The sequence below is a fragment of the Triturus cristatus genome, chromosome 1_2 (assembly GCF_964204655.1).
Source record: "Triturus cristatus chromosome 1_2, aTriCri1.1, whole genome shotgun sequence".
NCBI lineage: Eukaryota > Metazoa > Chordata > Amphibia > Caudata > Salamandridae > Triturus > Triturus cristatus.
Window position 1 is genome coordinate 50,327,689 of NC_140580.1, and position 144,179 is coordinate 50,471,867.

Here is a 144,179-nt window from a genome sequence, read left to right on the forward strand (position 1 = left end):
GGTCGTGCTTATGAGGTTAAAAACGGTTGTCCAATTGAAAAAGAAAAAATGGTTCCTAGAAATGTAGAGGAACTGGTAGCTGATGAAGTTCTGGGGAGACTTACTAAAGCCCCAGTGTATACTTGGGATTGTAGTAGCATATGCAGTATACGTCAGGAATCTATTGATATTTTTCGTAATTTCTTACGAGTATATAGTAAAAAAAAGTCTTAAACAAAAGATTAAGATGTTGCAAGGTCTAGATCCTTGCAGAGTGAGAAAAAATACTGCATCATGCAGTGTCCCACTCAGCCTATCAGACTCTGTCCACTCCTGCAATCATCCTGTTAGAATCATGTCCTTATCTAATCTCTGTGCCAACACACAAGCACTTAAAAACTTACCTTCCTGTCAACTACCAGCACTCTCACTATCTAGTCAATGCATACACCTGCAGAATGCCTCAGGCATTAAGGCACTTACTGCTACAGTGAAATGTGGGCAATCTATGTAGGCCTGTAACTCCCAGCAGACTACTGATTCACCCTTCCAATAAGCCAAGTAGTATTCATGTAGTGCCCCAATCAGACTGTTATTTCTCTGTCCACTCCTGCAATAATGCTCACAGAATCATGTCTTTATCTAATCTCTGTGCCAACACACAAGCACTTAAAAACTCACCTTCCTGCCAACTACCTGCACTCTCATTATCTACTCAGTATCCATACACCTGTAGAATGCCTCAGGCATTAAGACACATAGTGCTACGGTGAATTGTGTGCAATGTATGCATGCCCCTAACCCCAAGCAGAGTACTGATTCACCCTTGCTAAAAGCCAGGTAGTATTCATGCAGTGCCCCAATTAGATTGTCAGTCTCTGTCCACTCCTGCAATCATACTGTCAGAAGGATGTACTTATCTAATCTCTGTGCGAACACAGAAACACTTATAAAGTCTCAGTGCAGTCAACTACCAGCAGTGTAAGTATCCAGCCACTATGCATGCATTTGTAGAAGGACTCAGGTATTAAGACACGCAGTGCTACAATCAAATGTGCACAATCTATGCAGGCCTCTAACCGCCAGCGGAGTACTGATTCGCCCTTGCTACAAGCCAGGTAGTATTCATGCAGTGCCCCAATTAGATTGTCAGTCTCTGTCCATTCCTGCAATCATACTGTCAGAAGGATGTCCTTATCTAATCTCTGTGCCAACACAGAAGCACTTATAAAGTCTCTGTGCAGTCAACTACCAGCAGTGTAAGTATCCAGCCACAATGCTTGCATTTGTAGAATGACTCAGGTATGAAGACACACAGTGGTACAATCAAATGTGTACAATCTATGCAGGCCTCTAACCCTCAGCAGAGTACTGATTCACCCTTGCTATAAGCCAGGTAATATTCATGTACTGCCCCAATAAGACTATCAGTCTCTGTCCACTCCTGCAATTATCCTGACAGAACCATATCTTTCTTTAATCTCTGTGCCAACATATAACAACTTATAAACTTACCCTACTGTTAACTACCAGCACTCTACCTATACAGTCTAGGTATCCTCATGTCTATTCCATATACTTCTCCATCACTTATCCACCACTATACATATCCTTTTAATCTGTTAATACCAACAGTATCATCTTATCCTATCACTCCGCCAATACCTCAGCATTCATAAATTGACCATGTATTGTACTTGCAGCACTATAATCATTCCAGTTACTAGTAATGTATTTATAGAGTGGCTTAGCTACTAATACAAGTACACCTCATTTTTTCGTCTTTCAATGCATGCTGCATTCCACAGCACACATTGAAAGACAAAAATGCCTTTAGTGATTATTTTTGTGCAGGAAGGTGTCCCTTCCGACACAAAAAACCAATCTCTCCACGACACGAACATCCTTGCACCATGATGCAAGGGTGCCTGCAGTAGCACTTGGCAGCTGTTTGTGCGCCAGTGCAGGAAGAAGCACAGAGTTGCGACATATTTATGTAAATATGTCACATCCTTGTGCTTCGGAAGTGCAGCAGCGTGGTGCAGCTAAAGAGCTTGCAGTGTCATGCTGCAGTACTTCCTTATAGATCTGCACTTATACATTCACCATACACTACTAAGGCATTCTTTCACTCAATCATGCTCTACACATATATTCAACCAAACGTTCACACATTACCATGCAATTATAGTTCTTTCTTTAACCAGATAAGGTAGTTCTGATAAGAACTTTTTTTTTCTTTTAATTTGTTTTTATTTTTTTGAACACTTTTGTAATTTTTTTTGTGTTTTTTTGTTTTAAAAATGAACCAAAAAAAGAACGAATAAAACAGGAAACTTTTGGAATTATGTATCATTCCAAAAAACAAAAAAATTAACAATGATGATTCTGTTGCGCAGCACAAACTCGATATACTGACTGCTAACCGAAGCATATTAGTTTCTTGCACTTCACACAATGTTGTTCAAGAAACGCAAATTCTGGCCTAATGTCCAGTGCAGGTATTGCTGAGAACGCTCTAGATGTAGTTGCTGCAGCAGGTGAAGGGTTCATAGCTGCTCGCCTCATTTCCTCCCGAGCCAGGTTCAGAGGATGTATGGTTCTTAGATGTTTATACATTGAGGCAGTGCCGCAAGAATACTTCTTTTCACTACCTCTAGACAGGACTCAATCACAAATTTTGCATGTGACCTTTGTTGCGCTCACTTTCTTCTGTCCTGGTGAATAAGTGAAGAATTTCCATACAGCAGACACCGGCCTCTGTGGACGTGGTGCCTCTTCCAAAAATTCTTCTTCAGAAGAAATTTCCTCCTCCTGCTGTTGCTGTCCAGAAGCCATTTTCTTTTTTTTTTTTAAACACCAAAATAAACAAGCAAAAAAGAGTTCTTGAAGGAAAAGAGATGTCTCTCTAAACAGGCTCCATCAAGAATGATTGAAATGGGTGGGGTCCTTCAATAGTTACAGTGGGAAATGTTATGAAACAATCAAATCTTTTTTTTTTAGGTCACATGGGATCCGCGCACTGTGCGCTTACGAAGCACGCACCCTACATGACTTCGCGAAAATATATTTAAAAGTAATATAACTTTATTACAAATAGAAATATATAATTTTTATGAATACCTTAGATAATCTCTAGCCCTAATATGTATATTAAAGACACATACATATCATTTTAGAACATAAAACATTTCGTGGTAGTCGCACACCCAGAATGCCCCATATATGAAGTCACGCGGGGCCCATCACCGTGCAAGCATCGCGTACCGTAATGCGCATGTGTCGCGAATTAGCGGGAACAGGAGTCGCGCATCAGTCGCATACCTATCGCGCACAACACCCGTCGAGTTAGGTACGCTTAGGGTGAAAAAAAAAAAAAGAAAATAATATAAATATAAACATAATTAAAACATAATTACAGTACATTTCAGTTTTAATTAAAAAAAGAATTGAACAATTTTAAGAAAAGTATATAATTTTGTTTAATAAATAATATATTTACAAATTACCAGTTTAAAAAAATCTTCAAATTCTGTACAAAAACATAGGTATAACTACTTTTATAATAAAAAAATAACATTTAAAAAACGTTTGAAATTCACTGAAAAAACCATAGGTTTCAGACACGTTATAGTTAGGAATTAGCATTTAAAAAACCTTAGAAATTCACTGAAAAAAACCATAGGTTTCAGAAACGTTATAGTTAGGAATTAGCATTTAAAAAACCTTAGAAATAGGTTTTAGGGAAAGTTATAGTTAGTTGGACATTTCACTCGTATAAAACCACAGAAATTCTCCTGTTATAGTTAGTTCAGCTAACTATAACTCGCGCCCCTGCAATGCACTGCTGATGACGTCACATAATACATCACTCATGACATGGTCAGTGACATCACTGATGACATCTCAAATGCTTAAAGATTTTGATAGAAAAACAGACATTTGAGGTGAGCAGATCTAGAGTGTCGCTGGTGTTGAGAGTGTTCCATACAGGAGCTGCTTTCCACCTAAACTTGAGAACTACCCAGAGTTCTCTGCTTCTTTTTTGCATATTTTATTCGTCACTCTATGCCTGAAAGGGTATTTCTTTGACTTATACTGGGTGCTCCCTTGTGTCTGGACAAAGCTATACCTCTCTGAAGAGCTCTAATTAGAGCGAAACACTGTGTCAGGGGTTGCTTTTACTCATTTCAGGTTGGCTTGATTGGTATTTTACCACTTCAAAGCTGTAATACTGTGCCTGGAGTGGTAATTGGCTTTTGTCATTTTACAGCTCGGCAAGGACAGCACTGTGCCAGTCCTATGCTTAAAGACTTTGCTGTACAAAAGGCAAAAGACTTTGTACTTTTCTATCTCGGCGTGGATGGCACTGTGCTAATCCTATGCTTAAAGATTTTGATAGAAAAACAGACATTTGAGGTGAGCAGATCTAGAGTGTCGCTGGTGTTGAGAGTGTTCCATACAGGAGCTGCTTTCCACCTAAACTTGAGAACTACCCAGAGTTCTCTGCTTCTTTTTTGCATATTTTATTCGTCACTCTATGCCTGAAAGGGTATTTCTTTGACTTATACTGGGTGCTCCCTTGTGTCTGGACAAAGCTATACCTCTCTGAAGAGCTCTAATTAGAGCGAAACACTGTGTCAGGGGTTGCTTTTCCTCATTTCAAGTTGGCTTGATTGGTATTTTACCACTTCAAAGCTGTAATACTGTGCCTGGAGTGGTAATTGGCTTTTGTCATTTTACAGCTCGGCAAGGACAGCACTGTTTCAGTCCTATGCTTAAAGACTTTGCTGTACAAAAGGCAAAAGACTTTGTACTTTTCTTTCTCGGCGTGGATGGCACTGTGCTAATCCTATGCTTAAAGATTTTGATAGAAAAACAGACATTTGAGGTGAGCAGATCTAGAGTGTCGCTGGTGTTGAGAGTGTTCCATACAGGAGCTGCTTTCCACCTAAACTTGAGAACTACCCAGAGTTCTCTGCTTCTTTTTTGCATATTTTATTCGTCACTCTATGCCTGAAAGGGTATTTCTTTGACTTATACTGGGTGCTCCCTTGTGTCTGGACAAAGCTATACCTCTCTGAAGAGCTCTAATTAGAGCGAAACACTGTGTCAGGGGTTGCTTTTACTCATTTCAGGTTGGCTTGATTGGTATTTTACCACTTCAAAGCTGTAATACTGTGCCTGGAGTGGTAATTGGCTTTTGTCATTTTACAGCTCGGCAAGGACAGCACTGTGCCAGTCCTATGCTTAAAGACTTTGCTGTACAAAAGGCAAAAGACTTTGTACTTTTCTATCTCGGCGTGGATGGCACTGTGCTAATCCTATGCTTAAAGATTTTGATAGAAAAACAGACATTTGAGGTGAGCAGATCTAGAGTGTCGCTGGTGTTGAGAGTGTTCCATACAGGAGCTGCTTTCCACCTAAACTTGAGAACTACCCAGAGTTCTCTGCTTCTTTTTTGCATATTTTATTCGTCACTCTATGCCTGAAAGGGTATTTCTTTGACTTATACTGGGTGCTCCCTTGTGTCTGGACAAAGCTATACCTCTCTGAAGAGCTCTAATTAGAGCGAAACACTGTGTCAGGGGTTGCTTTTACTCATTTCAGGTTGGCTTGATTGGTATTTTACCACTTCAAAGCTGTAATACTGTGCCTGGAGTGGTAATTGGCTTTTGTCATTTTACAGCTCGGCAAGGACAGCACTGTGCCAGTCCTATGCTTAAAGACTTTGCTGTACAAAAGGCAAAAGACTTTGTACTTTTCTATCTCGGCGTGGATGGCACTGTGCTAATCCTATGCTTAAAGATTTTGATAGAAAAACAGACATTTGAGGTGAGCAGATCTAGAGTGTCGCTGGTGTTGAGAGTGTTCCATACAGGAGCTGCTTTCCACCTAAACTTGAGAACTACCCAGAGTTCTCTGCTTCTTTTTTGCATATTTTATTTGTCACTCTATGCCTGAAAGGGTATTTCTTTGACTTATACTGGGTGCTCCCTTGTGTCTGGACAAAGCTATACCTCTCTGAAGAGCTCTAATTAGAGCGAAACTCTGTGTCAGGGGTTGCTTTTCCTCATTTCAAGTTGGCTTGATTGGTATTTTACCACTTCAAAGCTGTAATACTGTGCCTGGAGTGGTAATTGGCTTTTGTCATTTTACAGCTCGGCAAGGACAGCACTGTTTCAGTCCTATGCTTAAAGACTTTGCTGTACAAAAGGCAAAAGACTTTGTACTTTTCTATCTCGGCGTGGATGGCCCTGTGCTAATCCTATGCTTAAAGATTTTGATAGAAAAACAGACATTTGAGGTGAGCAGATCTAGAGTGTCGCTGGTGTTGAGAGTGTTCCATACAGAAGCTGCTTTCCACCTAAACTTGAGAACTACCCAGAGTTCTCTGCTTCTTTTTTGCATATTTTATTCGTCACTCTATGCCTGAAAGGGTATTTCTTTGACTTATACTGGGTGCTCCCTTGTGTCTGGACAAAGCTATACCTCTCTGAAGAGCTCTAATTAGAGCGAAACACTGTGTCAGGGGTTGCTTTTACTCATTTCAGGTTGGCTTGATTGGTATTTTACCACTTCAAAGCTGTAATACTGTGCCTAGAGTGGTAATTGGCTTTTGTCATTTTACAGCTCGGCAAGGACAGCACTGTGCCAGTCCTATGCTTAAAGACTTTGCTGTACAAAAGGCAAAAGACTTTGTACTTTTCTATCTCGGCGTGGATGGCACTGTGCTAATCCTATGCTTAAAGATTTTGATAGAAAAACAGACATTTGAGGTGAGCAGATCTAGAGTGTCGCTGGTGTTGAGAGTGTTCCATACAGGAGCTGCTTTCCACCTAAACTTGAGAACTACCCAGAGTTCTCTGCTTCTTTTTTGCATATTTTATTCGTCACTCTATGCCTGAAAGGGTATTTCTTTGACTTATACTGGGTGCTCCCTTGTGTCTGGACAAAGCTATACCTCTCTGAAGAGCTCTAATTAGAGCGAAACACTGTGTCAGGGGTTGCTTTTACTCATTTCAGGTTGGCTTGATTGGTATTTTACCACTTCAAAGCTGTAATACTGTGCCTGGAGTGGTAATTGGCTTTTGTCATTTTACAGCTCGGCAAGGACAGCACTGTGCCAGTCCTCTGCTTAAAGACTTTGCTGTACAAAAGGCAAAAGACTTTGTACTTTTCTATCTCGGCGTGGATGGCACTGTGCTAATCCTATGCTTAAAGATTTTGATAGAAAAACAGACATTTGAGGTGAGCAGATCTAGAGTGTCGCTGGTGTTGAGAGTGTTCCATACAGGAGCTGCTTTCCACCTAAACTTGAGAACTACCCAGAGTTCTCTGCTTCTTTTTTGCATATTTTATTCGTCACTCTATGCCTGAAAGGGTATTTCTTTGACTTATACTGGGTGCTCCCTTGTGTCTGGACAAAGCTATACCCTCTGAAGAGCTCTAATTAGAGCGAAACACTGTGTCAGGGGTTGCTTTTCCTCATTTCAAGTTGGCTTGATTGGTATTTTACCACTTCAAAGCTGTAATACTGTGCCTGGAGTGGTAATTGGCTTTTGTCATTTTACAGCTCGGCAAGGACAGCACTGTGCCAGTCCTATGCTTAAAGACTTTGCTGTACAAAAGGCAAAAGACTTTGTACTTTTCTATCTCGGCGTGGATGGCACTGTGCTAATCCTATGCTTAAAGATTTTGATAGAAAAACAGACATTTGAGGTGAGCAGATCTAGAGTGTCGCTGGTGTTGAGAGTGTTCCATACAGGAGCTGCTTTCCACCTAAACTTGAGAACTACCCAGAGTTCTCTGCTTCTTTTTTGCATATTTTATTCGTCACTCTATGCCTGAAAGGGTATTTCTTTGACTTATACTGGGTGCTCCCTTGTGTCTGGACAAAGCTATACCTCTCTGAAGAGCTCTAATTAGAGCGAAACACTGTGTCAGGGGTTGCTTTTACTCATTTCAGGTTGGCTTGATTGGTATTTTACCACTTCAAAGCTGTAATACTGTGCCTAGAGTGGTAATTGGCTTTTGTCATTTTACAGCTCGGCAAGGACAGCACTGTGCCAGTCCTATGCTTAAAGACTTTGCTGTACAAAAGGCAAAAGACTTTGTACTTTTCTATCTCGGCGTGGATGGCACTGTGCTAATCCTATGCTTAAAGATTTTGATAGAAAAACAGACATTTGAGGTGAGCAGATCTAGAGTGTCGCTGGTGTTGAGAGTGTTCCATACAGGAGCTGCTTTCCACCTAAACTTGAGAACTACCCAGAGTTCTCTGCTTCTTTTTTGCATATTTTATTTGTCACTCTATGCCTGAAAGGGTATTTCTTTGACTTATACTGGGTGCTCCCTTGTGTCTGGACAAAGCTATACCTCTCTGAAGAGCTCTAATTAGAGCGAAACACTGTGTCAGGGGTTGCTTTTACTCATTTCAGGTTGGCTTGATTGGTATTTTACCACTTCAAAGCTGTAATACTGTGCCTGGAGTGGTAATTGGCTTTTGTCATTTTACAGCTCGGCAAGGACAGCACTGTGCCAGTCCTATACTTAAAGACTTTGCTGTACAAAAGGCAAAAGACTTTGTACTTTTCTATCTCGGCGTGGATGGCACTGTGCTAATCCTATGCTTAAAGATTTTGATAGAAAAACAGACATTTGAGGTGAGCAGATCTAGAGTGTCGCTGGTGTTGAGAGTGTTCCATACAGGAGCTGCTTTCCACCTAAACTTGAGAACTACCCAGAGTTCTCTGCTTCTTTTTTGCATATATATATATATATATATATATATATATATATATATATATATATATATATATATATATATATATATATATATATATATATATATATATATATATATATATATATATATATATATATATATAATACCTACTGGCGCTCGCCAGTAGGTAGTTATAGTTAGAACCTGAGGACTTACTTTCCATAGAAAACTTATTTTTTGTTTTCACAATAACTTTGGCGCCGGTTGACGAATCTTCGCGAAATGTTCAAAACTAATGGCCCGCACCGGTCAGCTCCTATCTTGAAAGTTTCGGGATGATTCGCCAAGCGGCGGCCGAGAAAAAAGGGGGGGTCCCAAAACGTGTTTTCTCCATGTTATTTTCCATAGGAAACTTTAGACACGGCTACAGCCCGAACTGCTGAACGGAATTACACCAAATTTGGCAAAAAGGTAGCCCTTGGTTCAGAAAGCATCCTTTTTTAGGTCTCGCCTGACTCAGCAGATGCGTTGGTCTGGCGAGACTTTTTGTGAGGGCTCAAAAAATGCTACCATGGCCAGCCTAGGGCTACAGTGCATGTGCGCGGGCGCGCGATTAGGAGCAGAGGCTGGCAAACCTCATCATGCTCATTAAGCGCCCACGATCACTTTCGCGGCGCCCCTTTGATGTTCTCGTTTAAAGAACATCAAACATCAAAGAACATGTTGTGTAAATGCTTTGCTGGGCCCGTTTGACTTACAATGTTCTTTCTCTTTCCACAAACTTGATGTTTGTGTTCCTTTATTTTGAGATGTTTTTAGTATTACTGTTTTGTGACTTAAAGAACATTAAGGAAATGTTACTGTGAAACTGGACAACGTTTACAGTGTTTATTTCTGATCGCAGCGGCTGCTTCATGTCCGTTGCACCATTCAGGGAGTCCTTTCGTTGGCGCTTTCATGAGGAGATGATGAGGAAGCTGGAAGCTTTTGGCACATTCTCTTTAACCCCTTGCCTGCTCATGACGGAACCACTCCGTCATGAGCCACGGGCGCTGTGTGCTCATGACGGAGTGGTTCCGTCATGCTGCGGCCGTTGGTGGCCGCTCCGCCCACGTGGCACTGATTCCCCGCCTGTGCAGGCGAACAATGCAAGTGGGCGGAGTCGTGACGGAACCACTCTGTTATGAGCACAGCGCGTCCGTGGCTCATGACAGAGTGGTTCCGTCACGAGCATGGCGGCGCCGCTAACACCCCGAACCCCCCCAGCGCCGCGGCAAAATTCATGCCGCGGCGAAAGGGGTTAAAAGCACAACATGTTGGCGACTGGTTAATCGATTAGACCTATGTAGCGCTTTAGATCTGAAAGCGCTATGGTGGGTGAAACAGTTACAACTCATGAAATATGGGGTGCAACTCACAAGAGGGGGCAGGTTTGAGTGCACATTGGCTGAAATCAAACTCTTAAGATGATGGGCTGTGTGTATCCATTATCAGCACTCAGTCTTCGCTAAGTGATTTTGTTTTGTTGTTGTGTTTATGCTTTGCTGTGCCCGTTTGACTTACAACATGCTTTCTCTTTCCACAAACTCGATGTTTGTGTTCCTTTATTTTGAGATGCTTTTAGTATTACTGTCACACACACAACCACAACCACACACACAACCACACACACAACCACAACCACACGCACAACCACAACCACACACACACAAACAACCACAACCACAACCACACACATAACCACACACACACACAACCACTCAAACACACATAACCACACACACACACAACCATAGACATACACACAGCCACACACACAACCACACCCACAACCACACACACATAACCACACACATAACCACATACACAACCACACAACCACACACACAACCATACACACACACAACCCCAACCACACACACACGTACAACCACACAACTACAACCACACACACAACCACACACACACACACACACAACCACACACACAACCACACACACACAACCACACCTACAACCACACACACACAAACACACACAACCACAACCACACAAACACACAACCGCACACACAACCACACACATACAACCACACACACAACCACAACCACACACACAACCACACACACACAACCACACGCACACAATCACACACACACAACCACACCCGCAACCACACACACACAACAACCACACACAACAACCACACAAACAACCACACACAACCACACACACACAACCACAACCACACACACACAACCACACACACACACACAACCACAACCACACACACAACCACACACACAACCACACACACAACCACAACCACACACACAACCACACACACACAACCACACACATTCTCTTTAAAAGCACCGCATGTTGGCAACTGGTTAATCGATTAGACCTATGTTGCGCTTTAGATCTGAAAGTGCTATGGTGGGAGCAGCAGTTACAACTCATGAAATATGGGGTGCAACTCACAAGGAGGGGGCAGGTTTGAGTGCACATTGGCTGCAATCGAACTCTTAAGATGATGGGCTGTGTGTATCCATTATCAGCACTCAGTCTTCGCTAAGTGATTTTGTTTTGTTGTTGTGTTAATGCTTTGCTGCGCCCGTTTGACTTACAACGTGCTTTCTCTTTCCACAAACTCGATGTTTGTGTTCCTTTATTTTGAGATGCTTTTAGTATTACTGTCACACACACAACCACAACCACATACACAACCACACACACAACCACAACCACACACACAACCACAACCACATGCACAACCACACACACACAACCACAACTACAACCACACACACAACCACACATACAACCACACACACACACACAACCACACAAACACACATAACCACACACACACAACCACTGACATACACACAGCCCCATACACACACACAACCACACCCATAACCACACACACACAACAACCACACACACAACCACATACACAACCACACAACCACACACAGCCACACACACACACACAACCATAACCACACACACACGTACAACCACACAACCACAACCACACACACAACCACACACACACCCACACACACAACCACACACACACATAACCATAACCACACACACGTACAACCACTCAACCACACACACAACCACACATACACCCACACACACACAACCACACACACACAACCACACACACACAACCACACACACACACAGCCACACACAACCACACACACAACCACACACACAACCACAAACACAACCACACACACAACCACACACACACATAACCATAACCACACACACGTACAACCACTCAACCACACACACAACCACACATACACCCACACACACACAACCACACACACACAACCACACACACAACCACAACCACACACACAACCACAACCACATGCACAACCACACACACACAACCACAACTACAACCACACACACAACCACACATACAACCACACACACACACACAACCACACAAACACACATAACCACACACACACAACCACTGACATACACACAGCCCCATACACACACACAACCACACCCATAACCACACACACACAACAACCACACACACAACCACATACACAACCACACAACCACACACAGCCACACACACACACACAACCATAACCACACACACACGTACAACCACACAACCACAACCACACACACAACCACACACACACCCACACACACAACCACACACACACATAACCATAACCACACACACGTACAACCACTCAACCACACACACAACCACACATACACCCACACACACACAACCACACACACACAACCACACACACACAACCACACACACACAGCCACACACAACCACACACACAACCACACACACATCCACACACACACCCACACACACAACCACACACACACATAACCATAACCACACACACGTACAACCACTCAACCACACACACAACCACACATACACCCACACACACACAACCACACACACACAACCACACACACACAACCACACACACACACAGCCACACACAACCACACACACAACCACACACACAACCACAAACACAACCACACACATACACAGCCACACACAACCACACTCACAACCACACACACAACCACACAAACACACAACCACACACACACACAACCACACACACAACCACACACACAACCACACAAACACACACACACAACCACACACACACAACCACACACACACAACCACACACACAACCACACACACACAACCACACCCACAACCACATGCACACAACAACCACACACAACAACCACACACACAACCACTCACACAACCACACACGCACACAACCACACACACACAACCACACACACAACCACAACCACACACACATACAACCACACACAACCACTCACACCCAACCACACACCCAACCACAACCACACACACAACCACACACACACCACCACAAACACAACCACACACACACAACCACACACACAACCACACCCACAACCACACACACCACCACACACACAACCACACTCACAACCACATACACACACACCCACACACACAACCACCCACACAACCACACACACACCACCACACACAACCACACACACATAACCACGCACACACACACACACTAACCACAACCACACACACAACCACACCCAAACACACATCCACACACACACCCACAACCGCACCCGCACTCTCAACTACACACACACACACAACCACAACCACACACACACAACCACACACACACAACCACACACACACACAACCACACACACAACCACACACACAACCACACACACGCAACCACACACACACACACAACCACACATACACAACCACACATACACACACAACCACACACACAACCACACACACAACCACACACACACAACCACACACACACACAACCACACACACAACCACCCACACAACCACCCATACAACCACACACAACCACACACATACCACAGACAACCACACACACAACCACACACACAACCACACACAACCACACACAACCACACATCCACACACAGACCCACAACTGCACCCACAACCACACACACACACAACCACACACACACAACCACACACACACAACCACACACACACACACACAACCACACACACACAACCACAAACACAACCACACACACAACCACACACACAACCACATAAACTTACCCACACACACAACCACCCACACAACCACACACACACACCAACACACACAACCACACACACACATAACCACACACACACACACACAAACCACAACCACACACACAACCACACCCAAACACACATCCACACACACACCCACAACCGCACCCGCACTCACAACTACACCCACACACACAACCACACCCACAACCACACACACACAACCACACACACAACCACACACAACCACACACACAACCACACACACAACCACACACACACAACCACACACACACACAACCACACACACAACCACATACACACAACCACACATAAAACCACACACACACAACCACACACACACACAACCACACATACAACCACACATACACAACCACACACACAACCACACACACAACCACACACACACAACCACACACACAACCACACACACACACAACCACCCATACAACCACGCACAACCACACACATACCACACACAACCACACCCACACACACACAACCACACATACACAACCACACACACAACCACACACAACCACACCCAACCACACATCCACACACACACCCACAATCGCACCTACACCCACAACCACACACACACAACCACACACACACACAACCACACACACACACACAACCACACACACAACCACACACACACAACCACACACACACAACCCCACACACACAACCACATACACACAACCACACACACACACAACCGCACACAACCACACACATAACCACACAAAGCATTGGCATAGCCAATAGGTCTTGCCTTTGGGACCTTATAAGTGTTTAGCCACGCAACAGTTGATGTGGTTGCACCAAGGATATTGTGCTGCATAACTAAATACTTAGAAGGTCCCAAAAGCTAGACCTATTGGCTATGACAATGCTTGTTTTAAATGGTGTACATCTGTTCAGTAGTTTTTGAGATATGAAAGGAAAAAAAACTTTATATATGTGGGCAGAGCCTAGTTTGCATAGGAAACTCATTTTTTGTTTTCCCAATAACTTTGGCGCCAGTTGACGAATCTCCGCGAAATTTTCGAAACATATGGCCTGCTCCGGTCAGCTCCTATTTTGAAAGTTTCGGGGTGATTTGCCAAGCATCCTTTTGTTTAACTGGTGTAAATCCCTTCAGTAGTTTTTGAAATATTAAAGGAAAAAAAACGTTATTATATGTTGGCGGAGCCTAACCTCTGAGCACGAGCTTGGCTCTAATTGGCTGCCAACAGTTCCAAACAGGAACTGTTGGCAGCCATCTTGTGCCTCGCATCAAGTGAAAATTCATCCAGTCTCCCCACAAAGAGCCGTGTTTTTGGCTTATTTAATAGGTGGTGCTACAGCACATTTGGCAAAAAGGTAGCCCTTGGTTCAGAAAGAGCCCTTTTTGTTAAATGGTGTAAATCCGTTCAGTAGTTCCTGAGAAATAAAAAAAAAGTGGTCGAAAAATGCATTTCCCATAGGAAAATTTAAATACGGCTACAGCTGGAACTGCTGAACGGAATTACACCAAATTTGGCAAAAAGGTAGTGCTTGCTTCAGAAAGCATCCTTTTTTTTAAATGGTGTAAATCCGTTCAGTAGTTTTTGAGATGTTAACCCCCTAGCACGAGCTTGGCTCTAATTGGCTGCCAACAGTTCCAACCAGGAATTGTTGGTAGCCATCTTGTGCCTCGCATCGAGAGAAAATACATCCAGTCTCCCCACTAAGTTCCTTAACATACATTTTAGTCCCCATGACGTCAATACCAATATTCATTAATGCCATGTTGACATGCCATCAAATTAATTAACTGTGATTCTAAATGTTCATCTCTTTCTTCAACTTTGTCCATAAATTCCTTTGCAGAAAGATGTGAAAGATGAGTTCCGGTTTTTAATATATGGTTGACTGCATATGAAAGTGCAGACAGATCACTTTCAAATAAAAGATGAAACAAATATGGAATACACTGGCAAAATCTTGGTTCTTCTGAGTATAGTCGTAAAGTAAGATTTTCTGAAGCTGGAATCTGAACTGGTCCTTCATCATATCGTCCACTTTTCCAGTAGGAAAGAGCTGTGGAAAACAACGAGCTTCCAAACTTTTTTCCCATACACTCATGAGAGTTCCTTTTGCTTTTTTTCATCTGGAACAATTCAATAGTATCTCCTATCAGTTCTTTTGAATGTAGAGGGAGTATAGTATAATATTCATAAATTTCTTCTTTTCTTGAGTTCTCCACTTTTTCTGTTTGTCCACTTGAAATGTGCCTTTCATCTTCTAAACTCATTTCTTCTTCTTCTACATTTACATTTTTATAGTAAATATTGTTTTGCACCAGATATAATGTAGCCTTTTAGACTTTCATAACATCTACTAACTCTTGCCATATTTTCCGACTCTTTGTGGGTACACCATTAACAAGAATGACTACAGGTTCAGTATCCTCTCTTTCTACTCCAACAGTTTCAACATTTTTCTTAAAATCTAAAGGTAAATCCACAACTCTTCCTTTTGAACCTCTTTGTAGATCTGTTGGAGGCAGCTTACCTGTTTTAGGCTCCAGACGAATTATAGCCTGAAACGGGTGCACAGATTGAATAAGGATGGCCTTGTGTGTATTTAAATCTTTAAGTTCTGGAGGTATAGCTACTAATTCTAAGTCATTATGGACAGCTCTAGATGGCATTTTGTTATCTTCTAATTTATTGTAACAATATTTACAAATACATTGTACAGTACCTAACTCAAAACGACCTTCCACAAACAGATAAGCAGCAAATTCTCTCCATTTATCATTGTTTTCCTTTTCACTTTTTAAAAACACATCTACATTCCTAGTTTGAATTTTATAGTGAGTATGTCTAAAATAAAATACAAATATAGCTGGGATTTTCACAAGAAACTACTTTAATTTTCTTAATTCTTTTTCAAACTTCACATCAGTAGTATCTTCCATCGCTTCTTCAACACCTACACTTATCATACTCTCACTTTCTCTACACTATGCTTCACGAGCAAAGAAACGTAACTCTATATCATCAAAAACCTTTTTTACATCCAACACTTAACCATGCAAAAGAGCTGTATTAATTTCATTTAGACATAATGAAGGACTTTTCACAGAGCATACTCTTCTTACTAACTTCCGCATTTTGGAATAATGTACTGCTCACATTCTTAAATGATGGAAACGACTTTGACAAACTTTCCTAGAAAGACACACCAGAGAATGACCTTAGAACCCTGTATTTTTTCTCACTTTGCAAGGATCCAGTCCTTGTAATATCTTAGGGCCATATGTATCATTCAAAATTGCGATTGCAAATGCCGAAATTCACAGAATTTCGGCGTTTGCGATCGCAATTAGACTTAATGGTATGTATAAAAGATTAATTGCTTCGCAAAATAAGGAATGGCAAAATTTGCAATTCCTTATTTTGCACATGCATTTAAGGAATCGCAATTTGCAATTCCTTAAATGGAATGTATGAGGCACCAAAGTTGTGCGTATATGGCATAAGTAATCGCAAATTACCACCAACTACAGGTTGGTGGTAATTTGCAATTTCTTTCTAAAATGCAAATTTTTGCATTTTTCAAAGTGGCATGTGGCGCACACACTTGCCCTTAGGGCATGTATGTGCACCACATGTGCACCCATGCTCATTTCAGGGGTGCAACAGGGTGACCTTTGGACAGCCTGGCACACTTGAAATTGCATTCTCAATTTGCGATTCCCTAATTGAGGATCGCAAATTGAGAATGTCTTCCCATTCATTCCTATGGGCCTCTAGGCCAGTAGGAATGAATGGGGAGGTATTCCTTAATTGCGAATTGCAATTTGCGATTCGCAATTAAGGAATATGTAGGATTCACAAAATTTATTGCAAATACTACATAGATAGCGTTTTGAGATTCTCAAATAGTGATTCTCAAAAATTTGCTATTTGAGAATCGCAAAACCTAACAATGATACATATGGCCCTTAATCTTCTGTCTCACAGATTTTCTTCCATATTCTCTTAAGAAATTTAGTAAAATATCAATAGATTCCTGATGTATACTACAAATACTACAACAATCCCATGCAAACACTGGAGTATGGGTACGTCTCCCTTGAACTTCCTCAGCTATTACTTCTTCATCATTTCTAGGAACCATCTTTTCTTTTTCAATTTGACAACCATTTTTTAGTTCGTAACAACGACCGCAGGTATCAACTGCATGCACTAATGAATTTTGTTGAAAATAGCTTTCTTCATTAAAAAAAGGTTCCGTACTAGAAGTATGCTTCGATTCCCCGGAAAATATTTTACAAAAATTAGTTCTATTTACAATTCTTTTTCTTTTACATTTCTCCTTCATAGACTGCATTATTGTATTTAAAGTTTTCAATCTTTTTAAAATTAAGATAAATAATTTTTTTTTCAATTCAAATGCTTTTTCAATGACACTTAGAATCTCCTTTTCTTGTATGTAAAATGCTGATCTCCTTTTATATTTCTTACATTTGTTTAGTACATTTCGGAGTACTTTATTTTTATACAGTCTTTTTAGAATTTCTGAAAATTGTTTCTTCCTGCTTCCAACATAATTATGTTCTGATAATCCTATTTTGCACTTTTTTGTACATTTTTCTTTTCCTTTTGTTTCACTCTTGTTGTTGTATTTGTCTCCTCTTTATTTTAGAATTTGAAACACTCTTTACAAGTTTTTTAAAAAATCTTTACTTCTCTTACCAGAAGGCTTTTTCTTTAAATATCCATGTTGTATTTTATCTAATTGTTTTTTTTTACATAGGCCTCTTTTCTTTGTTCTCTTTTTCTTTGCTGTTTTCTTGTCATTGTAACTCTTTCTTAATAATTAATATCTGTAAAAAAAGAAATGTTTTGAAAACAATTTAATATAATTAAAATAATTATATAAAAATATTCACAAGCATAACTATAAAAATACATATGAATAAACTACATCAATGATTTCAGCAGTGGAACAGTGCTACCTGCATAATTGTAGGAGTGTACCAGTAGAGTATAAGATACTAGAGCACAGCATTAGCAGTACACATGTGATTGTGGAACTGCACGGTTAGTACCTGTATCATTCAATCAATACATGGCTAGTACCTAAAATATTACAATACTGCAAGGAGAGTGCCTGAGTGCACAGAATATTATATCTGTACTTGTCTTAGTGGCTAGACGATTCAATAAATACATGACTAGTTACTGGAATAATTACAGTGCTGCAAACAGAGTGCATGGTGAATTAATAAGTGCTTAGGTATTGGCAGAGTGATAGGATGGATGATTGGTGAAGTGCATGGGACTGACAGGAGGATTCCTAGACTGCATGGGTGCTAACTGGGTATTTAGAGGAGTGTATCAATAGTGTGTAGCTGGTTAGAGATCTGCATGGATAGTGCACAGAATATTGTAGCTGTACTTGTGTTTGTTCCTAGACCATTCCATAAGTACATGACTAGGAACTGGAATAATTACAGTGCTGCAAACACAGTACATGGTGAATTTATAAGTGCTTAGGTATTGGCAGAGTGATAGGATAAGTAGATAGTGCTGGATAGATGATTGGACAAGTGCATGGGACTGACAGCAGCATTCCTAAACTACATGGGTACTAACTGGGTATTTAGAGGAGTGTATAAATAGTATGTAGCTGGTTAGAGGTCTGCATGAATAGTGCACAGAATATTGTAGCTGTACTTGTGTTAGTGGCTAGACAATTCCATAAATACATGACTAGTAACTGGAATGATTACACTTCTGCAAACAGAGTGCTTGGTGAATTTATTAGTGCTTAGGTCTTGGCAGAGTGATAGGATAAGTAGATAGTGCTGGACGGGTGACTGGGGAAGTGCATGGGACTGACAGGAGGATTCCTAGACTGCATGGGTACTAACTGGGTAATTAGAGGAGTGTATTAACAGTATGTAGCTGGTTAGAGGTCTGCATGCATAGTGCACAGAATATTGTAGCTGTACTTGTGTTAGTGCCTAGGCCATTCCATAAGTACATGACTAGGAACTGGAATAATTACAGTGCTGCAAACAGAGTGCATGGTGACTTTATAAGTGCTTAGGTAGTGGTGGAGTGATAGGATAAGTAGATAGTGCTGGATTAGTGGTTGGAGAAGTTGATTGGACTGACAGCAGCATTCCTACACTACATGGGTACTAACTGAGTATTTAGAGGAGTGTAACAATAGTATGTAGATTGTTAGAGGTCTGCATGGATAGTCCACAGACTATTGTAGCTGTCGTTGTGTTAGTGGCTAGGCCATTGCATAAGTACATGACTAATAACTGTAATAATTACAGTGCTGCAAACAGAGTGAATGGTGAATTTATAAGTGCTAAGGTATTGGCAGAGTGATGAGATAAGTAGATAGTGCTGGATGAGTGATTGAGGAGGTGCAAGGAACTGACAGGAGGATTCCTAGACTGCATGGGTATTAACTGGGTATTTAGAGGAGTGTATCAATAGTATGTAGCTGGTTAGAGGTCTGCACGCATAGTGCACAGAATATTGTAGCTGTTCTTGTATTAGTGCCTAGGCCATTGCATATGTACATGACTAGGAACTGGAATAATTACAGTGCTGCAAACCGAGTGTGTGGTGAAACTATAAGTGCTTAGGTAATGGAGGGGTGCTAGGATAAGTAGATAGTGCTGGATGGGATATTGGAGAAGTGCATGAGACTGACAGGAGGATTCCTAGACTGCATGGGTACAAACCGGGTATTTTTAGAAGAGTGTATCAATAGTATTTAACTGGTTAGAGGTTTGCATGAATAGTGCACAGAATACTGCAGTTGTAGTTGTGTTAGTGACAAGACAATTCCATAAGTACATGACAAGTAACTGGAATGATTACAGTGCTGCAAACAGAGTGCGTAGGTGAATTTATAAGTGCTTAGATATTGGCAGAGTGATAGGATAAGTAGATAGTGCTGGATGGGTGATTGGGGAAGTGAAAGGGACTGACAGGAGTATTCCTTGACTGCATGGGTACTAACTGGGTATTTAGAGCAGTGTATCAATAGTATGTAGCTGACTAGAGGTCTGCATGAATTGTGCACAGAATATTTTAGCTGTACATGTTAGTGCCTAGGCCATTGCATAAGTACATGACTAGTAACTGGAATGATTACAATGCTGGAAACAGAGTGTATGGTGAATTTATGACTGCTTAGGTATTGGCGGAGTGATAGGATAAGTAAATAGTGCTGGATGGGTGATTGGAGAAGTGCATGGGACTGACAGGAGGATTCCTAGTCTGCATGGATACTAACTGGGTATTTAGAAGAGTGTATGAATAGTATTTAGCTGGTTAGAGGTCTGCCTGAATAGTGCACAGAATATTATATCTGTACTTGTCTTAGTGGCTAGACGATTCAATAAATACATGACTAGTTACTGGAATAATTACAGTGCTGCAAACAGAATGCATGGTGAATTTATAAGTGCTTAGGTATTGGCAGAGTGATACAATAAGTAGATAGTGCTGGATGGATGATTGGTGAAGTGCATGGGACTGACAGGAGGATTCCTAAACTGCATGGGTACTAACTCGGTAATTAGAGGAGTGTATCAATAGTATGTAGCTGGTTAGAGATCTGCATGGATAGTGCACAGAATATTGTAGCTGTACTTGTGTTAGTTCCTAGACCATTCCATAAGTACATGACTAGGAACTGGAATAATTACAGTGCTGCAAACACAGTACATGGTGATTTTATAAGTGCTTAGGTATTGGCAGAGTGATAGGATAAGTAGATAGTGTTGGATGGATGATTGGACAACTTCATGGGACTGACAGCAGCATTCCTAAACAACATGGGTACTAACTGGGTATTTAGAGGAGTGTATCAATAGAATGTAGCTGGTTAGAGGTTTGCATGAATAGTGCACAGAATATTGTAGCTGTACTTGTGTTAGTGGCTAGACAATTCCATAAATACATGACTAGTAACTGGAATGATTACACTGCTGCAAACAGAGTGCATGGTGAATTTATTAGTGCTTAGGTCTTGGCAGAGTGATAGGATAAGTAGATAGTGCTGGATGGGTGATTGGGGAAGTGCATGGGACTGACAGGAGGATTCCTAGACTGCATGGGTACTAAATAGGTAATTAGAGGAGTTTATTAATAGTATGTAGCTGGTTAGAGGTCTGCATGCAGGGTGCACAGAATATTGTAGCTGTACTTGTGTTAGTGCGTAGGCAATTCCATAAGTACATGACTAGGAACTGGAATAATTACAGTGCTGCAAACAGAGTGCATGGTGAATTTATAAGTGCTTAGGTAGTGGTGGGGTGATAGGATAAGTAGATAGTGCTGGATGGGTGATTGGAGAAGTGCGTGGGACTGACAGCAGCATTCCTAGACTACATGGGTACCAACTGGGTATTTAGAGGAGTGTAACAATAGTATGTAGTTTGTTAGAGGTCTGCATGGATAGAGCACAGACTATTGTAGCTGTAGTTGTGTTAGTGGCTACACAATTCCATAAATACATGACTAGTAACTGGAATAATTACCGTGCTGCAAACAGAGTGCATGGTGAATTTATAAGTGCTTAGGTATTGGCGGAGTGATGGGAAAAGTAGATAGTGCTGGCTGGATGATTGGGGAAGTGCATGGGACTGCCAGGAGGATTCGTAGACTGCATGGGTACTAACTGGGTATTTAGAGGAGTGTATCAATAGTATGTAGCTGGTTAGAGGTCTGCATGAATAGTGCATAGAATAATGTAGCTGTACTTGTCTTAGTGGCTACACAACTCCATAAATACATGACTAGTAACTGGAATAATTACAGTGCTGCAAACAGAGTGCATGGTGAATTTATAAGTGCTTAGGTATTGGCGGAGTGATGGGAAAAGTAGATAGTGCTGGATGGGTGATTGGGGAAGTGCATGGGACTGACAGGATGATTCCTAGACTGCATGGGTACTAACTGGATATTTAGAGGAGTGTATCAACAGTATGTAGTTGGATAGAGGTCTGCATGAATTGTGCACAGAATATAGTAGCTGTACTTGTGTTAGTGGCTAGACAATTCCATAAATACATGACTAGTAACTGGAATGATTACGCTGCTGCAAACAGAGTGCATGGTGAATTTATAAGTGCTTAGGTACTGGCGGAGTGATAGGATATGTAGATAGTGCTGGATGGGTGATTGGAGAAGTGCATGGGACTGACAGCAGCATTCCTAGACTAAATGGGTACTAACTGGGTATTTAGAGGAGTGTAACAATAGTATGTAGCTGGTTAGAGGTCTGCATGGATAGTGCACAGAATAGTGTAACTGTAGTTGTGTTAGTGGCTATGCCATTGCATAAGTACATGGCTAGTAAGTGGAATAATTACAGTGCTGCAAACGGAGTGCATGGTGAATCTATAAGTGATTAGGTATTGGCAGATTGATAGGATAAGTAGATAGTGCTGGATGGATGATTGGACAAGTGCATGGGACTGACAGCAGCATTCCTAAACTACATGGGTATTAACGGGGTATTTAGAGGAGTGTATCAACAGTATGTAGCTGGTTAGAGGTCTGCATGAATATTGCATAGAATATAGTAGCCGTACTTGTGTTAGTGGCTAGACAATTCCATAAATACATGACTAGTAACTGGAATAATTACACTGCTGCAAACAGAGTGCATGGTGAATTTATAAGTGCTTAGGTACTGGCGGAGTGATAGGATATGTAGATAGTGCTGGATGGGTGATTGGAGAAGTGCATGGGACTGACAGGAGGATTCCTAGACTACATGGGTACTAACTGGGTATTTAGAGGAGTGTAACAATAGTATGTAGCTGGTTAGAGGTCTGCATGGATAGTGCACCTAATATTGTAGCTGTAGTTGTGTTAGTGGCTAGGCCATTGCATAAGTACATGACTAGTAAGTGGGATAATTACAGTGCTGCAAACAGAGTGCATGGTGAATCTATAAGTGCTTAGCTATTGGCAGAGTGATAGGATAAGTAGGAAGTGCTGGATGGATTATTGAGGAAGTGCATGGGACTGACAGGAGGATTCCTAGACTGCATGGGTACTAACCAGGTATTTAGAGGTGTGTATCAATAGTATGTAGCTGGTTGGAGATCTGCATGAATAGTGCACAGAATATTGTAGCTGTACTTGTGTTAGTTGCTAGACAATCCATAAATACATGACTAGCAACTGTAATGATTACAGTGCTGCAAACAGAGTGCATGGTGAATTTATAAGTGCTTAGGTATTGGCCGAGTGATAGGATAAGTAGATCGTACTGGATGGGTGATTGGGGAAGTGCATGGGACTGACAGGAGGATTCGTAGACTGCATGGGTTCTAACTGGGTATTTAGACCTGTGTATCAATAGTATGTAGCTGATTAGAGGTCTGCATGAATAGTGCACAGAATATTGTAGCTGTACTTGTGTTAGTGCCTAGGCCATTGCATAAGTACATGACAAGTAACTTGAATGATTACAATGCTGCAAACAATGTGCATGGTGAATTTATAAGTGCTTAGGTATTGGCAGAGTGATAGGATAAGTAGATAGTGCTGGATGGGTGATTGGGGAAGTGCATGGGACTGACAGGATGATTCCTAGACTGCATGGGTACTATCTGGGTATTTAGGGGAGTGTATCAATAGTATGTAGCTGGTTAGAGGTCTGCATGAATTGTGCACAGAATATAGTAGCTGTACTTGTGTTAGTGGCTAGACAATTCCATAAATACATGACTAGTAACTGGAATGATTACACCGCTGCAAACAGAGTGCATGGTGAATTTATAAGTGCTTAGGTATTGGCAGAGTGATAGGATAAGTAGATAGTGCTGGATAGATGATTGGAGAAGTGCATGGGACTGACAGCAGCATTCCTAGACTAAATGGGTACTAACTGGGTATTTAGAGGAGTGTAACAATAGTATGTAGCTGGTTAGAGGTCTGCATGGATAGTGCACAGAATAGTGTAACTGTAGTTGTGTTAGTGGCTATGCCATTGCATAAGTACATGGCTAGTAAGTGGAATAATTACAGTGCTGCAAACGGAGTGCATGGTGAATCTATAAGTGCTTAGGTATTGGCAGATTGATAGGATAAGTAGATAGTGCTGGATAGATGACTGGACAAGTGCATGGGACTGACAGCAGCATTCCTAAACTACATGGGTATTAACGGGGTATTTAGAGGAGTGTATCAACAGTATGTAGCTGGTTAGAGGTCTGCATGAATATTGCATAGAATATAGTAGCTGTACTTGTGTTAGTGGCTAGACAATTCCATAAATACATGACTAGTAACTGGAATAATTACACTGCTGCAAACAGAGTGCATGGTGAATTTATAAGTGCTTAGGTACTGGCGGAGTGATAGGATATGTAGATAGTGCTGGATGGGTGATTGGAGAAGTGCATGGGACTGACAGGAGGATTCCTAGACTACATGGGTACTAACTGGGTATTTAGAGGAGTGTAACAATAGTATGTAGCTGGTTAGATGTCTGCATGGATAGTGCACCTAATATTGTAGCTGTAGTTGTGTTAGTGGCTAGACCATTGCATAAGTACATGACTAGTAAGTGGGATAATTACAGTGCTGCAAACAGAGTGCATGGTGAATCTATAAGTGCTTAGGTATTGGCAGAGTGATAGGATAAGTAGGTAGTGCTGGATGGATTATTGAGGAAGTGCATGGGACTGACAGGAGGATTCCTAGACTGCATGGGTACTAACCAGGTATTTAGAGGTGTGTATCAATAGTATGTAGCTGGTTGGAGATCTGCATGAATAGTGCACAGAATATTGTAGCTGTACTTGTGTTAGTTGCTAGACAATCCATAAATACATGACTAGCAACTGGAATGATTACAGTGCTGCAAACAGAGTGCATGGTGAATTTATAAGTGCTTAGGTATTGGCCGAGTGATAGGATAAGTAGATCGTACTGGATGGGTGATTGGGGAAGTGCATGGGACTGACAGGAGGATTCGTAGACTGCATGGGTTCTAACTGGGTATTTAGACCTGTGTATCAATAGTATATAGCTGATTAGAGGTCTGCATGAATAGTGCACAGAATATTGCAGCTGTACTTGCGTTAGTGCCTAGGCCATTGCATAAGTACATGACAAGTAACTTGAATGATTACAATGCTGCAAACAATGTGCATGGTGAATTTATAAGTGCTTAGGTATTGGCAGAGTGATAGGATAAGTAGATAGTGCTGGATGGGTGATTGGGGAAGTGCATGGGACTAACAGGAGGATTCCTAGACTGCATGGGTACTAACTGGGTATTTAGAGGTGTGTTTCAATAGTATGTAGCTGGTTGGAGTTCTGCATGGATGGTGCACAGAATATTGTAGCTGTACTTGTGTTAGTGCCTAGGCGATTCCATAAGTACATGACTAGGAACTGGAATAATTACAGTGCTGCAAATGGAGTACATGGTGAATTTATAAGTGCTTAGGTATTGGCAGAGTGATAGGATACGTAGATAGTGCTGGATGGGTGATTGGTCAAGTGCATGGGACTGACAGCAGCATTCCTAACACCATGGGTACTAACTGGGGTATTTATAGGTGTGTATCAATAGTATGTAGCTGGTTAGAGGTCTGCATGAATAGTGCACAGAATATTGTAGCTGTACTTGTGTTAGTGGCTAGACAATTCCATAAATACATGACTAGTAACTGGAATGATTGCAGTGTTGGAAACAGAGTGCATGGTGAATTTATAAGTGCTTAGGTATTGGCGGAGTGATAGGATATGTAGATAGAGCTGGATGGGTGATTAGGGAAGTGCATGGAACTGACAGGAGGATTCCTAGACTGCATGGGTACTAACTGGGTATTTAGAGCAGTGTATCAATAGTACGTAGCTGATTAGAGGCTCGCATGAATAGTGCACAGAATATTGTAGCTGTACTTGTGTTAGTGCCTAGGCCATTGCATAAGTACATGACTAGTAACTGGAATGATTACAATGCTGCAAACAGAGTGCATGGTAAATTTATGACTGCTCAGGTATTGGCAGAGTGATAGGATAAGTAGATAGTGCAGGATGGATGATTGGACAAGTGCATGGGACTGACAGCAGCATTTCTAAACTACATGGGTACTAACTGGGTATTTAGAGAAGTTTATCAATAGTATGTAGCTGCTTAGAGGTCTGCATGAATAGTGCACAGAAGATTGGAGCTGTACTTGTGTTAGTGGCTAGACAATTCCATAAATACATGACTAGTAACTAGAATAATTACAGTGCTGCAAACAGAGTGCATGGTGAGTTTATAAGTGCTTAGGGTATTGGCGGAGTGATGGGATAAGTAGATAGTGCTGGATGGGTGATTGGGGAAGTGCATGGGCCTGACAGGAGGAATACTAGACTGCAAGGGTACTAACTCGGTAATTAGAGGAGTGTATCAATAGTATGTAGCTGGTTAGAGGTCTGCATGGATACTGCACAGAATATTGTAGCTGTACTTCTATTAGTGCCTAGGCAATTCCATAAGTACATGACTAGTACCTGGAATGATTACAGTGCTGCAAACAGAGTGCATGGTGAATTTATAAGTGCTTACGTATTGGCAGAGTGATAGGATAAGTAGATAGTGATGGATGGCTAATTGGAGAAATGCATGGGAATGACAGGGGGAATCTTACACTGCATGGGTAGTACCTGGGTAATTGCAGAAGTGAATCAGTACTGTGACGGTGGTTAGGGGACAGCAACGTTAAACCAAACTCCCAAAATTATGTGGCATATTTCAACTGTAAATCTCTAAAGACTTATAAAAACTAGTCTCATCAGAAATACCTTAACTCAACATATGCAAGTACAGACATATTTCACACACATATCCATGCACATTTTAAAACTTGACAAACTGCACTTCTATATTGAAATGTATGGTTACTGCCTGGGTCATTTTATGAGTACACATATATTGACTGGATGATTAGAGTAGTGCTAGGAGAGTACATGGTGTATTTATAAGTTCTTCTGTTTTGGCAGACTAATTTGATAAATACAAGGTCCTGGCTGGATGATTGGAGGAGTGCATGGGTACTGACAAGGTGATGGCTGCACAGCAATATTGATCCATAGGAAATTTTAATACTGCATGAGTTAGTACTTGGGTCATTGCATGAGTATGTGGATACTGACTACATGATTAAAGAAATGCAAAGAGAGTGCATGATAAATGTATAACTGCTTGTGTATTGGCAGAGTGATTTCATAAGTACATAGTGCTGGATGGCTCATTGTAAAAGTGCATGGGCAGTGATAGAGAGATTACTGGACTGCATAGGTACTAGCAAGGTAATTGCACAAGTTAATCTTTAGTATGTAGGTGCTTAGAAATGTGCATGGATACTGCACAGAGAAATTGTAACCGTGCATATCTAAGTGCCTGTACCATTGCATGAGTACGAGTGTACTGACTTTTTCTTTTACAGTGCTTGAAAGAGACTGGATGGTGAATATATGTGCTTGAATATTAACGCACTGATTGGATAAGTGTATGGTGCTGGATGGGTGATTGGAGGAGTGTATGAGTACTGAGAGAGCAATGGCTGCTCTGCAAGGACAGTACTTATGGGATTGAAGTAGTGCATGAATCTCTGCTGCTACTTTACCGTTTTACAACTACTTTTAATGTTACACGTAGCCAAATACAAAGGAGGAATCAATCACATTTCTCTGCAATAAGTCTCACCATATTACTGCAAAACATAAATGGATATCTCTCTACCACAACACTATCTACACCTCATAAATTCACAGAACAAACTTCAATTTTAAAACAATCACCAAAAATGATGTGGCATATTTCAACTGTACCTCTCTAGAGACTTATAAAACTAGTCTCATCACTAATACCTTAACTCAACATATGCTCTTCCAATTTGAAATCCACTCCTAAAATTATGCGGTATACTACTAATGTACATATCCACACACTGAAACAAACTACCATAATCACCAATCCCTATTCCAAAACACAAATAATACTATACAAAATTTATATTAAACAACATTTAAACACATTACAAAAAACTGCAATAAACATTTCTTCATTTCAAAATATATCTCAAACTTCAAATTTCATGATTAATATTTTATCTTTAAAAACAAAGGCACCACATAGTATATCTCACAAATTGATAACTCACCTTTCAAATTGATTTGTAGATTATGAAGTATCAGAATCTCACACCAGATTTTCTTATGCACACAATCAATATAATGCACTGCTCTTAGCAAAACCAGTAATGGCAAACTTTCCCTCTCTTTCTCTACACATATAGATGTAAATAACAAATCATATTGCTTCCCAGATTATTTTAAATTCGAAAACACATTTCTATTGGTTACACATATCAACCCTTGCCAACTGACTTCTAACTGAACCCAAAATGCTTCTGGAATTTCCTGAACTCATGCCTGCATTGTGCACCGTAAGCAATGGCACCGCGAATCCATACGAGAGTTGAAAAAAAAATTACAAATAATTTTACCACTTTTTTTAATAATACACTACTTTTAAAGATAGCACGGACTTGGGAAATCTCATTGCAATAACATATTACTTTAATATTGATATCAAATTCACATTTTAATGCCACAGTTAACTTTCAAACCTACCCCCATTCTCTTAATGCTTGTTTCCATAACAACAGTTCATGGAACACTCAACTAAACTCACAGGTCACAAGTTCAGCACACAATGTTGCAAATACAAACAGCAAGTGTGCTTGACTTTCCAAAATATGAGCTTATCCTATCTACTGTACCTTTCAAACATTTTTTACTAACCAATGAGAAACATGCTTTTTAAACACAGAAACATGTACCCTATTTTTGACTATATAATGTTCTTTAACAGTCAACCATTTTAGATGCCTCTCATTCTATCAACCGTCTACTTCAACTACACATATCTTTTCAGTGCATCCAGACATCCCTTCAAGATGCTTAGAGTATGGATTGTGGGACACAACTATGTTTTCTGGTGCAAAAGGTATGCTGAACACAGAGGTACTGACAAACATCTAGCTTTGGAAAATGTGGACATTAAATGGATTGGACAGAGATGATTAAAGTGGCACCAATTGATGCCTTTGGTTAAAGACTTTTTACATCGCCAACCCCCTGACCTCATGATTGTGCACTGTGGTGGCAATTACCTAGGCACATTGAGTGGGGTAGGTCTGGAATTGCTAATGAAGGACACCTTTGCAGAATTGATATTGCTTTTCCCCAAAACTGCCTTTGTATACTCTAACATATGCCAAAGACAGAAATGGAACTGGTCCAATCAATTTTGGCCTCAGATTGAGAAAGCTACAAAAAATGTCAATAAGGCTGTTTCTGCTTATCTCAGAGACCAAAGTATGGGCTCCATATACAACAACAATCTGCGTTTCAATATGGATGGCATCTACAGGAGTGATGGTGTACATTTCACAGATAAGGGAAACAGAGTCCTTCTCAACAACCTAAGGCTCTGCACCGGCACTTACATGTAGCTTCAAAAATCTCCCAATAAACACAAGGGCTCTTTTTAGAGCCACCTAATAACCCAAAATTTAATTTAGTTTTTAAAAAATATATATTTTTTTCTTGCTTGGAGTCGCGCACCCAACGCAACTTAAACCAGTGCACCCATAGCGTTCACATGGGGGGGCCGTGCTGGGAGCCACGCACCCATCAAGTTCACATGGGGGGCCGCGCTGGGAGCCACGCACTCACCTCGTTCACATGGGGGGCCGCGCTGAAAACCGCACTAGGGTCTCAACTCCTTTTTTTATTTAAAAAAAGTCCACTTTCACTAATTTACATTCGCCTCAGGGACCGGGGTAGCGGTCCCCGGGGCTTGGGGGGCCTTGGAGGACCCCCCAAACATTAAAAAGGAAGCCCCTGGGGGTGGTGGTCCCCGGGGCTGCGAGGGCCCCCACGGGCCCACAATATATTTCTTAGTAATGCACCCGGGACCTAGCCCACCCGGGGGCCTCAATTAAATGAAGCGCGGGAGCCCGCACTTAATTTTTTAAAAACATTTCGGCAGGATTCGCGATTCAAGCACGAATTTCGCCTAATTTTTTTAACAAATGCTTTTTTTGGCCCTGGGGGTCCTTCTGGAACCCCCTGAGCAGGCCTAGGGGGTCAGGGTGTTTCTACCCTGTCCCCTTTTTTTTTACCTTTGTTTTTCTTTTTTCGTGTGACTCGGTTCTACACTGGTAGCAATGTCTTTTGTCTAATGAATTCTGCCTCTGTAAGGCCACGTGGTGATGACTTGTGGTGCAGTGAGTTAGTGCCACCTGAAGCACTCAGCGTGGGTGCACCCTGTGATGATGTGTGGTCCGGGTGGGCTGCACTGATAGCAATGTCTTTTGTCTAATGAATTCGGCCTTAATAAGGCTACGTGGCGATGACTTGTGGTGCAGTGAGTTAGTGGCACCTGAAGCACTCAGCATGTGCGCACCCTGCAATGATGTGTGGTCCGGGTGGGCCGCACTGGTACCAATGTCTTTTGTCTTATGAATTCTGCCTTAATAAGGCTACGTGGTGATGAGTTGTGGTGCAGTGAGTTAGTGGCACCTGAAGCAACCAGTGTGTGCGCACCCTGCGATGATGGGTGATTCGGGCGGGCCGCAATGGTAGCAATGTCTTTTGTCTAATGAATTCTGCCTCAGTGAGGCCATGTGGCAGTGACTTGTGGTGCACTGAGTTAGTGGCACCTGAAGCACTCAGCGTGTGCACACCCTGCGATGATGCGTGGTCCGGGCAAGCCGCACTGGTAGCAATGTCTTTTTTCTAATGAATTCTGCCTCAGTAAGGCCACATGGCGATGACTTGTGGTGCACTGAGTTAGTGGTACCTCTGGTGCTCAGCGTGTGCGCAGCCTGCGATGATGCGTGGTCCAGGCGGGCCACACTGGGAGCAATGTGTTTTGCCTACTGGACTGCATCATCTGCAATCCCGACTCCTTCTGAATTGTGAGTCCTGCTGTCCGCCGTGTAGATCGAAGGCAGTAGTGTGTACAGACGTAACTCTGTGGTGCTGTGCCGCTGGGTTCGCAGGGGGCTTGTTTCGAGGAGGCCCACGGTCATGGCAGCAGCCACGTGGCAGGGTGAGGGCCGCCACTCTGGCAAACGCGTTGGCCTTCACACAATTGAACCACGCCCAGAGCCCTGGCCTATTTATTCAGACTTCTACGCTGGAGTGGCGTATGTTGGACCAGCCCACTGCGCTTCTGCTTATAGGGGACGACGACACAGGTACATGACCGAGATCTTCCCCACTGTCTGAGGTAACATGGTTGCGTCCACTGTCCACAACACTACAAGCACCAGCAAAACTTGTTCATGCAGTGATTACAGATCACCAATTCGCCTTTATTTCATTTTCTACACTGTTCTATATGCCATTCCACTTCCTTCACATCATTGCACGTCCGCCGTCAACCATGATTCAAGTCCCCAGTTTGTTTAAACATCAGGAACATTGGGATTTAATTGCACACGTTCACTTCCATCCTTTTTCCAGTCAATGCGCGTTTGCCCAAATTGTTGAGCTTTTCACTAATTGGATACAGTAAAGCCCACACCAGTCCAACATGTCCGACCGACGTCGTAACCATTCCAAGTCCTCTTTCCATATCCATACGTTTTATCACCATCGCTCGCCTCACGCCAACTTTTCCGGTTGCAATATGGCGTAGCGTCTTGGTTCCTTTTCGTGCAGTCACAAGGTAAGCGGCTAAACGCCACCTGCACCACCGCATATTATTTTGTTTGTTTGTTTTTACATAGCGGCTTTTCTAGGCACGATTACCATTGGTGCCGTTTTACTCTTTTTACAGCACTCGAAGTTACTTGCAGTTGAATCCAAAAGCGCAGTTACCCATTTCACCATTGGTAAGACAGAACCCCACTGGCATGGGCACATTCAATCACGTTCATTTGACCTTTTCATAACCATATTCCACCATTATTTTTACAGTCCAATGCTAAATGAAGGTTGCTCCATTCAATCCTCACGATTGGTGAGCGTTTTTTTGTCTCTTCAACATATTTTTTCTAACACACGTTTTATTCTGAGTACTAATCAAAACTAGCTCAACCACAGGTCCTTTTTAATTTTCGTTCGCACAAGGCTTTGTTTTCCATTTTTTTCTATTTCTTCATTCACTTTTAATGTAGTGCTATTATTAGCACCAGGATACTGGGCACTGACACTTTATTTAACGCACATCCTGCATGGCTTCCTTGGCAATTCAATCCACATCCTATACCTCTGATTACCCTCTAGAATCACGCACTTTCCAGATAGCCATTTTTCACATCATGGTGATCTCCTGGTGTCTGGCTGTTATATAAAGATACTTGATATCATTTAATGGAGCTTTTCTCCTACAGGTTTCCCCTGAAGAAGGGACGTGACAGTCCCGAAATGCATCGGGCATGACTTCAAATATGCTTCATTTGGCAAAAGCAAATACTGTGTTTTGATGCTACTATTATGTTATTATGAAATGTTATGATTTCAATCATTTATGATTGTCTAAATGAGGAAATATGAATTTTGTGATCAGTTATGTCCCCTATCGTAGACCCCAACGGCTCCATGTGCATGCTATAAGTACATGTATGTTCCCTCCTGCTCCAGTTTTGAAGACGCAAATATATGTGTGTCCACCGTCAACATGTCCTCTTTCAGATCCACCATGAATGGGTCAGATATTCCATTCCTAAGTATGAAAGGCCACCGACTTTATGTGGTTCACTTTCCACATATTACAGATTCAGGCGAGTAGGCCCGAATTCTGTCATCAAGCCTTTTCCTGCCTTCTGCCTCTGAAAGCTCCAGTCTGAGCCCGCATCTGTGACCATGAACTCTGTCTTACTCCTTGCGCGGCTAACGGAGCCTGATCCAGCCTGTCGCCTGCCAAAAACTGTATTTCACCTTCGAGATTATCTCCTTCGCTCCTCATCCGATGCATTCCTGTCTAGTAGTTTAGGTAAACATTCTTCCAGCTCCCGTGCAAAGGGCCAGGCCTCGCTGCCCTCATGCAAGTAATTCATAGCCCCGTTACCATGGAATATTCCTACCCCCTCGCATCTAGTGTAGACACTTAGACGCTTGTACACGCACTAACAGTCAGTATAGTCAGTATAGAATAAGATTCTATCCTAAGAGACCTCTCTTTTTGGATAACACAGTTCTTTAAACATAGGATATTAGATATGATTTGGGATTAGGTTGACATAACCCCAGACTTCTGTCTCCACATGTAGAGCTAAATGTCAAGTCCCTTTCTCCCTCTAGTTGCACGTCAATCACACGTCATGCGGCTGCGCACGCACCTCTGCCAACTATTTCTGCTGACATTGCAGGATTCTCTTATGGATCCACCCACTTGTGACGTCATGTATGATGACGTTTATTAAATTACGCCCTCTATTAGCTACGTATACACCTTTTATCTGCTGTTACGCCTCCTGCATCTGTTTCATTGTAATGTATTTTCTATAAAACTGCTTACCTGTCAATAATATATGTCCCTTCCTTCCTGAACTTTCGTGGTGATGGAATAGAAGGCCCACAATTCGAATTGTATTCCTTTGTATAGGAATAAAGACATTTTAAACCCTCTACTACCACGGATTCTGCCTCTCATTTTACTGAGTTATTCTCGATAGATTTTACCGCATAAAAAATAGTACCGGTAACGAAATATTTACCACATAAATTGGCGCCCGAATAGGGACACTTTCTCATCTCACGCGCCGGCGGTGCGTTGCAGGCCCGGTCTCCTGCCACAGCTGAACGGACAACAAAAACGCGTATCTGCAGGATTTCCTGTGTCTCCTTCCGGCCAAGCGGGGACGACTGAGGCTGCGATCAACACCCAGACGAGGTGGTGAGAAGTGCGAAGTATCCCGACCAGAGCCTAGCTGAGAGAGCAAGATCCGAGGTATACAGAGACCCGCCAGGTTCCGAAGTTCCGAGTCCAGTCAAGTCGAATCCAGTCCGGTCCAGTTTCAGTTCCGTTCCGAGGCCTTCCGTTCCGAGCTACCCGGTGAGTACCATTACCGGGGAGGCATTTAACGTGCACATAGTCTGTGCCGGTCAAGACGGGTTTGGGTACACAAATCCGGTCTGCACTGTTTTAGCAGTGTATCTGTACTGTTCAGCAGTATATATAGTATGTTTTGCATATAAATAAGTATTATCTAGTGTCAGTATTATGTCAGTAACTAGTTTTCTATTAGTTATCATTGTTCGTAAAACTGTTAAGTGTTAAATGTTTTAAAATACGTTCTATATACTGTGGTGTGGATGACTGTTCATTATTGTGTTTTTATAAAGTGTGTTCTAGTAATAAGGTCTAAAAATGCCGCTCTTTTCGAAACTAAGACAGATCAAAACTAGAAAAGGGGTACTCGAAGAAGCTGTTCCTATCCCACCGAGGGACACTCCAGGGTACTTTATGTATCATAAGCATGGCCTAGATGCCGTATTATTTCTTGATTTATGGGTGGACTACACCAAAGAATTACCAGAGAGTCAGAGATGGCCCGCAGCGGGGACCTGGGATGCAGATTGCATCATGAGAGTAGAAGAAGAATTATGGAAAAAGAAAGCCAGACAGTCGCAGAAAGATGCCATTGAATTATGGCGTAAAGAATCATATAGACGCACGGAGAAAGCACTTAGACAGGAAGATAAGAGTAAGGAAAATTCAAATAGAGTCCGAGAAAATCTGTTACTTGAGGAAGGTACCCGAGTAAAATCAGAACAAATAGACAGACAAAGAATCGCCCTTATGAATGGTATGTACCCACTTCTGGCCGAAGGGTTACCTAAGGCTACTCCGGAAATACCAAAAGACTTGCCACCTCCATTGTTTCCGATAAAAGCACATCCCAAGGGACATCCCAGAACCGCAGAAGATGTTTTCCTTTCCCTCTTATTTAGATGACGCAGCTCCCGAGTATGCTAATACCGCACCACATAGACCGCTTACCGATGATGTGCATCGCCAAGACTCTCCGTCTGTACCTCCACAACAACAAGCTTCGACACACATTCCGACAAGCACATCTGTTTCTACAGCTTTTCCCGCAACGACGGTTGCTGTCTCACCTTCAACAAATCCTTTCACGTCCAGCATCCCAGACGGTGCTACAGGAGGTACGACAGACATTTTTTCTACGCCACCCAGAGGAAATAAATTTTCCCTTAGAGAATTAGCACTCCAACGTACGCCCAAACTAGCCACTCCCGACATGCTTAAGGAACTTCTAGTAGATTGTAGATATGATCCTGTGCCCGGTAAACGGGACGAAATGCTGCTGTCATCATTACGTATTAGACGAGCTGCAATATATTTAACGAAGTTACCAGGAATGAATACACATTTAGAAAATATATATCACTTTGTCCAATCAGGACGAGGTCCTGAAAGTATTAGCAGAGCCATGGAGTACCAGAAAGCGGAGGTACAGGGACAACTGTTACGTTTCCTCATAAACTGTGTAATTAGAAATCAAGACCGGCCTGGGGTAAATCCGGAAGAAATGCAAACACTTGTCACTTGGGGCCGGAATATATCAGAAGGAAGACATGATAAACTGTTATGTATAGTAGCTATGTACCGAAAGATCCGCAAAGAAGTAGAACGAATACACGAAGAAAGATTAGAGGTAGACGCCGCTGATCTAAACAGAGAGGAGGAGGAGCAAGAATCAGAGCAAGTAGACACGATAGCTTATGTAAGTAAAGGAAGACCCCATAATACTACCAGAGGTTTTAACGACCCAATACGTCCAGAATATAATAGACATTTTCCAAACCCTATGCTAAATACAAAATCCCCTGAACACTTATTCCAAGCCGCTGATAAATTACTCCGAGATCGAAGGGGGTACCACGTGCTCGATTCCATGGACGAACAAGAATTAGCCAGGTTAGCAGTACAATGGGCTGACAGTCCCGGCGAATACAATGACGATGTACTTGCACACACGTTTCTAAATCTAGACCCATATGAACAGCGTTTAGCTAGTATATACATGATTCAACACCTCCTTATATTATATAAAAGCCAACACTCTGATCCAGGACCCTTTCCTGACATATTGACAGAACTACTCACCAACATATGGAAAGGGTCAGGTACTGATTTGATTAAGGAAATTCTAGAATCTCGAAATCAATATTTAAATTTCGTATGCCCAGAACACGTTCCAGTTCCCATAATGGGAAGAAAAATGTATCACATAGATAGACAGAACCCGTTACGCGAAGTGCACCCGATCAGAGGTGCCGACGATAATTTCACACGTGTGTTTGTATACACGCCTATAACTAAACTGGAATTATTAGAAATGAAGAAAGTAGTACCCAGTCATGACAAAGATCCAGCAGGTTTCCACCGTGAGATAAAAGACATGTTACTCATGGGAGAGTATACCTACCCCGATATTATGAAAATATTAAAAGTCCTGTTACCCGCAGGTGTTTATGAAAAACTCAAAGAAAAAGAATGGGAGGTAGGAGACCAAAAGATAGATTGGACAGCATTAGAAAACGAAGAGAAGGCCCGAGCTGCAGGAGCAGGGCTTGGGGATAAGACTACAGCACTAGCAGGATTACTAATACAGGTACTGCCACGTTTATTAACTACGAAAAAGGAAGACTGGGGTGCAATCTCAAAATTAGTTGAAAATTCTCTGCTACAAGTCAAGAATAGAGTATTGAAATTCGAAAGTACCTGGCAAGGTAATACCCCATCACAGATGCTACAGATGTTACAATATCATCACAATAGAATTAGAGAAGAACAAGAACACGAACAAAGACGTATGAAAGATACGAAAATGAAAATGGTTGTTGCACAGTCAGTTCCAGCCGATAGTCATCAAAAGGGTGATTCCGCAGGTCCTGCGAAAGGGACATGCAACTATTGTAAACAACCAGGTCATTATATACACGATTGTCCAGTCCTGAAACATAATATTGCCACCGGTAGAACACATGAGAGACCACGTCCACCTAGACAGGATCAGAATCAACAGCAACTGCCTCAGCAGGCACAACCTAGGTTAGCTCCGCAACAATTAGCTCCGCAACAGGCAGCTCCACAACAGATCGTAGCACCACCACAAACGCAGCCTATTGCTGCAACACAAGCGACAACACAACAGATGTATCAGTATGCACAAGCAGATTATCCCGATTATCAGCGATACTCATGAGATAGCCTAGAGAGGGAAGTTGGCTTACCCCTTATAGAGGTTCCTGTAGACCAAGAGGACCTTATGTACATAGTGAACTATTAGGGGAAGACAGAAAGTTTTTACTTGATACAGGGGCAAGCAGAACAACTATAAGACGCAGTGAAGTTCCAGGGGCACCCCTCTCAGGCTCACAGAATATTTCCCTTGGATTCTCAGGAAAACCTATAATTAATGACGTAACACAACCTCTTGCACTCACAGTAGGTCCATTAACACGTACAACAGATTTGTTGCTTACTAAATCATGTCCAGAAAACTTGTTAGGTATAAAAACATTGAAAGCTCTAGGAGCCATAATATGTTGCTCTCCGGAAGGAGTACGACTATTTTTACGTGACTTTAAAGGTCACTACGTATCCAGAGACATGGATCACCGACTGCAGAATTTACCTACACATTTATGGGCACAAGGCCCCACTGATGTTGGTTGCATGAACATTACACCATATCGAGTTACACTGAAATCAGGAATAGTACTACCACGAATGCGACAATACAAGTTACCACCAGATGCTGTAGTGGCTTTACTGCAAATCATTGACGAGCTCATTGCACAAGGAGTGGTTGTCGAAACTGACTCCAATGTATGTAATTCTCCGATAATTCCGATTCTTAAAAGAACGGATCCAAAAGCTCCACCAGTATATCGATTAGTTATTGATCTGCGCGAATTAAATAAATGTATTGTACCACAATACCCTGTGGTCCCAGATATCTCTTCATTACTCACAGCTATTGACTCAGAAGCAAAGTTTTTCACTGTAATTGATCTCAAGAATGCTTTCTTTAGTGTCCCGATTGATCCAGAAAGTCAATATTTATTCGGTTTCAGTTTAAATGGACGAAGCTTTAAATTCACACGCGCACCTCAAGGATTTACAGAAAGCCCCAGCATCTATAGCCAAGCACTGAAACGAGAACTTGACAGTATCCACATGCCAGTTAACACTGCCTTGCTTCAATATGTCGATTATCTGCTGATCACCGCTCGAAGCGAACCTGAATGTGAAACAGCGTCACTGACGGTTTTGAAATTTCTGGCTGACAAGGGGCACAAGGTGTCCCCTTCTAAGCTGCAATTCTGTGTCCAGCGAGTTGTTTACCTTGGGCACTCGCTGTCCAAGGAGGGAAGGCAGCTTACACCCGACCGCATCCAGTTAATTGCTAACATGCCACCACCCAAGACACAAAAGGAGGTGCGGGCTTTTATAGGCCTCACTTCATACTGTAGGCAGTGGATCCCTCAATATGCATTTCTAGCAAAACCACTCATCCAGTTGACAACACAGGAGGCAGCCACATCGACTGTCCTCCCTTGGACTCCAGAACATACACACGCCTTTGAAAGCTTAAAGAAAGCTTTATGCCAAGCACCTGTCCTAGCAACACCATGTTACAGTAAACAGTTTACACTCTTTGTTACAGAACGCGAAGGTACTGCTTTGTCAGTACTCACTCAGGAACAAGCAGGATCGCACAAACCATGTGCTTATTTCTCTAGTACATTAGATCCAGTAGCTCAGGCACTTCCAGCGTGCCTGAAATCAGTGGCAGCAACAGCTTTAGCAATCAGACAAAGCGATGCCATAGTGTTAGGACACCAACTGACAGTACAAGTACCACACGCAGTAGAGGTTCTCTTGAACCGCACGCAAACACAACACTTGACTATAGCGAGACTTACTGGTTACGAATTAACATTGTTTCAGCCACACATAGAAATCAGACGTTGTAATACGTTAAATCCTGCCACACTGTTACCAGTAGGCGGAACAGATCCATTGGCACATGATTGTGTCGAAGTCATTACTATCACGACGAAACCCAGACAAGACTTGACAGATATCCCTTTGACAGATCCAGACTTGACATTATATGTAGATGGGTCATGTATGAGAACAAGTACAGGAGAGTTAGTGGCCGCTTACGCAGTCACAACAGACACTGAAGTCATTGAAACAAATTGTATTAACACTTTGTCAGCTCAAGCAGCAGAGCTCACCGCTCTGACACAAGCCTGTATTCAAGCCACAAATAAAAAAGTCAACATATACACAGATTCACGTTATGCATTCGGAGTCGTCCATGACTTCGGCGTACTGTGGCGAGAGAGAGGTTATTTAACTTCTCACGGTGCCCACATCCAACACGGACTCCTCATTCAAGCCCTATTAGACGCGATTCATCTACCTACTGCAATATCGATTATGAAATGCAAAGCCCACACAAAAGTTACCGATATCATTTCTCAGGGTAATGACCTAGCTGACAGAACAGCTAAACAGACTGCTCAGAATCAGACTCACACAACTGACATGACAAAGACAATAGTTCCGACACCAACACATTGCATGACAGTTAAGGATCCCGCCCTTGATGTAATTGACATACAGACACATGCTACACCAGAAGAAATAAAGAAATGGACTGAATTAGGAGGGATCCAAACAGATCAAGGATGGATGACGAAGGAAAAATCTATATGGTTTCTTCCCGACTCAATGGTCCAAGTCATCATTAACACTATACATAGTCCAGCGCACCTAGGAGAAAAAGCTATGCTAGACAGCATTCAACACATTTGGTTCAACAAACATTTACGAGCCGCAGCTAAACAAAAAGTTCGTACCTGTATGATATGTTGTCAGTTTAATCCAGGTAAAAGCATCCCCGTAGAACAGGGTGGATTTCAAACTCCCGATCATGCTTTTGAAGTCCTCCAGATGGATTATATCCAGATGGAACGATGTCGAGGATTCAAATATGTTCTCGTAGTTGTCTGTGCTCTTTCCCGTTGGACAGAAGCATACCCGGTTTCAGACTACACTGCCCCGACTACTGCCAAACAGTTAGTTCGAGAATTCTTCCCACGGTACGGTTTACCACGTGTTGTCTACTCAGATAACGGCCAGCCGTTCTCATCCGAACTAATGAAACACGTTTCCCTTTTATTAGGCTATCAATGGAAATTTCACTGTGTCCGACATCCCGAGGCAGCAGGTCTCGTAGAACGCCATAATCAAACTCTGAAAATTAGATTGTCCAAAATATGTAGAGAAAAAGGAGTCGATTGGATAGTAGCCTTACCAGTTGCGCTCTTTTACATGAGAATGGTAGCACATTCTCGAACAGGGCTATCCCCGTATGAGGTGATCTTCGGTAGACCACCAAATATGTGGGGGACGCCTATACCTCGCAAAATCACTGACGTTGACTGTAATATGCTGACAGATTACCTGGCTTCCTTGATGTCTGCACTACAATCTTGTCGTTCACAGGTATCCGCAGCTTTTCCCGACAATACTGAGGTGAAGCCCCATGACGTGGTTCCTGGTGACTTGGTTTTGGTCAGGAACTTTGACCGGAAGACCCAACTGGATCCTAGGTGGAAGTCACCGAAGTTAGTTTTACTCACCACAAGGACAGCCGTGAAAATCGAAGGAAGAAAAGGGTGGTTGCACTCGAGTCATATCAAGAAATTTTATGGACTACCATCCAATGTAGAGACTCAACCCTGTATTCCCTCACAGACAGATTCAAAGCTCCCCTTGGTTGAGCAATCGAACTCAGAACTATATAAACTAAAGTTGAGGTCCAGTAAGTCAGACAATTTGATTGTTTAAGTCCTCTCCAAGGTGAATCGGTTGAATTTGTCTCTGACATGTATCCTCTGGACCGGAATAGAGAAAGAAATAATCAAATGCTGCTCAAGAAGCAGGCGTATTGTAAATCATTTCGTAGTCATTGTACAGTAACATTATTAATTTTGTTTTTTCTAAGTCTTTTGATCATCATTGTCAGCATCCTATTGCACATGTATTACCCTATTCCTAAGCATGCTTATAATATAACTGCAGAACATTCTTTTAGTGAATTACCTCCACATGAATTGTCTTATAGATTTGCGCTGCGCAACAACACATTCATTAGTATGTTACATCATTCCCATCAAACCAGCAATGCCACAAATTGTTGGATATGTGGCCGACTCCCTCCCTATCAGAACTATAAGGGAGTTTTGCCCCTCTTTCCCTATCCGTTTACACACAATGGCTCCTGTGGAGCATGGTTTAGTTTGATTAATTCCCTGGATTCAAATTCCGCGGTTTATCAAGACAACTGGGTATGGGGCAACCTGAACTTAGTTTTGCTTAAAGTCTGCTACCCTAACAAGGAGGGACTTCCCAAAAGAACAGGAACTGATCTAGAAAATGAAGTATATGGATTAGGTAATTTTACACTTAACCTCATGATCCTGAACGTTGAATCTGAAGCTACACCAATCTTGCCCGCCATGTCAGTATTCCCAGTAAAGGGGGAATTATGTATAAGAAAGAATGGCTCCATACACATGGGCCATAGTAAATGCACCACTGTAATAAAATTCAGTGATCAAGGCAAGTCTACATTTAGAGCTTCTCGTCATTCCTACTTTATATGTGGCCAGACCGCATATATATGTCTACCTTTAGATTGGGATGGTACCTGTTACATAGCATTCCTTCTACCACCTGTTTTCCTAGCTCCTCCTGATTATCATAGAAATACCCATTTAGTACACAATAGACAGCAGAGAGATCTCCCAATTGTCGATTACACTGAAACAGCATGGGAGAAATACACAGATTTCAATAAAGGTTTCTTTCCTTATATAGGTACAGTCACTAATAGTAAGCTAATACGTAGATTAACCAGAACCCTTGAAGCAGTAGTGAACGAAACTATTTCCGCCTTAGGCAATTTAACAGAAGAGCAGTCTGCTATGCGGATTGTTGTGCTTCAAAATCGTCTTGTCCTTGACGTCATCCTGGCCGATAGGGGCGGAGCTTGTAGGGTCATCGGATCAAGTTGCTGCATTTTCATACCAGAAAATTCGCCGTCAGTATATAAAGCCATAACCCGCCTTCATAAGATTGTAAGCCAGATACACCAGAGTCCAGGCACCTGGACTTGGTCCGGTTGGTTCTGGGGCGTGTTGTCAGCCTGGGGATGGAGAATCCTCTCCTTCCTAGGTATTGGCTTTCTCATACTATTCAGTTGCTGCTTATGTCTACAATGTGGGCCAGCGATTTGTGGTCTGTGTGCCACCTCGTGTATCCCACATCCAAGTTTTCGTTCGAGATCCCGGAAGAAGAAAGAAGAACAAATTATGCTATATGAACAGATCGAGGGATTGATGAAGATCGATATCTCCTAAGGGTCCGAAGGGGACAAGGAGGGAATGAGGAAATATGAATTTTGTGATCAGTTATGTCCCCTATCGTAGACCCCAACGGCTCCATGTGCATGCTATAAGTACATGTATGTTCCCTCCTGCTCCAGTTTTGAAGATGCAAATATATGTGTGTCCACCGTCAACATGTCCTCTTTCAGATCCACCATGAATGGGTCAGATATTCCATTCCTAAGTATGAAAGGCCACCGACTTTATGTGGTTCACTTTCCACATATTACAGATTCAGGCGAGTAGGCCCGAATTCTGTCATCAAGCCTTTTCCTGCCTTCTGCCTCTGAAAGCTCCAGTCTGAGCCCGCATCTGTGACCATGAACTCTGTCTTACTCCTTGCGCGGCTAACGGAGCCTGATCCAGCCTGTCGCCTGCCAAAAACTGTATTTCACCTTCGAGATTATCTCCTTCGCTCCTCATCCGATGCATTCCTGTCTAGTAGTTTAGGTAAACATTCTTCCAGCTCCCGTGCAAAGGGCCAGGCCTCGCTGCCCTCATGCAAGTAATTCATAGCCCCGTTACCATGGAATATTCCTACCCCCTCGCATCTAGTGTAGACACTTAGACGCTTGTACACGCACTAACAGTCAGTATAGTCAGTATAGAATAAGATTCTATCCTAAGAGACCTCTCTTTTTGGATAACACAGTTCTTTAAACATAGGATATTAGATATGATTTGGGATTAGGTTGACATAACCCCAGACTTCTGTCTCCACATGTAGAGCTAAATGTCAAGTCCCTTTCTCCCTCTAGTTGCACGTCAATCACACGTCATGCGGCTGCGCACGCACCTCTGCCAACTATTTCTGCTGACATTGCAGGATTCTCTTATGGATCCACCCACTTGTGACGTCATGTATGATGACGTTTATTAAATTACGCCCTCTATTAGCTACGTATACACCTTTTATCTGCTGTTACGCCTCCTGCATCTGTTTCATTGTAATGTATTTTCTATAAAACTGCTTACCTGTCGTTAATATTTATGTCCCTTCCTTCCTGAACTTTCGTGGTGATGGAATAGAAGGCCCACAATTCGAATTGTATTCCTTTGTATAGGAATAAAGACATTTTAAACCCTCTACTACCACGGATTCTGCCGCTCATTTTACTGAGTTATTCTCGATAGATTTTACCGCATAAAAAATAGTACCGGTAACGAAATATTTACCACATAACTCGAAAAAGTGCATTTATCTTTTGTTTCATATGTAAGAACATGACAATATGACTAAAAAGACATGTTCAAATTATAATTTTGTCCTTTTCCTTGTATGAAAGAATTTATTTGGTTTATTTGATCAAGGGTTACCACCCGAATGGAACAGTGTGCAGTGCCCATGACCGGTTGGATCATGTAATTCTTCTGTTTGACTATGTACACTTGATTTGACAGCCAGTGTTGCACTGCTGCACTTGTGTTTTAACCGTGTATACACTGATTAACACACTTACATAGGAGTGCTCTTCCGCATACCTTTGTCCAATATATTTATAAAACATATTTAAACTTTACAGAAACACACAGTCACTGGATGATGTCATCAGTGATGTCATCAGTGATGTCATTTGAGATGTCATCAGTGATGTCATGAGTGATGTCACTGACCATGTCATGAATGATGTAATATGTGATGTCATCAGCAGTGCATTGCGGGGGCGTGAGTTATAGTTAGCTCAACCAACTATAACGGCCTAATTTCTATGGTTTTGTACAAGTGAAATGTGCAACTAACTATAACGTCCCTGAAACCTATGGTTTTTTCAGTGAATTTCAAACTTTTTTTAAATGATAATTTGTAACTATAATGTCCCTAAAACCTATGTTTTTTTCAGTGAATTTCAAACTTTTTTTAAATGATAATTTGTAACTATAACGTCCCTGAAACCTATGTTTTTTTTGTGTGAATATATATATATATATATATATCGAGCCGTGTCCAGCTTTACATCCGATCACTTCCACCATGCGGGGACGGTGCGAACAGGCGGGCGCTGGACCCGCTATAATTTGAAAAAAGCCTTACGCTGCTCCAGCATAAGAAAAGAGTCGCACTCAGGATTCAAATAGGCGAAAAACAATTTTATTGACTCTGACGCGTTTCAACGACAACCGTCTTTGTCAAAGAGTCATGCAGTAACCCGGAAGTGGTCAAGGGTTTAAAAGTACTTCCTCACAATATAGTAGACATAGAGAACAGGGTGAGTTGCAAAGTGAAACTGCAGAGTTGATTCAATGAAAAACAGACTATCACAATAAATAAATGTGAAATCCATACATAGAATCACACAATTTCAAATACATATACATGATTCATCAAAGTAAAATACAGAGAGTAAACATATATGTATGAAAAAAATAATAAAAATAAAAATTATAAAAAATATATATATATAATAAATGCCAAGTGGCAAAGAAGGCCAACATCGTAAGAGCAGTTTCTATCTAATTTCTAGATGGTATTATGCAAGTGCATGAATAGCAGATGTCTCACCCAAATTTAACATATATAAAGGCAATTGCCACTCCAAACACCGTAAAGGATATATAACCTTTCTCGGTGATAGTGCCATCATGTTTGGGATTACCAATATTGGTATTGCGTGCAGTGTGAATTTTGAGTAATTTCAGTTTGCGCATAAAGAAAAACAGATCTATACGTGTTTTTGCATAATCAAAATTCGCAGTAGGGCAAAATGAGAGGCCCAGCTCCAATACTGATCTCCCTTCTGGGGTGATTTCGTGGGAGGAAAGGTTAATAATAGAAAGATTGGTTTGCTCACCTTTCATCTGTTCCGTTTTGATCGCCTGGAGCCTCTCCCACGTGGCGTTTCGTTTTCGCTCCCCTTCCCCACCTCTCCTGCACCTTCTTTTCCTCGATCTCTGCCTCCTCCTTTGCCTCTTCCCCGAGCCGGTTTTTTTGTTGAATTGAGGCTCAGTTGTCCCTTTATTCCCTCTTTATTCTCTCTATATCCCCTTGTTTCTCACATCAGCCCTGGTAACTTTGGGTTATGACTTGCCTATATCCACTTTGGATATATGCATTGATGCCTGGGCCTTTTGCTAGTCCTCTTGAGCGGCTGCTCGAGGTGTATCTTGGTTGGCCTAGGTTGTTTTATGTGATTTTTGTGATTTTTGTTTTCAACATATGATGATGTTAACTTGCTGGTACGTTCTATCCTTGTACATTGTTCCCCTTTTTTGTGTTTAACTAGCAACCCGTAGGTGGTCGAATAGGGTGACTTAGCTTTCCCCCGCAGTAGGTAACTACGAGAAAGGTTATATATCCTTTACGGTGTTTGGAGTGGCAATTGCCTTTATATATGTTAAATTTGGGTGAGACATCTGCTATTCATGCACTTGCATAATACCATCTAGAAATTAGATAGAAACTGCTCTTACGATGTTGGCCTTCTTTGCCACTTGGCATTTATTATATATATATATTTTTTATAATTTTTATTTTTATTATTTTTTTCATACATATATGTTTACTCTCTGTATTTTACTTTGATGAATCATGTATATGTATTTGAAATTGTGTGATTATATGTATGGATTTCACATTTATTTATTGTGATAGTCTGTTTTTCATTGAATCAACTCTGCAGTTTCACTTTGCAACTCACCCTGTTCTCTATGTCTACTATATTGTGAGGAAGTACTTTTAAACCCTTGACCACTTCCGGGTTACTGCATGACTCTTTGACAAAGACGGTTGTCGTTGAAACGCGTCAGAGTCAATAAAATTGTTTTTCGCCTATTTGAATCCTGAGTGCGACTCTTTTCTTATGCTGGAGCAGCGTAAGGCTTTTTTCATATATATATATATATATATATATTCACTAAAAAAAACATAGGTTTCAGGGGCGTTATAGTTAGTTGGACATTTCACTCGTTCATTAGATATCTTCTTATATAAACCAATAATAAATCAAAACAAAAAAGAGACATCAATTGGCTGAGGGAAGATGTATCCAATACCTAGTGTGCCATTTGGGTGCAGTCATGTCTACGCTAGTGTGCAGGTATTGAACGCGGGCCGCCGCTCCTGTTTTCTATGCGGGTGCATGGTTGCTAGGGTTACCTATGCTTCCGTTTAGCATCTTTAAGGAATGCGAGGTAGTGATGTGATGCAAGTACTATATCTCGGCCATCCAGCGTGCCCTTAATTATCACATACCTTCCCTCCGTGTCTACCAATGACTGTGTAACCTTAAGCAGAACACCTGACCTCACCCATATTAGCGCACCTCGCGCAAAAGCCGAGTACCCTGTAGCAAAGAGTTGGCCGCGCCAGCGGCGATGTAAGCGCTGTATCTCCGTTTTGGCTATGTGGGTCTCTTGCAATAAGGCTATTTGTATATGATGTCGTTTGAGGTATGAGTAAATCTGATATCTGCGTGACGGCGAATGCATACCCCTCACATTCCATGTACATATCTTAAATGAAGACATGGACCCTGCAACGCGTCAAGTTATCATATGCCTGTAACGGCCCAACAGATACGTGCATTAAATATGACTTAGTATGGCACATCCTATCTAGCATGCTGGCTCGTGGCATAATACATTGCATGATTCCACTCATAACAAATGATATCTAAAAAAAAAAAATACGAAAACATAAACATGTCTAATACCAAAAGGGCGAAAATGCAACTAGCAATCGCCAAACTTCCAATTGGAGATAACAGTCCAAACAATCCTGGGGGGGGGGGTGCACTGCGTACTGCTCCTCATTAGCCCACAGTCCATGTTCCTAGCTTCCCAGAGGCTCCCCGTTACCAGGCAAAATACTATATAAAATAGGCAGGCTGTCTATATTAACTCAGGAATCCTCTCCAAGTGGGGTGTGTGTGTATGTGACCGCAAAACAACAACAAAGCATGCGACCAGGGCCCGCTATCCCCCCTTGTAGCATGATGTCTGTCACATCTGTAAGCGGACAAATTAGAGTTCGGATACCGTGCATCACAAATGTCTACATTGCTGTCATTAGCGTGCCCCCACACAGCTACCCCAATACCTCAGTTCATAGTCCGTTCAAATACAGGATCCTACAGTGTTCATATTATGAGGTCCGCCGTCTACGGGGTGACATCTGGTTGTTCTTTTGTGTCTTGTGAATTCTGCAGGCCATATATCCGTTCGTCTTCGCTAGACAGGTCCTGTTGACTGGAGTTAGATGCATTCTCCGTTGCCAGTGAGCAGCTGATTTCTGCTACCGCCTGCAGGGTGTCTCGCTGTCCGCTAAGGATCAGCTCTGAGCGGGGGCCCACAGGTGGTGAAGGCGGTGTCCTCATCCCCGTAGATCTGCGCTCTCTCCGGCGGCGGCAAAAGGGCCCTTTCAGCTTTGGCAGTACTGCCGCAGCAGTATTATCTCGAGTCCCCGCATTGGTGAAGGTGTCCAGCCAGTCCTCCGCCTCCTCTGGCGTGTTAAAGCAGTGTGTTTTGTCATTGGCAACCACCCGCAGGCGTGCCGGGAACAACAGAGAATACTTCAAGGTATTTTGCCGAAGGCGTTTCTTCACTGCCATGAACGAGAGTCTCTGGCGCTGCACCTGGATAGTATAATCCGGAAAAAACATTATTTTGTGATTGTCAATATGGATATCTTGGAGCTTCCTAGTTTCCTGCAGGATGGTGTCACGATCTCGGTAGTTGAGGATCCAAAAGATCAGGGGTCGCGGATTGGATCACGCGGGGGAGGGGGGGCCTCGCCGGAACCCTATGAACACGCTCTATGACAAAGTATGGTGAGAGGGATCCCTCCGGCAGTAGATCTCTGAGCCAATTTTCAACGTGCAGAGCAGGCTCTCTCCCTTCCCAGCGTTCCGGGACGCCTACTATGCGTACATTGTTGCATCGCGCCCGCCCCTCAGAATCCTCGGCTCTGCCTTCCAGGAACTCCACATGGTTCAGTAAGTCTTGTACATGCTTATATGTTTGCACCACCTGAGGTTTGATGTCAGCGAGCATAGATTCCAAAACAGTGGTGTGGTCCGTTAGTTTCCGATGCTGTGCATGTAAGTGAGTGAGGTCGATAGCTACCTTGTCGATTTTAGATTCCAGGGAGGTGCGGGTCTGATTTATAGTTTCTTCCAGTTGCTTCATTGCCGCGAGCACCACATCCAGCTTATTGGCAGTTTGATCCGTAGGCCCCTGCTTCGCCATCTTGGGCTTAGATGGCGGCAGTAGGGTCTGTGCGCCCCCTGCTCCGGCCCGCACCCGGGTGCCGCCCAACATCAGGTGCAGCGACTATGCATCTATACTGCTTTGTACCCCGGGAGATCCCAACACGATGCCACCAGAACTCGAGTGTCACTGCAGTCTTCGTCTCACTAACAACAATTCGCGTCCAGCAGACATCCAACGGTTCCTGTCCATCTCTCACCAGGAACCTCACCACAGCTCTATCAAAGGACTCACGCGGTACGGTTATAATGCGGTGGGACGCACACTCGTTGACCTCTCATGGCACTGCTCCATACTTCAGTGAGGACGCTTTCCATTAGCTTTGTTTTCTGATGACGTGTCGCGCCGGCCCCATCCAACAACAGAACCCTTTTAGATCCAAACAGACTCTTCCACTTTCTCACCGGAAGTGAAACCAGGCCACGCGGACACTTTCACAATACAGCAGCTGGGAATGCACTTTTCGGTAAAAAAAACACATTCCTTCCTCCTAATTAATCAAATAAACGTCTCACTGAAGAACAGGGGCCAGCTTCGATTGGTAAACAGCCGTTACAACGACTTTTTTACATCGCGATACCATTACAACGCATGCATTACGACGCATGCGTTGTACATCGCAAAGTCATTACTACACATTTTGTTTAGAATGCATGGTCATTTACCACGCATGCCTTTACAATAAATTTTGTTGTAAAGGTATGTACGGTAAATGACCATGAGTTCTAAAAAACATGTAGACGAGCCACGTTGCTGTAAGGAAACAGAGGCTGTTCTGTTTCATCACAACAACGTGCACCGCCCCTCAGAGACGACGTGAAGCAGGAACCACGAGGAGAGAGGAACCACGAGGAGTGAGAGGTAAGGGGGATTGGGCATGGCGTGGAGTTTTTTTTTCTAGGGTTTAGGGTACTGCAGTGGTGTTTGGGTAGTGTAGGGGGTCGTGCTGGGGGTGGTGTTTTAGGGTTTAGGGTAGTGCAGTGGTGTTTGGGTAGTGTAGGGGGTCGTGCTGGGGTAGTGTTTTAGGGTTTAGGGTAGTGCAGTAGCGTAGGGGGGCATGCTGGGGTAGTGTTTTAGGGTTTAGGGTAGTGCAGTGGTGTATGGGTAGTATAGGGGGTCATGCTGGGGTAGTGTTTTAGGGTTTAGGATAGTGCAATGGTGTTTGAGTAGTGTAGGGGGTCATGCTGGTGGTAGTGTTTTAGGGTTTAGGGTAGTGCAGTGGTGTTTGTGTTGTGTAGGGGGTCGTGCTGGGGGTAGTGTTTTATGGTTTAGGGTAGTGCAGTGGTGTTTGGGTAGTGTAGAGGGTCGTGCTGGGGGTAGATTTAGGGTTTAGGGTAGTGCAGTGGTTTTTGGGTAGTGTAGGGAGTCGTGCTGGGGGTAGTGTTTTAGGGTTTAGGCTAGTGCAGTGGTGTTTGTGTAGTGTAGATGGTTGTGTTGGAGGTAGTGTTTTAGGGTTTATGGTAGTGCAGTGGTGTTTGGGTAGTGTAGGGGGTAGTGCTGGGGTAGTGTTTTAGGGTAGTGCAGTGGTGTTTGTGTAGTGTAGGGGGTAGTGCTGGGGTAGTGTTTTAGGGTTTAGGGTAGTGCAGTGGTGTTTGTGTAGTGTAGGGGGTAGTGTTTTAGGGTTTAGGGTAGTGCAGTGGTGTTTGTGTACTGTAGGGGGTCGTGCTGGGTTCTAGTGTTTTAGGGTTTAGGGTAGTGCAGTGGTGTTTGGGTAGTGAAGGGGGTCGTGCTGGGGGTAGTGTTTTAGGGTTTAGGGTAGTGCAGTTGTGTTTAGGTAGTGAAGGGGGTCGTGCTGGGGGTAGTGTTTTAGGGTTTAAGGTAGTGCAGTGGTGTTTGTGTAGTGTAGGGGGTCATGCTGGGGGTAGATTTAGTGTTTAGGTTAGTGCAGTGGTGTTTGTGTAGTGTAGGGGGTCATGCTGGGGTAGTGTTTTAGGGTTTATGGCAGTGCAGTGGTGTTTGTGTAGTGAAGGGGGTCATGCTGGGGGTAGTGTTTTAGGGTTTAGGGTAGTGCAGTGGTGTTTGTGTAGTGTAGGGTTCATGCTGGGGGTGGGGTTTAGGGTAGTGCAGTTGTGTTTAGGTAGTGAAGGGGGTCATGCTGGGGTAGATTTAGGGTTTAGGGTAGTGCAGTGGTGTTTGGGTAGTGCAGGGAGTTGTGCTGGTGGTAGTGTTTTAGTGTTTAGGGTAGTGCAGTTATGTTTGGGTAGTGTAGGGTGTCGTGCTGGGGGTAGTGTTTTAGGGTTTAGGGTAGTGCAGTGGTGTTTGCGTAGTGGAGGGGGTAGTGTTTTAGGGTTTAGGGTAGTGCGCCCAACCCGCCACAATATCCGTGGGCAAAGGGGATCCTGACTCTTTTGAATGCTCCGCCAATTGAATAATTTTGGTCAAGGGCCCTACCACGTCCAAGACCTATCAATTCCTTTCTTGGGTTCCCTCATATACTTGGAGAAAAAGGTACATAGTTTCTCATCAATTTCAGGCGTGTGTGCCACCTTCCCCTTCAGTGAGGGCCTGGGGCATTCTCCCCTCATCCTATTCCTGACCTCCCTTTCAAGGGGTTGATGGATTTTCCCCACCACATATTCTGCCACTTTGGTGTCAGGGGTCCACTCCGCTGACCTAGGATGGTAAATTTGGGTAGGCTCGAACATGTCCGAGTGGACCTTGTCCCCACCCCGGGACTGAGAGGAGTGGGACTCTGGATGCCAGGGACGCCCCAAGACCTTATCTTCATCAGAGGAGAAATCGTCCTCCGATACACCCTCTCCCTCTAAGAGAAACCCACCGTCGGGGTCTACAATAGTGGTGACAGCGTCGCAATCTTCTCCGGACTCCTCCCGGCAGTGTGCATGTTTTAGCATTTGCGCATTCTTGAGGAAGGTCTCCGTAAGTTTATCAAATCCTTCCAAGTGCCCCGCGTTATGCTTAACGGCCCTTTTATTCCCCATCTCGGAGCTACTGGGACCCGCCACCACCAGATCTGGGTCACTGAACACCCCAGGGATGCTTTTCGCCAGCTTATCAACCTGATCCCTAAGAGGAGCAAGCACCCTAGAAATAGCCAGAGAGAGGGCTTGGTCCACTGCTAGAGGGAGAAGTTGGGGGTCCATTCCTCCTCCACTTCCTGGTAGGAGGAGTAAAAATGGTCTTCTGGAGAAGACATGATAGCAGTGGGTGTGAGCACAGAACAAATGCCCTTAAAATCCTTAAGGCAGCCCCCTCGCCGGTGCTCCAACAGCTGGGCTTTCCCCGAAGCTGTTATAAGACTAGACTGAGGTGCAATACCATTTACCAGGTGGCGCAGGTCACTAACGTGGCCATGTGGGGAAATCACCGCGTAGCGGTGTCAAAATTAGGCGAGGGTTGGTCGGGAATCAAGCGGACACTAAAGGAGTGACCGGATTCCCAAACGCGTGTAAAGACCAGCGGGAGTACTCGACGGAGCTGCCTCGCTCGGACCAGACGCGCCTGACAGGATCTCACTGCGCGCAGAGCGCACAGTGGGAGAAACTGCTCGGGGGAGAACGCTCTTGGGCAAGAGCCTGCTGCGCAGGGAATATGAAACAATACCAAGGCAATAATGCTAATAACGTGCACAAGAAACCGCTATAAAAACAGCAACAACGTCAGATTAAGCCAAGAATGTAAGGAATGCACTTAACTGACGAGCAGTGAAGAAAGCGGAAGGGACGTCACAATATTATATACGATGGACTGTGATATGATTGGACTATAGTTGCCTTGGAGACTACCCACCTAATGGTTCATGGGTTGTGTAGTCTTTTGTTTAATGATTGCCATAGAATTCATTAAACTTTATTTGATCTGATTTAGAAACATAGATCATAAAAGTGTACATAAAAACAGTAAATCCTCTTTCCTAATACAATACAGTGAGAAATAATTAAAACCAGTAGGTAAAAACGGGTGTCACAAAGCCTGGTTCAGAGCAACTTCAGGTTAACAGAATCGTAAAGTTCAATGTTTTGCAAGATCAATCTCATGTACTTCGTGCAAAATACGCAATAAGGGGTCCAAGTAAGATGTAACGCTCCAATACCTGACCAGTTTGCAGTATATAAAACTGCAGAAAAAATAAAAATAAAAAGCGTTTTGCACACTTCTGTCATTGGGCTATATGTTCTGCTACATCTGGGTGGTATTTGTGCTACATTTGGGCTCTTTTTTCTCTGGTGGCCATCTCGGGAGACTTATTTGTTATGAAGTTTCCTAATTTCCTCATTTACTGCAGTCTCCTCAGTAGGAAATGCTTTCAGTTTTTTACTTTGATTTCATCAAGAAGGCATTCAGATGTGTCACACATTTGCCATAAATTCAGAATGTTAGCACTCTAGTTGTTCATTAGATCACTGTAGTAAAGCTACTGCTCACAAGGGAGTTAACTGGAAGTCTACTGCTGGTATTGAAAGTGATTGTTTCAGTCTGCATGTCAGAATTTTCTAATGAAATAGAAGAGAATTTGAGATCTCACTTAAAACATGCCCTAAATTTTCTTTCTGCAGCACTAACCATAATTTCTATGGCAAAATGAACCCCCTCATTTTGTTCCTTTTTAAATTAAATATTTTAAGTGTTACCAGTCTATTCCAAACAAGATGGCTTCAGGTGTGCCATAATTTTGTCATAAGTAAGACTGTTAGCTCTCTAGTTGTTCTTTAGAACACTCTGGGAAGCTGCAGTAGAACACAAAGGCATCAACTGACAGGCTGCTCCTGTTGAAATAAAACAGGAAGATATTTGAGATCTCACTTAAAACATGTCCTAATTTTTCTTTCTACAGCACTAATCATAATTTCTATGACAAAATGAACCCCCTCATTTTGTACCTTTTTAAATTAAATGTTTTAAGAGTTACCAGTTTATTCCAATCAAGATGGTTTCAGGTGTGCCAAAATGTTGTCATAAGTAAGACTGATAGCACTCTAGTTGTTCTTTAGAACACTCTGGGAAGCTGCAGTAGAACACAAAGGCATCAACTGACAGGCTGCTCCTGTTGAAATATAACAGGAAGATATTTGAGATCTCACTTAAAACATGTCCTAATTTTTCTTTCTACAGCACTAACCATAATTTCTATGACAAAATGAACCCCCTCATTTTGTTCCTTTTTAAATTAAATGTTTTAAGAGTTACCAGTTTATTCCAATCAAGATGGCTTCAGGTGTGCCATAATTTTGTCATAAGTAAGACTGTTAGTGCTCTAGTTGTTCTTTAGAACACTCTGGGAAGCTGCAGTAGAACACAAAGGCATCAACTGACAGGTTGCTCCTGTTGAAACATAACAGGAAGATATTTGAGATCACACTTGAGACATGTCCTAATTTTTCTTTCTACAGCACTAACCATAATTTCTATGACAAAATGAACCCCATCATTTTGTTCCTTTTTAAACTAAATGTTTTAAGTGTTACCAGTTTATTCCAATCAAGATGGCGTCAGGTGTGCCATACTTTTGTCATAAGTAAGGCTGTTAGCACTCTAGTTGTTCTTTAGAACACGCTGGGAAGCTGCAGTAGAACACAAAGGAATCAACTGACATTCTCTGCCCTTGTTGGATGTACATGATTTACTAAGAATGACAGACTTCATTCTCACATGACTGAGAAAGATAATGTGAATTTACAGAAAATATGCTCTCATTTTAGCTTCAGTTTTCTCTCAAACATGATTCATGATATCCCAGCAGAAGGTTTTTCACAGGGTATAATCACCTTAGAACACACCACAATTCCTGAAATTAGTATGGTACCATCAACAAATGAATTCTAATGTAACTAAAGTCTGTTATCACCCTTTATAGTTCTCCTTTTGGTTACCCTCAAAATCTTCGATTCACTACAATGCATTTCAATGGGGTACTATCATCTATATTGGTCCCAAGATGGCTGCCAGCAATCCCAGGATGAAGTGCTGACAGCCAATCAGATCTCACAATGAGATGTGTTGTTAGGCTCCGCCCAGATATTGAAACTTTTTCTTTTTCTAATTTCTCATGAACTACTGAACGGATTTACACCATTTAACAAAAAAGGGATCTTTCTAAACCAAGGGCTACCTTTTCGCCAAATTTGGTGTAATTGCGTTAAGCAGTTCGGGCTGTAGCCGTGTCTAAAGTTTCCTATGGGAATTAACATGGAGAAAACATGATTTGGGACCCTCCTTTTTTCTCGGCCCCCGCTTGCCGAATCACCCTGAAACTTTTAAGATAGGAGCTGACGGGAGTGCCCCACGAGTTTTGAAAATTTCGCGAAGATTTGTCAACCAACGCCAAAGTTATTGGGAAAAGAATGTTACGATTTTCCTATGGATAGTAGGTCCTAACTATAACTACCTACTGGCGACTGCCAGTAGGTAATATATATATCCTACTGGTGGTCGCCAGTAAGTAGTTATAGTTAGGAACTAGTTTCCATAGCAAGACCGTTTATTGATTTGGCAATAACATTGGCAACGTTTGACGAATACTTGCGAAAATTTTAAAACTAGTTCAATGCTCAATTCAACTGCTATCTTGACAGTTTCGGGGTGATCCCTCAAGAGGGGCCAAGAAAAAGGGGTGCCTCAAAACGTGTTTTCCCCATGTTCATTTCAATATGAACTTTAGGCACGGCTACAGCCTTAACTGCTGAACGAAATTACACCAAATTTGGCACGAAGGTAGGTTTTGGTTCAGGGAAGTGCCTTTTACCAATTTGGTGTAAATCAGTTCATTAGTTGCAGAGTTGTTTAAAGAAATTTGTATATGGAGGGATGCGGAGGATCCACAACTCTTACCGATCCTGTGCTGAAATCTGATTGACTGCCAACACTTCAAACCAGGAAGTTGTGGCAGCCATCTTGTGACACGGCTTGAACTGAGTCAAAGGAAAAAACATTTAAAAAAAAGAAAAGGGTGCAGGGTCGGCTTCATATGGAAATGTCCATGCATAAAGCGAAGAACTTACTCAGCGAACCCTAAGGTGGCGAGACAATTCCAGGTAGGGTGCAGCATCGTGGGTAGTCAATGCCTGATTGGGACAAGTCCTAACATGGTGAAATAAGCATAAATATCTTAAACATGGATATTGAAAAAGAGCACATGTTACACCATGGGCTGGTTGATCGAATGGACATTCACTGTAAATATCATCAGGGCAGGTAGGTGTGGTCAGGGAGCTCCGGTGGCCCAAGGGCTTGAATTGGAAGGAGATTCCGATGGTCAGGAGGCTTAATGGGAAAGACAGGAGTCAAGGACCAAGGTACCCACAATTGATGCTGCGTTCCAGGGCATGGGGTCACCATGGCCAAAATAGGCCCAGGAGGTGGCTGTGCGGCTCCCCTTACTGTATCATTTTTTTTTATAAAAAAAGAGTCCTGGCTCTAAGGGATGGGGTCTGCGGGCGAAATTGGCCCATGGAAGGGGGCCATAAAGCACTCTTCATCGATCAATAAAAATATTTTGCTGAGAGGTCTTCAGAGCCCATGCCGACTTTCTTCACCACTCTGCAAACAGGCCTCTTGGCACACTTCTGGTTGGGAGATGAAGTCCCCTTGGCTGCTGAGGGTTTTTGGGGGCCAACAAGCCCTCCTGTTACCTACAGTAAGTCCTACACAGCCTGATTGCTGAGAACACTTTGGAGGCCATGACCCCTATCTGAACTATTCTACAAAAGCGCCTCCTAGCACACTGCTGTTTGGGGGATGTAGTCCCTTTGGATGCTGAGGGTCATTGGGGGCCAACAAGCCCTCCTGTCACCTCCAGTAAATCCCACACAGCGTGTTTACTGAGAGGACTTCAGAGGCCATACCCCCTTTTTCCACTACTCTGCATACGCACCTCCTGGCACACTGCTGGTTGGGGGATGAAGTCCCCTTGGCTCTAAAGTGTCCTTGGGGGCCGACAAGCCCTTCTGTTACCTCGAGTAAGTCCCACACGGCGGAATTGCTGAGAGGTCTTTGGAGTCCATGCACCTTTCTCCACTACTCTGCCAACGTACCTCCTGTCCCCCTGCTGGCTGGGGGATAAAGTCCCCTTAGCTCTAGAGTGTCCTTAGGGGCCACAAAGCACTCCTGTTACCTGCAGTAAGTACCACACATTGGAATTTCTGGGAAGTCTTTGGAGGGCACGCCCCCTTTAACAACTACTCTGTAATTGTTAATCCTGGTGCACTGCTGGTTCGGCGATATAGTCGCCTTGGATACTGCGAGTTCTTGGGGATCCAGAAGCGTTTCTGTTACCTCAGTAAGTTTGACACAGTAGGATTCCTGAGAGCTGGTAGGAGACCCGTCCCCTTTCTCCACCATTCTGCAAGCATGACTATTAGTTAAAAAACCATAGAAATTCACTTAGAAAATCAAAGGTTACAAGGTCATTATAGTCAGGAAATAAAATTTAAAAAACCTTAGAAAATCACTGAAAAAAACAAAGGTTATATGAACGTAATAGCTAAGCTCAGATTTCACTCATACAAAACTAAAGAAATTCAGCAGTTATAGTTCCCTGAGTTAACAAAAACTTACACCCCCGCAATGCACTGCTTATGAACTCACATATTGCATTACTCATTACATGGTGCTTCACTCTTTAAATAGACAGTATAATGCCCAGATGTTACATTAAGTCCTTATTGAAAGATCATAGCCAACGTAGTATAAGTTCTTCCAGAAACTGATATTTGTCCAGCTTTGAAGCTTGCAATTTTGGTCTCAATATGAATGCATCTGCTCTCCATCATTGTAGCATTAATATAAGGTATTTACTGCTTCTTTGTATATGCAATGCAGACATATCATCTGATCTACAATTTGAGCATGGCAAATTTTGGTTAGCCTTTTTTATCAATCTGACAAAAAACACAGGGGCATATGCTCAATGAGTTATCGCTGAGTTACCGGCACTTTATCGCAGCCAAAGTTGCGATAAATTTATCACCCCATTCACAAGCCATTGCTAACAGCCCATAGCACCAGTTTACCTGCGATAGCAGTCACAAAAAACATCCCCACAGATGAGCCCGGCAACTATCGCTAATGGGATGCAAAGTAGGCGCACCCGGGCAAAAAGCTGCGACAACACCACACCTCAACATTCTCAACGACCAACCAGATCAGTGATAAGTCCACAAAACATGTGATATAGCCCGTTAGCAGCAGGCAATTAACACCTGCTTTGACCTGGTGCAAAGTCGGACGACAGCCTGCAACAGAAAAGGGAGCCCAGTCCAGAGCTACACCTGAAGAACAACAGATGCCATGGAGCCACTGAACATGCGTGTCGGACACCCAAGAGGGCCACAACACCCACCGCCACCACCCCGGGACCACACCCCACCCCACCGGGCTCCACCCTGGGAACCCCCTACCTCCCCGGACCAAGACACTGCACATCAACGGCACGAAAACATGAACAAAAGCACCCGTCTGATGTCGCACAATTGCACCAATCAACATACATGTGATCACTGAAATCCTGATTCATACATTCACCATTGAAAGACCAAACAAAATGTCACATTCTAATTTGTCACCAAACAACTATTTTGAAGAGTCATGGCGGGGCATCCCTGGACAATCTGTAACTCACAGCCTGCAAGACAAAATCCAAGATAAGAAGGTGTGTCAGGCACTCATCAAAGGACAGGGAGAGAGAGAAAGGGAGAGGGAGAGAACGAAAGAGAGAGAAAGAGAGAGACTGAACAAGGCAGGCCAATCGGGCCCAGCACATGCAAACATGCCAAGAGCTGCATGTCTCTCGAAATCTGTGCACCCCATATCACAGGCCTGGTATCAAAGTCAGCACGAAGTCCACATCACATTAAAGAAATGCAAGCAGTAGTCAGACTAAAATCAGGAATGAAAGCTCCTTTGTCTCAACACTCAAGGCTGAAGGCCAACCGAAGCCCCGACATTGGTCCTGAATGTGACTGGTACACCCTGCGTGAGATACCATACCAGCCTCCGACGACTTCCGCACCATGAACTGCGCTAATGAAGCACCAACGTGCCCACACCCCACACACACTCGTCCCTGCACGACCTACACCTGCAAGGGATGCCCTTGACACACTGGCTAAAAACTACCCATACGTCCAAATGTTGCACACACATATGACTCATTGCCCAGAGCTGTGGCATATCGTCCACCGAACTTCCGTCAGGTTGAGGAGTGCCGGTGCCACGAGACCAACCAACGCAATGGCAGACTTTCCGGGCACATGCACAACCCCTGTCACGTGGAACTGTACCGTGCACGAATGCTGTATCTGTTGGGATCCCTGCCAATGGCAGTGTTGCAAATCAGTTTCCATCTGAGTTTCCGTCTTGCCTGTGTCACCTGCGTCCAGCCCTGGTTCCACTGTTGATCATGCACATTCGAGTGGCCCATGGAGGTCTGCCTATCCAACGCAACGGTAGCTGAATTGGATTATGACCTGACAGTGCGCCCCTGTTGGCCCACGGAGTGTCACTAGGATAGCCGTGCATGGGATACACTGATCTTTGGCGTATATGCTGGCAGTTGCGCATGGGCGATTGCACAATCCTCATGTGCAGTGACCACATCGAGGCGCTCCCCTATTGGGCTGTGTTGCGGATTGGGGAAACGTCGTGGACTGAGCATATCTGCCTGGACCAGTTAATGGATTGGCTCACCCTGGTGTTCCTTGAACCCGACAACGATATACTATTGGAACACATTGCACATGAAGCTGTGCCGGCATTCATGGACGAGTAACTACGTTCCTGCAGCCACATTGAATTGTCACCAACAGCACAGGTCCCAACACCTTGTTGCATCGTGGGGAATGCTCACATATCCCACCACAACAGAGGACATGTCTGCCTTCGTCTGGACTCTGAATGCATGTGCGTGGAACTACGGGGGTGTACACACACCTGTGCAAGGTGATGCAGTTCCATGGTCATAGCAGCACAGCATCGTTTGGCAACGTTACCAATTCGGACACACTGCTGGGGGAGAGTACACACATGGCAATGTAGCACGACATGTGACCTTGTCGGATCCTTTCACCTGATCACTGTCAGCAGAGCACACAGTCGGCACAGTCCGGTGGCTGAGCACTATGCAGACCCCATTGGCTGTAAGTCGTGCCCCCTCACACGGGGCTATGGGCAGACGCCAAACAACACATGACTCATCCAGGAAGGCAAGGTGGGCTGAGAGCGTTGCCATCCGTAATGATTGGTGTTCATTTCTGCCTCCCCATTTCGTGCACCTTGACATGTTCACATGCTGCGTGTGAGTGTCTTAAGCATGTCCCTGCATATTGTGGCCGTTGCCTTGTCCGTACTGACACGCACATGCCAATAAAGTCTACGCAACTTCACTGGTGTCTAACTGTGATGAGTGTTGATTAGATTGACCACTCGTTGGCAACAATGAGCATAGTCGCTACACAGGGAGGGACTGACTGACGCATGTACAATGGGGGTGGGTCCCTTTTGACAGCTCCACCTCTGTGAGCCAGACATTGTTTTGGGATAGTTGCTGGCAGACCTGTGCACTTAAATGTCTTCAGCAATGTGAGTATGGTGCCTAGCCTCTGACTATGTGGAGCAATGTCATAAATCATAACAGAATGTGTCCACACAGATATGTGTGAGTAGGTATGTGACATGAAGTTCTGTTGTCACATGTGACGTAGGACACCACTTCTGGCCTGCTACCAATTTGGTCATTCCTACACAGCCCTATTCAATACATTGACGTGTGCCTACGTTGGGGGGTTGTGAGATTGTTGAATGGGGACACAGCTAGTACTCACCTTCACAGTCATCCAATTGGCCATGTATCTCAGGGATAAACATGCGCATTGATGTCATTCACCAGGGTGTACCTTCTTGTGCAATCATTGTCCCTACATCCAGCCATACTTTCATACATGAGTGAACAAAGTCATGACACATCTGTGTGATTTCAAATGTTTTATTCACATTCTGGTGAATGACGGAGCTGGAGCTTTACATGGCCATCCAAGCCCACATAACATGGAAGCCCAATGGTGGGCCAACCAGAGTCCTTTGGGGATTGAAAAGTGATTTGGAAGAGGGAGTGTGCAGTCCGCAGCAGGATTGCTGTGTAATTGTCAAGCAGTGAAGATACGATATGGCAGTCCATGTCGGGGTCCGGGTGGATGTCGCAGAGTGTTCCATGGGTCAGTGGAAGGTGTTGTCCCAGGGCATGATGCACAGGGCAGAACCAGGCAGGGACAGGACATGTGGCGGTGATGGATGCTACTACCTCCTTCCTCACACAGCAATTACCATCCACATCTTACTCCTCTGATGCTTCTTCTGTGTTCGGTGTGTGTGGCGGTGTAATGGCTGCATCACTGTGTGCCACTGACACATCAGGGTGCGAAGGTGATGGGGCTGCATCACTGTGTGCCACTGACACATCAGGATGCGCAGGTGATGGGGCTGCATCACTGTGTGCCACTGACACATCAGGGGTCGGAGATGTGTGTGTCAAAGTTCCTGCTGCAGTTATCTGGGACTGGCTCAGTGGCAGCAATGGCAAGATGATGAACTGCAGGGCATGGAAGATCCCAGCTACATCTCGCTGATGTTCAGCCGTGGCAGCCATACTTCCAGGCTGCATCTGCTCCATGGTCTCCATTGTCCTCCGCATCTGTGCCAACTCTGTGCTGTCATCGCTGGCACCTGTCTGACTAGACAGTTCTTGTATCCGAATAATGGTCCCAGCCAAGGATTGTCGGTGAGCATGGTGAGGACAGGGGGTGTATGTTAGGGACTGTACGTGGTCCCTGATGAGACTCAGTCACCCACGTATGGCACCGAGTTTGGCTGTCACGAGCTCGAAACCTACCCGCAGCTGATCAGCCAACTCCACCTGGCAACCCAGCACACAGCGTTGAAATTCCATGTATTGTTCGTGGGGGTCCTGGGAGACAGGCTTGGTGGTGTGTGTTTCCTGCTGTGTGGTCTGTGCAGCTGGTGGGGTCACCTCGAGGCAGCTCTGCTGAATGGTAAAAAATCTCCGCGAGCACGCAGAAATTCCTCAAACACGCGGAATTGTTTGTTCACAATGCTTTTTTCCTGTTTGCGAACGCTTTTTGCGTGCTCGGGGGAAATATCTCACAAACACACATTTTGAGAATGCGAACAAGCACAAAATTCCGCGAAGCCACGGAATGCAGAATTTTGGGCAATTTCACGTTCTCCGCGGAACGCGAAATTACCCAAATTCCGCAAGCGGAACGGAATTTACCGCCCATCCGTGACTATGATCCTGTTCGCCTGCGGACTGAACTTGTCTTCCTCTTCTTCTTGTCCTTGCCCTTCCCTGTCCCCGAGGTCCCAGGCAGGTCGTCTGGGTGCTTGTGGGGTTGCGCTCGTCCTCTGCGCCTGCTCGGGCTAACTTCATGGTGCTTGGGTTTTGGTCAGTTTGTGTTTGGGTGTTTTTTTCTACTTTTATGGACATTTTTCCCGCCGGCCAGGTGTTTGTTGCAGGCCTGGCGCTGCTTACCGCTGATTTCCTCATCGCGCTTTAGCCCATTGCAGGTTTTTTGGTGTTATGGTTTGTGTTTTTATCTCCATCGAGGTGGTTGTGTCGCGGACCTTGTCCGTGGTTTCGGCAGACTATCGCATGGTACCGCCTTATTGTGAATTTCATGTTGACACAGGGTTATTTTCGCGCAATGTGCAGTGATGTTGAGAATTGCGTTAAGCTACTCTTGCAGTAGTTATCACACGTTCTTGTGTATATACCCCTTTGTCTTTGTGGAACTTTTTTCTTCAGTAAGCTTCTTCTTGAAACCGGTGCTTTTCTCTGTTGGAAGAGATAAGTAGTTTTATTTATTGTACATATTATATTTTTGATGTTTAGGAATGTTTAGGTTATTCAGAGTTTTAACTGTTGCTGTTTTAATCAGTTTAAAAAAAATACTTACTTTTTTGTGGTCTTTGCTGTGTACTTGTCAATAGACTTTAGTTAAAGTTGAGCAATATGTAGAAAATGATAAACATTAAATACTGTGTTAGTAATTGTTTAATAAGAATTGTTTCTTGTTAAAATTATTCAACTTCATTTTTAACAAAGTTGTTACTTGCTTTGAGGAGTGGATGTACAGTTGTATATGTTGCATGCTTCACTTTGCAGGGAAAATCTATCAGAGTTTCCTCCTCTTCAAATGTTTTGCATTTTCTGAGCTATTTTTGGGTTAAATTACTGTGACTTTTATATTGATTGTTTAATTGGTTAAGCTATTGTATTGGTTATAGTTTTGTACAGTTTAATTTCCTGGCTGTTTTCGATTTTCTATGCTCGTGTTAGAGATAACTTATTTTATTTAATATTTTATGTATTTATTTTAGTATAGAAATAACATTACTTGTGAATATAATTATGAGTTGCATGTTGGTAGGATGTAAATATGTGTAATATATAATGTAGAGGAGTTTTATATTCAAATATTTTAAATGTAATATTTTACTTAAGCAAAATAATATATTTAAATGTATAAAGTCTAGTTATTAATGTGGGATATATTTGTGGTTGTTTTTTAAAAAATATGTTTTTCGTATTTTGTACACTACTTATTACTTGTTTAATGATATTTATGTGGTTGATATTCTTGATTTTGATATTTTTGACATAGTCTATGCTTAGTTATAAGTCATGATATTTTTGTTTCCAATATTTAGTTTTTGATATATATTAGTTTGGACGTCAATATATTTTTGTACGATATTAGTGGCTTTTTAAATTAAGTATAGGGTCTCAATATTTTTGTTAATGATATTTAGGTTTCAATAATTCTGTAAGTCAATAATAAGTCATTGAACAGATTTGAGGTGTTTGTAATGTTCCTTGGCAGTTGTTTATAGAAGCTTGCGTGGGCTGGTTGTTGCTTTAGAGTTTGATTAAACACATTGGTTTGTAGAATATCTTGTGTTTAAAAGTGTGGACTTTATAGGAATGGTCCCAGATCACATTTTGCTTTATAAATTAGGACACATTTTATAAAGTTGTTTCAACATTTTAGTATCCTTTTCTCTTTCAGGAACATCTACATAAAATATGCACTAACATAAGCATTGATGGTAGACGGAGAAAACAAAACCAAGCCAGTACCACTGGGTGCTGGTGCTTGACCTGTGGGAGAGGTACATTTGGTACGTCTAGGTGCACAAACAAGGAAATGACACCTGCTACATCACCCTCCTAATTAGAGTGCCTTCAATAATTACACAAGTGGTCACATAAGTGCTTGACTTAAAATCTAAATACTTTAATGTCTAAGCTCACAGCCAAAGCAACTGTGATGTATGTAGTAAGCAGAGAAGCCAAAAACAAAGTTCAAGCAGTACAAAGGCCACCAATTCTTAAGTGTCAGCTATAAGATTTCACACTTGGTAAAGTACCCTAAATAAAAGGTAAGTATTGAGACATAGCTGTGTGACCAGCATTCACATGGAAAGTCATGGTTAATTTCAGTAAAAGATGTACCCCAGAACAAAAGCGGAAGTGTGGGAAACTATTCAGGTCCAACTCGACAACAGGGGCAAAAGATAACTTTATGAAAGAAAAGTGATACGTCCTATATGAGCTAAGGAAGAAACCGTGAGAGGAAAAGGGCAGTGCTAGAAGAAAAGACCAAGGCATTAAGCTTCCCTGATACACCTGATACTGATGCTTTCGGCACAATACTTATCTCTGTGGTCTAGAGCACACTCAGTGATAATTAACAGAACAGTGCAAACAGTTGGCTGGTAATTTATTCTCTGCCTTAAAGGGGAATTATTTCTTGGTCTATGTCTGGGACGTTCTAAACCATGCTGGAGATGCGGGTTTGAACTTCCGGAAATTCACGTCGTGGAGTTTAGGAGAGCCGGCATGCTGGGATGAGCGGGCCGATAATAAACAGTAAGTGAGTCTTTCGCAATTGTCGAGTAGTGGACTGTAAAGGTTGAAGGCATTGTTTGCCCGTGATCGGATATCCGAAGGGTAATTTTCCTGCATGTTGCGAATGGCGTTCCTAAAGGCTATTTTCATGCTGCCTTGTAAACATTTACCTTTTTTTATAGTCGAGTCGAGTGGTCTGTTTGTATTGCGGAAAATCGGCCAGCTCTTTGTCTAATTAACTTTTTCTCGTAAGTTGTTTAAATAGCATGCCCCTATAAATTTGCATTAACCAGTCTGTCTAGATGATTACTACACTCTTTATATAACTAATAGTGTGGCCGTAATGAGTAGATAGTTTAATTGGGCATATTACGGACCTAATCAGCATGAATTCTTAAATGTCATCTATATTTCCCCTATGGCATAATGTGTGAATTCAAATATTTGTAGTTCAGGAATGAATTATTCCTTTAGGCGCTTATTGGACGTTCTATGTTATTACAGCGTTATTGAACGTATCGACCCCCTGACCCAGCATGATTGCTGACTTATAATGCAAGGACATAAGGTACAGTATTCAATTTGGGTAACTTGGATTTAATGGATTTACTCTATTATAAGGACTTTGCATTCATTTTAAATTCTCCTTTGTTTATCAGATGCCTGGCACTTTGTCGGCCCATGTTTGGTTTTTATCTCTTATATTCCAAGAGTGTGATTATACTTCTTGCGGATTTCTGTGATATTCAAGCAGGTATGTGAAGTTACGGTGGTTTTCTCTATACTAAGCTAGATTAAATAGCTGCAAATTACATTTTGCTTTGTATTTTGATAGATTAGGTATCTACCATCATGTATTGAGGTTATGAATGTAAGTGTGTTCCATACATCCTCTGTGTTTATCCGTTCTTCATGTGGACCAAGGTATTTATAGATTCTCTTCCTCTAACTAGCACACCTCTCTGGGTGTCTTCTTTATTCAGTTTTCCTTTATGGTTCATTTGGTTTCAGATTATAAATTTGATTGTACTCAGGAACTCATTATGAATAATCTTTTGAGTCCCACACTTCTTTGGGTGACCTCTTTATCTATTTTTTCTTTTGAGGTATATGAAAAGGCGTTCTCTGTCACAGATCATTACATTGACTATATCTGTGTACTCAATATGAATTATCTTTTGAAACCCATGTACATATATTTTATTTTTAGATGTTTTTATTGAACTTCAGGGGACGCTCTTCAAATTGATTTTTGTCCTGATGATGACCCTCGAATTACTTAAAGGGTTGAAACGTCATCGACACCAATAAAGTGGCTTCAATGAATGATGATATTATTGTTTTGTGGTGTATTCCTGTTTTGTTTAGAAACCTGTGTTTGTGATTCTTCTTTTGATAATATTAAAATGTATTAGTAAATTATTATTTTTTTTAAAGATTATCTTACATGGGTATTGTGTGTATTAGAAGCCCAATAATTGGGTAGCATATATATGTTTTCTTCTTTCTCTTTCTTGATCTTTGCTCTAGATTGTGAGGTTTTTCTTTTCCCTTTCTTGAAAAAAACTTTTTTCTTTTTTCCAAGTGGTGTACCTGAACCATTGTTTGGACAGTATTGTTAATTACCCCTGGTTCAGGACCTAGGGTTGTTCCTGTTGTTTGTAATCAGAAGAAAAGACCAAAGCATTGCAGGAACAGAACAGTGCAAACAGTTGGTTGGTAATTTAATATCTGCCTTAAAAGGGGAATTATTGAGAATATCTTCCAAAGCCACCATCAAGGAGACAAAATAAGGTTGGAAATTCTGCAGAATGTTTATGTAGAATGTGAAGCATTGGCTGTCCCAGAAAGTAGGCTGCCCTTTTTTAGGTCTCACAAATAAGAGGCTCATCTTTAATCTCACAAAGGAACCTATTTGAGGGTGCCCCGCTAAATATGTAACTACCTATGCTTGTCGTTTGGTAAAGAGAGTTGGAAGATGTTAGAAATGCCAATACTGAGCTTAAGGCACGGAGTGTCAGTATGCCTATAATAAAGGGAGTGTGAGGAAAAGACTGCCTGACAATTCATATCCATCACAAGATAGCATACTAGGTGGCCTACACACAACCCCAATAAGATTAATAAAATAATTTACTATCCAGAGAGAAATTTAACATGTAACTACACCAACAATTGTGGAAAGGCATCACCATATCAGATGATAACTGTAACTCGAAACCCAAGGAGACAGTGCAGGAATTCGAACTCAAGAGCGATTCAAACGAATGTGATCAAAATACAAATATATATTAAAGAGGTGGTGATAGCGCACCTGTAGTTATGGTTAAGTTGGAATTTTCATTGAAAGGGCAGTTTTTGTTTACAAAATGAATTTGACACCTTTTAATAAATCTGCCTAAAACATTCCCAAAAAGAACACTCACTTTGGGTTCTTCGTGGTAAGTCTCATGCAAGTCTGCTAAGTTGAGCCAAGAAAAAGGCGGGTTCCAAAAGTGCCATTTCCCATTTTAATTTCCATGGGATTCTTTGGTCCTCGATTCAGAAAAAGCAGCTGAATGGAATTACACCAAGTTTGGAATGAAGGTAGAACTTTACTCAAGGAAGTGCATTTGCTTAGCAATAAAGCTGTTCAATAGTTTTCAAGAAATTAGCATTTATTAAGGGACTCAGGTTGGACAAGAAGAGGTTCAATTTGAGAGATTTTGGCCAGAGGTGTGGTCGCAAAACCGGAAATCGGCCCGTTTGTGATTGCAAAATAGGTCTGCCCTATGTACAAAACCTATTTTGCGATTCTGTAACCTGTTAGGAAGGGGCGTGCCAAGGGGGTCCCTTCCTAACAGTAAGTCATACTTCAATGTAAGATTGTTTTGCAGTGAGCCTCCAGCCATCCAATCACTCTCACTATTCTCCAAATATAACCAAAACAGTTCGTACTGCTAACACCAAACCGATACATGTCGACAAACTAAATTAAAAAAGTTGACAATATCCATGCTACTACAGATCGCATAGATCTGGTCTCCACTGACTGTGCCCAGCTGTGACCCTGTTATCCAACTGAAATCTAATAGAAGCAGTTAGGATAACTAGTGCCAAACTGCCACAAGTTGGCAAACTAAATTAAACAAGCTGAAGATCTCCACGCACCACTACAGATCTCATAGACCTGGTCTCCAGTCACTGTGCCCTGCTGTGACCCAACTACTCAGCTATGACCCTATTAAAACCACGATGGAACCCAAGAGTTAAGGAGACCTCTGTGACCAATGATTGATAAATGAGCATTCATTGAGCAATCTCCAAACAGTAAGGGAGCATAAGACACTGGAAGTAACTGAAAGAGTTAAGAGATAAGGGAACATAAGACACTGGAAGTAACTGGAAGTATAAATAAGCAATGTGGAAGAATCAATCAACCAAACCATCAAAGGTATAAAAGTGGTCCAAAGATTTCTCCTAACTCAAAGATTGAAACAGACAAGGCAATATAAGGAATTTTGGGATTCCGAAAGGTTCGGAAGAAACCAATAACTCTCGCATATCCTTCCTGGAAAATTGGATTCCACAAGTCAATGGCCTAAAATTCTGTAAAGAGTTTGAATTGGAAAGGGCCCACAGAGTTCCAACATTTAGACCTCCATCCAAGAACTCCACGAGACCGATAGTCTGCAAACCACTGAGGTTCCAACATACTGAAGCCATCCTCACATATGTCACCATGTTATATGGAACAGCCATAAAATAAACATAACACAAGACTATTCCAAATCAACAGTTGAGACCAGGAGAGGCTTCCTGGCCCTCTGCGACAGACTACAGCAAATTAAACTGCAATTCTCCTTTGCAGAACCTGCCAAATACAGACTAATGGGGAAAGGAAAATTCCACATCTTCGATGACCCTGCAGACCTGTTGAGATTCATTGACGACCTAACCGACCAGAAAATTGAACATTCCGATTTTTCCTCTAATAAACGGAAATCATAATAGTCTCCGCTAAAGGAACAAGATCTCCACAAGAACTCCTCGTGAGCAGGAGGTGAACACTTCAATTCCTCTTCTAATAATAGGGAATCATAGCAAACTCCTTTAAGGAACAAGAAATCCTCTAGAACATACTCTAGAACATGAACTCCTCAAGAACTTCTCATCAAAACACAACACAATACAGTATCAAGTGCTGTATGCTCCCAGGTTCCTAGATGGACCCACCTGTACCACAGAACCCATAACATCTGGACTTGATCTCTACACCAGTGTAAAGTATTCAGTTTTGCCTACTTTCTATGACACAACATTTGATATACAATGCAAGATATCTCAAAATGCTTTTAGGTTAAGTAACTTGTGTACTTCTTTAGTCCAAGTATTTCATGTACACTCTATAAAATATCATATACCTTTTAAAAAAATAATATCATATCTCTGAGTTATAAACGATGAGAGTTAATTTTGTTTCACCTATTTAACGTGTTAATACGACTGACGTGACACCCTAATTGGGGTCGGTTATTAGGCTATGTCTATGTCTTGTTTGACTCATGAAGAAGAGGCCTCCACATATCTTGTGTTATCCTGTGTTAACAGAGCTGAAATCTCTTTAGTTTAACAGTATTCACCTTGCCTTTTACCTACGTACTGTATCAAAAGTTCATACTAATATTTAGATAAGCAATGCTCCGTGCTGGAGGATGTACGCTCTTGTCGTCGCTCCTCCTGTGTTCAATGTTTCTGGGGAGGGGGTGGGAGGATAGGACAGGTGGGTATGTTTTGGGTTTTATTACTGTATATCCTTTAGGTTCTCTGTATTACTTTTCCCCCATTACATTTTCTCTACTTATTTCCTTATGGCAACCACTGATACACATGCCATAAGGTAAATATTGTATAATAGCCTGACACTAATCCTTATGTCTAAGAGAATCAGCCCCACCAGACACAATATTAACCCCAATATCCTCACCGGTATAACATATTTGAAGACACATAAATCGTCATCACCTGGTATCTACATTCCATCTCTCTTGACAACATGACTATGCAAAAAATAACAGACAACCTTAACATAGTCTCCCTACATTTGGAGGGCTTCAACCACACGGTCAAATATTGGACTATCTGGCTAAATCAAAAGGAGATATCATCCTCCTCCAAGAAACTAAAATCTCAGAGAAAGAAGTCGCTTTTCTTAAGAATACTCGGAATGCGGATATGATCTGATCTCCAGCAAAACATAAGGAAAACTGAGTAATTTCTAAACACTCTAATATCAAGCTTGAGTCCTGTAACTCAGATGTAGAAGGTAGACTACAAGTCTCAACCCTTGGTAGAGGAGAAGACCTATTCCACGTCCTAAAACTATATGGACCCAATAATGACAATACTGACTTTTGGGAGGAGATATCTAACAAGATAGGCCGATTACCCGTAAATGACCTTATTAATCTAGGGGGAGACTTCATAAAGTTCTGGAACGCCAATCTACCTGTACACATGGTCCTCCCAAATCTCACAAAGTTTTAAAGAAAATATGTTCCAAATACAACCATAGAGACACCTGGCGCTTTCAACACCCTGATCCTAGAGAATACACATTCTACTCAACTCCACACAATTCCTACACAAGGATAGATTATATTCTCATCTCTGGTTCCTATACACACCTGACTGACCAAACAAACATCTCCCCAAAAATAATCTTTGATCACTCCTGCATCAACACACTCCTAGCAGGAACCAACTCACAATCTCATGCCAGATTATGGAGTTCAAACCCTTTCGGTGCTCATGACGGACCAGTGCTCGTGTGCTCATAACGGAACCATTCCATCATGTGCACAAGTGCACTGAATCCCTCTGGTGTAAACAGCAGAGGGATTTCCTTGGGTTTTTTGGGGGGCTTCAGGTGTAGGGGAAGAGCTTCCCCAACCTACTGAGGCAATTGTTTTCAATGTAATGACGATCGCGCGCGTGGTGGGCTGATGTCATTACATTGAAGTTGAAAATAAAAGTTCTACTGTTTCAGGGCTCGTATGGCTAACTCAACTCTCCAAGCACCGAAACACATGGGAGAGGTATCATTGGAAAGAGGAGAATCTCCCCTTTCCAATGGTACCCCTCATTAGTGTTTCCCTGCTTGGGGATCACTCTGGGAGGGTGATCCCCAAGCAGGGATCCACCCACTAGGCACCAGGGAAGGGGGAGTGGCTCCTTGGGCAAGGGTATTTGCTCCCCCATATTGAAATGGGCATATTTAGGCTTTTTGCTACCCCTAGCAGTAGCCCCAATCCCACCCCACCGGGGTCAGAAAACACCCTAGACACCAGGGATTCTTTTTTATAGTTCAGGGGTGGGGGCTGCCCAGAATGGGCATGTCAATGCTCCAACCTCAAAATAAATTGCCACATTGTGTATGCCCCCTCAGGAGGCAGATGGGGGCACTAGCCCCTTATCTGCCCAAGGGGTGGCAGAAAGCCTACTAGGCACCAGGAATTATGCCCACCCCTCAAAAAAATTAGCTAAGTCTTTCTGCCTTCCCCGGGATGCAGATGGGGGCACTAGCCCTGAGATACCCACCCGGGGGCAGAAAGTCCACTAGGCACCATCAATTATGCTAGTTTCTTCATACGTAGGGGTGGGGGCTGCCCAGACTGGGCATGCCAATACCTCATCCCCAAAAAATAGCCCCAGTCCTTCTGCCCCCCTGGGGGCATATCAGGGCAATAGCCCTGGATCTGCCCCTCCCCAGAGTGTCAGAAAGCCCACTAGGCACTGACCTTTTTTTGGGAATGTGCCTAGCTGTGGATTTTGGGCTTCAGCACAGCCAACACCTAGGCAAACCTAGCAAACCTGCCCGAAAACGGCCGCAAAAGCGGCGATAATTCTATCGCCTCACCTTGCCGATATGCCCCTATCAAACTACCTTTTTGGCCAAACAGGGCTCATATTGGATCCAAACCCCAGATAACTACACACCCGTCTGGCTGGAGATAGAAAAGGTGACATTAAATAATCTGGACTCACTAACTCTGCTTACAACCAACAATAAGTATCTCTCCAAGTCTAAATACATATTCCAGAACATTAAAAATGCCCTTTTAAAGATCCATTACAAGCTACCATAAGGACTAAAACTTCTAATCTAGCATCTGTATGAAATAATCATAATTTCAAATATGACAGCAAAAGTTTACATTGGCTATCATGGAAAAATAAACTTGTTTTTTTCCCTCACTAACTTAGATTTAGAAAATCACCGCTATCCTTTTCCGTTTTCCAATCACTAGAACAGATAGATTCTACAACTTTCTCAAAATCAAAACAGCCATATCCAAGTCTAAGTGCCACCAGAGAGAACCATCCCTACCTGCACTTGTCTCTAAACTTAACAAATCCGGCCATCGGGAATCCAGCCTCTACTGCCTACTAAGTGCTAAGAAAATGGAATTAAATAAAAACATAATAACATATTGGGAGAACCTTTCCTCCAATACCATAAGAGACTGATTGGAACAATAAAATGGAAAACATCTCCCCAGTACTATCACAAACTAAATACTGGCTACTACCCAAAGCTTACTGGACCCCGGTTTGCCTACACTCTTTAACAAGCATTGAAAATGCAATAGGTCTAGCCTTTCATTAAGTTAAAGCCATTTGCTTTGCTATACAATACCATTAGCAAAGCAAATGGCTTTAACTTAATCAAAGGTGAGACCTATTGCATTTTCAATGCTTGTTTTGTGATGCATTGAGAAGTGCCTTAACTTGGGGACACATTACCTTGTGAAATTCAGGTTTAACACGGTCTTCTATTGAGCAAAAGTGGGCATTTTGATTGAGCTGAATATTGGGGCATTGAAAATTTCAGGCTAGTAGCCCATGCCCACAGATGCAAGTCTAGCTAACAGCTAAGATGGGGCACACACATGCGAGTCCACTCTCAGCACCCCAATTAGAGAAGCCTTTTCATCCCACAACCAGATTATAGGAGTCACTTTTCCTTAATTGCATAAGGGTAGTTGTTTACCACAAAATGATGGGCCCCAAGCAGAATGTGGTAAGGGGGCCCTGAGTGTCCAATATCTCACAAATATTCATAGGCTTTGCACTGAATGGGGGCTCGGTGAAGGGTTAGGGCACCCTTCAGCCAATGAGGAATGTGTTACGCCCCTGCATTTGAGTAAATACTGCACCTATCTGATTGGTTAGGGTGACAAAACAAAGGTGGAGGATGAGAGGGAGAGAGCAGAGGACAGAAGAGATGGGCAGGGTTGTATGCTTGTGAGGACTATCCAGGTGGGGGGTCTATGCTTGCTTGACTACATTCAAATCAGACCCCACAATCTAACTCCAGAATGTATGTAGCACGGTGGGTGGGGGTTCAGTGACAGTATGAACTCTGTTGTCATTGTGTAGCTGGTAGGTCAGAGGCCCATGAGGGATCACCTGAAAGACATGTCTCGAGGGCAGGTTAAACCAAGGGCCCCCATCCCACAAAAAGATTCCTGTTCTCTCCTGTGAGGACATTCAGCTTCAATTCCACCAGCCACACTTCCGTTCCCAGTCCCCACAGCACACCGCGAGGCCTGCCAAGCGTCTTAATGGAAAACACTTACTGTCTGAACAAAAGCCATTATATTTCAAGCTCCTTAAAAATAAGTTGCACTCACACACTGCCTGGAGATAACCTCAAACGCCACTGAAACACCTTTAACGACGACCCCTTTTTTTGAAGAGGCAGGATACTTATAAATGAATTAAAGTGGGTTTATTCAGATATACGGAATGACCCCAAAAAACCCAGCCACTCTCCACAGCAACTGCTATCTCCTCTGCTGTCTACATTCCAGAACAGCATCAGAGAGGACAGGTTGCTAGGGAACGGACAGCATTCCAAGGCAATACATAGAAATGCACAGAAAACATGCTAATGAAATAGAAGAATACAACACATCTCCCTTCTTAAGAAACTTAAAAAGAAAAAAAAAAACATCAAGTGAGATTAACTTTTTGAGCATATGAAATCATCATATTTTTTTGGCATTACTCTGATACATCCAGAACCAATTCTGATTCTAGACGAGGACACATCCCCTGAGCTAGGAACTGGAACATGTGCATCAGCATCCTGCTGAACTTTAGATGACACCGCCACTTCAGTACTAGAGCATGACGCTACTTTTCTGGTGTTCCACCATTTACCATCTGAAACCTTCACACTATTACCCTTCACAAGAACTACTTTATTAGGGCATGACCATTTCGAACAACCTTTTCTTGGTTTGTTCCCCAAAAACACTCTCACAAACATGCCCTCAGTGAACAAACGTTTGGGTTTCACAATCTTCTTATTGTGCCTTTGGCAATAAGCTTTCTGGTACTTGTCCACTCTACATTGTACACTCTTTAAATCAACCTCGCATTTCCCTGCTCTGTTCATACAAGCTGGTACCGCCACAGAGCAAGGTATTCTGCCCTTGAGTAAAGAAAAAGGTGTCTGCTTGGTTACCGACTGAGGAGTAGTGCGATTTGACCATAACATATCCTTGACCTGTTGCTTCCAGCACTCACCACTCATGCACGCCAGTTGGACACACTCAACCAGAGCTCTATTAAAGCGCTCAACAAGGCCGTTGCCCCTGGGATGATAAACGGGTGTTCTAGTATGTTTGATAACCCATCTGGCTAAAAGTTTCTCAAACTCCTCTGACATAAATTGAGGACCATTATCAGTGACAATCTCAGCAGGACAACCCTCTCTCCTGAAAATGTACTCGCAAAACGAGATGACTCCAATGGATTTAACCTCTCTAACAAATGCTACCTCCGGCCACTTAGAAAACTAATCAACCATGACTAGTGCAAATCTTTCACTCACATTCAAGGTATCAAATGGTCCACAAATATCAATAGCGAGTTTATCCCAAGGATTTTTAGGTATGGGCCATGAAACAATGGTAGTTTCCTGGGAAGAATGGGTCTTGTCACTACATGCACATGCTATGCAGTAGCGAACATATCTCTCAATTTGGATATCCATCCCAGGCCACCAAAAATCATCTCTAATCCTCCTTTTCATGGCAGACATGCCACCATGTCCCTCATGCATGATATTCAATAATCTTTCCCTCAGTGTCTCAGGCACTACTAACCTACATTCTCTCCTCAGCAATCCATCAACAACATTTAATTCAGACCAAATTAACTTAAATGACTCCAATTCTTTGTGCAATCTCCACCCATGTTCATGTCCCAAGGCCCCCTTGATTTTGGTAAACACAACATCATCAGTAACTGCTTTTCTCCAATCCTCTTCACTGATGGCATTACATACATCTTTCACTTCCGCCACCATCCATTCATCATCATCTTCCTCTTGTAAATCATCCAATGGTAATCTGGATACACAATCAGCATTTACATTCTTGGCACCTGGAATATATTTTACCTCAAAAATATACTCTTGAATACGGTACAACCACTTAGCAATCCTAGGTGCTGCTTTGCCCGCTCCTCTAATGGAGAAAAGATCTACTAAGGGCTTGTGATCGGTACGCAACTGGAATCTAGTTCCCCACACAAAAGTACGAAAATATTGCACACACCGCCTGCATGCTAAAGCCTCCTTCTCAATGGTCGAATATGTGTGCTCTGCACCCTTTAGTGTGCGGGAAGCAAAGGCTTCCTTTGTGTACCTGAATGAGCACCGCACCTAGACCATGATTGCTTGCATCAGTGGAAACGATGGATTCATCCTTGGGATAAAATGGTTTCAAGGTGACTGCACTGGCAATGTTTTTCTTAATCGCTTCAAAATTGAGTTGACAAATTTCAGACCATTCGAATCTGACCCCTTTCTTCATCAATTTCCTCAACTCATCAACTTTTTCAGAAAAATTATGTACGAATTTAGAATAATATTCTGCAAGGCCAAGATATGACCTGAGTTGATCCTTATCACATGGAGCAGGTGCCTTTTCTATTGCTTCAACTAAGCTTCGTTTGGGCTTAACCCCATCACATGTTAGAGTGTGACCTAGATATTCGACTTCTCTTAAACCAAATTTACATTTCTCTAGAGCTATGGTGAGACCAGCATCCAAAAGCTTCTTCAAAACCTCTTCCAAAATGTCATCGTACTTGATCTTATTGCATCCCCACACTAGAACATCATCTTGGAACACCAAAACATTTTTTAAGCCAGATAAAATAGCTTGCATAACTCTTTGAAATACGGCCGAAGCCGATGCTAGCCCAAATGGCATATGAACAAATTGAAAAGCACCCTCAGGGGTGATGAAAGATGTAACATGTCTCGAATCCTCATGCAACAACACTTGGTGATAGGCGCTGGATAAATCTAACATGGTGAAATGAGTACCCCCTTTTACACTTGCTAGTATTTCACTAATGCGGGGAAGAGGATGTCGATCAATCCAGATGTTATCATTTAAGTCTCTCAAGTCAATGCACATTCTGATATTGCCATTAGGTTTTCTGGCTAAAACTATTGGACTTAACCATTCGGATGCCTCTATGGACTCGATCACACCCTCATTGCAAAGTCTCTGCAACTCATCTTTGAGTTTGTCTCTTAATATAAACGGAACATTTCCAACTTTGTGTACCTTAGGTACCGCATCCTCCTTCAAAATGATGCGGTGTTTGAACTTCTTTAAACATCCTAGTTTTTTGCTAAACAAACCAGGAAACTTGGTAACCCAATCACCATTGTCAGATGATGTCAACAGGACCTGTTGTGGATGATTTGGGTTCAACACAATATCAAGGGCCCTTTGCTCTTTCCAACCCAAAAGAGATCTACCCTGTGCACAATATACAACTTGGCAGTAGTTTTTCTGTTCAGGAAATGCATTTCTGTTTCCACATACCCCAGAAAAGGTAATTTCTCACCGCAATATCCTTCAAGAATGACATCAGTAGGTTGCAAATCATCTAACTTGCCCCCTAAGCCTTCCCATATATATTTATCAATAATAGTGAATGGGGAACAGGAATCCGCCCAGACTTGTACGTCCTTGCCCTTGATTTTGAAAACACATTTGGGAGGACGATAACTATCATGTTTCCCCCCTTCACATTTGAGGACTTGATTAGACTCTATGACCATCACTTCCACGTTGTCTTTGTCGTCATCACTGTCACATGAATTTTCTTCGTTTACAGGCGGTTCAATCTGCTGTACAAAATTTACAGACTTAGGAGAGATAAATGGTTCAGAGCTTTTACACAATCTTGCAAAATGCCCAAATTTCCTACATTTATAACATCTACTTTTAACAGCAGGACAGTGATTTGCATCCGCAGTGTGTCTTAAACTACCACACCTAAAACAGGATTTTGGCTTGAGTTGTTTACCTTCTGGTTTCTTTTCAGATGATACTTTTTCATCAACCTTTTTAATACCTTTCTTGATATTGTGAACTGTTTCATCATGACTAATTTTCTTAGCAACTGTGCTTAATTCTTTTACATATCTGGAGGTATTCTCCATTCTTTAGCCACTGAAAGAGTTTTTTCTAAAGAAGGATCTTTCATGCCAAGTAATTTTTCCTGAATTTTGAGATTGGACATTCTGTTGATAAGTTGATCTCTAATTATCTCATCTCTCATGTCAATAAACTTACATGTGACAGCCAACATCCTAAAATTGGCCACATATTGCTCAATGGTTTCCCCTGGTGACTGTGCATGAAAAGAATTTATGTCTTTCTACTACTACACTGACTTTTTCCCCAAAATTTTCTTCCAAAGCCTTCAGAGCAATTTCATACACATCAATATTACTGTCGCCCGCCCACTCCGTCTCTCCTTCAGTATTCTCCACAACATTGATAGCTTCCACCATAGGTAAAGTTTTTAAAACATTCCTGCCTCCAAAACCAAAAAACTGTTTAAGAAGTGCTAGTTTCCTTTTTGATACATCTCCACCTATGACTTCTAAATATGTCTTAAATTTCTCCTTCCAGTGTTCCCATGCCATACAAGGTAGACCTGGAATTTGTAAAAAATGAGGTGGCGCTGGAATAACTTGAGTTGTCATTGTAATGAGAAATACCTTATGTACAATAGAGATTTCTCCTTACAATGACCACAAATTCCCTGATAAATTATGACTTTGTCCAAAATGCTGTAACAAAATGCTGTCGAGAAAAAAAAATGTAAATATCAGGCGTTTTATATTTGAAAATGTAGACATAGTACCCTTGAGAAAATGTAGAACATACTGTTCAACACGCTGAATAATATCTGGAGACTGTGCCAAATAACAAAAAGGTGTGCGTGTCACCGACGACTTTAAAGTACTGGATTCCTTTGCCGAATGTGTATTTCTGAAGTTCCACTGATGTTAAGAAATAATAGCAAATTCAAAACTAAAATGCAGTTACTGTAAAAAAACACTGTATGAGCTTGACTATGGACATTTCTATTTGAATGCACTATGTAAACCAATCAGGAAACAGTACCAAATGACAAGATCCAGCAGATTCTTCACTTACTGGTTGCTCAATGCTGGAAATCCTGTAAAATGTCAAAAGGTGTGCGTGTCACCGGTGCGGAACGTGTATACAAAATCTACAAACACGCTTTAAATTAAGGAAGCACGATCTACAGATGTGCGTGTTACCGGTGCAAAGCGTGTAGTCAATTCCTCAGACATGCTTTGAATAAAAGAAAAACGATGATAACACACTTGACCGGAAAAGAATAGACACAATACTTTTCGCTGGAGATAATACCCTCAATATGGCGGCACGGTGCAAAATGAATATACGTAAATTCTAGGTATGCGTGTCACCGAAGATTTCACCTTCAAGATGGCGGCACGCTTCCTACGTGAGCATTGTGCGTGCTGTGCGAACGTCAAGACGTCCGCCTGACTTCAAAAAGCCAGAACGACTATGGCAGCGCGTTGGCAACAGAACTCCCAGCAGCAATATTCAAAGGCAGCAATTCGAGGAGCAAGCGGTGCGCGAGCCTTCCGACAGTTGCTCTCCACAGGTAAGCTTTCCAATTTTTTCAAATAGTCGAAAATGTGGTACCTGTAATCACGGGCTAGTTGGACACTAGGCGACCCTTCAGTTTCAAACAAAATCTTCTTCCACCAAGGCAAAAGACTTTCCTGGGGTCGTGTACCATCCCACAATGGTTCTAGCAATAATAAAATGTCCTCCTCAGTAGGTCTCCTCTTCTTGTTAAAGGCATCCCATCCTCGTCACCAGTTTTGAAGAGGCAGGACACTTATAAATGAATTAAAGTGGGTTTATTCAGATACACGGAATGACCCCAGAAAACCCAGCCACTCTCCACAGCAACTGCTATCTCCTCTGCTGTCTACATTCCAAAACAGCATCAGAGAGGACAGGTTGCTAGGGAGCGGACAGCATTCCAAGGCAATACATAGAAATGCACAGAAAACATGCTAATGAAATAGAAGATTCCAACACCCTTCCAGTTCACAAAACAGCTCGGACATTTTTTTACAATGGACCCATAAAATTAAAGCTACAAAAAACAGAGGTTTAAAAAGTCACGCTAAAGTTTAACAAGGAAAGCAATCTTTTAATTTTGTCATTTTCATTGCAGTGCAACAAATTGCCACCTTCGGGACAGGCAGATGTTTGCATGAGTTAAACCTGTGTTCACTTCAAAGCAGGACTTCCTGGCCCTTGGACTAATCGGCTTGAAAGAGACAGCTGGTTCCCATAAAATATACTTAAAATAAATGCTGCATGTTTAATTAGCAGGCCTTCCACGCTGCACTCAGCAACAGAGCGAGAGGGGCTGCAATCTTCTGATCAGAAGGAAACAAACCCTGATGCTTTTATGAATTATTTATGAATTATTAAACTAAGACGTAAAAACGTCCATGGAGCAACCAACTTCCGGAGGATAAAACGGTCTCCAGACGCTAACAAGATACGAGTAGATTTTTTCTACTCCGCGTGGCATGTTTGTTCTGCAGGGAGTAGTAAAGCACAGTCATTCGGAAAGTAACAGAAAGTAAAGCTTAGGAAATGCCCTTTGCCAGCTCTGGCAATTGGCATCCACTACAGGTGAAGAAGGGGACGTGCCGAACCCTTAACACATTTTTGCGGCCGCTAATGTTAGCGGACCGCGCTACAAACTATTTAAAGAAACATATGCAAATGTGAAAGTGGCCCGCACAGCCAAACAATTAAATAACAAGACTGCGAGCCCGGTGAGTCAAGTGTGGTGGTAAAGGAGAGAGTATCATGCCGCATGTGAAAGATCCAATCCTGGTGGGCGGGGCCAAAAGGAGACAAGGCGGCAACAAGGAGGGATAAGAAGCCTCCTTTACAATAGGAACCTTGCGTTTAGCCTAAGCTATGACGCGAGCCAATGGGAAGAGGGGGTGGGGCTTAAAGCACCCTTCCTTGACCGTATTGATTTCAAGAAGCTGTTGGATGCCGAGAGCAGCGCATGCGCGCTGCTTTCGCCAGGTGAGACCTAAAAATCTTAGAAAACCCTACCTGTTGGAATTGCAACAAAGAGAATGGTGACCTTGCTCACCTCATCCTTCTTTGTAAATCACTGTCCCCCTTCTGGAATAACATTTTTTTTCATTTCTTTCAAAACTATGTAACTGCCACCCTAAGAAAAAGCTTTCTTTCCTCATCAAAGGTTTCCTTGACCCCTGCCTCAATTGCTCATTTGACCGTGCCTTATTAGACCTCCAACTACCATCAGCGACCAAAATAGTTATCTCTAATTGGAAAAATGTGGGGCTTACTGAAGGTAACAGGCGAGTTGCGGCTATTTTTTCTATTTTTTTAGGAAGGGGAAGGCTTTGCGGCCCCCCTCTGAGCCCGATTTCGACACTGGGGACCACATCCCCCGTGGCCCAGCCTTAGATATAAGCTCCTCTCCTGTGTCATTTTTGGACCAGGGACCCCATGCTTGGGGCCTGACCTGTAGTGTGGGTGCCCTGGTCCCTTTCAGGGCACCTACATTTACAACGTTGGGGACCGCGGAGGGAGCCTGAAGTCCCCCACAGTTCCTGACAGCTCCCCGCCTCCCGGAGGAGCCGGCATTGCTTTGAGACCCAGGGAGCTTCTAACATGCAGCTCCTTGGATCTTAAATCAATGTGTCTGTTTCCCTACTCACTTGACAGTGGTCAGGGAAACAAACATGCTCTGCTTTCAGCAAGCAAGAGCATTTTCTGCTCTTGCTTGCTGAAAGTGGAGCAGGTTTGCTATGGCTTTGCGGGAGCAACCCTTATCATACTGCTATGTCCCAGGGTGGGCACCCTGGGACATTGCTGGAGCCGGTCCTGGGGGGTGACTGTCACGGGGCCATGTAGGACTCCAATGTGGGGGACCGCACGGCCCCCCTCTTTTGTTAATTAAGCTCTGTGGTCCCTGGGGCTGCAGTGGCTTAGCTGAAAAGACCTGCTCTGGGGGGATGGTGGTCCCCGAGGCTGCGTAGGAGGGGCTGGAGTCCCCAAACGCAATATTATTTAATTTAGCTCCAGGGAGGTGGCGGTCCCTGGGGCAGCGGGGGGTGCTTGCCCCCCGCATTTGTCTCTATTAGACCCAGGGAGGTGGCAGTCCTCGGGCTGCATGGGGGAGCTGGAGCCCCCCATGCAATAATATTTAATTTAACCCCATGGAGGTAGCCGTCTCTGGGGCTGCAGGGGGCCATGTGCCCCGCATTTGTCGCAATTAGCCCTGGGGCGGTGGCAGTCCCCGGGGCTGCAGGGGAGGTTATAGTACTTATTTAATAATTAGTGGCGATCCCTCGGGCTGCGGGGGGGCTTGCTGGCCCTTCGCATCTCTTGCAATATGTTTGCCCCAGTGAGGTGGTGGTACACGGGGCACTGAGGCCACGCGGCTCTCGTATTTAATTTAAAAAACATGCACCGGGGAGGTGGTAGTTCCCGGGGCTGTTGGAGGCCGCATGACCTCCCAACATTTGTCTCAATTAGCCCCGGGGAGGTGGCTATCCCTGGGGCTGTGGGGGTGTCTATGTGGCCCTCCTGCATTTCTCTCAATTAGCCCTGGGAGGTAGGGGTCCCATCGTCTGCAGAGGGCTGTGCGGGCCCCCGCATCTCTTTCAATATGCTTGCCCCAGGGAGTTGACGGTCGTTACTTTAATTTCGTCGGGAGACGCGGATTCAGCATGACTGCTGCCCAAATTGTTTTTAAAAAAAAATGCTTTTTTGTCTATGGGGGTCGGACCCCCAAGAGGCCTAGGGGGTCAGGGTCTTTCTACCCTGCCCCCTATTTTTTTTTAAATGTTTTTTCTGTGACTCACAAGATGGCTGTCAACACTTCCTAGTTTGAAGTATTGGCAGCTAATCAGATTCTCTGCGTTCCTATATATACAACTGGGAATGTTTTTAAATTTCTCTGCAACTACTGAATGGATTTACACCAAATCACATAAAAGCACTTCCTTGAACCAACATCTACCTTCCTGACACATTTGGTGTAATTCCGTTCAGCAGTTTGGGCTGTAGCCATGTCTAAAGGTCCTATGGCAATTATCATAGAGAAAAAACGCTTTTAAGCACCCCATGGTTCTCAGCCCTCGCTTGACAGATCACACCAAAACTTTCAGGATAGCAGATAAAGTGAGCGTCGGATTCGTTTTAAATATTTCATGAAGATTCATCAAACTGCGCTACAGCTATTGGCAAAATAAAAAATGCTTTTCCGAAGGAAACTAGGTTGTAGCTATAGGTAATATATATATATATAGATAGATAGATAGATAGATAGATAGATAGATAGATAGATAGATAGATAGATAGATAGATAGATAGATAGATAGATAGATAGATAGATAGATAGATAGATAGATAGATAGATAGATAGATAGATAGATAGATAGATAGATAGATAGATAGATAGATAGATAGATAGATAGATACATAGATACATAGATAGATACATAGGTATAGGTATTTAATTGAGTAACTTATTATAACATGATACACATTACAAAACATGTTAGGACTTTGTATTTGATAACAAAATACTATGCAGCGGGACTCGCCTCTGTTTTTTTAAATAAAATTAAGCCTTTCCATCATTATTACCTGGAAAATCTATATTTTATTACAAGAATGGAGGCTACATATTGTATTTTAAGGCATATTCACCACTGGTAAAGAAATGTGAACTTTAGGTTTGTGATAAAAAGCTTTAAATGTGAAAGATGAAGACCAATTAGCTTCTTTTAACATATCCTCCAATTTGACTCCAGCAAAGAGAGGCCATAGCTCTTATAAAAGAATAGGCTCCCAAATTAGAAATATCAATACCTGCTTGAGACATGATCCATTTGACCCATCTTGCTAAAGTAACACAGGAAACATGAGTGTGAGGTTTGACAAAGGCAATTAGTAACTGAGAAGAGTATGGAGATCTATTGAGGTGGCATCCTTGAGGCATCATACAAAGCAGATCTGAAGATTAATTTAGATGATAAATTCTTTGCTAAGATTTTAGCAGAGAGATTGAATGGGGTTATAGGAGATATATTACACGAAGACCAAAAAGGTTTTGTCAAAGGTAGGGGCATTCAAGAACTAAGATATAACCTGATCGGAGCTATAGACATAGCTAAATTATATAAATTACCAATAGCCATTGTTACAGTTGATGCCACAAAAGCATTTGATCGGGTCAATTGGGCCTACTTACCCCAAGTACTTAAAAGGTGCAATTTGGGTGAAAAGTTTTGTAGGGCAGTTTCATCAATTTACCACACACCAACAGCCAGAATTTTGGTAAATGGAAATCTTTCAGATATCATGGCTATAAAAAGAGGGACAAGGCAGGGATGACCCCTATCACCATTGCTTTTTAATCCGTATATTGAGCCCCTTGCAGAAAGGATTAGAAAACAAGTTGATATATCTCCCTTTAAATATCAAATCTGGAAAAACTAGGTATCTTTATATGCCGACGACATGATGATATATACGGCTGATCTAGTCAAGTTGATTCCAATAATATATAGTGTAGCACAACAATTTGTCTTAATCTCAGGATATGAGATCAATGAAGCAAAAACTGAATGTATGGCCTGGAACTTGAACGATAGTCTCCCTATACGAAAAAAGGAGATAAGGTATTTGGGCATCAGAATCACACAAAACATTGAAGATATAACCGATACAAACGTGCGTAAAATTGACAAGGAATTTTCTAACTCTTTAAAGGGGTGGGCTTATCTGCCATTGACATTAATAGGAAGAGTCAATATAGTGAAAATGATGCTCTTACCGAAACTTATATTTTTATTCCCAAATATCCCACTACGTTTTAAGGAGGATGGCCTAAGGAAATTCCAGGAAAAAATAAACACTTTTGTATGGGCCTCCAAACGTATAAGAATCTATTGGAAAAAAGTACGAGGAAGGAAAAATAAGGGAGGCTTATGTGCGCCCGATTTAAATTACTATGCATGGGTGTTTTTAATGAGAGCAGGGTAAATGCTTATGAGCTCACCAGATAACTCAGATATAGGGAAAATGTTTAAAGAGATGCTTCGGGAGAATAAAGGAGGAGAGCAAAATTTCATATACAAATTTGGAGATCCACGCTTTTTAAAAAAGGTACATTTGAAGTCTCTAAAAGATATGGCCACAAACTGGTTCAAAATCAGAAAACTTTTAAAAATCAGTTACTACAGTGCTATGGCACCTATTTGGGACTCCCCAGGCTCACCAGAGTGGACTAAAGACTCGTTGGCAACTCCGCTAAAATTGGCCGGGATACAGTGCTGGGCCCAACTTAGCCCTGAGGGCTGCCTATTATCATGGGAAGAAATAAGCAACTTGACGGAAACTGGGCTATCAAAATTTAAATATCTACAAATAAAAAGTTGGACTCAGGTAATCGGAATGGAAGTGGGTGCCTCAAACGAACTGGAGACGGCTCTGAACACGAGTAAGCGGAATAAGAAAGAGACGGCTAACCTGTATTGGATCTTGACTGACCTTGCTAATGGCAACTTCATCCTACCATCACAGCTGTGGGGAGAGTGCTTGCCTGGTTCCAGTACAGAAGAAATCTGGCAAGTATCTTATGATTTACTATACTCCACAGTATATACTGCAAATTTAAAAAGAAATCATCTCTTCTCTCTCCATAGTGTATATTGGTCTCCTCTCAGGCTTTCTAAATTTGCGAGGGAATCTATCCCCTGCTGCCCGAAGTGTCAGTAGGAAAAAGTTGATGATGCTCATATGTTTTTAAGCTGCCCAATCCTACAACAGTTCTGGGGAGCTGTTGTTGAAGGTATGAAAGCTATGTTTGGTTTCAAAATCCAGGTGAGCACAATTTTGGTATTTTTTGGTATTTTCCCAAACTATCTCTATCATTATTTCTAGATAGAAGCAAGCTATCTCTTTACTTAATCTCTTTACTTAATCCTCCTCGTCAGGAGAGACATTTGTAAAAACTGGATCAAGAGCACTCCCCCGACCTTTTTAGACTGGGCAAACTTGATTAAGTATACACTGAAATTAGATAGAGCTACCCGGAAGAGGAAAAAAGATTTTTGGTTTCCATGTATGAGGTGGCTTGACAATCTTTAATACCTGAGATCCATCTGTCCAATGATTATGCCTTTTCACAGACTTACTTTACCACTCGAGTCAGTTCAAGGGGCCAGTCAGATAGAATTGAACAGACTGAAGACGAGAGGTTCTGTGTAAAGCGCATCCATGCAGATCAGAGTCCTCTTGCTGGTGCCAATCAATCAAAAAGGGAGCCGCGGAGTTTAAACAATAATGGCTCTGGGAACATCTAATGGTGAATGGGGACAAAAGAAAAGTGGACAGGAAGGGTACTCTACTTAAGATGTGAGAGGTATATTTCTTCTTGAAATAGAAAAATATACACCCAAAGGAGTATGCTGCCTGGGCGACAGATTCAGATCAATGAAGTCTGATCCTATTTGCAAGCAAATAAACAAAGAAGTATAGTAAGCTTTACAGAGAATACAATCAGAGACTGTCTCCAACCCCAGATAAAAGAGCAGAGAGCGACATCTCATAACAGTATTTTATTCTCGGACATATAGGGGGATTTACACTCTAACAGAGCAGAAGACCATCTCTGAGAGTTAGATGTAGAGATCTTACACTCTAACAGAGGGGGAGACCATCTCTGTTAGAGATCTAACACTCAAACAGAGATGGAAGTAGTGGTCTAATACTCTAAAATAGCAGTTGTTCTGGTTGGGGTTGACCTAAAGGGATATAGCTCGTAGCTGAGAAGATAAAAGACCTCCATCAATGGAGGAATGACAACGAGGCTTCGATCAATGTCTGAACATTGAAAAACCAATATACACGACTAGCGGTTGCCCGCAAAAATTAAACCAAAATATGGAAGGTATGGAGACAATACCGGGATGGGTCTGATGGGTTCATCATTTGGTATGATGGATGAAAAGATACATGGATACAGAGACTAGACAACCACGTCCTGCGTTCGCTGAAGAGATGGTGGGGTACACAGTCAAATGCAGGTTGCAAATGCCTCTAAATATAATAATGTTTTACTAGGCTGGGGATGTGAAAGGTTGAAGTGGCAAGGCAAAACTAAAAGCCTTACTGTCTTTCTTTTGAATGTATGTTCCTGTATTCGGTCCAGGCCAGCACTCTCCCCAGCAGCTCCGCCTCACCGCCGCAGCCTCGAGTCCTCCACTGTCAGGATTCGCGCCAGTAGCCCACCTAACATCTTAGTGACTCGTGTTTTGCATCTGGTATTCGGCATCCACAGCTCTCACTAAGGATTATTGTTTATTTTGCTGTTTTCATTTGCCTGAGTTCTTAATTTCTGCTGATCTATTTAATCTTTTTTGCCTGAGTTGCCAATCCATTTTTTACTGCCGCTGCTGCCCCTGCGGCCCCTCCCACCCAGGCTCAGTCCCCGCTCCCGCCTCCCCACTGCCGGTCCCGCCCCCTCCCCTACTTAATGGCGACCGCTGGCACGTCGAAGTCCGTATGCGCCTGTCCGCAACCTGACCGCGACCAGCACCAGGAACCCTGGTTCTCCAAGTCCCCACCGCTACAACTCCACCACCCTCCACGCACTCAATCCTGGAAGACACACCGCCTGCGTAAGATCCTCGCCGAACACCACCCAGGGACAGTTCTCGTGCAGACCCTGCTGCAGATCCTTCACAATCGACAAATCCCCCACTTTCTCTGACGGCCCGCCTGAGGCACGCACCACCAAAACCCTCACATGCATCCTCCTCAACGTGCGATCCTTGCACCGATACGCTGTAGAAATCTGGGACCTGATCGACACCCTCTCGCCCGACGTTGCCTTCATCACGGAAACCTGGACCAACGCCGCCTCCGGCCCCAACATTGCCACAGCCATCCCTGATGGCTACAAGATCCAGAGAAAGGACTGCCCACACCGCACAGGAGGAGGGCTCGCCATCGCACACAAGACCCCCCTCCAACTCTCCACATCCAGCACGAGTGACCCCCACTCCAACACAGAACACCTCCACTGCTAGATCCAGACCAGCCCCAGAACCACGCTACTTGGCACCCTCATCTATAGACCGCCAGGACCTCGCACCCAGCCCGCAACCACCATCGCCGAGCTTGCCGCACCCCACGCCATCACCTCCACGGACTACATTCTACTCAGGACCTGAACTTCCACCTTGACAACTACAATGACCCCACCTCCACCACTCTCCTCGACAACCTAGCCAACCTGGGACTGAAGCAGCTAGTCAACACGCCCACCCATAGAGCGGGTCACACCCTAGACCCCATCTTCGCGGGAGGAACAAACATTCACTTCAGCCACACCATCCAGCTCCTCTGGACGGACCACTATTGCGTCCATTACACCTTCAACACCACCACCGCACCCAAGCCAGCCCCGCGCCCGCTACGACGGAACTGGAGCAAGGTCACAGAGGAACACCTCAAAACCACCCTCCGCCAAAAGACACCCAGTGCCACGATCGACACCAACTCTGCAGCCAGAGAATTTCACCGCTGGGTTGCCTGCTGCACCGACGAGCTCACACCCCTCCGCCATCCCGCCAAACAAAGGCCTCTGAAGGCCGCCTGGTTCACTGCAGAACTTCAAGAAGCCAGATACTCCTGCAAACGCCTAGAGAAAACCTGGCAAAACCAGAAAACCACGGAAGCTCGGACCGACCACAAGAGCGCCCTGAAGGAATACCACCAGCGCATAAGAGACACCAAACGGACCTTCATAAGAGACAAAGTCCAGACCAAAGTGACCAACGCCAAGGAACTGTTCAATGTCATAAAGCAGTTCGCAAAACCCACCTGCGAAGCCACGGACGTCACACCATCCCAGGAACTCTTCGATAAGCTCAGCTCCTTCTTTCATCTGAAGATCAAGGTCCTCTATGACAACTTAAGTGAACCAGCAACGGACACCACCCCCTACCCACCGCCGCCGACAAGCTGACCATCATGTCCAGGGATCCCGCCACCGTCGAACTCATCACCGCGACCATGAAAAAAACATACTCAGGAGTCCCAACGGACCTCTGCCCACTGCAAATCTTTTAATACCTTTCTTGATATTGTGAACTGTTTCATCATGACTAATTTTCTTAGCAACTGTGCTTAATTCTTTTACATATCTGGAGGTATTCTCCATTCTTTAGCCACTGAAAGAGTTTTTTCTAAAGAAGGATCTTTCATGCCAAGTAATTTTTCCTGAATTTTGAGATTGGACATTCTGTTGATAAGTTGATCTCTAATTATCTCATCTCTCATGTCAATAAACTTACATGTGACAGCCAACATCCTAAAATTGGCCACATATTGCTCAATGGTTTCCCCTGGTGACTGTGCATGAAAAGAATTTATGTCTTTCTACTACTACACTGACTTTTTCCCCAAAATTTTCTTCCAAAGCCTTCAGAGCAATTTCATACACATCAATATTACTGTCGCCCGCCCACTCCGTCTCTCCTTCAGTATTCTCCACAACATTGATAGCTTCCACCATAGGTAAAGTTTTTAAAACATTCCTGCCTCCAAAACCAAAAAACTGTTTAAGAAGTGCTAGTTTCCTTTTTGATACATCTCCACCTATGACTTCTAAATATGTCTTAAATTTCTCCTTCCAGTGTTCCCATGCCATACAAGGTAGACCTGGAATTTGTAAAAAATGAGGTGGCGCTGGAATAACTTGAGTTGTCATTGTAATGAGAAATACCTTATGTACAATAGAGATTTCTCCTTACAATGACCACAAATTCCCTGATAAATTATGACTTTGTCCAAAATGCTGTAACAAAATGCTGTCGAGAAAAAAAAATGTAAATATCAGGCGTTTTATATTTGAAAATGTAGACATAGTACCCTTGAGAAAATGTAGAACATACTGTTCAACACGCTGAATAATATCTGGAGACTGTGCCAAATAACAAAAAGGTGTGCGTGTCACCGACGACTTTAAAGTACTGGATTCCTTTGCCGAATGTGTATTTCTGAAGTTCCACTGATGTTAAGAAATAATAGCAAATTCAAAACTAAAATGCAGTTACTGTAAAAAAACACTGTATGAGCTTGACTATGGACATTTCTATTTGAATGCACTATGTAAACCAATCAGGAAACAGTACCAAATGACAAGATCCAGCAGATTCTTCACTTACTGGTTGCTCAATGCTGGAAATCCTGTAAAATGTCAAAAGGTGTGCGTGTCACCGGTGCGGAACGTGTATACAAAATCTACAAACACGCTTTAAATTAAGGAAGCACGATCTACAGATGTGCGTGTTACCGGTGCAAAGCGTGTAGTCAATTCCTCAGACATGCTTTGAATAAAAGAAAAACGATGATAACACACTTGACCGGAAAAGAATAGACACAATACTTTTCGCTGGAGATAATACCCTCAATATGGCGGCACGGTGCAAAATGAATATACGTAAATTCTAGGTATGCGTGTCACCGAAGATTTCACCTTCAAGATGGCGGCACGCTTCCTACGTGAGCATTGTGCGTGCTGTGCGAACGTCAAGACGTCCGCCTGACTTCAAAAAGCCAGAACGACTATGGCAGCGCGTTGGCAACAGAACTCCCAGCAGCAATATTCAAAGGCAGCAATTCGAGGAGCAAGCGGTGCGCGAGCCTTCCGACAGTTGCTCTCCACAGGTAAGCTTTCCAATTTTTTCAAATAGTCGAAAATGTGGTACCTGTAATCACGGGCTAGTTGGACACTAGGCGACCCTTCAGTTTCAAACAAAATCTTCTTCCACCAAGGCAAAAGACTTTCCTGGGGTCGTGTACCATCCCACAATGGTTCTAGCAATAATAAAATGTCCTCCTCAGTAGGTCTCCTCTTCTTGTTAAAGGCATCCCATCCTCGTCACCAGTTTTGAAGAGGCAGGACACTTATAAATGAATTAAAGTGGGTTTATTCAGATACACGGAATGACCCCAGAAAACCCAGCCACTCTCCACAGCAACTGCTATCTCCTCTGCTGTCTACATTCCAAAACAGCATCAGAGAGGACAGGTTGCTAGGGAGCGGACAGCATTCCAAGGCAATACATAGAAATGCACAGAAAACATGCTAATGAAATAGAAGATTCCAACACCCTTCCAGTTCACAAAACAGCTCGGACATTTTTTTACAATGGACCCATAAAATTAAAGCTACAAAAAACAGAGGTTTAAAAAGTCACGCTAAAGTTTAACAAGGAAAGCAATCTTTTAATTTTGTCATTTTCATTGCAGTGCAACAAATTGCCACCTTCGGGACAGGCAGATGTTTGCATGAGTTAAACCTGTGTTCACTTCAAAGCAGGACTTCCTGGCCCTTGGACTAATCGGCTTGAAAGAGACAGCTGGTTCCCATAAAATATACTTAAAATAAATGCTGCATGTTTAATTAGCAGGCCTTCCACGCTGCACTCAGCAACAGAGCGAGAGGGGCTGCAATCTTCTGATCAGAAGGAAACAAACCCTGATGCTTTTATGAATTATTTATGAATTATTAAACTAAGACGTAAAAACGTCCATGGAGCAACCAACTTCCGGAGGATAAAACGGTCTCCAGACGCTAACAAGATACGAGTAGATTTTTTCTACTCCGCGTGGCATGTTTGTTCTGCAGGGAGTAGTAAAGCACAGTCATTCGGAAAGTAACAGAAAGTAAAGCTTAGGAAATGCCCTTTGCCAGCTCTGGCAATTGGCATCCACTACAGGTGAAGAAGGGGACGTGCCGAACCCTTAACACATTTTTGCGGCCGCTAATGTTAGCGGACCGCGCTACAAACTATTTAAAGAAACATATGCAAATGTGAAAGTGGCCCGCACAGCCAAACAATTAAATAACAAGACTGCGAGCCCGGTGAGTCAAGTGTGGTGGTAAAGGAGAGAGTATCATGCCGCATGTGAAAGATCCAATCCTGGTGGGCGGGGCCAAAAGGAGACAAGGCGGCAACAAGGAGGGATAAGAAGCCTCCTTTACAATAGGAACCTTGCGTTTAGCCTAAGCTATGACGCGAGCCAATGGGAAGAGGGGGTGGGGCTTAAAGCACCCTTCCTTGACCGTATTGATTTCAAGAAGCTGTTGGATGCCGAGAGCAGCGCATGCGCGCTGCTTTCGCCAGGTGAGACCTAAAAATCTTAGAAAACCCTACCTGTTGGAATTGCAACAAAGAGAATGGTGACCTTGCTCACCTCATCCTTCTTTGTAAATCACTGTCCCCCTTCTGGAATAACATTTTTTTTCATTTCTTTCAAAACTATGTAACTGCCACCCTAAGAAAAAGCTTTCTTTCCTCATCAAAGGTTTCCTTGACCCCTGCCTCAATTGCTCATTTGACCGTGCCTTATTAGACCTCCAACTACCATCAGCGACCAAAATAGTTATCTCTAATTGGAAAAATGTGGGGCTTACTGAAGGTAACAGGCGAGTTGCGGCTATTTTTTCTATTTTTTTAGGAAGGGGAAGGCTTTGCGGCCCCCCTCTGAGCCCGATTTCGACACTGGGGACCACATCCCCCGTGGCCCAGCCTTAGATATAAGCTCCTCTCCTGTGTCATTTTTGGACCAGGGACCCCATGCTTGGGGCCTGACCTGTAGTGTGGGTGCCCTGGTCCCTTTCAGGGCACCTACATTTACAACGTTGGGGACCGCGGAGGGAGCCTGAAGTCCCCCACAGTTCCTGACAGCTCCCCGCCTCCCGGAGGAGCCGGCATTGCTTTGAGACCCAGGGAGCTTCTAACATGCAGCTCCTTGGATCTTAAATCAATGTGTCTGTTTCCCTACTCACTTGACAGTGGTCAGGGAAACAAACATGCTCTGCTTTCAGCAAGCAAGAGCATTTTCTGCTCTTGCTTGCTGAAAGTGGAGCAGGTTTGCTATGGCTTTGCGGGAGCAACCCTTATCATACTGCTATGTCCCAGGGTGGGCACCCTGGGACATTGCTGGAGCCGGTCCTGGGGGGTGACTGTCACGGGGCCATGTAGGACTCCAATGTGGGGGACCGCACGGCCCCCCTCTTTTGTTAATTAAGCTCTGTGGTCCCTGGGGCTGCAGTGGCTTAGCTGAAAAGACCTGCTCTGGGGGGATGGTGGTCCCCGAGGCTGCGTAGGAGGGGCTGGAGTCCCCAAACGCAATATTATTTAATTTAGCTCCAGGGAGGTGGCGGTCCCTGGGGCAGCGGGGGGTGCTTGCCCCCCGCATTTGTCTCTATTAGACCCAGGGAGGTGGCAGTCCTCGGGCTGCATGGGGGAGCTGGAGCCCCCCATGCAATAATATTTAATTTAACCCCATGGAGGTAGCCGTCTCTGGGGCTGCAGGGGGCCATGTGCCCCGCATTTGTCGCAATTAGCCCTGGGGCGGTGGCAGTCCCCGGGGCTGCAGGGGAGGTTATAGTACTTATTTAATAATTAGTGGCGATCCCTCGGGCTGCGGGGGGGCTTGCTGGCCCTTCGCATCTCTTGCAATATGTTTGCCCCAGTGAGGTGGTGGTACACGGGGCACTGAGGCCACGCGGCTCTCGTATTTAATTTAAAAAACATGCACCGGGGAGGTGGTAGTTCCCGGGGCTGTTGGAGGCCGCATGACCTCCCAACATTTGTCTCAATTAGCCCCGGGGAGGTGGCTATCCCTGGGGCTGTGGGGGTGTCTATGTGGCCCTCCTGCATTTCTCTCAATTAGCCCTGGGAGGTAGGGGTCCCATCGTCTGCAGAGGGCTGTGCGGGCCCCCGCATCTCTTTCAATATGCTTGCCCCAGGGAGTTGACGGTCGTTACTTTAATTTCGTCGGGAGACGCGGATTCAGCATGACTGCTGCCCAAATTGTTTTTTAAAAAAAATGCTTTTTTGTCTATGGGGGTCGGACCCCCAAGAGGCCTAGGGGGTCAGGGTCTTTCTACCCTGCCCCCTATTTTTTTTTAAATGTTTTTTCTGTGACTCACAAGATGGCTGTCAACACTTCCTAGTTTGAAGTATTGGCAGCTAATCAGATTCTCTGCGTTCCTATATATACAACTGGGAATGTTTTTAAATTTCTCTGCAACTACTGAATGGATTTACACCAAATCACATAAAAGCACTTCCTTGAACCAACATCTACCTTCCTGACACATTTGGTGTAATTCCGTTCAGCAGTTTGGGCTGTAGCCATGTCTAAAGGTCCTATGGCAATTATCATAGAGAAAAAACGCTTTTAAGCACCCCATGGTTCTCAGCCCTCGCTTGACAGATCACACCAAAACTTTCAGGATAGCAGATAAAGTGAGCGTCGGATTCGTTTTAAATATTTCATGAAGATTCATCAAACTGCGCTACAGCTATTGGCAAAATAAAAAATGCTTTTCCGAAGGAAACTAGGTTGTAGCTATAGGTAATATATAGATAGATAGATAGATAGATAGATAGATAGATAGATAGATAGATAGATAGATAGATAGATAGATAGATAGATAGATAGATAGATAGATAGATAGATAGATAGATAGATAGATAGATAGATAGATAGATAGATACATAGATAGATACATAGGTATAGGTATTTAATTGAGTAACTTATTATAACATGATACACATTACAAAACATGTTAGGACTTTGTATTTGATAACAAAATACTATGCAGCGGGACTCGCCTCTGTTTTTTTAAATAAAATTAAGCCTTTCCATCATTATTACCTGGAAAATCTATATTTTATTACAAGAATGGAGGCTACATATTGTATTTTAAGGCATATTCACCACTGGTAAAGAAATGTGAACTTTAGGTTTGTGATAAAAAGCTTTAAATGTGAAAGATGAAGACCGATTAGCTTCTTTTAACATATCCTCCAATTTGACTCCAGCAAAGAGAGGCCATAGCTCTTATAAAAGAATAGGCTCCCAAATTAGAAATATCAATACCTGCTTGAGACATGATCCATTTGACCCATCTTGCTAAAGTAACACAGGAAACATGAGTGTGAGGTTTGACAAAGGCAATTAGTAACTGAGAAGAGTATGGAGATCTATTGAGGTGGCATCCTTGAGGCATCATACAAAGCAGATCTGAAGATTAATTTAGATGATAAATTCTTTGCTAAGATTTTAGCAGAGAGATTGAATGGGGTTATAGGAGATATATTACACGAAGACCAAAAAGGTTTTGTCAAAGGTAGGGGCATTCAAGAACTAAGATATAACCTGATCGGAGCTATAGACATAGCTAAATTATATAAATTACCAATAGCCATTGTTACAGTTGATGCCACAAAAGCATTTGATCGGGTCAATTGGGCCTACTTACCCCAAGTACTTAAAAGGTGCAATTTGGGTGAAAAGTTTTGTAGGGCAGTTTCATCAATTTACCACACACCAACAGCCAGAATTTTGGTAAATGGAAATCTTTCAGATATCATGGCTATAAAAAGAGGGACAAGGCAGGGATGACCCCTATCACCATTGCTTTTTAATCCGTATATTGAGCCCCTTGCAGAAAGGATTAGAAAACAAGTTGATATATCTCCCTTTAAATATCAAATCTGGAAAAACTAGGTATCTTTATATGCCGACGACATGATGATATATACGGCTGATCTAGTCAAGTTGATTCCAATAATATATAGTGTAGCACAACAATTTGTCTTAATCTCAGGATATGAGATCAATGAAGCAAAAACTGAATGTATGGCCTGGAACTTGAACGATAGTCTCCCTATACGAAAAAAGGAGATAAGGTATTTGGGCATCAGAATCACACAAAACATTGAAGATATAACCGATACAAACGTGCGTAAAATTGACAAGGAATTTTCTAACTCTTTAAAGGGGTGGGCTTATCTGCCATTGACATTAATAGGAAGAGTCAATATAGTGAAAATGATGCTCTTACCGAAACTTATATTTTTATTCCCAAATATCCCACTACGTTTTAAGGAGGATGGCCTAAGGAAATTCCAGGAAAAAATAAACACTTTTGTATGGGCCTCCAAACGTATAAGAATCTATTGGAAAAAAGTACGAGGAAGGAAAAATAAGGGAGGCTTATGTGCGCCCGATTTAAATTACTATGCATGGGTGTTTTTAATGAGAGCAGGGTAAATGCTTATGAGCTCACCAGATAACTCAGATATAGGGAAAATGTTTAAAGAGATGCTTCGGGAGAATAAAGGAGGAGAGCAAAATTTCATATACAAATTTGGAGATCCACGCTTTTTAAAAAAGGTACATTTGAAGTCTCTAAAAGATATGGCCACAAACTGGTTCAAAATCAGAAAACTTTTAAAAATCAGTTACTACAGTGCTATGGCACCTATTTGGGACTCCCCAGGCTCACCAGAGTGGACTAAAGACTCGTTGGCAACTCCGCTAAAATTGGCCGGGATACAGTGCTGGGCCCAACTTAGCCCTGAGGGCTGCCTATTATCATGGGAAGAAATAAGCAACTTGACGGAAACTGGGCTATCAAAATTTAAATATCTACAAATAAAAAGTTGGACTCAGGTAATCGGAATGGAAGTGGGTGCCTCAAACGAACTGGAGACGGCTCTGAACACGAGTAAGCGGAATAAGAAAGAGACGGCTAACCTGTATTGGATCTTGACTGACCTTGCTAATGGCAACTTCATCCTACCATCACAGCTGTGGGGAGAGTGCTTGCCTGGTTCCAGTACAGAAGAAATCTGGCAAGTATCTTATGATTTACTATACTCCACAGTATATACTGCAAATTTAAAAAGAAATCATCTCTTCTCTCTCCATAGTGTATATTGGTCTCCTCTCAGGCTTTCTAAATTTGCGAGGGAATCTATCCCCTGCTGCCCGAAGTGTCAGTAGGAAAAAGTTGATGATGCTCATATGTTTTTAAGCTGCCCAATCCTACAACAGTTCTGGGGAGCTGTTGTTGAAGGTATGAAAGCTATGTTTGGTTTCAAAATCCAGGTGAGCACAATTTTGGTATTTTTTGGTATTTTCCCAAACTATCTCTATCATTATTTCTAGATAGAAGCAAGCTATCTCTTTACTTAATCTCTTTACTTAATCCTCCTCGTCAGGAGAGACATTTGTAAAAACTGGATCAAGAGCACTCCCCCGACCTTTTTAGACTGGGCAAACTTGATTAAGTATACACTGAAATTAGATAGAGCTACCCGGAAGAGGAAAAAAGATTTTTGGTTTCCATGTATGAGGTGGCTTGACAATCTTTAATACCTGAGATCCATCTGTCCAATGATTATGCCTTTTCACAGACTTACTTTACCACTCGAGTCAGTTCAAGGGGCCAGTCAGATAGAATTGAACAGACTGAAGACGAGAGGTTCTGTGTAAAGCGCATCCATGCAGATCAGAGTCCTCTTGCTGGTGCCAATCAATCAAAAAGGGAGCCGCGGAGTTTAAACAATAATGGCTCTGGGAACATCTAATGGTGAATGGGGACAAAAGAAAAGTGGACAGGAAGGGTACTCTACTTAAGATGTGAGAGGTATATTTCTTCTTGAAATAGAAAAATATACACCCAAAGGAGTATGCTGCCTGGGCGACAGATTCAGATCAATGAAGTCTGATCCTATTTGCAAGCAAATAAACAAAGAAGTATAGTAAGCTTTACAGAGAATACAATCAGAGACTGTCTCCAACCCCAGATAAAAGAGCAGAGAGCGACATCTCATAACAGTATTTTATTCTCGGACATATAGGGGGATTTACACTCTAACAGAGCAGAAGACCATCTCTGAGAGTTAGATGTAGAGATCTTACACTCTAACAGAGGGGGAGACCATCTCTGTTAGAGATCTAACACTCAAACAGAGATGGAAGTAGTGGTCTAATACTCTAAAATAGCAGTTGTTCTGGTTGGGGTTGACCTAAAGGGATATAGCTCGTAGCTGAGAAGATAAAAGACCTCCATCAATGGAGGAATGACAACGAGGCTTCGATCAATGTCTGAACATTGAAAAACCAATATACACGACTAGCGGTTGCCCGCAAAAATTAAACCAAAATATGGAAGGTATGGAGACAATACCGGGATGGGTCTGATGGGTTCATCATTTGGTATGATGGATGAAAAGATACATGGATACAGAGACTAGACAACCACGTCCTGCGTTCGCTGAAGAGATGGTGGGGTACACAGTCAAATGCAGGTTGCAAATGCCTCTAAATATAATAATGTTTTACTAGGCTGGGGATGTGAAAGGTTGAAGTGGCAAGGCAAAACTAAAAGCCTTACTGTCTTTCTTTTGAATGTATGTTCCTGTATTCGGTCCAGGCCAGCACTCTCCCCAGCAGCTCCGCCTCACCGCCGCAGCCTCGAGTCCTCCACTGTCAGGATTCGCGCCAGTAGCCCACCTAACATCTTAGTGACTCGTGTTTTGCATCTGGTATTCGGCATCCACAGCTCTCACTAAGGATTATTGTTTATTTTGCTGTTTTCATTTGCCTGCGTTCTTAATTTCTGCTGATCTATTTAATCTTTTTTGCCTGAGTTGCCAATCCATTTTTTACTGCCGCTGCTGCCCCTGCGGCCCCTCCCACCCAGGCTCAGTCCCCGCTCCCGCCTCCCCACTGCCGGTCCCGCCCCCTCCCCTACTTAATGGCGACCGCTGGCACGTCGAAGTCCGTATGCGCCTGTCCGCAACCTGACCGCGACCAGCACCAGGAACCCTGGTTCTCCAAGTCCCCACCGCTACAACTCCACCACCCTCCACGCACTCAATCCTGGAAGACACACCGCCTGCGTAAGATCCTCGCCGAACACCACCCAGGGACAGTTCTCGTGCAGACCCTGCTGCAGATCCTTCACAATCGACAAATCCCCCACTTTCTCTGACGGCCCGCCTGAGGCACGCACCACCAAAACCCTCACATGCATCCTCCTCAACGTGCGATCCTTGCACCGATACGCTGTAGAAATCTGGGACCTGATCGACACCCTCTCGCCCGACGTTGCCTTCATCACGGAAACCTGGACCAACGCCGCCTCCGGCCCCAACATTGCCACAGCCATCCCTGATGGCTACAAGATCCAGAGAAAGGACTGCCCACACCGCACAGGAGGAGGGCTCGCCATCGCACACAAGACCCCCCTCCAACTCTCCACATCCAGCACGAGTGACCCCCACTCCAACACAGAACACCTCCACTGCTAGATCCAGACCAGCCCCAGAACCACGCTACTTGGCACCCTCATCTATAGACCGCCAGGACCTCGCACCCAGCCCGCAACCACCATCGCCGAGCTTGCCGCACCCCACGCCATCACCTCCACGGACTACATTCTACTCAGGACCTGAACTTCCACCTTGACAACTACAATGACCCCCACCTCCACCACTCTCCTCGACAACCTAGCCAACCTGGGACTGAAGCAGCTAGTCAACACGCCCACCCATAGAGCGGGTCACACCCTAGACCCCATCTTCGCGGGAGGAACAAACATTCACTTCAGCCACACCATCCAGCTCCTCTGGACGGACCACTATTGCGTCCATTACACCTTCAACACCACCACCGCACCCAAGCCAGCCCCGCGCCCGCTACGACGGAACTGGAGCAAGGTCACAGAGGAACACCTCAAAACCACCCTCCGCCAAAAGACACCCAGTGCCACGATCGACACCAACTCTGCAGCCAGAGAATTTCACCGCTGGGTTGCCTGCTGCACCGACGAGCTCACACCCCTCCGCCATCCCGCCAAACAAAGGCCTCTGAAGGCCGCCTGGTTCACTGCAGAACTTCAAGAAGCCAGATACTCCTGCAAACGCCTAGAGAAAACCTGGCAAAACCAGAAAACCACGGAAGCTCGGACCGACCACAAGAGCGCCCTGAAGGAATACCACCAGCGCATAAGAGACACCAAACGGACCTTCATAAGAGACAAAGTCCAGACCAAAGTGACCAACGCCAAGGAACTGTTCAATGTCATAAAGCAGTTCGCAAAACCCACCTGCGAAGCCACGGACGTCACACCATCCCAGGAACTCTTCGATAAGCTCAGCTCCTTCTTTCATCTGAAGATCAAGGTCCTCTATGACAACTTAAGTGAACCAGCAACGGACACCACCCCCTACCCACCGCCGCCGACAAGCTGACCATCATGTCCAGGGATCCCGCCACCGTCGAACTCATCACCGCGACCATGAAAAAAACATACTCAGGAGTCCCAACGGACCTCTGCCCACTGCAAATCTTTTAATACCTTTCTTGATATTGTGAACTGTTTCCTCATGACTAATTTTCTTAGCAACTGTGCTTAATTCTTTTACATATCTGGAGGTATTCTCCATTCTTTAGCCACTGAAAGAGTTTTTTCTAAAGAAGGATCTTTCATGCCAAGTAATTTTTCCTGAATTTTGAGATTGGACATTCTGTTGATAAGTTGATCTCTAATTATCTCATCTCTCATGTCAATAAACTTACATGTGACAGCCAACATCCTAAAATTGGCCACATATTGCTCAATGGTTTCCCCTGGTGACTGTGCATGAAAAGAATTTATGTCTTTCTACTACTACACTGACTTTTTCCCCAAAATTTTCTTCCAAAGCCTTCAGAGCAATTTCATACACATCAATATTACTGTCGCCCGCCCACTCCGTCTCTCCTTCAGTATTCTCCACAACATTGATAGCTTCCACCATAGGTAAAGTTTTTAAAACATTCCTGCCTCCAAAACCAAAAAACTGTTTAAGAAGTGCTAGTTTCCTTTTTGATACATCTCCACCTATGACTTCTAAATATGTCTTAAATTTCTCCTTCCAGTGTTCCCATGCCATACAAGGTAGACCTGGAATTTGTAAAAAATGAGGTGGCGCTGGAATAACTTGAGTTGTCATTGTAATGAGAAATACCTTATGTACAATAGAGATTTCTCCTTACAATGACCACAAATTCCCTGATAAATTATGACTTTGTCCAAAATGCTGTAACAAAATGCTGTCGAGAAAAAAAAATGTAAATATCAGGCGTTTTATATTTGAAAATGTAGACATAGTACCCTTGAGAAAATGTAGAACATACTGTTCAACACGCTGAATAATATCTGGAGACTGTGCCAAATAACAAAAAGGTGTGCGTGTCACCGACGACTTTAAAGTACTGGATTCCTTTGCCGAATGTGTATTTCTGAAGTTCCACTGATGTTAAGAAATAATAGCAAATTCAAAACTAAAATGCAGTTACTGTAAAAAAACACTGTATGAGCTTGACTATGGACATTTCTATTTGAATGCACTATGTAAACCAATCAGGAAACAGTACCAAATGACAAGATCCAGCAGATTCTTCACTTACTGGTTGCTCAATGCTGGAAATCCTGTAAAATGTCAAAAGGTGTGCGTGTCACCGGTGCGGAACGTGTATACAAAATCTACAAACACGCTTTAAATTAAGGAAGCACGATCTACAGATGTGCGTGTTACCGGTGCAAAGCGTGTAGTCAATTCCTCAGACATGCTTTGAATAAAAGAAAAACGATGATAACACACTTGACCGGAAAAGAATAGACACAATACTTTTCGCTGGAGATAATACCCTCAATATGGCGGCACGGTGCAAAATGAATATACGTAAATTCTAGGTATGCGTGTCACCGAAGATTTCACCTTCAAGATGGCGGCACGCTTCCTACGTGAGCATTGTGCGTGCTGTGCGAACGTCAAGACGTCCGCCTGACTTCAAAAAGCCAGAACGACTATGGCAGCGCGTTGGCAACAGAACTCCCAGCAGCAATATTCAAAGGCAGCAATTCGAGGAGCAAGCGGTGCGCGAGCCTTCCGACAGTTGCTCTCCACAGGTAAGCTTTCCAATTTTTTCAAATAGTCGAAAATGTGGTACCTGTAATCACGGGCTAGTTGGACACTAGGCGACCCTTCAGTTTCAAACAAAATCTTCTTCCACCAAGGCAAAAGACTTTCCTGGGGTCGTGTACCATCCCACAATGGTTCTAGCAATAATAAAATGTCCTCCTCAGTAGGTCTCCTCTTCTTGTTAAAGGCATCCCATCCTCGTCACCAGTTTTGAAGAGGCAGGACACTTATAAATGAATTAAAGTGGGTTTATTCAGATACACGGAATGACCCCAGAAAACCCAGCCACTCTCCACAGCAACTGCTATCTCCTCTGCTGTCTACATTCCAAAACAGCATCAGAGAGGACAGGTTGCTAGGGAGCGGACAGCATTCCAAGGCAATACATAGAAATGCACAGAAAACATGCTAATGAAATAGAAGATTCCAACACCCTTCCAGTTCACAAAACAGCTCGGACATTTTTTTACAATGGACCCATAAAATTAAAGCTACAAAAAACAGAGGTTTAAAAAGTCACGCTAAAGTTTAACAAGGAAAGCAATCTTTTAATTTTGTCATTTTCATTGCAGTGCAACAAATTGCCACCTTCGGGACAGGCAGATGTTTGCATGAGTTAAACCTGTGTTCACTTCAAAGCAGGACTTCCTGGCCCTTGGACTAATCGGCTTGAAAGAGACAGCTGGTTCCCATAAAATATACTTAAAATAAATGCTGCATTTTTAATTAGCAGGCCTTCCACGCTGCACTCAGCAACAGAGCGAGAGGGGCTGCAATCTTCTGATCAGAAGGAAACAAACCCTGATGCTTTTATGAATTATTTATGAATTATTAAACTAAGACGTAAAAACGTCCATGGAGCAACCAACTTCCGGAGGATAAAACGGTCTCCAGACGCTAACAAGATACGAGTAGATTTTTTCTACTCCGCGTGGCATGTTTGTTCTGCAGGGAGTAGTAAAGCACAGTCATTCGGAAAGTAACAGAAAGTAAAGCTTAGGAAATGCCCTTTGCCAGCTCTGGCAATTGGCATCCACTACAGGTGAAGAAGGGGACGTGCCGAACCCTTAACACATTTTTGCGGCCGCTAATGTTAGCGGACCGCGCTACAAACTATTTAAAGAAACATATGCAAATGTGAAAGTGGCCCGCACAGCCAAACAATTAAATAACAAGACTGCGAGCCCGGTGAGTCAAGTGTGGTGGTAAAGGAGAGAGTATCATGCCGCATGTGAAAGATCCAATCCTGGTGGGCGGGGCCAAAAGGAGACAAGGCGGCAACAAGGAGGGATAAGAAGCCTCCTTTACAATAGGAACCTTGCGTTTAGCCTAAGCTATGACGCGAGCCAATGGGAAGAGGGAGTGGGGCTTAAAGCACCCTTCCTTGACCGTATTGATTTCAAGAAGCTGTTGGATGCCGAGAGCAGCGCATGCGCGCTGCTTTCGCCAGGTGAGACCTAAAAATCTTAGAAAACCCTACCTGTTGGAATTGCAACAAAGAGAATGGTGACCTTGCTCACCTCATCCTTCTTTGTAAATCACTGTCCCCCTTCTGGAATAACATTTTTTTTCATTTCTTTCAAAACTATGTAACTGCCACCCTAAGAAAAAGCTTTCTTTCCTCATCAAAGGTTTCCTTGACCCCTGCCTCAATTGCTCATTTGACCGTGCCTTATTAGACCTCCAACTACCATCAGCGACCAAAATAGTTATCTCTAATTGGAAAAATGTGGGGCTTACTGAAGGTAACAGGCGAGTTGCGGCTATTTTTTCTATTTTTTTAGGAAGGGGAAGGCTTTGCGGCCCCCCTCTGAGCCCGATTTCGACACTGGGGACCACATCCCCCGTGGCCCAGCCTTAGATATAAGCTCCTCTCCTGTGTCATTTTTGGACCAGGGACCCCATGCTTGGGGCCTGACCTGTAGTGTGGGTGCCCTGGTCCCTTTCAGGGCACCTACATTTACAACGTTGGGGACCGCGGAGGGAGCCTGAAGTCCCCCACAGTTCCTGACAGCTCCCCGCCTCCCGGAGGAGCCGGCATTGCTTTGAGACCCAGGGAGCTTCTAACATGCAGCTCCTTGGATCTTAAATCAATGTGTCTGTTTCCCTACTCACTTGACAGTGGTCAGGGAAACAAACATGCTCTGCTTTCAGCAAGCAAGAGCATTTTCTGCTCTTGCTTGCTGAAAGTGGAGCAGGTTTGCTATGGCTTTGCGGGAGCAACCCTTATCATACTGCTATGTCCCAGGGTGGGCACCCTGGGACATTGCTGGAGCCGGTCCTGGGGGGTGACTGTCACGGGGCCATGTAGGACTCCAATGTGGGGGACCGCACGGCCCCCCTCTTTTGTTAATTAAGCTCTGTGGTCCCTGGGGCTGCAGTGGCTTAGCTGAAAAGACCTGCTCTGGGGGGATGGTGGTCCCCGAGGCTGCGTAGGAGGGGCTGGAGTCCCCAAACGCAATATTATTTAATTTAGCTCCAGGGAGGTGGCGGTCCCTGGGGCAGCGGGGGGTGCTTGCCCCCCGCATTTGTCTCTATTAGACCCAGGGAGGTGGCAGTCCTCGGGCTGCATGGGGGAGCTGGAGCCCCCCATGCAATAATATTTAATTTAACCCCATGGAGGTAGCCGTCTCTGGGGCTGCAGGGGGCCATGTGCCCCGCATTTGTCGCAATTAGCCCTGGGGCGGTGGCAGTCCCCGGGGCTGCAGGGGAGGTTATAGTACTTATTTAATAATTAGTGGCGATCCCTCGGGCTGCGGGGGGGCTTGCTGGCCCTTCGCATCTCTTGCAATATGTTTGCCCCAGTGAGGTGGTGGTACACGGGGCACTGAGGCCACGCGGCTCTCGTATTTAATTTAAAAAACATGCACCGGGGAGGTGGTAGTTCCCGGGGCTGTTGGAGGCCGCATGACCTCCCAACATTTGTCTCAATTAGCCCCGGGGAGGTGGCTATCCCTGGGGCTGTGGGGGTGTCTATGTGGCCCTCCTGCATTTCTCTCAATTAGCCCTGGGAGGTAGGGGTCCCATCGTCTGCAGAGGGCTGTGCGGGCCCCCGCATCTCTTTCAATATGCTTGCCCCAGGGAGTTGACGGTCGTTACTTTAATTTCGTCGGGAGACGCGGATTCAGCATGACTGCTGCCCAAATTGTTTTTAAAAAAAAATGCTTTTTTGTCTATGGGGGTCGGACCCCCAAGAGGCCTAGGGGGTCAGGGTCTTTCTACCCTGCCCCCTATTTTTTTTTAAATGTTTTTTCTGTGACTCACAAGATGGCTGTCAACACTTCCTAGTTTGAAGTATTGGCAGCTAATCAGATTCTCTGCGTTCCTATATATACAACTGGGAATGTTTTTAAATTTCTCTGCAACTACTGAATGGATTTACACCAAATCACATAAAAGCACTTCCTTGAACCAACATCTACCTTCCTGACACATTTGGTGTAATTCCGTTCAGCAGTTTGGGCTGTAGCCATGTCTAAAGGTCCTATGGCAATTATCATAGAGAAAAAACGCTTTTAAGCACCCCATGGTTCTCAGCCCTCGCTTGACAGATCACACCAAAACTTTCAGGATAGCAGATAAAGTGAGCGTCGGATTCGTTTTAAATATTTCATGAAGATTCATCAAACTGCGCTACAGCTATTGGCAAAATAAAAAATGCTTTTCCGAAGGAAACTAGGTTGTAGCTATAGGTAATATATATATATATATATAGATAGATAGATAGATAGATAGATAGATAGATAGATAGATAGATAGATAGATAGATAGATAGATAGATAGATAGATAGATAGATAGATAGATAGATAGATAGATAGATAGATAGATAGATAGATAGATAGATAGATAGATAGATAGATAGATAGATAGATAGATACATAGATAGATACATAGGTATAGGTATTTAATTGAGTAACTTATTATAACATGATACACATTACAAAACATGTTAGGACTTTGTATTTGATAACAAAATACTATGCAGCGGGACTCGCCTCTGTTTTTTTAAATAAAATTAAGCCTTTCCATCATTATTACCTGGAAAATCTATATTTTATTACAAGAATGGAGGCTACATATTGTATTTTAAGGCATATTCACCACTGGTAAAGAAATGTGAACTTTAGGTTTGTGATAAAAAGCTTTAAATGTGAAAGATGAAGACCAATTAGCTTCTTTTAACATATCCTCCAATTTGACTCCAGCAAAGAGAGGCCATAGCTCTTATAAAAGAATAGGCTCCCAAATTAGAAATATCAATACCTGCTTGAGACATGATCCATTTGACCCATCTTGCTAAAGTAACACAGGAAACATGAGTGTGAGGTTTGACAAAGGCAATTAGTAACTGAGAAGAGTATGGAGATCTATTGAGGTGGCATCCTTGAGGCATCATACAAAGCAGATCTGAAGATTAATTTAGATGATAAATTCTTTGCTAAGATTTTAGCAGAGAGATTGAATGGGGTTATAGGAGATATATTACACGAAGACCAAAAAGGTTTTGTCAAAGGTAGGGGCATTCAAGAACTAAGATATAACCTGATCGGAGCTATAGACATAGCTAAATTATATAAATTACCAATAGCCATTGTTACAGTTGATGCCACAAAAGCATTTGATCGGGTCAATTGGGCCTACTTACCCCAAGTACTTAAAAGGTGCAATTTGGGTGAAAAGTTTTGTAGGGCAGTTTCATCAATTTACCACACACCAACAGCCAGAATTTTGGTAAATGGAAATCTTTCAGATATCATGGCTATAAAAAGAGGGACAAGGCAGGGATGACCCCTATCACCATTGCTTTTTAATCCGTATATTGAGCCCCTTGCAGAAAGGATTAGAAAACAAGTTGATATATCTCCCTTTAAATATCAAATCTGGAAAAACTAGGTATCTTTATATGCCGACGACATGATGATATATACGGCTGATCTAGTCAAGTTGATTCCAATAATATATAGTGTAGCACAACAATTTGTCTTAATCTCAGGATATGAGATCAATGAAGCAAAAACTGAATGTATGGCCTGGAACTTGAACGATAGTCTCCCTATACGAAAAAAGGAGATAAGGTATTTGGGCATCAGAATCACACAAAACATTGAAGATATAACCGATACAAACGTGCGTAAAATTGACAAGGAATTTTCTAACTCTTTAAAGGGGTGGGCTTATCTGCCATTGACATTAATAGGAAGAGTCAATATAGTGAAAATGATGCTCTTACCGAAACTTATATTTTTATTCCCAAATATCCCACTACGTTTTAAGGAGGATGGCCTAAGGAAATTCCAGGAAAAAATAAACACTTTTGTATGGGCCTCCAAACGTATAAGAATCTATTGGAAAAAAGTACGAGGAAGGAAAAATAAGGGAGGCTTATGTGCGCCCGATTTAAATTACTATGCATGGGTGTTTTTAATGAGAGCAGGGTAAATGCTTATGAGCTCACCAGATAACTCAGATATAGGGAAAATGTTTAAAGAGATGCTTCGGGAGAATAAAGGAGGAGAGCAAAATTTCATATACAAATTTGGAGATCCACGCTTTTTAAAAAAGGTACATTTGAAGTCTCTAAAAGATATGGCCACAAACTGGTTCAAAATCAGAAAACTTTTAAAAATCAGTTACTACAGTGCTATGGCACCTATTTGGGACTCCCCAGGCTCACCAGAGTGGACTAAAGACTCGTTGGCAACTCCGCTAAAATTGGCCGGGATACAGTGCTGGGCCCAACTTAGCCCTGAGGGCTGCCTATTATCATGGGAAGAAATAAGCAACTTGACGGAAACTGGGCTATCAAAATTTAAATATCTACAAATAAAAAGTTGGACTCAGGTAATCGGAATGGAAGTGGGTGCCTCAAACGAACTGGAGACGGCTCTGAACACGAGTAAGCGGAATAAGAAAGAGACGGCTAACCTGTATTGGATCTTGACTGACCTTGCTAATGGCAACTTCATCCTACCATCACAGCTGTGGGGAGAGTGCTTGCCTGGTTCCAGTACAGAAGAAATCTGGCAAGTATCTTATGATTTACTATACTCCACAGTATATACTGCAAATTTAAAAAGAAATCATCTCTTCTCTCTCCATAGTGTATATTGGTCTCCTCTCAGGCTTTCTAAATTTGCGAGGGAATCTATCCCCTGCTGCCCGAAGTGTCAGTAGGAAAAAGTTGATGATGCTCATATGTTTTTAAGCTGCCCAATCCTACAACAGTTCTGGGGAGCTGTTGTTGAAGGTATGAAAGCTATGTTTGGTTTCAAAATCCAGGTGAGCACAATTTTGGTATTTTTTGGTATTTTCCCAAACTATCTCTATCATTATTTCTAGATAGAAGCAAGCTATCTCTTTACTTAATCTCTTTACTTAATCCTCCTCGTCAGGAGAGACATTTGTAAAAACTGGATCAAGAGCACTCCCCCGACCTTTTTAGACTGGGCAAACTTGATTAAGTATACACTGAAATTAGATAGAGCTACCCGGAAGAGGAAAAAAGATTTTTGGTTTCCATGTATGAGGTGGCTTGACAATCTTTAATACCTGAGATCCATCTGTCCAATGATTATGCCTTTTCACAGACTTACTTTACCACTCGAGTCAGTTCAAGGGGCCAGTCAGATAGAATTGTACAGACTGAAGACGAGAGGTTCTGTGTAAAGCGCATCCATGCAGATCAGAGTCCTCTTGCTGGTGCCAATCAATCAAAAAGGGAGCCGCGGAGTTTAAACAATAATGGCTCTGGGAACATCTAATGGTGAATGGGGACAAAAGAAAAGTGGACAGGAAGGGTACTCTACTTAAGATGTGAGAGGTATATTTCTTCTTGAAATAGAAAAATATACACCCAAAGGAGTATGCTGCCTGGGCGACAGATTCAGATCAATGAAGTCTGATCCTATTTGCAAGCAAATAAACAAAGAAGTATAGTAAGCTTTACAGAGAATACAATCAGAGACTGTCTCCAACCCCAGATAAAAGAGCAGAGAGCGACATCTCATAACAGTATTTTATTCTCGGACATATAGGGGGATTTACACTCTAACAGAGCAGAAGACCATCTCTGAGAGTTAGATGTAGAGATCTTACACTCTAACAGAGGGGGAGACCATCTCTGTTAGAGATCTAACACTCAAACAGAGATGGAAGTAGTGGTCTAATACTCTAAAATAGCAGTTGTTCTGGTTGGGGTTGACCTAAAGGGATATAGCTCGTAGCTGAGAAGATAAAAGACCTCCATCAATGGAGGAATGACAACGAGGCTTCGATCAATGTCTGAACATTGAAAAACCAATATACACGACTAGCGGTTGCCCGCAAAAATTAAACCAAAATATGGAAGGTATGGAGACAATACCGGGATGGGTCTGATGGGTTCATCATTTGGTATGATGGATGAAAAGATACATGGATACAGAGACTAGACAACCACGTCCTGCGTTCGCTGAAGAGATGGTGGGGTACACAGTCAAATGCAGGTTGCAAATGCCTCTAAATATAATAATGTTTTACTAGGCTGGGGATGTGAAAGGTTGAAGTGGCAAGGCAAAACTAAAAGCCTTACTGTCTTTCTTTTGAATGTATGTTCCTGTATTCGGTCCAGGCCAGCACTCTCCCCAGCAGCTCCGCCTCACCGCCGCAGCCTCGAGTCCTCCACTGTCAGGATTCGCGCCAGTAGCCCACCTAACATCTTAGTGACTCGTGTTTTGCATCTGGTATTCGGCATCCACAGCTCTCACTAAGGATTATTGTTTATTTTGCTGTTTTCATTTGCCTGAGTTCTTAATTTCTGCTGATCTATTTAATCTTTTTTGCCTGAGTTGCCAATCCATTTTTTACTGCCGCTGCTGCCCCTGCGGCCCCTCCCACCCAGGCTCAGTCCCCGCTCCCGCCTCCCCACTGCCGGTCCCGCCCCCTCCCCTACTTAATGGCGACCGCTGGCACGTCGAAGTCCGTATGCGCCTGTCCGCAACCTGACCGCGACCAGCACCAGGAACCCTGGTTCTCCAAGTCCCCACCGCTACAACTCCACCACCCTCCACGCACTCAATCCTGGAAGACACACCGCCTGCGTAAGATCCTCGACGAACACCACCCAGGGACAGTTCTCGTGCAGACCCTGCTGCAGATCCTTCACAATCGACAAATCCCCCACTTTCTCTGACGGCCCGCCTGAGGCACGCACCACCAAAACCCTCACATGCATCCTCCTCAACGTGCGATCCTTGCACCGATACGCTGTAGAAATCTGGGACCTGATCGACACCCTCTCGCCCGACGTTGCCTTCATCACGGAAACCTGGACCAACGCCGCCTCCGGCCCCAACATTGCCACAGCCATCCCTGATGGCTACAAGATCCAGAGAAAGGACTGCCCACACCGCACAGGAGGAGGGCTCGCCATCGCACACAAGACCCCCCTCCAACTCTCCACATCCAGCACGAGTGACCCCCACTCCAACACAGAACACCTCCACTGCTAGATCCAGACCAGCCCCAGAACCACGCTACTTGGCACCCTCATCTATAGACCGCCAGGACCTCGCACCCAGCCCGCAACCACCATCGCCGAGCTTGCCGCACCCCACGCCATCACCTCCACGGACTACATTCTACTCAGGACCTGAACTTCCACCTTGACAACTACAATGACCCCACCTCCACCACTCTCCTCGACAACCTAGCCAACCTGGGACTGAAGCAGCTAGTCAACACGCCCACCCATAGAGCGGGTCACACCCTAGACCCCATCTTCGCGGGAGGAACAAACATTCACTTCAGCCACACCATCCAGCTCCTCTGGACGGACCACTATTGCGTCCATTACACCTTCAACACCACCACCGCACCCAAGCCAGCCCCGCGCCCGCTACGACGGAACTGGAGCAAGGTCACAGAGGAACACCTCAAAACCACCCTCCGCCAAAAGACACCCAGTGCCACGATCGACACCAACTCTGCAGCCAGAGAATTTCACCGCTGGGTTGCCTGCTGCACCGACGAGCTCACACCCCTCCGCCATCCCGCCAAACAAAGGCCTCTGAAGGCCGCCTGGTTCACTGCAGAACTTCAAGAAGCCAGATACTCCTGCAAACGCCTAGAGAAAACCTGGCAAAACCAGAAAACCACGGAAGCTCGGACCGACCACAAGAGCGCCCTGAAGGAATACCACCAGCGCATAAGAGACACCAAACGGACCTTCATAAGAGACAAAGTCCAGATCAAAGTGACCAACGCCAAGGAACTGTTCAATGTCATAAAGCAGTTCGCAAAACCCACCTGCGAAGCCACGGACGTCACACCATCCCAGGAACTCTTCGATAAGCTCAGCTCCTTCTTTCATCTGAAGATCAAGGTCCTCTATGACAACTTAAGTGAACCAGCAACGGACACCACCCCCTACCCACCGCCGCCGACAAGCTGACCATCATGTCCAGGGATCCCGCCACCGTCGAACTCATCACCGCGACCATGAAAAAAACATACTCAGGAGTCCCAACGGACCTCTGCCCACTGCAAATCTTCCACAGGGCAGCCGCCGTCATCGCACCCGAACTAGGACGGACCATCAACATCTCCCTCAGATCCGGCGTCTGCCCAGATGACTGGAAACGGGCAGAGGTGAAACCCCTCCTCAAGAAACCAACGGCCGACCCAATGGACCTGAAAAACTACCGGCCCATCTCTCTCCTCCCCTACGCAGCCAAAGTCACTGAGAGACTCGTAAACGCCCAACTGACCGCCTTCCTCGAAGAGAACTCCATCCTAGATGCCTCCCAGTCTTGATTCCGCAGCAACCACAGCACCGAGACCACCCTCCTCGCCGCCACTGACGACATTCACATGCTACTAGACCAGTGACACACTGCGGCCCTCATCCTTCTAGACCTCTCCGCAGCTTTCGACACCGTTTCACATTGCACGCTCACAGCCAGACTTCACGACGCGGGGATACAAGGAGCCGCCCTAGACTGGATCCAATCCTTCCTCTCTGGCAGAACTCAGAGTATGCGACTCCCTCCCTTCCTCTCCAAACCCATGGGAATCAACTGCGGAGTACCCCAGGGATCATCACTCAGCCCTACGCTCTTCAACATCTATATGGCCCCCCTCGCCACCATCGTTAAACAGCATGGGCTCAGCATCGTATCCTACGCTGACGACACCCAGCTCATCCTCTCACTCACGAAGAATCCCGAAGACACCAGACTCTGCTTCCAGGAAGGAATGAAGAACGTAGCAGCCTTGATGAAAGATAGCTGCTTGAAACTCAACACAGAGAAGACCGAGGTCCTCATCCTCGGACCCTGCAACTCCGTCTGGGACAACACGTGGTGGCCCACTGCCCTCCTGAGACCACCCACCCCTACAGACCACGCTCAGAACCTTGGCATCATCGTTGACTCCTCCCTGTCCATAAACTGCCAGATCAATGCCGTCACTTCCACTAGCTTCAACTGCCTTCGCATCCTCTGTAAGACCTTCAAAAGGATCCCCCTGACTGCAGAAGGACCGTCACCCACGCACTCATAACCAGCAGACTGGACTACAGCAATGCCCTCTACGCCGGAATCAACAGAAACTCTTCTACACAAGCTTCAAACCATCCAGAACGCCTCAGCCAGACTCGTCCTTGGTACACTGCGAGCACGAGTCCTCCACTGGCTCCCTGTCGAGAAGACGGTCACCTTCAAACTCCTCACCCATGCTTACAAATCCCTCAACAACATCGGACCCAAATACCTCAACGAGAGAGTATCCTTCCACGTACCCAAGAGGAACCTCCGCTCCGCTGACCTCGCCCTGGCAGAGGTCCCCCGCATCCGCAGAAACAGAACCGGCTGGAGATCTTTCTCCTACATCGCAGCCAGGACCTGGAACAAGCTCCCTGTGAACATCAGACACTCCCCGACCCTGCACACGTTTAGGAAGGACCTCAAGACCTGGCTCTTCGACTGATCTGGAGCCGCTCCCCCGCCCCCAGCGCCTTGAGGCCCTCGCGGGTGAGTAGTGCACTATACAAACTCCTGATTGATTGATATTATAAAACAAATAAAATGTGTTATACAAAAAATACTCTAAAAGAGTATAAGCCAGGCTCTGACAAGGGTTTTACAGTTGGCGCATGATGATGTTCAGCACAGCAGATCATGCTGAGAGGCCTGCTGGCAGATGATGATGTTTACTGAACACACTCGATAGATGCTGTGGCTAGGCATATCACACTTTAATAGGAAGCAAAATGTCTGATTGGCCACACCCACCTTAAATATTTCCCAGCCCCTGTTCCAAATGGGAAAAACAAAAAACTCAGATAAAGTCTAAAAATGCAGTGATGAGACACAAACCTGCTGGTTACAGGTTCCAATCCCAATGTAGTTAACTCTTGTTTTTTATCCTTTAAAAGTCAATAAACTGAGAAACACTGAGGTACTAATAATATAGCCCACAAATAAAATTGTTTATTCTCAAAGACAGCGGGAGCAAGGGATATAATTGCGGTATTATGGTACTGTTATACCAGACAGACATGCACCCAGTTCCAGCATGGCATCAGGTGCCAGCATCCGATGCTGCCATTGTCGCAGAGGATAAGGGTCTGGTTATGAGTACGGGGGTCCCAAGACCGGCGCACTTGCAGTGGCAGTCTGACCGCCGCCGCCTCATTGGTCCGACTGCCCGATTATGAGGAGGGCGGTTAGACCACCACAAGACCACCGCCAATGCCAGGATGTTGGATCCCGCTGCATTCGGAAAAGTGGCATGCAATGGAGGCAGTGCCGATGCCGGCACCGCCTTGACAATTATGACCTGCCTTTCTGCCAACATTTTCTTGGCGGGGACTCCACAATGAAAATGTCGGTGGATAGGCAGGGAAGGGGCCACAAACAGGACCTCAGGGTGATTTTTCACAGTGTGGACTGTGCAGGAGGGCACATGTTGTGCCCCCTTCTGTTTACACTGGCATGTGTGCACTGTGTGCTATGCATGACATGGAGCATGGTACACAGTGCGTGTGCATATGTTATGTTTAGTGCTTAACAGATGTTTATAACTGTATTTGCATGGTATGTCATGTTTTTGTATTTCATGCCGATTTTGGGTGATATGGTGATTTCTTTTGGAATGGACATTGATGTTGCGAGCATTGGTATGGTTGAACAAAAGTGCGAACATTGGTATTGTTGAGCAAAAGTACGAACATTGGTATTATGGCATGGAGCAACCGTGTGCTAACCATGAGGAGCGGTATCCCGGACCAAATGCAGCTTCGCGTCCGCTCTACAGCTGTTGCCATAGAGGAAAGGCCCTTAGTAATGCCACGTCACGCTAAGCGTGCGTCGGTGTAGCGGCCATCTTGGATGTGGCAATAGTACTTAAAGCCACACCCAGTTCTGGAAGGTGCTTGGTCTTCCGCCCGTTGCCAGGAAGAGAGGTGGTATCCAGGAATGCTTACCTTGGAATCGACGCTGCGTTTCTTCAACTCCAGTTTCGCTTCGGAATCCATCTCAACTTCATCTTGGCTGCAACCCTGAGGGACAGAAAAAGAAAGTTAAGTGAACCTGTTTACTTTTGTGGCACCCATCGCAAGACAGAATTGCTTTACCACATCTAGGCGCTTGTAACATTTAACAAAAGACAATTTTTGAAACGTTTTTCTTGCAATTAAGAAAGACAATTTTAGAGACAAAGACAACATTATTCTCATCAAGAGTTTGTTTGGAAGAAGTTTGTTTGTTTTCTCCTTCTTTTGTTTTGTCAAAGAGGTGGACAAGGCAGTGGGCGAAAATACCATAGTAAGTAATTATAAAAAGCGAAAAGAAGAATCTTGTATTTTTGCATTGGGAGTAACAATAATTTTGTAAATGTTTGTTTCTTTAGTACTACAATAAGAAGAGTGGACAGGAGTAAACCATGCCCAAAAACATGCCCAGTTACAACGCAGTAAGAACTAGACCACCACTCAAGTCTACTAGGACGCTGCACTCAACGACTTTAGTTCGCAGGTAGGATTGACAACAACTACAAGGGATTGTATAGTATTAAGGGAGGGACAAACTTTACAAATTAGAAGAAGACAATACTGACAGTCAGTTCTTGTTGCCTCGCAGGTCGACAACAAGAGCCTTCAAGAGTCCAGGATCCGGCCCTCCTCCCTGAACCCTATTGCATATTCCTAGTGAGATTCAAAATACACAGGTTATAAGTGAGGGTAATGGGAAGTTGGTCCATAACGTCTCTGCGAAACTCAACCGTGCAGATTTAAGGTAAGATTGCATGGTTAGTCAGACAATTGGTAATGGAATGGGCAGAAATGTGGGGAATGACTTACTCAGAGCTGGCAGGAAAAGTGAAGGTCCGATTCCCCTCTTCGCAAGGCGCTGGAAGTTTGGTTTCCTCATGTGTACTGGGAAAACAGAGATGCAAGTAATCCTGTGGGACAGGTCATACAGAGTATATACTTTCTTGGATTATGGCCTTGGCTCCTGCAGTCAAGTGGCTCTGTCATCTTCCTGACCAGACACCAATCTCCTTCCTGAACTGCTCGAGCATTGGTGCCTAGCTTTTGAATGAGCCTGCAAAATCAGACTTCAGCATAGAGAGCATCTCCACAGGTAGAAGGAAAGCCTCTTCACACTTCTGCACAGCCTGATTGTTAGGATTTTGTGAGGCACTATCAATGTCTTTGTGTACAGCTTAGCTACAATAGTCCTGTTAAGACAGTACACACCATTCTTCATTAAAATAACTCTCTTTATTGCATTCACCAAAGGGTAGCACAGCCTCCTCTAAGCCAGACACAATCCAACTGCTCAGTGGTTGCTTAGCATGTCACAAAGTTCCATATGATGCCCCCTGCACTATATAAGATGAAAGGGGCAGTAGTAAATGACAACACATCTTATCCCCAACAATGCAATATCATCAAATGTAAGTAAGGTGAAAGAAACAAGGATAAAAACTGCAAAGACAATTCTCAGTTATACGAATATAGAAGAATTTCTAAAATAACTAAAAGGGAATACGTAAGACATAAACACCCTAGAAAAAGAATGAAATAAGAATATATAGAAATTACAACAGAAACCATTCAGTTACAACATTACGGAATAATACTGTGGAAAAAGGGAACTCCAAGAACTCTATTCCACAATGTAGTCTTAGAGATAAACTGGTGGGCTCCTGGGTATAAGCGTGCCCCATGACTCGTACCTCCCACAAAATGTCCAATACCCCTACCACCAGACTAATGGTTGTCTCCATTTATCGAGAGACCCTTTTCATATGTTGTGTCCAGGTTGCCCACTTCCAATTGCATTTGGACAACCTTGACATGCTCCATACCCCCCGTTTCAAAACAACCACATTCCTCCTGACTTCAATAATTTGCTTGGGCCTAATGAACTTCGTCTCACTTTTGGGAGACCAAACAGGATTCTTTACATAAACCATTTCACCTACCACCCACCTCTTTAGCTTATCACCATGCTTCCTGTCAAAAAGCTTCTTGTACTTTTCCTGATACTCCCTGATCCTATGTGAAAACAGATTCACCACATACACGGTTCCACTTAACAACACAGGGTTTAATTCTGAACCTGCCAATTTTCCTTTGAGCCTCCTAAAGGGTGAAATCGCTGTTACACTGTTGGGTGTGTTATGGTGTGGCCATAATGTTTCGCCTAGAATCCCCTTAAAAGGCAACCTACTTTCTACTGCAGTTTGCATGCATGCCCTCACCAGATGGTTCATGCTCTCCACTAATCTATTGGCTTGGGGTGCATAGAGCACCGTGCGGTGGGTTTGAGGGACATATCATCCAAACAGTATTTTATTTCTTGTGAGCTGAACTAGACACAATTGTCTGTTACAATGTTTTTGGGAATACCTTCGCAAGCAAAGACATTCCTCAAGAACTCCAGTGCATTCCTTGTCATAATGGAGCCAACACAACATGCTGATACCCATTTGGAAGTATAATCCACCACAACCAGTACAAACCTTTTATTCAGTGACAATACTTCTAATGGGTTTACAATATCTAGTGTCAAGTTACACTATGGTTCCTCAGGGATCTCTACAGGAGATAAGAGAGATGCTCTCACTAGCTTGGATTTGTCATTACCAGCACACAATATACAATTCCTAACTACCTCTTCCACTTGCTTATCCACTCCGGGCCACCAGTATATCTCTCTTACTCTGGCTTTCATTAAATTCCAGCCCAGGTGACCCCCATGAGCCAAGTCAATGATTTTGCTACGCAAATCCTCAGGGGGGACCAGTCTCTTGCCCCTGAATAGATCATCTTTTTTACAATACTCATTGCCTCTCATATTTTCCAAAATGTTCTCACATCATCAGGCACATTGCTTAAGCCTGGCCAACATATCACCACAAAATCCAATACCTGTTTCCTTGTTACATCACTCGACACTCCAGATTCCCATTCCTGTTTGTTAAGAGCCGGGTCCCTAACCCAAAGAATCGGCGCTTCTGGTGCAGAAACCAGTTCCTTATCCAAAGGCATCCTGGATAAGTAATCAGCCGGTATGTTCCTTTACCCGGCAGGTACTCTATAACAAAATTGTACTCCATTAATTCTTCTACCCACCTTTTTATCTTAGGAGTGAAGTACTCTGTATGTCTACATGCAAACATTTGGCCCAAAAGCCTATGGTCCATCTTCACTGTGAATAGCAAAGCCCACAGACAACATTTAAATGGTTGATATCCCATATGCAGGCTAATTCTTCAAGCTCTATCACAGAGTAGCGTTCCTCAGCCCCCTTAAGAGAACGTGAGGCAAAAGCTGTCACTCTTTCTCACCTTCAATTATCTGGGAGAGGACAGCACCCGACCCCTTCAAACTGACATCTGTGGTCAGTATTGTTTCTTCTGGTGACATCAAAGTGTCCTAAGGTTGGCTGTCTCCTTCTTTACCTTGTTGACAGCCTCTGCACATTCAGCGAAACAAGAGAATTCTGCACCCTTCTTAAGCAGGAGTCTCAACAGCTGCACCATGCTGGCAAAGTTGCAAATTAATTTCGAGTAATACTCAATAGACCCACAAATGATCTACCTTGGACTTTGTCGCTTGGTGCAGGTGCTCGGGATATAGCTTCTGGCAACTCCAATTTGGGGCTAAGCTTATCTGCTCTGTGCAAAATCTGCTAGGGGTTGAGCTCAGGTTTAAATTACTGAAACCTTTACTGGACCTAACAAAAACATGATTACTTGTGGTGGACTACCATCAACCCAAATTAATAATCAACTCTCTCATATCTAGGAAAAAGATGAAAATACTGTCATAAACGAGAGTCCCCTCTCAAAGATCTTAAACAATCACTCACACATTTTGTCTTGTCTGGGACTTGTCAGCATGATACAGTTGGCAAAAGAAACATACAGCAGCCTCATCCCTGCATATCCATGCATTGTGGGTTAGTGTGTGCAGGAGGACATACACACGTTTATTTAATTACTTTATTTGTGAAGCACACCATCACTTGTAATAAAGTATCTAGGCTCCATGGGGCTTGCTTGCAGTAGAAGAAATATGTGCCCTATTGCTGGAAATGCACACATTGCAGGTCCTGTTGCTAGAGGAGCTCACACTCAGAAAAAGTCTCAAAGAACCACACACTGTGCCTAAGCAGAACGTGAGCTGAATATTAAGATTGTAGGAGAGCCAACACTTTTCCAAAGGCAGAAGATGAGCAGGATCTTCATCATGTACTATGGATTCCCACACTGTTGGACCCTGCCATTGAAAAGAGCATGTACTGTGGGCGAATGTCTTGCAGGACCACACATTGTGACAAAAGAATGATGAGCAGTGGAGTCAAATGATGTGGGTTCCAGTTTTGAATGCACATATGAGATTGTTCCAAGTCTGAAGTTGCGTACACTGTGCGTCTCAACCCTGAGGGAGCACACCCTATGGGTAATGCACTTGAAGTAGCATATACTGTATGGAAGCGGAGTGGAGATGAAGGCTAAGATACTGTTGACTCCTTTCATGAAAATTCACACATTATTTCCCAAGGAGAAGAGAGGAAGGGAGTGAGCCACACATAGGTGCTAAACGTTTGAACCTGCTATTCTCAACCCTGAAGTTGTGCTTTTCTTCTGCTTTCTTCAAGCATTCACTGCGAGCAAACTCATAACTATATATGACTAAGTAGCTGGTTAAATGAATGCAAATATCCATTATATGTGAAACCGTTAACATGCACATTTACCGCTCTACTAATCCTCAGATCAACTCCTACTACACTAGCATGATACTTCATCCACACCTCTCTTCTCCAGTTCTGCTCCTACTCTCCCCTCCACATCTTGTCTCTCACTTTTCTCTTCTTGCCTTCAAACCCTAATCCTACTCGGCCAGTCCTACTTCTACTACCCTAGTGTTACTTCTTACCTACACCAACTACTCATACCATACTCCTACACCAGTCGCTCTTCACAATTAGCTACTGGTCATTCCTTACTCTTACTACCCATTTATTAGCTAAATTAAATACTTCTCTCCCTCTCTGCTTCAATCTCAATATATATTCTATGAAAGTGCTTTCTAAATCCAGTGCAATGCTTCTGATCTCCCTTTCCTCTCAGCCACCTCCCTCCCTCATTTAGCTCCCCATTTTTTGATTATATCCTCTCTTATTGCTGTAGCTATTAGTGACTCAGCAAAGGGGTCCTGGGCCATAATGCATGCAAGAAATGTGAGTTCTATTACCCTGTTGTTTGGTAGTAAAAAGCAGCCATCACTAATGTGCAAAGGCCCTTGTGCTATTATACCTGCTTCACTAATTATATCTACGCCTCTGCTGACTCTCAGTGTTGTCACAAGTGCAGCAAGGGCCCTAAAGTAAGCAAGTAATATGAGCTTTTCAACCATATTGGCTGATTGTAAAAGATAATTATGAATATTATGCCTAAGGGCCCATAGACCCCCAGAACATAGTGCCACAGCACCTACTTCAGCAATAACACCTAGACTCCTGCTGTCTCACAGTGGCTCTGAAGTGTTACATGGGTCCAGATTCAAAGTAAGCCATATGAGCCCTTCTGTCAAAGGCAGTCTTGAATAATGTATCAAGGGGTTTCCTCAGATGCCAGACCCTTGTGCTACTATACCAAAGACAGCTATGCTCCTGCTGCCGCACAGTGGCTTTTCAAGTGTCTTGGACCCTAAAGTAAGCAAGAAATATAGGTTCTTCCACCTCTTTGTTTGACTACAAAATGCAGCTCTGATTACTGGGCAAAGATGCTCTCAGACCTGGTGCAACTGCAGTTGCTACACCAGTGGCACCTATACCCTGCTATCTGCCAGTGATGTTATCAGGGTGTTACGGGCCCTAATGCAAGTAAAGAATAGGCAGCCTTCTTCCCCCTTGTTTGGTAGGAAAAGGCAGCAACACAGTGGCCCCCTCAAACCCCAAGTACCAGTGCTGCACCTGCTTCAGTAATAATAGCTACACTCCTGCTGTCTCACCTCATTCTTTCTCCTCACTCTACCCTTAATACCCTCTTGTCGTGTAGTTTGCCCTAATCCTTAGGAATTGCGTGTTTGCGGACGACATAAACCTAGGATGGTGCCAGACAATTCCATGAACCCTTGTAGGATATGTTGTACCTTGGACCAAATAGTGCACAGTGCTACCGTTAGCACCCCTAAATCCAAACAGGGAGCAAAATGTTCTGGCAACCACTGAACATGACAACTCCGTTCCCTCAGGAACCGTGGTGACAGACTTCAAACTTTTCACTCAGTCAGTAGTGCTTTCTTTCGCTCAGAGAAATGTACAAAGAATACACGAAGGGGCATTTTCAATATTTATTGAAACTTAGCGATTCTTGTATAGAAAATATGGACTGCAATGATTAATAGACAGAAGCAAATAAAATGTATAATGAGTGTAAACACAGTGAATAAAAGAAAGAATTCCACCATGTTGTTGAGACAGGTTATATATGCATACATATAAAATATAATATTTGAGCATTCTCCTATGATGCTAACCCTAACCTAGGTTTCTAGGGTATGAATGTATGATCTGCCAACAAAAAAATCCTTCTGGATGATCTAACTCCTTTACCTGCTGGGTAGAATTTAGGACGCTGTCTTGGTCACGAACTGGACACCCCTCACAGGGATGTCAGTCAGTTGCTAGGCGAAGGCTTCAGCATGCAGGACCCATCAAAATCAGCAGAAGTGTCTCCTCTGATAATGTTAGAAAACACAAGGCTATAAATAGAAAATGGCATCCTTGTCTCGGACCGAGATTGCGATCAGGCAACCATTGTTTGTATTCTACAGATAGCTGCGTCAACATGTGGATTTAATATTAAACACATTTGTACTACGCATGTTAGAGGCCTTGCACCTAATGCCAAGGCAGTGTGATAGTATTCTCACAAAGTGTTCAATGTCAGCAAGGTCGGTGTTTCTACGAAACTAGTCCGAGCCTCACAAATGCAAAAGTGTCAAAGGTCAATGTGGCAAAGAGAAGGCAACTTTAGGAAAACAGATCATGTACATGTAAGAATGGCCCTAATTCCTAACGGGCCTAACTCGGGCACATAACACCTACTCCTCAAACATATGTTGATGCAAGAAGCTATTTTTTTTTTTTTTTGTTTGAAACCGTTTATTGCAATCTCAAATATATACAAGTATGGGCCTACAACCTTCCGGCCGGCCGCTAGAGTGACAGGAGCATATGACATACATACAAAAAAGGGCTCTTGGCGTTGCAGAGAGGTAAATCAGGAGGTATCAACGACGTGGGCCACATGACTCCGAGCCCGCAATACGGTTTCATTTTATAAGAACACAACAACACAAAAAAACCACACCCGCAAGGCAACCCGCAATCCGAAGTGACAGCACGTGCTCCTTAAGTGGGGGACCCCAACCATCCACTAGAATCTAAAGATGGGAACGGGAAGAGAACAAGGACTGGGGGACCCTGTGCCCGGGGCCGGGGGAGGGGGTCAACTAGGGGGACGGAGCTGGCGAGGCAGCCGGCAGCAGTGGTGGCTCACAAATACCCCCGCGGTAGGCGTTCCAGGGGCCCCAAACTTTCACCCACGCCCCAGGCTTACCTCTCGCCACGTACACCACCTTTTCTCGGAACATGCACCAATCCATGTGTTCTTTCCAGGCCGACACCGCCGGGGGCCTCTGGGACCCCCACAGCTGCGCGATGTCACGCTTAGCTATCATATATCCCAGAGTCACCCACCGTGTCTGCGGAACCGAGTAGTCAGTTGGTTCCCACACATTCAGCAAGCATCTCCTCGCTTCAGGCAACAGCGCGACACGCGTAACCACTCGCAGGACCTCATGCACACCACGCCAGAATCGCTCCACCTTCGGGCATTCCCACAGAATATGCAAAAAAGTCGCCAAAGCACCACACCCACGCTTACACAGCCCATCCTCGGCATAGCCCATACGCAGAAGCCTTGGCCCCGTCATGTAAACCCGGTGGAGGATCTTTAGCTGGACGAAGCGAAGGCGGGCCGGTATGGCCACCTCCTTCGGAGAGGCCACCGCGGAAATCCAGTCCTCGTCGTCCAACTCCAGCCCATCGGCAACCCAGGCCTCGCGGAGGCCAGTCAGCAGGCCCGAGCGATCATTAATCAGTTTTTTGTATATGAGGGAGATCGTGCTGTCCGGAACATGGCCATCCAGCACTCTATCCTCCAGGGGGGATGACTCCGGAATGGAGGCGACGTCTGGGAAGACGGAGCTCAGTGCGTGGCGGACCTGCAAGTACCGAAAGTATTCACTGCCCTGCAGCTGAAACTCCGTCTGCAGCATCTCGAATGTTTTAAATCCCCCCCTCGTCCAGAGGTCCCCCACTGTACTGATGCCGATCGTGTCCCACTTCTCGAAGCTGAGGAAATATGAATTTTGTGATCAGTTATGTCCCCTAACGTAGACCCCAACGGCTCCATGTGCATGCTATAAGTACATGTATGTTCCCTCCAGTTCCAGTTTTGAAGACGCAAATACATGTGCGTCCACCGTCAACATGTCCTCTTTCAGATCCGCCATGAATGGGTCAGATATTCCATTCCTAAGTATGAAAGGCCACCGACTTTATGTGGTTCACTTTCCACATTTTACATATTCAGGCGAGTAGGCCCTGAATTCTGTCATCAAGCCTTTTCCTGCCTTCTGCCTCTGAAAGCTCCAGTCTGAGCCTGCATCTGTATCCATGAACTTTGTCCTACTCCCTGCGCGGCTAACGGTGCCTGATCCAGCCTGTTGCCTGCCAAAAACTGTATTTCACCTTCAAGATTATCTGCTCCGCTCCTCATCCGATGCATTCCTGTCTAGTAGTTTAGGTAAACATTCCTCCAGCTACCGTGCAAAGGGCCAGGCCTCGCTGTCCTCATGCAAGTAATTCATAGCCCCTGTTACCATGGAATATTCCTACCCCCTCGCATCTCATGTAGACACTTAGACGCTTGTACACGCACTAACAGTCAGTATAGAATAGATTCTATCCTAGAGACCTTTCCTTTTGGATAACACAGTTCTTTAAACATAGGATATTAGATATGATTTGGGATTAGGTTGACATGACCCCCCCAGACTTCTGTATCCACATGTAGAGCTAAATGTCAAGTCCCCTTCACCCTCTAGTTGCACGTCAATCACACGTCATGCGGCTGCGCGCGCATCTCTGCCAAATATTTCTGCTGACATTGCAGGATTCTCTTATGGATCCACCCACTTGTGACATCATGTATAATGACGTTATCTAAGTTACGCCTATATGTCCGCCTTTTTAGTTACGTATGCATATTTTATCTGTATTATCAGCTGTTACGCCTCCTGCATCTGTTTCACTGTAATGCATTTCCTATAAAACTGATTATCTGTCAATAATGTATGCCCTTCCTTCCTGAACTTTCGTGGTGATGGAATTTGAAGCCTGCAATTCGAATTGTATTTCCTTTGTAAAGGAATAAAGCCTTTTAGAACCTCTAATACCACGGATTCTGCCTCTTATATTTACTGAGTTATTCTTACTAGACTTTACCGCATAAAAAATAGTACCGGTAATGAAATATTTACCACATAAATTGGCGCCCGAACAGGGACACTTTCTCATCTCACGCGCCGGAGGTGCGTTGCAGGCCCGGTCTCCTGCCACAGCTGAACGGACAAAAACGCGTACCTGCAGGATTTCCTGTATCTCCCTCCGGCCAAGCGACTGAGGCTGCGATCAACACCCAGACGAGGCGGTGAGAAGTGCGAAGTATCCCGACCAGAGCCTAGCTGAGAGAGCAAGATCCGAGGTATACAGAGGCCCACCAGGTTCCGAAGTTCCGAGTCCAGTCGAGTCGAGTCCAGTCCGGTCCAGTTTCAGTTCCGTTCCGAGGCTTTCCGTTCCGAGCTACCCGGTGAGTACCATTACCGGGGAGGCATTTAACGTGCACATAGTCTGTGCCGGTCAAGACGGGTTTGGGTACACAAATCCGGTCTGCACTGTTTCAGCAGTGTATCTGTACTGTTTAGCAGTATATCTAGTATGTCTTGCATATAAATAAGTATTATCTAGTGTCAGTATTATGTCAGTAACTAGTTTTCTATTAGTTATCATCGTTCGTTAAACTGTTAAGTGTTAAATGTTTTAATACGTTCTATATATTGTGGTGTGAATGACCGTTCATTATTGTGTTTATTGTATAAAGTGTGTCCTAGTAATAAGGTCTAAAAATGCCGCTCTTTTCGAAATTAAGACAGATCAAAACTAGAAAAGGGGTACTCGAAGAAGCTGTTCCCATCCCACCTAGGGACACTCCAGGGTACTTTATGTATCATAAGCATGGCCTAGATGCCGTATTATTTCTTGATTTATGGGTGGACTACACCAAGGATTTACCAGAAAATCAGAGATGGCCCGCAGCGGGGACCTGGGATGCAGATTGCATCATGAGAGTAGAAGAAGAATTATGGAAAAAGAAAGCCAGACAGTCACAGAAAGATGCCATTGAATTATGGCGTAAAGAATCATATAGACGTACAGAAAAAGCGCTCAGACAGGAAGAGAAAGGTAGAGAGAATTCAAATAAAACCCGAGAAAATCTATTAATTGAGGAAGGTACCCGAGTAAAATCAGAACAAGTAGATAGACAAAGAAACACTCTTATGAATGGTATGTATCCTCTTCTGGCCGAAGGGTTACCTAAGGCTACCCCGGAAATACCAAAAGACTTGACTCCTCCATGGCTCCCGATAAAAGCACATCCCAAAACACATCCCAAAACAGCAAAGGACGTTTTCCTTTCCTCCTATTTAGATGACGTAGCTCCCGAGTATGCTAATACCATACCACACACACCGCTTGCCGATGGTGTTCAACACCAAGAGCATCCGTCTGTATCCCCGCAACAACAAACTCCTACACAAGTTCCCACAGGTCCGTCCGTTTCTACAGTTTTTCCCGCATCTACAATTTCTATCTTACGTCCAACGAATCCTTTCTTGCCCAGCACCTCAGATGGCGCTACAGGAGGTACGACAGACATGTTTGCCACCCCGCCGCGAAATAAACAGACCCTTAGAGATTTAGCACTCCAACGTACACCCCAACTAGCGACATCCGACATGTTTAAAGAACAGCTTGGGGATTGTAGATACGACCCAGTACCAGGTAAACAGGACAGATTGCTCATATCATCACTACGTATACGACGAGCTACATTGTATTTAATGACGATACCAGGAATGGTTGAACACCTAGACAATATATATCGCTTTGTCCAAACAGGGCGAGGTCCAGAAAGTATTAACGAAGCTATGGAATACCAGAAAGTGGATGTACAAAGACAACTACTACGTTTTTTCATAAATTGCGTGATTAGGAACCAAGACAGGCCTGGGGCAGATCATGATACCATGCAAAAACTTGCCAAATGGGGTCAGAACATATCAGAAGAGAAACATGATAAACAGGCGTGTATAATCGCCATGTATCGAAAGATCCGCAAGGAAGTAGAACGAATACATAAAGAAAGACGAGAAGCAGACAGAATTGAATCAGAGGAAGAGGAGGAGCAAGAATCAGAACAATTAGAAACGATAGCTTACGTAGGTAGAGGAAGACCCCATAATAATACTAGAGGCTTTAATGATCCGATACGTCCGATACGTCCAGAATATAATAGACATTTTCAAACCCCTATGTTGAATACAAGGTCCCCCGAACACCTATTCCAAGCCGCTGATAAATTACTCCGAGATCGAAGGGGGTACCACATGCTCGATTCCATGGACGAACAAGAATTAGCCAGGTCAGCAGTACAATGGGCTGATAGTCCCAGCGAATACAATGATGATGCACTAGCACACACGTTTCTGAATCTTGCCCCATACGAACAGCGTTTAGCTAGTATATACATGATTCAACACCTCCTTATATTATATAAAAGCCAACACTCCGATCCAGGACCCTTACCTGACATATTGACAGAACTACTCACGAATAAATGGAGAGGGTCAGGTACTGATTTGATTAAAGAAATTCTAGAATTTCGAAACCAGTATATAGCTTTCGTATGCCCAGAACACGTTCCAGTTCCCATTATGGGAAGAAAAATGTATCACATAGATAGACAGAATCCGTTACGCGAAGTACACCCAATCAGAGGTGAAGGTAATAACTTTACACGCGTGTTTGTGTACACGCCTATAACTAAAATCGAATTATTAGAAATGAAGAAAGTAGTACCCAGCCATGACAAGGATCCAGCAGGTTTCCACCGTGAGATAAAAGACATGTTACTCATGGGAGAGTATACCTACCCCGACATTATGAAAATATTAAAAGTCCTATTACCCGCCGGTGTTTACGAGAAACTCAAAGAAAAGGAATGGGAGGTGGGAGACCAAAAGATAGATTGGACAGCATTAGAAAACGAAGAAAGGGCCCGAGCTGCAGGAGCAGGGCTTGGGGAAAAGACTACAGCACTACCAGGATTACTAGTGCAGGTACTGCCACGTTTATTAACTACGAAAAAGGAGGACTGGGGTGCAATCTCAGCCTGTAAACAAAAGCAAGATGAAGACACTAGTGATTTCTATTCCCGATTTGAAAAATGTTTTGGTATAAATAGTGGCATAAAAGCAAGTAGCGAGTCATATCCACATCTGTTTGTGACAAAATTAGTTGAAAATTCCCTACCACAAGTCAAGAATAGAGTATTGAAATTCGAAAGTACCTGGCAAGGTAATACCCCGTCACAGATGTTATGCCAAGCACCTGTTTTAGCAACACCATGTTATAGTAAACAGTTTACACTCTTTGTTACAGAACGCGACGGTACTGCCTTGTCAGTACTCACTCAGGAACAAGCAGGATCACACAAACCATGTGCTTATTTCTCTAGTACATTAGATCCAGTAGCTCAGGCTCTTCCTGCGTGCCTGAAATCGGTGGCAGCAACAGCTTTAGCAATCAGACAAAGCGATGCCATAGTGTTAGGACACCAATTGACAGTACAAGTACCACACGCAGTAGAGGTTCTCTTGAACCGCACACAAACACAACACTTGACTATAGCGAGACTCACTGGTTACAAATTGACATTGTTTCAGCCACACATAGAAATCAGACGTTGTAATACGTTAAATCCTGCCACACTGTTACCAGTAGGCGGAACAGATCCATTGGCACATGATTGTGTCGAAGTCATTACTATCACGACGAAACCCAGACAAGACTTGACAGATATCCCTTTGTCAGATCCAGACTTGACATTGTATGTAGATGGGTCATGTATGAGAACAAGTACAGGAGAGTTAGTGGCTGCTTACGCAGTTACAACAGACACTGAAGTCATTGAAACAAATTGTATTAACACTTTGTCAGCTCAAGCAGCAGAGCTCATCGCTCTGACACAAGCCTGTACTCAAGCCAAAGATAAGAAAGTCAACATATACACAGATTCACGTTATGCATTCGGAGTCGTCCATGACTTCGGCGTACTGTGGCGAGAGAGAGGTTATTTAACTTCTCACGGTGCCCACATCCAACACGGACCCCTCATTCAAGCCCTATTAGACGCGATTCATCTACCTACTGCAATATCGATTATGAAATGCAAAGCCCATACAAAAGTTACCGATATCATTTCTCAGGGTAATGACCTAGCTGACAGAACAGCTAAACAGACTGCTCAGAACCAGACTCATACAACTGATGCGACAAAGACAATAGTTCCGACACCAACACATTGCATGACAGTTAAGGATCCCGCCCTTGATGTAATTGACATACAGACACATGCTACACCAGAAGAAATAAAGAAATGGACTGAATTAGGAGGGATCCAAACGGATCAAGGATGGATGACGAAGGAAAAATCTATATGGTTTCTTCCCGACTCCATGGTTCAAGTCATCATTAACACAATACATAGTCCAGCGCACCTAGGAGAAAAAGCTATGCTAGACAGCATTCAACACATTTGGTTCAACAAACACTTGCGAGCAGCAGCTAAACAAAAAGTTCGTACCTGTATGATATGTTGTCAGTTTAATCCAGGTAAAAGCATCCCCGTAGAGCAGGGTGGATTTCAATCTCCCGATCATGCTTTTGAAGCCCTCCAGATGGATTATATCCAGATGGAACGATGTCGAGGATTCAAATATGTTCTCGTAATTGTCTGTGCTCTTTCCCGTTGGACAGAAGCCTACCCGGTTTCAGATTACACTGCCCCGACTACTGCCAAACAGTTAGTTCGAGAATTCTTCCCACGGTACGGTTTACCACGTGTTGTCTACTCAGATAACGGCCAGCCATTCTCATCCGAACTAATGAAACACGTTTCCCTTTTGTTAGGCTACCAATGGAAATTCCACTGTGTCCGACATCCCGAGGCAGCAGGTCTCGTGGAACGCCATAATCAAACTCTGAAAATTAGATTGTCCAAAATATGTAGAGAAAAAGGTGTCGATTGGATAGTAGCCTTACCAGTTGCGCTCTTTTACATGAGAATGGTAGCACATTCTCGAACAGGGCTATCCCCGTACGAGGTGATCTTCGGTAGACCACCAAATATGTGGGGGACGCCTATACCTCGCAAAATCACTGATGTTGACTGTAATATGCTGACAGATTACCTGGCTTCCTTGATGTCTGCACTACAATCTTGTCGTTCACAGGTAGCTGCAGCTTTTCCCGATAATACTGAGGTGAAGCCCCATGACGTGGTTCCAGGCGACCTGGTTCTGGTCCGGAATTTCGACCGGAAGACCCAACTGGAGCCTAGGTGGAAATCGCCAAAGCTTGTTCTACTAACCACAAGGACAGCTGTGAAGATCGAGGGACGTAAAGGGTGGTTGCACTCGAGTCATATCAAGAAATTTTATGGACTACCATCCAGTGTGAATACTCAACCCTGCATTCCCTCACAGACAGACTCTAAGCTCCCCTTGGTTGAGCAGTCAAAAACGGAACTTTATAAACTAAAATTAAGGTCTAGCAAGTCAGACAATTTGATTGTTTAAGTCCTCTCCAAGGTGAATCGGTTGAATTTGTCTCTGACATGTATCCTCTAGACCGGAATAGAGAAAGAAATCAACAGATGCAGCTTAAAAAGCATGCGTATTGTAAATCATTTCGTAGTCACTGCACAGTAACGTTATTAATTTTGTTTTTTCTAAGTCTTCTGATCATCATTTCTAGTCTACTACTGCATATGTATTACCCTATTTCTAAGCGTGCTTACAATGTAACTGCAGAACATTCTTTTAGCGAATTACCTCCGCATGAGTTGTCCTATAGATTTGCGCTGCGCAACAACACATTCATTAGTATGTTACATCATTCCCATCAGACCAGCAATGCTACAAATTGTTGGATATGTGGCCGACTCCCTCCCTATCAGAACTATAAGGGAGTTTTGCCCCTCTTTCCATATCCGTTCACACACAATGGCTCCTGTGGAGCATGGTTTAGTTTGATTAATTCCCTAGATTCAAATTCCGCAGTTTATCAAGACAACTGGGTATGGGGAAACCTGAACCTAGTTTTGCTTAAAGTCTGCTACCCCAACAAGGAGGGACTTCCCAAAAGAACAGGAACTGATCTAGAAAATGAAGTATATGGATTAGGTAATTTTACACTTAACCTCATGATCCTGAACGTTGAATCTGAAACGACACCAATCTTGCCCGCCATGTCAGTATTCCCAGTAAAAGGGGAATTATGTGTAAGAAAGAATGGTTCCATACACATGGGCCATAGTAAATGCACCACTGTAATAAAATTCAGTGATCAAGGCAAGTCTACATTTAGAGCTTCCCGTCATTCCTACTTCATATGTGGCCAGACCGCATATATATGTCTACCTCTAGATTGGGATGGTACCTGTTACATAGCATTCCTTCTGCCACCTGTTTTCCTAGCTCCTCCTGATTATCATAGAAATACCCATTTAGTACACAATAGACAGCAGAGAGATCTCCCAATTGTCGATTACACTGAAACAGCATGGGAGCAATACACAGATTTCAATAAAGGTTTCTTTCCCTATATAGGTACAGTCACTAATAGTAAGCTGATACGTAGACTAACTAGAACCCTTGAAGCAGTAGTGAACGAGACTACTTCCGCCTTAGGCAATTTAACAGAAGAGCAGTCTGCTATGCGGATTGTTGTGCTTCAAAATCGTCTTGTCCTTGACGTCATCCTGGCCGATAGGGGCGGAGCTTGTAGGGTCATCGGATCAAGTTGCTGTGTTTTCATACCAGAAAATTCGCCGTCAGTATATAAAGCCATAACTCGCCTCCATAAGATTGTGAGCCAGATACACCAGAGTCCAGGCACCTGGACTTGGTCCGGTTGGCTTTGGAGCGTGTTGTCAGCCTGGGGATGGAGAATTCTATCCTTCCTAGGTATTGGCTTTCTCATACTATTCAGTTGCTGCTTATGCCTACAATGTGGGCCAGCGATTTGTGGTCTGTGTGCCACATCGTGTATCCCACATCCAAGTTTTCGTTCAAGATCTCGGAAGAAGAAAGAAGAACAAATGATGCTATATGAACAGATCGATGGATTGATGAAGATCGATATCTCCTGAGGGTCCGTAGGGGACAAGGAGGGAATGAGGAAATATGAATTTTGTGATCAGTTATGTCCCCTAACGTAGACCCCAACGGCTCCATGTGCATGCTATAAGTACATGTATGTTCCCTCCAGTTCCAGTTTTGAAGACGCAAATACATGTGCGTCCACCGTCAACATGTCCTCTTTCAGATCCGCCATGAATGGGTCAGATATTCCATTCCTAAGTATGAAAGGCCACCGACTTTATGTGGTTCACTTTCCACATTTTACAGATTCAGGCGAGTAGGCCCTGAATTCTGTCATCAAGCCTTTTCCTGCCTTCTGCCTCTGAAAGCTCCAGTCTGAGCCTGCATCTGTATCCATGAACTTTGTCCTACTCCCTGCGCGGCTAACGGTGCCTGATCCAGCCTGTTGCCTGCCAAAAACTGTATTTCACCTTCAAGATTATCTGCTCCGCTCCTCATCCGATGCATTCCTGTCTAGTAGTTTAGGTAAACATTCCTCCAGCTACCGTGCAAAGGGCCAGGCCTCGCTGTCCTCATGCAAGTAATTCATAGCCCCTGTTACCATGGAATATTCCTACCCCCTCGCATCTCATGTAGACACTTAGACGCTTGTACACGCACTAACAGTCAGTATAGAATAGATTCTATCCTAGAGACCTTTCCTTTTGGATAACACAGTTCTTTAAACATAGGATATTAGATATGATTTGGGATTAGGTTGACATGACCCCCCCAGACTTCTGTCTCCACATGTAGAGCTAAATGTCAAGTCCCCTTCACCCTCTAGTTGCACGTCAATCACACGTCATGCGGCTGCGCGCGCATCTCTGCCAAATATTTCTGCTGACATTGCAGGATTCTCTTATGGATCCACCCACTTGTGACATCATGTATAATGACGTTATCTAAGTTACGCCTATATGTCCGCCTTTTTAGTTACGTATGCATATTTTATCTGTATTATCAGCTGTTACGCCTCCTGCATCTGTTTCACTGTAATGCATTTCCTATAAAACTGATTATCTGTCAATAATGTATGCCCTTCCTTCCTGAACTTTCGTGGTGATGGAATTTGAAGCCTGCAATTCGAATTGTATTTCCTTTGTAAAGGAATAAAGCCTTTTAGAACCTCTAATACCACGGATTCTGCCTCTTATATTTACTGAGTTATTCTTACTAGACTTTACCGCATAAAAAATAGTACCGGTAATGAAATATTTACCACAAAGCCCTTCGAGGTCCACAGGGAGCCCAACCTCTCAGACGCATATAGCGGTGACGCCCGGGTCAAACGGTCCTTCCACCCCATAGCTGCGTTAGCCGCGTGCCATACTCGCACCATGACACGCGTGGGTCCCGTCCGGCGGGGGCCGGGCGCGCCAGAGTAGAGCGCTCGATTGTAGTCGCCACCAGGCAGGAGCATCTTGTCCATTTCAAATGCCGGGTTTAAGGCGGGCCCGTAAAGGCCATGATTAATTGCAGCTAGCTGGGAGGCCCAGTAATACCGTTTAATATCCGGGAGGGCAACCCCCCCGTCGTACCACGGGAGCGTCAACTTCGCCAAGGCAATACGCGGCCTCCCGTCCCAGAACAAGCGACGCTGTAGACTCTCCACCGCACGGAAGTAGCGCGCCGGGACCAAGTCCATAGTGTTCTGGAGAGCGTACAGGAAGTGTGGCAACGACATCATCTTAAACAATGCCCCCGGCCGAGCGGCGAAAGCGGCAGGCGCCGCCAACGCGCGACGTCCTCCCTCAGGCGCTGGAGGGGGGGAAGCAAATTCCGCTCGTAGCGGGCCTCCGGGTCCAGAGTGATATAGATACCCAGGTACCGGAACCCCTGAGAGGCAATCTGGATCGGACAGTCCCGCGGGAGGACGGGAGCCTCCCCGGAAAGCACATACACACATGATTTAGCCCAGTTGATGACAAGGCCTGAGTTGCGGCCGAATGAGCGCAAAACATCAACCAGGACAATCAATGATTTACACGGGGAGGCGAGGTACAAAAGGATATCGTCAGCGTATAGGGACACGCGGTCCTCATACTCGGGGGTCCAACGGAGACCACGGATGGAAGGGTGCCACCGCAGCCACTCCGCCAAGGGTTCCAAGGCCAGTGCAAACAGGAGAGGCGACAAGGGGCAACCCTGTCGCGTGCCTCGTCCCAGCGCGAATGGGGCCGAGACTCGTCCATTCACCACCACCTGCGCCAATGGGCCCGAATACAACAATTTGACCCAGCTGATGAATCCCGGTCCAAATCCAAATTTCGCCAGCATCGCCCAAATGTATGGCCACTCGAGTGTATCAAACGCCATGGTGGCGTCTAAGGACGCCAAGATGGCCGGCTCCCGCACAAACGGAACACGCGCGAGCACCCCGTGCAGGCGCCGCAGATTAAGGGCCGTGTTGCGATGGGGTATAAAGCCGGACTGGTCCTGGTGGACCAGATCGCCCACCACGCCGACCAGCCGGTTGGCGAGCACCTTGGCGAGGATTTTGGGCTCCGCATTCAAGAGCGAGATAGGCCTATAGGATGTGACCCGTTCTCGGGGTCTCCCCTCCTTGTGGATCACTACGATTGTAGCCAGACGCTGGTCCGGCGGGAGGGAGCCCCGCGAGTGGGCCGCCAGGAACATCGCGCGAAGGTGGGGTGCCAGCACATCCGGTCGCAGCTTATACAGCTCGATAGGGATACCGTTTGGGCCCATGGCCTTGCCAGATGCGACCGAGCGTATTGCAAGGGCAATTTCATCCGAGGTGGGAGCAGCCTCCAACGACTCCCTGTCCTCCACCGAAAGGGAGGGCAGCGCGATGTCCCGAAGCAGGGCATGGGAATCCTCCTCCGAGCAGGGAGAAACCGGGGAATACACCTCGCGGAAATAATCCGCGAAACAGGAGACAATGTCTTCTGGCTCGGTGACACGTACACCATCCATTCTCTCGATCAGCGGGACCACACGATTCGCTCTCTCCTTTTTATCCAACCACGCAATCAATTTACCAGCCTTATCACCCACATCATACAGTCGCCCCTGTTGCTCTCTACTGAGGCCCCTGGCCGCCTCCGTGACGAGGGCCCTATAGGCCGCCTGCTTAAGGTGTAGAACATGTAGTGCGGCCTCCGTCACCCCACTCCCCAGGTCACCCTCTAGTTCAGTAATTTCGGCTTCCACCCGGGTCACCTCCTCCTGCTCGCGCCTCCGGGCATGGGAGATAAAGGAGAGGGCCTCCCCTCTAAGAACTGTCTTGAAGGCTTCCCACAGGGAGATAGCCGAAGGGACAGACCCCACATTCTCCTCAAAATACCGCTGCAAGGATTTAATCAAGTCGGCACGAATAGTGGGGTCGCGCAGGTACCATGCATTGATTGGAGCTACCCTGCCCTCCCCCCTCGGGAAGACATCAAAATGCAACAGGAGCGGGGAGTGATCTGAAATACCCCGCGCCAGATGGCGCACCTCTCCCACCCTCCCAGCATAGGCCGCAGGGACAAGGACATGATCAAGCCGCGAGAGGCTACCATGGGCACCCGAATGAAAGGTGTACTGCAGCTGCGCGGGATGTTTTAGTCGCCAGCAGTCTACCAATCCCAATGTATCTAAGAGGCCGGGCAGCCACGCCTGTGCCCGGGGGAGGTCCCTAGGGGGGTAACGATCCATAGTCCCAGAAGCCACCGCATTGAAGTCTCCCCCAACCACCAGAAGCCCCCCCGGGAGGTCAAGGAGGAGGCGCCCCAGATCCGCAAAAGTGGTAGATTGTAACCCCGGTGGGACGTACACTGATACAAAAACAACTACTTTGCCCTCCATTCTCCCCACCAAGACCGTGTAACGTCCCCTCTCATCATGGCGCACCTCATCTATTTCCAGCGGGAGCGAGTTCTTAACCATGATGCCCACCCCCCGCGAGCCCGACGTGAAGCCCGAGTGGGCCACCAAGCGATAGCCCCGCCGATTCATGGCATGAAAGGAATTACCAATAAGGTGTGTCTCCTGCAGAAAGACCACATCTGGAGAAATTCGTTTCAGATACTGCAGGACCACACCTCGCTTAATCCTATCCCCCAGTCCATTAACGTTCCACGACAACAGAGTCAAATCCCTACCCCCCATCACATACAGAAGCCATCATTTGTCCCCCCAAGAGCACCTCAAAAACACCAACACAGTAAAGGGTTTGCCTTGCGGTAAAAACGAACAACACCCCACCCCAACCCACCCGTCCCAACAGAACTCCCCCCTCCCTGCACCCCTGCATGAGCCCAGACAGCCCCCCCAAAGTGCAGTGTGCCTGTCGCCCCATAGATGAAAAAACTAACTAGTCCCCCAGAGGAGGAGGGAAAGCCCCCAAGAGACCCCGCACGACCTCCACGGGAGGGGAAATACACGAGCAGTCAATGATAACAATAATATTGTCCTGAGCAAGGCCTACTATTTGTCCCTCAGTCCTGATCCGGCGGGCCCTCCCCACCAACCGCACCCCCCCCACCCCCCCGGCCCCGAACCCCGGGCAAAGTGTCCAACCAGTCCCCGGCCGCCTCGGGACGATCAAAAAAATGCGTGCGGCCATCCACCTCTACCCTCAGCTTAGCTGGAAAAAGCATTGCGTACTTAAGGTTCAGGTCCCGTAGACGACGTTTAACTCCGAGAAAACTCAGTCTCTGCTTTTGGACCGCCGGAGTAAAGTCAGGATAGAAATTGACGTCCATGTTGTCGGTCCTTGTAGCCTAGAAGTCTGCAGGATAGCGTCCCTGTCTCGAAAATTGAAAATCCGGGCAATGAGAGGCCTCGGCGGGGCTCCGGCCTTAGGTCTTCCTCCGGGGACCCTGTGGGCACGTTCCACCGCAAAGAGTTTACTCAGCCCCCGGGGCTGGAGATGGGTGAGAATCAAGTCCTCCACAAACAGATCCGCCGCCTCCTCCTCTCGTCCCTCCGGCACCCCAATAATGCGGACATTGTTCCTCCGGGCCCGACCCTCGGCATCCTCCAGTCGACGATCCATCAGGGCGCTCGCCTGGCCAAGCCGGCGCACCTCCTTTTGGAGGGCCGCCACGTCCGTAGTGAGGCCCGAGGTAGTGTGGGCCAAAGAGTCGACCCGGTCATTCGTTTTGGACAAATCGGCCCTTACCAGGCCCACATCCACGAGGACCGAGTCTATCTTCTGCGCCAGAGTGTCAAAGCGCTGGTCCACCGAGGCCTTCATTTCGGCGATGGCGCCCATGACGTCTCGGAGGGTCAGATCCGCGGGCAGAGCAGGAGCATCAGTCGGGCCCGCAGGGGACGTACGCGGCGCCTCAGGAGATCCCTTCTGGAGGGTGTAGCGGTCCATGTTGTTGGACTGGTGGGCCGTGCCACAGCGGGTCGATTTCACCTTTGCCCGGTCGCCATCTTGCTTTGTGGACATGGTTGCAGTCCCCAAATCGTGCCAATCTCTTCGAAGGGGCCGACAAACCGGGCTCCGGGGGGGGGGCGACCACAGGTCCGCAGGCCGGATCACAGACGGCGGGTCGGCCGGGCACCCGGGCAAGGCCACACCACCGCACACCGCCCCGCAACCCTACCTCGCCCGTCAGCAAGGAGGGCGCAAAAGCGAAAGTGAAAGTGCGGGGTACGCGAGTCGCCCAGCCTTGCCCGCCGCTGTTGTTCACTTTGTCTCCGGATCGCCCTACTACTCCAATCCGGGGGGCCGGCGTGGAGAGGGCCGCAAACCTCAATCGGTGCTCCCGCCGGTGTCCGAGGTCCGATTTGGAAACGGAAAACGGGTGTCACCTCAGCTCGGGCTCACAGACACAGTCCCCTCATCTAGGACAGGATATAGTCAGGATTAATGCAGGAGGTCGCGGAGGTCCTCGGGAGCCTCGCACCTACGCGGCCATCTTGGTTGCGCGCTAGGCTCCTCCTCCCGGTGCAAGAAGCTATTAAATCAAACTCATAATATATCAGCATATATAACGGAGAGTGCTAACATTGTATATAGTAAAATTGATTTAAAGTTGCATTAAAGTTAGGCACTCATGCTATTTGGAAGCCCAAAGCATAAAGAAAGCCAAACAAATTACATATATAAAAGCACTTAAAATCAAGGCAAGTTCAAAACAAATTTGGAAGTAAAATAGGCTAAATAAAAGGCTCCCACCACAGAAAGTCATATGTTTACATGTTACGAGTGGTAGATGAAACATTGCTGTTCTCAGCGTCCACAGACGATTTTCCCAGAAAGAAACTTCAGAGCAAATTGATAGAGCAAGTATATTCCCATCCAACCCACACAGCAACCAAAAGGGAGAAAATACAGCCACCTGATGTTCCATTGAAACAGAGCTTAGATCCAAACGACTAGGTGTGTAGGCAACCCAGTGGAGCTCACAGAACATGGCCAGGAGCAGAGGTATTCAGAGAGGACAGCTGTACAGATGAGCCTTCAGCGGGTCCACCAGCACGTATATGTTCTAAGGTTCAACCAACTGCGATCCCAAGCAAAGGTCCAGGGCACAATCGTAAGTGCACAGGAGGCAGCAGAACACAGGCTGTATGCAATGAAGCCATGCAGGCCGGAAAGACAGAAACTAATGCTCATCCAGTTCTTGAAGCAGAGGAATAACAAAGAAATGCACAAGACGTGAGGCAGTGCCAACTCCATCTGGTTTCGAACTGGGACATCCATTGCGGAATAAAAATAATAAAAGCAGTATCCTTGCAACTAGGAATTGGATTAGTGGAAGGCCTCCAAAGATGCTTCCAAAGAGGGAGTGGATGAAGGATGGAATGACTCTGCACACCATCTGGAAGGTGCTCACCAACCCTGAGCCTAAGCTCTTGAAAAACACTACAATTCCAGTTGTATTAGACATATTAAAATACGATGGACCCACTCACTAAAATGTTGTGGGAAGTTAGTGCGGAGAATCGCCTGTCTCTCTGAAACGGAAATGTGCACCCTGAAGATCAAATGTTATCTTCAACAAAGTTAAGGCAACATCTATCTGAAGCAATAAAGCTTTCAGTTTGCACAGGGCATCAAAGCGCACGTTGGTACGATTAACTGAAGGCCACAGCTTATCCTTCCTAACTACTCGGGGAGGCGGAAACAGGACTTGTGTGCAGCATGTTACATTGGAAGATAAGGTCGCCATATAGGCAACTCCTGGCTTCATTCCACAGCAACTCTAATCGTTCAACATCAGGTTGTTCCCATTCTATAGCAGTCTGAAAGTCATACGCACCACGGCCGCCGGACAGCCTTTTCTAGTAGCAAGAAAGATTCGCCACAGACACTTTGAATGACCAATGTAAAGAAATGTCCTTGCACACTAGGGACCCACTTAAAGTATTCTTGCCGTCCAAACCACTGAGAAAAACGTCAGTGTCCTTATTCCTACACCAGAACTTGAAAGGAAGATCACATTGTTCATGTATGAACCCTTCACCTAACGCTTCATACCTGCCCACTTGATGGTGTTATAGACAGTACTAAAAGGGAAAAGTGGAGATTGGCAGTGTAATGTACCCATGGATTACCCAATCCGAGGATGCTATCTCTGCACCGATGAAAGGTACTCTCTCTAGCTTTTCAATGTATAACGTTGTGTAATTAGCATCTTTCTGTGCCATGGATATCTGTTTTTCTAAAAGGTGGCATGGTGAAAACAGATCAGCTATATTATTGTATCACCATGGCACGCAGCCAGAATGCAATGTTTGTAGTGTTCAGCTCAACAACAGAATCAACCTAAGCTGGGAATGCCCATGTTGTAACGCAGATAAGTCTTGCTGAAGCACATTTATTGTGGATGAGACAATGTTACCCAGGGAATCATTTCTAGAGGATAAGATAGTTATATATAGCTTGTTCTAAGTTAGCCCTGTCAATCTCTCACAGCCTTTCAGCAGCTTCTTGTCAAGATAATTTCCATATCTCATTATAGACAGCATATAGGAAGCATTTTTGAGTACCTAATAGAAAGTTTTGCAATTCCATGTCATCAGATAAAAGGGACAAATGCTCTTTTATCTGGGATAGTGTTGTGATTTTTAGCCAATCAAGGCACAACTTCACTACATTGTAAGTTGTTACCACCCCAAAGGCTCACTTTGCACATAACGCATGTCTGACCTGTGGGCCGTAAATCCCCCACGTTACCTAGGAATCTGTCTTGACATTTGTTAGTGTCCAGTGGCCATACTAACCATCCTCTCTAATTGGGATCTAATTGGGATAAAACAGCAAAAAACATATTACAAAATTTTGTGAGCACTGCGTTTCCGGGTATTGCTCAAGACTGGGAGTGGAGCACAACCTAAGGATAGCAGAAGCAAGAATTCATCCACACATTGACTGTCTTTGTGGAGAAAAACAAGGACACCCCTCACCTGTGTTTTGGGAGTGTTTTTACTAATCTATCCTAAATGTTGTGTTTTATGTGAAAACTAAAGCACTAGTGTAATTTTTTGGGGCAAATATTTTCTTGGAGACTTTTCATTTGAACTTTATATTAAGCACTAGCACTACAAAAACTTCAGTTTACTAAACACTCTTACCTTATTTAATATTATTTGCCCTATACGACGTGGGCTCTGCAGGAGGGAATGGCCATCAATGATGCAGAGTACCAGCTTCCAGAACTTTTTTGTCAGGTGATGGTGGTGGGGGGGCTCGACGTATAAAAAGGTTTAGATGGGGGTGCTCAGCCGACAAAAGTTTGAAGACCTCTGTTTTAGGGTGTTTAGTTGCTAGATGTCTTTTTAACTGTGGCAGAAATGTTCCAACTGTGTTAGTTGTTTGCAAAATGTATTACTTTGCATTAGTGCTGTTTTAATAATATTCTGTGTGGTTATTTTTACATGTGCTAAGCAACAGGATGAACCTGTTTAAGCTTAAAGGCCCTCATTCTGATGTCAGTGGCTTCACCACCGACAGGCCATCAGTGGCGGGCCAACCGACATCCACTGAAGCGGTCCGACCTCCACTGAAGCGGTCCGACGGCCGGATTATGATCTGGCGGTCGGAGGCATCAGGTGGAGTAATCAACTGCTGCTTTTCCAACAGGCTCAAGGAGCCCATCTAGGTAGCGATGGGACAGTAATCACTACAACAGGGGCGGTGCCTGCTCAGGCACCACCATAGGGATTACGATGCACATTTTTCTCTGCCTTTTCATGGCAGACCAACCACCATAAAAGGGCAGATGGAAAGGGACATTGGGGGCCCCAAGCAGGGCCCCGTCCCCTCTGGGCCTCTGTTATGGGGCCCTAGGGCACACGTGGTGCCCCCCAAACACTCATGCACCCAGTGCCAGGCACCGGGTGGTGCCTGGCACACAGTGCAGGGATGTTTGTAAACATGCCTTTTGCCATTAGACCTTGTGCTGAGGTCCATTTCCGGGCCGCAGCACAAGCCACAATTGAAAAATGCATGTTTCCGACTGCCTTCACGGTGGTTGGATCATAATAAAGTGAAGGGAGCTGCCGATTACATGTCGGGTGGACTCCAATTCAATACAATTTTGGTTGGATGAGGGCTAAAGTGTCTTTTCTTAGTGCAGTATTTGTGTTTGATATTATAAAGAACATAAATGGGCTCTTAAATCATCACTACATCCCGGAATCCCTATTTAGGGGCTATTAGTAACCTAGAAAGCACAGCCATCACATCAACTAAGCATTGTGTGGGGCTACAAAATCCAGTTTTTTTACAGTGATCGCTGGTGCATTGAACTAAGTTCACTGGTGACACTCATGGGTGTGAAATTTGTAGACAGAAGTCAGAAGTTTATGCAACATAACGCTCAACGTCGGCATTTGAATTTTTGGTACCCTTGAGTAGTATCTTTTAATATGCACACACATGTGAACCATCATTAGCGGGATGTCAATAGTAATCATGGGTACCACCTACAGGGAATAAAGCAACACCTATTGCCGTGGTTTAGCCCAGCTTGAAATTTAAAAGGTTATTACCCATCTGTAGGTATCACATGTTTTTTAATAGAGCGTATTTTGAATTTTTTGGTTAATATGGCGGTACCTGTTGCAATAGAAGTAAATTACTTGGTAGCAGTTACTCAACATCTCAAGAATAGAGGTGCCCTAAATACGGAGGGGCAGTCAAGTTTATAATAGCTGCTCATGCAGCGTATGCCTTTGGGCTGTTTTACTCATGGCTGGGGTTCACTGACAAAATATCGCCTATGAAAATATTCCCATACCAATATATTGTGGCCAAATTATCGATGTCAAAAATATCATCATCCTATCCTTGTAATGGGAAGTACAAAAATATTTTTTGAAATCATTGTTATTAATATCGCTGTATTAAATGTCATTTTTTAAATATAAATAAATTTTAATATTAAATATAGTAAATAGAAACATTAATTTAATAAACATACAATAGATTCAATATATATTTAAACAAAAATAACAAATAATCTTTTTTTAAAGTTAGCTACATATATATATATATATTTAAGAAACGTATTGAACTAATAATCGTAATTCATATTTACTATTTCCACTCCAATCAATGCAACAGTAGGGGAAGTGTCCGATTGAGGAGGGGTAAAATGTACTATTCCAACTCCAATAAGTGCAACACTAGGGAAAGTGTTGGATTGCGGAGGAAAAACATTTTGTATTCCCACTGCAGTCAGTGCAACATTAGAAACAAACAAATTCTCTTCAACACAATAAATAATTGCAAAACCATAGTAAAAAAAATAATAATATAAATATGTAAAACAAAATACTAATATATTTTATATTAAAAATTAAATAAAATAAATAAAAAGGATTTCATTTAAATAAAGAATGTTTTATCTTAAAACTATTTATTAACAAAAAAGATTTATTAAATAATTGTATTTTAGTTACTTCCCACACTACAACCATACAAAACTCGCAACTCGCACCTAAAACATAACTTTAAAAAACTAATTATTTACACTATTAACATAAATATTTATCAACAAACTAATTATCATTAATTTTAAAATAATTATGGATTAATTATTATTAATTTACTTATTAATTAATTAGAATTAATTTACTTCCCACTCTGTACCCATATAAAACCCACAGCCCACAACTAAAACAATAATAATATACATTTAAAATATATGCTAAAATACATAACAATAATTAAAAAAACAATATTATAAACAACTATATTTTTGCAAATGATATTAATGACTTCAATATTTTAAAATCGATATTACTTATCTTAAAATTGATATTCTTATCAACGATTTTCTTGCAGACGCTATTTCCACATCACAATATTTTAGAGACGATATTTTGGTATGGAGATATTTAAACTTCAATATTTTGTCTGAATACCCATGGCTGGAGTTTGAGACTACAGATGCTACCACACACCAGTTTTAGGCTTACAAAGTAACCACATTGCCTGCACACTATCTGGAAGTCCATTTGACCCAATGTTGTGATGTGGACACTCACCTGAAAAGAAGAACATCTGCACGGGCGATGATATGCTCCACCGACCTCCTAGAACACCTCTCTGCACTGCTGGTGTGAGACAGGAAGTCTGGCAGGTGTTCCAAAAGGGAAGGGGGATTGGAAGAGAAAGAGATAAACACTGCTACGCCTTGCCGCCAGGTCCAGCCGGGCACCCAATATCTTCGGGAGTGCAGGTCATTTTGTCAGTGTCGCCGATGGATTCTAGTTCTGAGTGAGGGTAAGAAAACAGAGTATGAGTGACGCGAACAATCACAGGGTAGCTTTACAGTCACATACTGCCAATATAATAAACTCTGATATATTCTTTGTCACCTTGCTCTCAAACTCTGTGGAGACTGACTCTCTCTTTCTGGTGGCGTAAGGAGGCACACTTGAAGGATTCTGGAATGCTCCAGCATGTAATTGCAGTGATTTCCAACTGTTGTCACGATCTCTACCACTATTCTTGCACTCAAAGAAACCTTATACTACAATGAACACTAACAAATTGGTACAGAAACACTTGAGGTGTCTTTTCACGTTCTCTCCTGCACATTGTAATATGGAAGATCCTTACACTTTCTATGGGATAATAGGATGAGGTAAACAGAATATTACTGTTTGTGACAGCTAGTGTAAATAATATCAATAATTCCTGAACATACATGAGAGCAAACTGGACTTTTACACTGCCTGCACAGGGTTAAACCAAAGAGAAATGAAAACAGCCTGCGCAGGGTTAATCCAAAGGGAAATGAAACCAGAAATACAAATGACAGCTCTGAATACTTGGCAGTAAAGATAACATGTTTGCCCAAGTTCACTGTTTCTGGAAAGCATAACAAGAGGAAATCTCCAAAGCAGGAACGCGCTTTCACCTTTTAAACAATTTGAGGCCCATTGGATTGCTCACAGAGAATGAAAGTTGCCTAATTACACTGCAAAGGAAAGCACTTTGCTTAAAAATTTGCACAATCACATCTTAACACTTTGAGGCCAAGAACCATGCTCACAGAGTGTATAAAGCCACATAATCACACAGCAAAGGAAAACGCTTTTCTTACAGTTACCTCAGTCACACACTTCACATTGTTTGGGCAAACAAACCAAAGCATGGAGGCACGTTTCAGTCCGCTATTTATAGCCAATCAGGGAAAAGCAGGTGTCTTGTGGAGCAAACCTGGAGGTTGCATAACAACAGGACAAAAATGTGGTACCATGCCCTTCCACAACACATGGCTCACACGCCAAAGAGACTCAAAGAAAGTAACAAGAATGGGTCACAACCAAACAAGCATTGGTCAAACAAGCATTGGCATATGCAAGTGTAAAGACAATGTGCACATTCATGAATATTAACACCTGTCCCTAAAAGAAGGGAATAAAGGGACCCTAACAAGGACGCGATTACTTAGTGATCCCTGGGGATGTTGGCAAGTCAGGCAGGAGACAGTCTGTGGATTCCTGACAGTCCCCCCACCAAAACTCTTTATACCAGAGAGGGCTTGGATGGGTACTGAATGTGGAATCATGAAACAAGGCTTGGAGCATGAACAGTTCTATCCAATTCCCAGGAATTGTACTCTGGACCGTAGCCTTTCCAGGCTAGTGGGTAATGTAGACCACCACAAATACGTTTGGAGTCAAGGACTTTGGCTACTTCCAATTCCCATTGTGCATCAACTTTCACAGGAGGCAGTGGAGGGGCAGCACGGGTATCAGGCGAATGGGGACGGTGTAAGGACACATGAAACACTGG